The sequence below is a fragment of the Labrus mixtus genome, chromosome 13 (genome assembly GCF_963584025.1).
Source record: "Labrus mixtus chromosome 13, fLabMix1.1, whole genome shotgun sequence".
Lineage (NCBI taxonomy): Eukaryota > Metazoa > Chordata > Actinopteri > Labriformes > Labridae > Labrus > Labrus mixtus.
This window is the reverse complement of record NC_083624.1, coordinates 15,656,769-15,758,988: the sequence shown is the minus strand read 5'-3', so window position 1 is coordinate 15,758,988 and position 102,220 is coordinate 15,656,769. Positions and strand designations below refer to the sequence as shown.

Sequence of the window (102,220 nt, the reverse complement as noted above, 5' to 3'; positions counted from 1 at the left end):
ATGTTGTTCTGCCACTTCTATTTTTTACAAATTTGTCTTTTACTTTATTGTTCTAAATGTTTGAATATAAGACAACATTGTGGTGCTATAGAGGAAACATACAGCCGATGATGCCTTCACTGGCGCAGGTATTTTCCAGAGGCAGTTTTGATGAACCAATGTCTGTATCCAGTTGCTTGGACCTCTGTACCGACAAACGTGGAACATTAAAAGACACATTAAGACTGTCCCTTCCTCAGTGTTAGCTACCTCGTCACCCGAACGGAGAACCGATGACACTACATGTACATCTTTTTTTTCACAGGTGCTGTTTTGTAAGTAGTGTGATCCTTGTGCACTTCTCCCGGCTGCGCGGTACAGGGCAGGGTTTGGGGATACCAATAAAGATCTTTCTGTCGACGACGGAGAGGTGAATGAGGTGTCGTGTGAGTGGTGTGTGGTGATTTGTAACTTGTTTTTTTTTTCCTGTAGATTCAATATCGTACAGTTAAAGGTAGCATAGGAGATTGGATTTTTATGCATGTCAGTTGCCCCCTTTTCAGTATCCTGGACGTATATGCTCTTGAACTCCTTTTTTATAACCAGTTTTTTTTTTTTTTTTATAGATAAGGTGGCTGTGAGTGCCTGTTTGCTTTGTATTTCTTGCTATGCAACAAATTAAACAAAACGCTTGTTAATCCCCCCAAGCTCCTGTCATATTAATTCAGCTATAGTTAGAATGTTTGTCATTTTGCACATAAACCTTTTTTTTTTTAAAGATATATTTTGTAGTTTAAAAAAAAACATTTATGTATTTATGTAGTCTCACAGTTGTTTTGTAATGTAAGCTGGATGTTTTAAATGTGTCTTTAGGTAATTCTTTTGTGACCGTTTGGTCTATTTATTATAGATTTTTAAGTTTTAAGAGGCTTGACTGCCTGCTGACTCCCCCCGAGGCAGAGGAGGAGTGAAAGGAGGAGTGAAAGGAGGAGGAGGAGAAGGAGGAGGAGGAAGGGGCTTTCCACACTGGAAGCAGAAGCATTTCATCCTTTGAAAAATAAATATTGAAAAGCCTTCTCTCTGCCTGTTCTTGTTTCAGACGAGTTCAACTGGTCTTTAAAAATTTTTACTGTACAAGAATAAAATGTCTGCCTCAAGAGAGTGTGAACTCCTGAGGCTAAACCTCCAGAACATTTGCACTATGGAGTTTCGGTAGAGATCTGTGAAAGTAGGAGAAGTATACAAATTCTGTGGTATATGTTCATAACTCTATACTTAAACTGTCCTCAGAGGAAAGTCTGGTCCCTGTAACACTGTGTGAAGAGAAAATGCTAAGCAGGAAGTTATGGTGAGGGGCCGCAACAGTGAAACCGTAACTCTCCTGGTAGCTTTTTAGCTCCAAACAGTGTTCCAGGGACCTGTTTTTGTCTTTGAATAAAGTTTGTGTATTCAGTTCAGAAAATATATCAAAGAATTGTTTCACTTCTCCAACTTTAAAATGTCACTATCAAATCTCCATAGTGCACCTTTAAAAGGAAAGAACGTGTGATGAAAATGAAGAAGTAGGCCAGCAGCAGAGTGAACTGCTCCTGAAACTTCAACACTCAAACATGTATCTACATCGCCGCAGCCATGTAAGCACTCCTGTTAGACCTAAGCCTTCATAGAAACTAAATGCTAATACCAGAATGCTAACACACACACATAATGACAAAGCTAACATGCCTATCTTTATTTTGCAATAACTGCCTGGTTTAACCCTTTTTGTTGAATGTGTAAGCCTGTTATCATTAGCTGATAAGACTCAAACATGGCTCTGAAGAGTCAGGGCGACATCTACATTATGAGCATTCCTCTTATTTGGAAATCATAGTTTGTGACCCAGATCTAACAGAACCACATGAAATGGTTGTAAGATGTTTCAGACTTTAAAAAAATGTGAGAAGAGAAGTTAGGAGGATTTTTTGTTTGACGAACAAAAGTGTGTGAGCAAAATGTTTCCAGGAGGCAACAGTCATTATCACAAATCTAGGCCATCTGTGAAACAGCTTAGCACAACCCATATATTGACGTTTCTAGTAGTGAGGCGACCTCTTGTGGCAGCAGAAACTGTTGCAAGTTTTTAACACACTGTGAAGAACTGGAAACAAGGAAAAGGGGTTAGCAGTGCCATGTTTTGGACTTTGAAATATTCAAAGTTTGTCCAAGGGGCCTGAAAAGACAGTAAATGGACCAGAGATCATAAAGTCTTCTGACTTCTCAAAACCACTTTTACACCGCAGGTCACAACTACACATTCACACACCGATCTATCATCAGCTCTATGAAGTGTCACAGGAGCAACTTGGGGTTAAGTGTCTTGCCTAATGACACATTGGACATGTGGCTGCAGGGATTGAACGCATGACCTTCCAGGTTGAGAGACGACTGACCCTTCCACTGATCCACAGCCGCCCCAGATGGACCAACACTCCTGCTCTCTGTACAGCAAGGGCTGATTATAGAACCTTAGGAAGCAGAAATATATTTCCAGTCACACAAATCACAGAGTCATGCAGATGATCATCAATGACAGAGTCGACGAGAAGTCGTTTTTTTCTGGACATATCGGTTTAATAACTGTAACAACAAAGTCAATGCAACCAAAAGTAGAATAATGGGAATAGTACTGTGTATGGACAGAAGCTGTCCAATCAAAAGTGCCCTCTGGTGCAAGAAAACAAAGGAGGCTAAAATGATGACAATGTAAAAAATATGACTACTAAATACTGACAAGGCAACTTAACGTCATGTGATACAAAAATAGAACAAACAACTCGTTGTCAATACCAAAGGTTGTGAGTTAGCTCTAAAAAAGATGAGGCTGGATTAACTACATATTGTGAGAATTAATGTCGATTAAAATAAGATATGTGGTGTTATGGTCAAGCTGTGTTAGTGAAACATATTCCTTTTCTCTTCTTCACCAGCTTTGTGATCGCCATACAAACAGGAATGTTTGAACAATACAGGTTTCAAATGATGCAGACACACAAACCGTCTCATATGAAAACTCTGTGTACCATTGGACATATTCGACTATTTACATCCCTCATTGCCTGTTCAAGCAAAGGTACTCAAAACTAATCCTTCCATAAGTTTTGTTTCTTTTACAAAAATAGTTCTTTTCTATAATGGATCTGAGTTTTACCTTGAAATATCAGAAAACAGATGTAAATGCAAATGCATATAAACCTCAAGATGAAAAGTGTGACATCTTGACTCGACCGTGGAGTGGATTTTGGCACTTCTTCATACAAACGAGTTCAAAGTACGCGACAAAGAGCATCTTCTTGGCATCAGCAGCGGCCGTCGAGAGGGTCCAGGGAGAAGACGGTGCCCTCTAAGGTTAGTCCCATTTTGAACCCCTCCTGGAAGACAAAACCAGAGAGGAGCTGTGACAGTCAGTCACACTGACCCGGTTTCTACGAGGTTAAATGAGTCTGTGTGATGTCAAGATTAGAGCGATGGAAATGCTAAACAAAACAGACGTCACAGCGTGGTTATCGGTCAGGCTTGGCCATGCATTATGTGATCAAGATTATAAACTCCATACAAACAACAAGGCATGCATCTTAAAGGAACAAAGAATAGATAAATATTCAGATTAAAGATGAGAATTCAGGCATCCTTATTTTTTCCAAACTGCAAATATCTGGTGAAAACTGGTTTTAATGGTCTCTAATAGAGTTTAAAACAAAGTGTATATCAAATGTGACTTGGTCTCTTAAAGAAGAGCATATCTCTTAACAAATATTGCCTGAAGAAAAAATACTTTTAAGGATCAGTGTGTGCTGACTTCCATTTGTATTTCATTATGTGCGGGTTAAAGCACATGTTGAAAATATGCAGAGATTGCAAAAATACTAACTCGGCATGCAAAAAATTAACATCTGCAGTCCCTTGGCCGGTCCAATAATAGTCACATTGCACATGACAATACACAGATAGAAATGGACGATGCACAAGCAGAATAACAAAACAAAATGCATTGTGCAAAATGTAAACACAAATTCCAAAGGTTTGCCTTTGTGTCCTGAGTGTCAGGTGAGAAGGTGTGAACACAGAACACTGTATCAACTCTCTGATGAGAGAATGTTGAAAGTTGAAAAGATCAACGTAGAAGCAGGTTTTCATCACAAAGGGTTAGTGAGTTCATGCGGCATTCTCCGAAAACATGCGAGACAAAAACACGGACATGGAAACCTAGAGCAAAGAGTACGAACCATCTCTGGCGCTACAGGCAGCAGGGAGAAGACATGAATTCAGATGTTTGTGATTAAGAAAAGGTAGAATTAGAAGCAATAGTTGAAGTGCAGTGCAAAGGGTTGTGTGAAACATCTCCCCTTACAGGCAAAATCCTGCAAATACAGTGCAACATGCAGAAACAGCAGGTTCATCTTTCTTTTCACGCTCCAGAAGTCATTGTTATGTGATCACAGCACGTTCAACCCTTCACAAAGACACACTGAGAAAGACTTATTACTGTAGATTACAACTGTATCTGTAATGACCGTCTGATAGCATGCCAAGCTACAGCAGTGGCTCCCCAAATAGTTCCATTCTGTAAGTTCATTTTATAAGCAGAACAATGCTGTCCTTGCTAAAACTAGATATGCTGCACAAAGACTCACAACACTAATGGCTCCCAAAGAAAGGCAAGATCCAGCACCTGATGAAGAGCCGGTCAGGCTGCAGAAGGTTGTGCTCATTAATGCATATCGCAAATAAATAAATATATCTTTGGGGTCTGTGTGCATCATATCTAGTCGTTTTATGACTCAGCTCCTGAATAAGTGATGTGTGTGTGTGTGTGTGTGTGTGTGTGTGCTGACCTTATTCTAACTATAAACAACATAAACCAGTGAAGTCCTTCCCACACATCAGACAAATTGGTAATCAGTGAAATATATGAATTATTAGTGGCATAATGCATCATTAGTGAGCTTCTACATCTTATTTTTAATTTCCTTTCCTTTCTAAGAGGGGGGGGGGGGGGGGTCAAACTGTGCATCAGTCTGATGAAAACAGACATGACAAAAACATGATGTTTTCTTAAAAAGAAATGTCATGATGGTGTTTTACTGTGTCACTCAGATACCTTGCAGATGTGTCTTTGCACTAACTCTGATCTGGGGGGGGAGGGGGGGCAACAGAGGCAGCATTTAAATCTCTCTAGCAAATTAAAAGTAACTTTTGAAGGGGAGCAACAGCAGTTGAATTGAACAGCTGCTGATTAAACTACTTGTTTGTTTCTTCAAGTGTAACTCTGCGTCAGCTGGATTTACATTTAGTAAACTCGAGCTCTGGCTCTGAACTGCTTCCTGTCGTTTTATTCACTTCTCCGTGAGGTTTGTCGAGCACATTCAGCCCACACTGCTGAAAAGACTGAGAGTGAACTCACTGTATTTTTCTTGACTTCAACCATGGCTGTCACATTAAGTTGATCATTATCAGGTTAAAATATCTGACTGTCTTCTACAGTATATGTTGTTTTGTGTCAAATGGTGACCTGGCCCCTAGTTTAAGACCCAGAGTATCAGTGATGATATTTTGTCTCCTCTGAAGAAAACACAACAGATAATACAGACTGGCTTTTAATTATCTGTTAATTCTGAATATATGGGCTGCATGGAGTGATAAGGCCTAATCATAAAATTATTCTAAACAAACAAAAAATAATCCTCTCTTCATTTGTTGCTCCATCAGACCACAGGTCGAGCTGCGGTCTATTGTTCCACTGTGAAATTAAGACATGTTACAAAACACTGACGGTATCTTTTCTTGTTTTTACTCCGCTGAAAAGAATTGTGTGAAAACAATTTTTCTACATGACTGCACAGCTGGTTCCATGCATGTGATCAATCTTAATGAAGAAGGAAGTGGGTCTATTATTCACCGCCGAGTTAGTGAAGGAATTCATGAAAATCTTATTGAGCTCGGCTTTTTCAGAATAAACGTAGAAAGTAGCAAGATAGAATGAGGTAATCCCTCACATCTGCTTGTGTTTGCTGCTGCATCACTGATCCTGGATCTAGAGTGAACATTTATGATTTAACAAACAGCATACTGGCGATGGCTTGTATCCATTGCAGGGCAATTAGGACCAAACTTTTCAGCGCAAACCTTTAGGCCGTGGCCCCATGACGAACAGAGCTTTTTGTTTAAAAATAGAAAGTAAATATGAATCTTCAGATACTGACAGGAGATCCAGGTATCACAGTTTACTGCCTCCCGGCAGTTCTTTCAAAACAAAGCAGAGGAGTCAGACACAGAACGGAGCTCACCTGCATCTCGTCCAGCTTGGACTGAATGTCTGGAGGGAAGTCAGCTGATCCGCAGGTGAATGGATCAAACGGCTCAGCACCAAACAGGTCTTTCCCTACAAACACACACACACACACAGCAGGTAAACATCACGCTGGCTGAAAAGGAAAATAAGCTTCAATAAAAAGCGAATTAGCTTTCAACAGCAGCACTCCTTCAGTGCTGCAGATTCAACTGTTAAGCAGATCTAATTAAAGGCTGTAAATCCTCAAAATCAGAAAGTGATGAAGTCAGGACTCACGTATATCTGGTGGTAATGTGGTTGGTGGGGGTGGGGGGCAGCCGTTGCTGGCTGGTGTGGGTACCAGCGGTGTCACAGGGGAGAAGGGAACCATGTCGAAAACGTCTGTAGACGTAGGTTTTATGGAAATACTCCCAGCCTGTTTGAAAAGGCATAAATAGATGAAGCAATGCTGGATGTGTGTTACACAGAAAAACTAAAGAGCTTTTTTTTTAATATCAAGCAAGAGAAGAAGCAGAAAAAAAGACAAAACAGGAGACACAAAATACTTCAGGGACCAGCAACAAAGCAAAGAGAAGAAAGAAAAGAAGAAGAAGCAAAGAGTGTTTACACGAGGCCGCGGGATGCTGCATCCCTCGGTAGGTTTAGGAGGAAGGAGAGGAGGTTTGGCAGGTGGAGGAGTTAGTAACCCAGAGGATAAGTTGGACTCCGGCGAGCTCATAGGAGTGAGCGTGATGGAGGAGATCTCCAGACACGAGAGCGACTTGATGCTGTGACACCAGAAGAGAGAGGACGGCCTCTGCAGCATGTAAGCCTCATTAGACGAGTTTATGTGCAGCGGCTGAGGAAAGATCGCACACAGAAAAGGAGCAGAAGAGGAGAGTGTTATTCCGTTTTTGCAGAGAAGGAGAGGTGAGGGTAATTGCATTCACGGGAGGCTGCTACAAATACTGGCATTTGGCCCTGTTAGACGGGGAATGTATCGCATCCCTCATCGGACCAATCAGGTGTGTAATTGCTTTGCATCAGACACAGCTTAGACCCCCACAGACCCCCTTCAGAGAGGTGGGGTCATTCTAAACTTTAGTTTGATGTGCTGCATTTAATCACAGAAGCATTATTAGCAAACACAGCAATCCCTAGAAATAATGTAGAAACGTGCAGGTTTTAGTTAGAACAACTTTCATAATTAAAACGTTGTTGGGCTGTGGACTTTTGGCTGATGGGGAACATTTGAATCCCAAATGATCAGCGAGTCAAAACACATTAGTCTGTCTGCAACATGGCAATTAAATTGAACTAGACAGGTTTTAGTCTTTATTCAGAAGTCGTCTGAATAAAGACTAAAACCCGTCTTGGTCTGGTAAGACCAGAAGCCTATGCTGTGTAATGTTTTAAGCCTGGTTTATAAACTACCTGTTCAACAGTATATGAGCCTCAGTTACTGCAGTTAATAAAGAATAAATTGTCAACGGCTTCCTTTAACGTGTAGAAACTACATTAAGTCTTGAAACTGAAGTGATGTGTGTGTTTGTGTCGGTGTGTCTGCACACTGTTCTTACTGGTGGCTCATGAGCAATCATCAGCTGCTCTTCCAGATCTTGAAGTTGTTTCTTCAGCTCAGAGTTTTCTGTTTCCAGTTCTTGGATCTGCATGAAAACAAAAGCAGTTCATTCACTTTAAAGGTCACTGTATATTTAAGCCTATATGAACAGCAGTAGTACATCTGATATTTTACAGCCTCAGCAGCTGTGGAAACCCAACCTGCCTTCAACCAACCAATACATACTAGAATCTGAATGCATAATTATGCCGACAATAGAGATTACTTACAGTACATAAAAAGTTATGCCTCCAGTCTTAACTTTATCGTGTTCTGTTCTGAAATAAAACTCAAATCTAAGCATGTCGTGTATTTCTTCTCATGTCTGGTCAAAAATACAAAATCACATTATAAGACTCATTCGAATGATAAGTGCCTTCAGAAAATACAAAAATGTCATGTTCTGTTAGTAATAAGTAAAGAAAATTAAATTAGTAAATGCTTTTTATTTCACAAAATTAAACAAGGACATTGTCTTGCCCCATTGGCAAACTGTTTTTTAACCCTTTACAAGCACTGACGGCCACATTTTCTGCTTATTGTCTCTTGAAATCAGATCATCATCTGGACTGTGTCTTATAATAAATGTAGGCATATATTTTTAACTAGAAATTAGACTTATACACCTGATAAATTTGAGTTTTTGAAGTAGAGTTCATTATTTGTCAATACTTTCAGTTCATAGGACAGACGGAACAGACTGACAGTTGCGTCCTTTGGTCCCCTGAATGGCACTTTATGAATTAAATTTCATGATTTATCTTAATGAATCTACATCTACAAAGCCATCCCAACTCCAGAGCCACTTGCTGCATTATGTCAAAGCTGACAGCATCATATCACAGTCTGCATCACATGTTTTGAGTCTTTCTTTCCTCTTTGTTGGACGTCCTCTAAGAACTATGAACGAAACCAAGGAAAGGCAGAACTTGAAAACAGAGCCGTCACAACTTCTATATCCATTCATGAAGACATTGGGAAACAGAAATACAGAAAAAAACCAGCAAGTGAATACTGAGTTAAGGAAAGTCCCCAAAGCACATTTTCAAGGGACGCTGTTGGCATAGCGGCTAGGTAGGCCCCATATTCAGAGGCTATAGTCCTCCAAGCAGGCGGCCCGGATCTGCGGCTACTTTCCCTCATGTCATTCCCAACTCTATCCACTGTCCTGTCTAAATAAAGCCAAAGTGCCCCATATAATGCCTACCTGATGTGAACTTACAGTACCACATTCTGTCAATTAATAAATGAAGTTCATGCAACCACTTAATCCATCACAATTTAAACAAAACCAGGGAGAAAGCTCCAACGTTTCAGCAGGCTGCACAATAATTCAATTTCAGATTGGGTCTGTAACAACCAAGCTAACAAGCATTAATATTCATTACTGACAGTTTTCATCAACACAGCTTAATTATTGTGCAGACGGAATGATTTAAACCAATCCATAAGAAAGAAGCTCAGCATTAATTAATAAATGTATGACTGTGTCAGCGCGGTGGTATGAGTTTTCAAAGTCAATTAAAGTCGATGTGAAAGCAAACAAGCTGAATCAGAGGGACGTGACACTTACTCTTTTCTGTAGGGTTCCAATCTGTTTCCTCGTTTCCACGTCTTTGCCTCCGGACTCCAGAAACTTCTTGTAGGCGAGGTCGAAGGCCTGGCCGATGGTTAGAGTTATCTCTTCCGCCTGCAGCAGGAGAGCAAAAGACTCACTCATGATATCTACCTAAATGTCACCATGGCTTCTTTCCAGTGGAATTTATTATTCGTGGTTAATTAAAAGGTGTCAATATCAATAAAAACAAAGGCAAGGAGGGCAATCAAAGCTCAGAATCAAATCATAACATGTGGATTACAGATTACAGGAAGCAGGCGACACTTACACACTTTTCACTGTCAAACACGTAGCACAGGTGTTTGTTTGATTCGGAGTCTTTGCAGATAAAAGTGAATATTCTTTTATCGGTTTTGTCATCTGCACAGAAGGATATCCTGTGTAACTGACAGTTATGCTGCACATCCTGTGAAAAACAAGCACAACACATTCATTATTTACAGACAACATGAGCCTCAGCAAAATAAATTAACTTCTTTCTCTTTATTTTATTTTCATCAGTGTCAGTTCAGCTGTCATTTACAGAATCTATGCATCTTCTAAAAACAATGAAATGCTCACTTTTGTCTTGGGGTCGAGTATCTTCACACCATAAATGGAGATCTGCAGTTCCACTTTGGGGGTCTTCTGTCCCTCGGACTTCTTAATATGTCTCTGAAACTGCAGATGAGAGAAAACATAGACATCTTTTTTAGTCCATCCCACCAATGCAGCTATACTTTAATAAAAATATGCCAAGGACTTAAAATAGTAAAACTATAGAACAGAGGAGACAGTTTCTAACACCGCCAATGTCCATGATTTTTGAGATTTGACCACCAGGGGGATTCAGAAAATGTTTTCAACACAATATTGTCTCCACAGTAAGTTGTTAAGAACATGAAGTGACTCAAACAATTTTGTTCTGTGGCGGCTTAATGTAACTAGCTAAGAGGCTTATTTAGTAACATGTCACTAATGTTTTAAAGCTGTTAAGAGCAGAGAGAAACCAAGAGGGGTGGCACTGCCCCAAACCTTTATTTAAGCCTCAAAAATCTTTGAGGTTTCCATCATTTGCCATGATGTTGAGACACAAATCAAAACAAATAAAACACCAAAGAGGGGTCAGGATGATTCTCAGTAGAAACAATCACACACTGTGGTAAGGTGGCTTGAGACCATTGTCTTAATGTGTCCAAGAGAAACAAAAGTGTCAATCTTGAGAGAGTGTTGTCAATAATTCCACATTTCTGGAGCAAAAAAGCTAAAAGCGCATTTTCCAACAACAGAGTAAAACTGCGGGACTTGAAGCAAGAGACAGTCAGTAGAGCAAGTGCGGTAGTGTCCGCTGGTCCAGTTTAAAGACTGAATCTCTTACTCCACAATGTTTGTTGATCTCACTTTTTAATATTGAAACCTTTAACTTCAGGGACATTGTGTGTGATATAAGAAGTTATATCTTATTTCTTATTTCTTATTTTCACAGCCCCTTACATTACAACATGTTGATGCCTGAAGTCAAATGAGTAATTCAGATGTAACCCAGCTCTTGTGTGGCGTCTATAATTTAAGACATTTACTTTTCAGGGCCTGTCGACACTAACAAGAACCGACCAGGAGAGAGAGCAGTACGTGTCTAACAAGGCGTTTAATCTCGCTGGAGTGGAGAAACCATTTATTTGACATTTTTTAACCGACGCAGAAACCTCAGTATTTGACCTCCCCATGGAAACATTCCTCCGACGCAAGCCTTCAGTTCTGTTTTTTTACATTAACGCCATTAATCACCCTCACATGACCTTTTGGAGTGATAACCGAGCCGGGCCTGATTGTCAGTGTCTCTGGGAGAGTAACCATGGAGCCTTGGTCTTTAAGATCACATGTAATGTAACAATAGAGGTATGGGGTTTTAGGAAAACAGTCCTCCCCTACAAGTGGCCTCACAGATTGAACTCTTGGCAGGAGAAGACAGACGAGAGGCCAGCAGGCAGCGAGCAGCCACATTACCCAGGAGCTGAGAGAAAGGAGAGGCTGTCTGGGTACTTCCTGTTCTCAGGCAGAAAGGCCAGCACTGCTAGTACACTTACAACATGTGGTCACTGGAACATGGACTCAATAATGTTGCAGTGACTGCTGGCTGAGGTTTGTTGAGTTTATTAGAGCCTCATTGTCTGTGATGTGATGGGATGTTAGTCACCAATGTGTAAAATAATACTCTTTAAATACAAAGTAAAGATAGGTTCAAATAGATGTAAGAATAATGAAGAATAAATGATTATTACACATCAGTGGAACTCTTTTAAAGGCCTAATATGACTCACAGCACCATGTTTGTGTACCTGATAGCTAAACCTCTGAATGGAGACCGCTGACAAAATCTTAGTACACTTTACAACAATGACAAAACTGTTTTTAAAAGTGTATTTTTTGGGCTTTTTATGCCTTTATTTAGAGGACGGTGGATAGAGTCATGGCATGCGGGAAAGGAGACACAGGTCGATTTGGACCCGGGCTGTGCAATCATTTAGTTTTTTGTTAAAGGAGTTGTGATTTAAAATTTGAGACTGCATTTCAATGAATATGCTTCTGACCACCTGCTCATTGTGTCCTATATCTCCTGTCCTCCAAAGCTCTGCAGGGTATGAGGGTTTAAGAACAGAAAACAATCCACACAATAATCAAAACAATACACATGCACGTACACATGCACGCACGAACGCACAAACACACGTAGGTACTACAAGCAACCTCTAACATTACAAATATGAATTTAAACAATTGCACATAAAGAATGGCAGCAGCTTTAATAAGCATGAATAACAAATAGCATTATTGCACACTTGTGTTTACATGAGTGGTGTCAAGACTAACACTGTAGATTAGTATTAAAGGATTATACTGTTTTGAGAAACTGTTTCCCCCCTCTCTCTCTTTAACTGCAGCATGTAATTAGATCATCTAATTCAGTGAGGGAGTGGTGAGGAATACTAAAGAGTCAAGAGTTGTCATGCTTTATCACTGAGCTCTAACAGTAAGTATCATTGTTTTTCTTTAAGACTTTAAAACTATGTATCATGGTATTTTAATAAACATTAAAGTTTAGGGTAAGAGACAATAGGTGTCTTGGCAGATAAAAATCGCTTTATTGAATTTTGCATCACCTCAGGAAGGGTTGAGCGAGCACGCTGCTGTGCTTATCCAGCAGTTATAGACATCCACACCCTGCGGAGCGGAGAAACTCCAAGGGCACCTTGCTGTTAACTGATGAAGGAGGGGAGTATTTGTCACTCACTCCCTCCCCCCTCGCTTGCTTTGAGGCGACTATCCAATCGGGTCACTCAGGAACACTTTTCCATGCTTTAGGCTACACAACTTCATCTGAGCGACTGGCATTTACCTTGAGCTTTCTGACTGCATCCTTCACAACTTCTGTGCCTTTTGGGGCCTCAACCTCCGTGTTTCCAAGGAACTGGAGAGAGAACACAAAGACATATTTAAGAATTAACCGTAGCACAACAAAGACAGAGACATTCCCTTAGTGAGTTTGGGTACAGCGCTTTAATCAGCACTTTATTACACAGATGTGTTCACTGCTTGATTCTGATATTCACTATTGTTAAAAATAATTTGATGTTACTTAGAACAGGGACGTAACTCTAATCACAGACTCTGGAGGACTAACTGTAGTCATACCACAATTTGTGGAAAGAAGTCCAGTTCATTTGATATCTGTCTATGTTATGTGGGAGAAAAGAGAAAGGAGAGGAGAGAAAGAGGTTAAATGACGCAAAATCTGCGGTCTAAGGTCAGAACCAGAACAGCCCTGACCTGACGAGACTTGGACTCCACTAATCCTCTGGAGGTGTGCTGTGGTATGAAGCACTAAGAAGTTGTCAGCCGACCCTTTAAGTCCTGTAAGTTTTGAGGTGTGGCCTCCATGGATTGTTCTGGGTCCTAAAGCTGTTGGATTGGATTGACATCTGGGAACGTTGGAAGCCAAAGGTCAACACCTTAAACGTGTTGTGCTACTCGAGGCCATCTCCTTCTTTTGCTCTGTGGTCCAGTTCTGAGGCTCACATGCCCATTTGAAGTCACTTTTGGGGTCATACAGGGGTCAGCATGGGCATCCTGACCGCTCCGCAGCTAGGCAGCCCAACACCCATCAAACTGTTCTGCAGTGTGTGTTCTGACAGCATTAACCGCGCAGCTAGCCTTTGCTCCACATGCTCCATATCAATTAGCCTTGGCCGCCTATCCTGTCACCATTTAACCGGTTTTCCTTCCTTGGTTCACTTCTGTAGATACTGACAACTGCAGAGCTGCAGTTTAGGAGATGGTTGACTAAATCGTAAAGCCATGACAAAATTGGCTAAAGTCTTAGCTGCTCACATCCATAAACTCGCCCAGTATTCCTGCTTCCAACACATCAGCTAACAGACAAAATGTTCACTCGCTGCCTAACATATCCCCAACACTTACAGTAATCATTGTAAAGAGAATAAATGTTTGTTACTTCACCTATCAGTGGTCCTAATGTTATAGCTGGGCGTTGTGTGGGTACATAAAGAAGATGTTATTTTGAAAAACGGTTTAATTACACATGATAAACAGTAATTTCATGACTCAGGCCAGAAAGAGTGAAGTTGTCCTTTAATAATAAACCACAGAACTGTGGAAGAGCAGATTTATATCAGCAGAAAGAATTAACTCTTTGAAATTAGCATACCAATCATAGATGACATTTGAGTCAAAAACATCTGGCACCTCTTATTTCAAAGTTCAGAGGAGGGTAAATAACATCTGCAACAAATTATTCATGCTCATTTCCTTCAGAGACAAAATCTTACTGTCTTACAATCCCCCCATGGTTAGGTAACAAAGCATATGTCTTCTACATGTAATGACAGCACAGACATACACACACTGGAGCAGCAGTTCTGCTGTTCGCCAACAGATGGAGCCATTAACCTTTGTGCCTGAACATTGTTGTTTTCCACCTGGCAGCAGCAGCAGCAGCAGCAGCAGTAATTGTTCCAGTCACACACACTGCTTCAGTGCCTCCTGGGCTTAATGTGTGTAGCCTGTTCCAATATCAGACCTCATAAACACTGGTGTCAGCCCCTTAAAGGTTAGGGAAAACAAAATAACAGTGTCTCTCACTGGAGCATGGCAAACAGCTCAGACAGACAGGGATTGTCTCTGAGACACAACAGGTTCTGTGTGAAGCTTTGCAGGACTCAGATTTGCACATTTCTTTTTACCTATAAAGCTTGAATGACACTTTCCACACATTTACTTATATAGGACCATCCCACTCTTGGTTAATTAACTGTGCAATTAGTCTTTCTGACATTTTGTGAAGGCCAACATGGAAATGGCTAAAATGGCACTAATCGATGGAACCAAGAGACGGATTAAGTCGTTATACGAAGGTGTCAGCACTATGCACCAGTGTGACAAATGTACTCTACCCTCTTAAGGACAGGTCTGAGAGCACTGCTGACAGATGCCCAGAATAGACTGGAGAAGTACTCGTTCCTGACCAGTGCATTCTGGGCGACGACTGGGGAGGATTCACAAGGCAGGCCAAGCTCGGAGGCTCATCCATCAACCGGTGCATACAGCAGAAACAAGCCCCCTCCTCCCCCTCTTTCCCCATTGTGCAGATTCATACTAAAGCGTAGAGGCACTGTGTACCCTCGGATGCAGAGGTGGAAAAAAAGTGCAGAGAACACCAATATATTTCAGACCCACTACATGTCTGACGAGATGATAAATCAAAGTAGATGCAGTGCTGTGCAGAAACGGTTCCCTGAAATGTTCTGAACAGATTTAAAAAGCTGAGAGTTTGGTGTGTGTGCAATATGAACGAGGTCTGAATGTGACATGATTCCTGATGTTTGACTCAGAGATCCCCAATTCTTCTCTTTAGATTCCCTGTCCTCTAATAGTCCAGTAGTCTGTAACACTTGTTGATGATGATGAGTGTTCAACAGCTGAGTGACAGAGCACTGAAAGAGATGGGATGTTGAAAAAAGACGACTAGCCTTACTGTCAACTCACTGCAAGAAATAGCTAATCCTATTCAGAACAGGAAAATACCACCTGGACTGACATGGAGGCTGTTGTGAGTGGTTGATGACAGCATCATGTCATGACTATGAAGGTGGAGGTTTATATTCATCAGTCTGAGGTAAATCTCAGAGATACATTTAAGCTCTGGATTTTAAGTTAACAAACGCAATACATCTCTGGTTTAAGGAAAGACGAGCAATTCATTGTTTCGCCGATATTAAGCAAATCCTCTGTAATCAAAATGATATGTTGAAGAACTTAAATGATTTTGCAACCTGAGGATCTTCGAGCTGTTTGCAAGAGTCAGGTTTGAAGTAACACAAAGTGATTTAGAGACGTCTACAAAGTTTTTCACTGCAGACGGTGATTCACCAAAATGCCAGAACAATCCAGAGATGACCTCAGTGTTCTCATTAGTGGCTGCAGTCTGGCTGCTTCTGCTGCAGGACCATGTGCCATGTCACTACATTGTTCTCAGTTTTGAGAGAATTGGTCAAACACAGTCTCAGCACTTTCTCTCTCATTCCTCCAAATCCTTCACTGATGAGTGCCTTTCTCAGATCTCAGCAAATTTAGCCAAACAGACAACTCAGCAGTCAAAGCCGACAATATGCTTTGATTTTGAAGGCATGATCTCTGCCAGTTCCCCCATGTCTCTTTGCTGTGAACACTTAAGAGAGCTTCAGCAGTTTGGTAGATTTAGGTAGTTTTCAAACTCTACCTCCGATCTGTCAGAAGTCGTGTGAAGCTCAGGATGTCGGCTGAGTGATTCACTGCTTCATAGGAGGGGAAACTCTTTGTCAAGATGATGCAGAAAGAGGCAGACTGACAGAGAAGTGCTCCCCAGGTCACACAGTCCTCCTTCAGGACGTGTTGGCTGGATTTGGAAAAGACTCTTAGAGGGAAGTGTTTCATCTTAAGCCATGTTTTCAGTCATGGCGGAGCGTGCCATTTCACTTCAAGTTATTCACGGATCAGAAGTTTAGGGAAGTTTTGACAGAAGCTTGAGTCACTTCACATAAACCCCTGATGTTCAAACATTAATGAATAAACAAGTCAAGATGAGTAAACGCAGAGAAAGTTTGAAATTAAAGTTTAACAAGGATGACTCTTTCTCATTGCAGAGGAAAACAACTGCAGCAGAAGATTCCTTCTACAAACCACCATCATCACTTTTTTATTTTATTCTACTATGAGGAGCTTTTAACAAGTTATTAAAAAGTCTTAGTTGAACACTGAATCATCTTGAGGACATAGAAAAGCAAACCAGACCATCAGTAAGAAGACCGACTTTCCTGTTAAGCTTTTAATAATGCTGCTGTCAGCGGGTCAGATTGTAGTTTTTACAGATCATAACAGCCTTTTCTAACCTGTAGAGTAGGAGGAGGAGGATGAGGAGGAGTGCATTTGCCAGTAAAAAGGACAGCAGGACGAGAATTTCCTTGAGAGAATATTTCACACACATGTGCGAGACAGGATCAGCAAAGACAAACAAAAGCAGATTATTGACTGAGGAATAAATAGGCTAAACATGACGGTGACAGAGCACGGGCTAAAACACGAGTCAGCCTTCATCATGAATCTTTCTTGAATCTTTCCTCTTTCCTATACAGGTATGTATAAAGTCTATCTGATTTATGACATGCATTACGAGACGTGGCAGTATGGGATCCGTAGAGGTCACAGTGGACAAACACGAGCTGTTCTATAACATGACACTCATGTTGGCTTTGCTGCAGAAATATATATCGCTGTTGGCTTACATTAAGTTTCTACTTCAGAAACGTAATTCAACAATTGTTGCTTCATGAACCATTCAACTTTGACTGATAAACCAAATACATAAGTTGTAGACTGAACAATGTTTGTGACCATTACGAAAAGGAAGTAGAGGTTCACAGATTGGCCGGTGTGAGATTGGAAATCAGCCGATTTTCAGCCTGTTGGGCGGTGACCTTTTATCAAATATATGTGATTCTGTGGTGATCTCAGATGTACACACACAAGCTGCACATTTCATGCTATGTGCACAGCGACACATGAAGGATGAGATGTGGGCAGTTTGAGGTGCTCCTCAGCAGATGCTGAAGGCACTGACCTACTGGATGGTAGCTCTCTCGCTCTCTTAGACGGTACACTTAAATATTATTTGATGAATCCTCAACATGTGAGTAAAACCTTTGACCTGCTGTGATATGCATCACTGTGCAGGAAATATTAAAGATGAACACATATTGATAATTAATGAACATTATAGAACTCTTTGCAGTCACAAAAACGGTTCACAAAGAAGGCGATAAAGATGGAGGCAGACAGGTAATAGACTGTGAGAAACAGCTAAATGAAGTCACCAACTGTAGATATTTGTTTTGTAGTTCATGATTTCTTCAGGAGTCAGGGAGAATGCAGCTGCAGAGTGTGAGCAGGTTTTACTTTAGAATGAGAATGAGAGATGATAATGTATACAATGTTTTTGCTCTTAATTCTTATCCTTTAAAGAAAGAAAAAATGGAATCGTCTAAAATGGAAATTGGAAAGAATCGTACTAAGCAATTGCAATCTGTGCATCTCAAAAACAAAGTTAACAAGGTTTCACGGTCTTTATAAAACAGTTTTTATGCATTACCTATAGTCACCTGGTCATGCTGCAATCAACTGTCTTTAAGAAAATTAGTATTAAAAGAAGTTGTATCTTTCTTTCCTGCTTCTATAACAGATACAAGTAATGGTAAGAACAGTCTTTAGGACACCGAATGCACCACTTTTTTGTCCACAGGGGGGCGCCAACATCAACATAAAATAACACATTATGTAGCTGCTTTAAGTGAGGCCTCTTTGAAAAAGAAAGAAGTGATGTAAATCATTTAACAGGTGGCAACAGGAAGAACATAAATAAATAGTTCAAACTTCTAAGCTTATGTTCTCGATGAAAAGGTATTTTTGTCTCAGTAGAAATGCATCACGGAAAACGAGACTGAGACATAGCAATAAACAGGAATACAGAGGCACAGTGTTTAAGTTTTTGTGTTTTAATTTGGACACGTTTAGCCTCAACTACTGTTCAACAAAATACCTAATTTCTGTGCTCACTACTATTTGTTCTTGATGTTATTTACAGGCATACAGCTTTTACTTACACTCCAGTCCAACAGTCTGAGAGTGAAGCTCACCTTGGCATTGTAGGGTATGTAATGCTTGGCCAGAGCCTCCGGGGTGTGCATCCACGATTTATCTGAAAGACACAAGCAGCTCGCTCAGTAAAGTAATCAAACAAGGAAGAAAAACCAGAGACAGATCTTAATGGATAATCTGATAAAAGCACCTTTCTTTTCCATTTCCTGCTTCACTCTCATAAACTCATATCTACAGGTGTGTTGTCCACAGTCTGATTTGTTGGTGACTGAGCAGCACCACAGGAACAGCTGGGGCCGTACTCAAGGACACTTCAACAGGCAATTAAGCAAGGGCAAACGCTGCTTTCTCCTCCACATCCTCATCTGTCCTGCAGGTCTGGTAATTGAATCTGTGACCTTCCAGTCATGAGTCCACTCTTGTTAAAATGCGTCCACACCCAGCTCTGGACAGACTTTAGAGTAAATCGAGTATTGCATTCTGACTTAATGAATGAATGTGAGATGTAAACATGCTCCACTTGACACAAATTAGAGGCACCCTGCCCAGTTCCTGACCATCAGGAGTCATTTTAAGTGGGGGCTCCAGTTATTTTTGTGTCATGCTGCACAAGAATGCAAATGCAAAATCCCACAGACATTGCAATACATATTGTAAGTGGCAGTGGAATCCAAAGGACAGCGATGTATTAACAAAGATAGAGGAGGAGCAGTTGCAAGTTTAGTAGCACGGGTATAAATATTGCGTCGGTAAAAGTCTAAAAAAAATATTTTTGAGGAAACAACAAATATGTTAGTTAACGATGCTGGCTAGAAATACTAACATGGTGAGAGGTTCTTTTTGTTTTCAGATAGGGCAACTTAAAAGCTGAATAAGCCCTATTTTTTGTTATATTTCAGTAAATTTTCTTTGCAACCCAAATGCAATCTAAAATCTACATTCAAATCTAACTGTTCCTTCAAAGTTTCCTGCCCCAGTTTGGGAGTGGAGATGAATCTATGAAGGCTCAAATGTGTTAGAAAGAAAGTAAGACGAGAATCAGGGCTGAGAAACCGAAACATTGGCTGTTTGTAGACAGAATTGTCTGCACAAGGAGTGTAGCCGTGGATTGAATTGTTACACAGCTGTCAGGCGTTTTAAATACTTCTACCCGGTGACAGTAAGCCTGTGAGTAAGTGACAGTTTGGAGAGTTTTTTGAAGCTGCTTTGTCTGTGTGAACTGATATTTTGCAGATCTTTCAGAGGCTTTGAAGTGCTGCTGTCATATTGAAACGGTGATGCGTCTAAGGCTGCTCACTAATTAATGTGATACTGGCTTTATTATCTTATTACAAAGCTTTTGAGCCATCAAAACATTTAGATTAATGTTGGAAACATAGGCCTATCAGATTGAAAGCTAGCAGACTCTTGATGAGATTGATTGCAAAACGTTTGCAGAACTTTTTCATTTGAATTTTTACTTTAAAAGTGATCAAAATATCAGAAGAGATATGGTCATGTTTTAGACAGCTTAACAGTGAATATAATCAGAAAGGAATATCACACATTTCCTGACCCCAATATAAAACATGACTTTAGTTAATCACTTACAAATTAGAATGAAGATGGTATTTAAAGATTACACCAACACCAAATGAGAAGAGGATCAGATATCCTTCCAGGTCACTGATTGTTTCCTGCATTTCTTAATCATCCTCTGATTAAGCAGCCTATTCTTTCTTCATTCTGCATTCATAAACCGTTTATCACCCCGCTAATGAATCTAGAGACTAAAGATGTACGACTGTGTCCTCCGGGTGCTACACTCCTGTAGGTTGATTGCATTAATCAAGACTTTGGAAGGTGCAAACGATGCGCATCAACTTTGCCATGTCCTCTGCACAAGTATGCTAATTACTGTGTTTACATTGATGTTGTTGCCTAAGTGACTTGATGAATTCAAACTCTGGTTTAATTAGTGTTAATTCGGTGCACCACATTTAGCTTAATTGTGATTGCTTATGTTTGCCGATGTAGCGCATTATGTACGAGGATACTAATAGGCTTACTTTTGACTTAAAGGAAGACATGTTTGATCCTGATGGAAATCAATTAGATAGCACTGAAATTTGACTAAATGTAGATTAAGATGTAAAATAGAAGGAAATGGCCACTGACAAACAAAGGTAGTAGCTTAGTTTCTCTTCTTCTCCCCCGCATGCTAAACTTGGAGCCTTTGCCTCCAGTTTACCTAAAAGCTGTGCCATGAGATTATCCCTGTGTGCACCTTGTAACAGCCTCCACTGTAATGCAATCTATTTCCTTTTAGGACTCTTGAATGAAAGTAAATAAAGAGTGATGCATGTTCTGTTTTGGGAGCTAAGGACGCTAAGAAACTGTAAATCCTGAGGAAGAGTAAAGAGGCAAAACGGAGGAGGAGGAGGAGAGTGGTGGGGGCTGACACAGCGGCATGGCAGGTAGGCTGGCATTTTCCAAGGCGTCAGCACACACTGTTCTGATTAAAAGAGGAAAGGGTGTGGTGATGAGGGGTGGATGGTGGTGGGGGTGGGGGGGCATACTTCTTTCACTCTCTTAGCTGCAGAAAATGGCAAAAGTTGCAAATGCCGTCCTGGTTGCTAAAGCTAAAACGTCGTACTGCTGTGGGGTGAAGATGAGTGGTGACATCCGGAGGTCACTGTGTGGTTGACTTGTCAGGTGTTGGATGAATATGAGGGAAAACTTGACGAGTGACAGCCAGCGAGGCGTCAATGCTTCAGTGTCACACTGTAGTGTACTGCCTGCAGGTCTCTCTGCAGACAGGGGCTGCATTGCTGCTCAGTGTTTTTGTGTCTCCTGGAGAACCAGTTAGCACAAGTGAAAACATAAAGGTCATGAGTCCTTCATGCATGTTATTCTCCAGCTGCTACTGGTAAACCTGACAGCTGTATTTACGTCGCCTCATGATCTTTTGATTTTTATGAAAATAAAAATCTTCAAGTCTCGGAGTTTAAAGTTTAAAACAAGTTTTTTAAAATCCTCCATTAATTGCTCCTGGTGTTAGACAATATGCTTCTGTTTTTCTAAGTGCATCCTGCCATTGTATGGTTTAGGTTTCCACTTGATCTATTGGCTAGTCAGTGAGGCAGAGCCTGAAATACTGCTTATAGATAACCGCTCTAATTAAACAGGGAAGATAAACCTTTAAGCAAAGGAGAAAAGAAAATCAAACCATGTAACACTAGTTATCACTATAGGGTTCAATCATTGGGAAAGCCACTTAAAGGCTCAGTTGTAGTGATCACTGATGTATTCACGTGAACACAGCATACATCTTGTAGTGCAACAAGGCCAAACATTTACATCGTGGTGCACAGGAAGAAAAATAAAGCCTGATAAACCAAAGAAAAAAGAGCACTGTGCTGATTGGTGGATTCAATGATGTCCTGATCCATTAGAGCTTTATCACAAAACTGTATCTCTTTATCTACAAGCTACCGGCTGTTTTTCCCCTTTATCTCACACCTTTCTTTATCTCACATTTTACTGTGAGCCTAAGCTGAGACGATAAATTGTGTGCACAGTCAATGAGATACAAGACAAGAGTGAGATATGCTTTCAAGGAAAACCAGCATTTCAGTTTTCTCAAGACCTCCACTTATCTCCATCCATGCTTACTTTGACTGAGATACTGCAAGGCCAAGAAGATACCAGTGCCAATTTCACAGCCTTGTGCATAATTATGAATCTTATTTATTTCTTATATGTATATTTTTATGCTCTGTTGTTCATGCCTATAGTTTTTTGCACTTTTTCTCAAAATGCCTGTTTCTTATGAGTTGTATTTTATCTCTGCACAAGACCCTTGGTTACACTGTATGTTTGTATTCACGAGTGTTATTCCGACACTGAACTGTATGTGGAGTCTTGGCGTATGATGGGAATTAAGCCAATTAAAAAAACTAAGTCTGCACACCAGAAGCTGCTCCAATTACATTTGAATGGGAATTATCACCACATGTAATGTTTCGAGTCCTCACCCTTCATCAGACTTTTTCTGTCTTGCACTCAGTTATCAACTTTTGGGATGTGCGTGCTGTTTCATAATTTTGTAATGAAGCCAAGACTCTGGGTATTTGCAGGCAGGTGTGTGAATGAAGGCAAACAGTTTTTGACAGCCTGCAACGGGATTCATTTGAGAGTATCATATTGTATTATGTTCGTGTTATAGGAATACACAAATCAGTAAAGACCCAATCGAAAAAGGTAAATAAACGGATCAGCGCATTCAAAATGATGATATGCATTGGACGTTGGATTTGTTGCTCATTCGTTCAAACTAGATTCAATTCACCCCTGTGGTCTAAGAACAATATTGAGTTTGTTTAAAGGTCACATATTATGCAAAATGCACTTTACCATGTTTTTCCAACACTAATATGTGTCCCTAGCCTCTCGACAAAACCTCCTATTATGAGAAAGGTCCATCCTCTCTGTCTTTTGCCTGCTCCACTTTTCAGAAAATGTGTGCTCAAACCGGCTGTTTTGAGATTTTCCTTTCATGACATCACAAAGGGCAGTAACCCCTCCCCCCAGGTGGGAGACACTCCCACAGCTAGGTGTTTGTTCTGCCCTCTGAGTCTGCCTTCTCACCATAAACAATGGGACATGTTGCAATAAAGCCAGGGACACCCAAGCCCTTCCAGAGAGGGGCGTGGTCGGACACAGCTCATTTACATTTAAATCTACAGACACAGAAACAGCCTGTTCTGAGCAGGGCTGCAATAGAGGGGTTTATAGGCATGATCAAATACAGGATCAGAGTGGATTTAGAACAAGAAACTTCTTCTGGAGAGCTCTGAGACTGATTTAAACTGGTTAAAAAGGAGAATAATATGTGACCTTTAAAATAAGTAATTATAATATCTATTAAATCTAATACATTCTTTTATGGTTGTTCAGTAAATGTCACCTATCTCTAACTCTTGCAGTTTTTCACTATACAGTACAGTACAGTTATTTTTCAATGACGGATACAAATAAATGTATCCATTACAAGTTATTTTAAAACACTTCTAACACTACTGCAGGTAAAAACAGCAATAATGCCTCATATTGAACACATTCTTTCTGAACTATTATTGCCTCATATTTCAGTCTTCCCTCTTTAACATTCCCTATAGCTTATCTCCAACCTCTAAGTGTTGCACTGGGGGAGCACAATTTGTCTGCCGTAAGCTTGGACAGGCAATAGCCCTAATACACTGCAGCGCTCAATCAATGACACACAATGAATTTGCTGGGTATGCACAGTTCTCCATCATGCAGAAGACGACTTCAATTGAGCCCCCGAGCAGAGGGGGGCCTAAACAAAAAACACTACTAAAGCCCAGCAGGACAGTGTTACAGTGAGATAAAGCAATTTAAAATGTACCACTGTTAGGAGACAAAACAAAATCCATCTGCTTCCATACATCAACCTCTGATTGACAGAAAGTACGATGCCAGAGTGAAATGCTAAATATTGCAGTGGCATAGAAAAAGTGACAATGTGTCCTCAGAGAGAGTCTCTCTTGAGGTTTTGCCTTCACCATGTCAAAAAAAAATACGGAAATTTTGCAAGCTTCCTACAATACAATGCAATTTCATATAACAGCACAATAGAACCTACTTAACAGTAAAAGACCAACACTACAAGGTCTTTTTTACACTCTTTTAGATGAATATAGAGAAGAATATTGTAAAAGCACTCAAGTTTCTATGTTTGATCACATAATGTTGCTCCTTTATTATGCTGTGAAGCTCTTCAAGAGATCCCTTAATGTGAAGACCGTACCCAGCAAATACAGCTGCTGGGGAGAAAAACAGGACCTATTCAGAGCTAACACAGATAACATAGAGCTTAAAAAAGGAAATGATTAAAGATGATTACGTTACACGGTCATATGGCTTTATACAGCAGCTCGGTCAGAGCAGACATTCAGGCATAAACACGGCCTGTAAAGCTCTGAACTCTCCTTCTACATCATGTCGTCCTCCCAGTGCAAGGGCATCAGACATGCATTAATCACATAAAGGGGGGGAAAAAATAGCACTGTCATTTTATTTGCTCTCGGATCAAATTACATCCCATCAATGACGGCATCGTGTAATCGCTGCAGGGTGCATGTCTGAACGCAGCATCACTTAGACGCTTATTCATATCATCCCGCAGTACAGCCGACGCAGCCAGGAGGAAATTAAAAAAGGATGTGTTCCCTCAGCATCTGATGTTCTGCATTTGTGACTTTTATTGAATAGACCTTAATGACAGAGAGGACATCTGACCTTATCAAAAAAACTAGATTCAAACCCATCAGTTGATTGGTTGCCCCGGTAACCAGTTAAGTTGCAATCCCATCCACATATATGCTTTTCCAAGAACAATTAGGTACATGTTGGAAGAGTTGGGGACATATTAAAATAGACTGATCAATCATCCAAAAAGCAAAACAATCACTTACATAGGCGTGTATTTAACAGAACAGCTCACATCACAATCATTTCCAGGAGGACTCCAGGAGAATCTCTCTCTCTCTCCCTCTTTTGTCCTGTGTCTCTATGCACTCTTTGTGATCTCACTAATTGATTGGATGGTTCACAGACAACAGCAAAAATTAAACCAGGTAAAAAAAAAACAGCCATTGCTAAGATACTGCCATAACAGGACGAGAACGTCAACAAGAAAACCCAATGACATCCATGAGTCCATCTGGATGTTTTTGCACTTTTTCTTTTAAAGATACTGTATATCATCTGTCAGTCAAGAATGGGCTGGATCTAAGTGTATACTGAGAGACAGTTGACCATCAAAATGTCATCACTTCCCCTCTGAGCGGCTGTTTGTGCTAAGTTTGAAGATATTTCCTCTTTGTGTTCCTGAGATGTGGCATTTAAAGGGGGAAAAGGACAAGAAAGTATTTTCTCAGGACATAACAATGTCACTGTGAATAATAATAAAAATATATGTATGTGTATAGCACTTTTCTGAATACTCTATCACACAAATCAGCAAAAAGAATACAGAGAAGAAATATTGTAAAATTGCATTAGCAGACCTGAGAGTGCAGGTGAAGTGTGCCAGTGGAGCAGCTCAGACAGGTAGGGAGGAGCCAGGTTATGGAGGACTTTGTAGGTGATAATAAGAAGTTTGAAGTGGATACGCTGGGGGATGGGGAACCAGTGGAGGTTATGAAGGATGGGGGTGAGTTAAGTTGATGTTTGACCTTTTGCGTTTAAGACATCATCAGTTTATCCTTTAGATATTTTTGTGGATTTGTTCCATATCTAGGCAATGCATTCTGAAGTGAAAAACGTTTACAGTTTCAGACCACGGTTACGTTGACTTTTGACAACTTCATTTAATTAATTCATCATTAAGGTCAAGTACAGTTTTGGACCATTGTGAGACATTCATTTCAGGTAGACCTGATTCATCACTCACAAACTTGGGAAGGACAAACACAGACGGAAAAGATAGCTGATCCAAAAAAATACAAAAACTCTGGTGAAGGCTGTGACAAAAAAGCATCTTAAAACTGTTGAGAATATCTAAGAAGAATTGTTAACCAGCTAGCTCTCAGATTAAGATACTGACGACACATCTGAAATAGTCACTGACCAAGAACGGGGAAATAAACACGGAGAATCAATCGTTTAGTTTTCCAGTGGTTGAAAAACTCAATAATGGATTCCACATTACAAAATTATTACCCAAACTTAGGAAAAAGTGTGTCACCAAAATACCTGAGTAGCTCAGGTTCTCATTGCTGCAGGAAATCTGGGACTTGCACCGTCCTCATCTAACGGCATGGTCACAGTACATCCAACTATTACATTTTCTGCACTAACATTACTTATCTTCAGCTGGCATCTGTTGCTATGACAGAAATTGTAATATATTTAGTACTGCAGCCAATCAGCTGGGATATGATGCAGCACATTACAGTGACCTGCATTTGAATAACCTCCAAATACAAAGTTTGGATTCATTTTCTGTCTCTAATTACTGAGAGAAAAGTCTGTCAGTTTATTCATCACCAGGCCATGGTGGAAGCGTTACTCCACTGTCTCGCCTCATATCTGTAAAAATCAGTCTTCTGCAGTCATTAACTGTTTTTGTAACACGATTCTTTTTTAAAGTTCTCTACAATGACACAAAACAATTTCTCTTATTGCGATACTCTTTTAAGCCAACCGTGACATTGATGAAGCGGTAACTTAAGGAGGCCTGTTGTGTTATATTACATGAGTTTCAACTACATGCAGGTGTACCCAGTAAACTGGAAACTGAGTGCAAACACTGCAAAGTATCCACGAGGTGATCAACTGCAAAGTCAAAGTTCCCATTTAAAGAGTCACAAGAGGTGACGTTACAGGCACAATACATAATATGTAACTGAGTGACTTGTGATTTCTACGCTGCTGCTCTGTGGCTCATTGGGAAAAAAAGGGCATATGAATTCTGTGGCGTCCAACTGTGGCAGTCACGTCCAGGAGCACTGAGCAATAAACATGGGTGATAAAAATGATCAAGTTCCCCGTTGGCATTACCTGCTAGACGTGATCGGGTCCACAAAACACAGGCAGACACGGAGATACAGCGGGAGGTAAATCAGTACAGCGGGCCTGTGCTAGTCATCACTCTTAGAGCCAGTCAGGGCATGAAGAAATTATGACTAAATAAAATCTGCTGGGCTTGTATATACGTGCTGGACTGTAGGGCGACTGTCCAGATGGCCTTTTAAACAGAGATTTTTACGCATTAAGGAGTGAGAAATAATAATAAGAGAGCAGCTGTAATCATCCTGTAGCCTCCACCCAAACAGTGCTTGAGTGAATAACTAAACAGGGAATACATACAGAATAAATACATCAAATAAATACATATAAAGATGATAATGGAAGAGGGCAATGTGGACAGCATCAACCACACAAGGCACATTTCTGCTCTTAGGTGTTCAGTTGAGACTCGATAGTGTTTTGTTTAAACATTTCTGTTCAACCAAAAAAGAAGTCCTGTTGCCATGGGAATCCAATTATGACATAATGGGACAAGAATCAATCAAGCAGGTTGGTCAGGATCTATTCTTATATAGTTCAAAGTCTAACAAAGAGGAGCTATTGGAGCGCGCTCTTATCTTCTGCCTCCTTTTATTTCCATTCAGAACATTTTGAGAGTGTGGATCATTCATATTACAATTCAATACTCATAAAAAGGCCTTGAATCCAAATTTTGTGTTCAAATCTTTGGAGGCTTAACTTTGAGAGGAAATGTAATCTCCTCATCAGCGCGGGCTTTATTTAGCAAAAAGGAAACTTCAAACACTGAGGTTTATTGAAAATGCATGGAAATAGCTAAATGTATTCTACAGCCTCATGAATGGTTCAAGATATTTTTGTATATTATGCTCCCCTTGTGCAGAGGGAGAAGCGTTTATTATGCTTTCTGTTTTGGACCTTTTGGCACCGTTCTCCACCGTCTGACTGAAGCAAGAAATGAAATCTTGAGAGAAGCCTTAGGGTCAGATATATGTTGGCGGCTGGATGCTTCAGTGCATCGTGGAGGTCAGGAAACTGCTGTCCTTCTCTTAGTGAAAAGGCTTTAACACACTTTTATTGCAGACAGTTGGATGCAGGCGTCTTCTGCAGCTTCTAACAGTTCAAAATAAATGGACAGAGTGTGCTAGACTGTCCGGAGGCTTTAGTTTACAGAACAGTTTACTGTCTGTTTAACCGTCTTCTCATTATCCGTCTGCAGCCAAAGCAAACTATAAAATGAAGTTTCAGCTCTAATTAACAACCTCCAACATGACCTAACAACATGGCCGCAAACGTGTAGATGTAAAGTCTAGATGTAATGGAATAGTTAACGGTCAGCAATGCACAATAAAGGACTAAACCTGCAATCTCTCTTTGTTTTTACAACATTGCAAAAACAATATAGAGTGCAATAAATCAACGGATATTCCAGTGTGCACAATTTGATATATATATATATTATTTTTTTTTATATACTTACAAACACCTATTGGAAAGTTTGAACACCATTTAGGGAAACAACACATCTGAAGATACACTGAAGAATCAAAATCCAATGAACAGATGTAACACTGTAGGTAGAGATGGGACCGATCCGATATTGAAGTAATTAATTTACGTCCCAGGTATCTGACTGACTTTGCTTTGAAGACGTTCAGACTGAACTATAAGAAGTGCCCACAAGATGTCTTCATGACGACGATGGAAAAGTTAATTCTTTATGTTATAAAGTAAAATTCTTACACCAGTTTAAAAGATTTGATTTGAAAAACCTGACTGTTGTGTACTACAACTTTGCGTCGCCTCACACATAATACCAACAACAACATTACTAATTATGATATAAAATTATCAGTATCATCATCAGTATCGGTACGTATGGATCGTAATCAGATAGGGAACTGAAAAATAAGTTTATCGGTGCCTCTCTAACTGAAGGCGTTGTGAATTATTCCATTGCAGAGTTTTAAAGTTGAAGTAAAGGAGCTGCATTCTCATCACACACGTTCAAAATGAAATTTAATGTGAGGTGAAAAAGGATGATCACCATCTCAGCCTCCTGAAATAGATGACCTAACGGCACAAAGTGAATTATGATGTTCAAATATAATTAAAGCCCAGCACACCACCTGGGCTCTGGACTGTTTCCCCAACACTGTCCAAGACTTCAGCAGGTCTGCTGATTCATACGGGAGGGAGGGGGACAGATGGTGGTAAACACATCATGCTGTTTTTCAAACTGCAGTAGCAAACATCCCTCCTCTGCATTCGGACAGGGTCACCTCAAGAGTCTGTACTGTTGCTCATCCACCCTAATAGTCAAAGAACAGCATGGCAGGATGTGTATTATGTTGAGAATGTCTATGAATATAACTGTCTGGTTTATTCTGCATGTTCTGACAACTTTTGTTGTCCTTTACTGCCTTGTGGTGATAAATAATCATAATGTCAGGCCGGTCACACAGCCTTTAAAGCTGCACAGTTCATGATTTATATTAAACAATAAAATTATTCCTTGAGCCAAAATAATAAACATAAACATCACTCAGGTTTTTTTGTTCTGGTTGTATATCATTTACAGCATGCTCCACAAAGATTGTATAGTCCTGCTGAATTAACTTATCGTTTTGGGTTTAAATGAGGAACAATATTCCAGGCCAAAAGTTCAGACATTTCAATAAAATCATGGACCAGTTTGTTTGGCGAAAGATTCATTAAATTCCTCCTCCCGCTGTGAGGAGCACATGTGAACAGCCGGGTCAGGTAAACGGCTTTATACCTTTCAGAACTAAACACGTCTTGATGAACACTCGAGGCAACCAGCACTGAGAGCGGGTGTCCTTTGATGTCTTTGCTGTGGCACATAAAAACTTTTTCTTCATGTTGGTGAACAGAAATACTGCTGACAATGCTTGATGTATTTTGACATCACTATTGTTATTCATTTGAAGTTTGTGCATCTCCTCCTGAGTCACAAAATGTATTTTATATTGTTTTTACAGAATCCCCACAATGACTGAACTCTACCCAAATCTCCCCCGGGGGATAAAAATGCATCTCTGATTCTGATTTATATGTTGAATAGCTGTATTGTCCTCTTTAAAGTATGACATGTCTACAAACTCGGCTGGTATAAAAGTCTACAGTGAGAATGTTTACGACTGTAAAGGCCCCTGACTCTGTATTATACAACGCAGCTTCTCCCTCAGATGTTTAAATTCAGTCTTTAAAGACTGGAGGTACTGTTGTAGCTAAATCAGGTTTTTCCTTTTCCATAAGCTAAATCTGCATGGGTTATTTCTGCTCACCTTTTTTCCTGTTGAAGGCGCGGTTCATAGTGGAAAATGTGCGTCTCTGAGGTCCCTCCTGAGTGTCTGCCTGTGTTCCGCCTGGAATAGCAGCAGAGAGAAGGGAGTTAAAAATGGCTGTGACCTCAAGTCTTCAGTAGTAGGCAGAAAAAAAGAAAAACAAACAAGTCTGAAGGTTTTTTTGGGGGGGAAAAAAAAAACCAACCTGCTGAGAGTGAGGTAATGTTAATCTGTCAGAGTGTGTTCAACATAAAGTCTCAGTGCAGTCTGCATTACATTTGTTTCCCACACAACTACATCATACTCCTCAGCGGGGGAGGCTGTTACACCAATCAAGTGGTGTAGATTATAACATTACATTATAACACACATCCTGATAGTTTATATCAACTACAACAATTGACTTAGCAGACGCTTTTATCCAAAACGTTGTACATCAAAGAGTAAGTACAACACTAATCCATTCAGACACTGCCACCGAAGCAGCGGGAGCAATGCAGGGTGCCAAGTGTCTTGACCAAGGACACATCGGACATGTTGCTCAGCTGGGTATCGAACCCTCGACCTTTCGTTTGAGAGGCGACGACTCTACCAGCTGAGCCACTGCCACCCTGTCATACTAAATAGTAAAGCAAGGATTCAGAGGATTGTAGCATGGCCAAAAGTCTTACCAATCATTTTATGATGATGATGACCATCATTGTTTTTGATCCATTGTGTCAAGGTTTTTGTTTCATTTGTTCCAAACAAGGACAAAACTGGTCACCCATCATTATCCTAGTAACACATCGATATGGGCTGTAGCCAGAGAAAGTGTTTTTTCTTTCTTTCATACTCACTGTACTTGTAGCAGCACTGCACTCTGGTTGTGCCATAATATCAAAGACTCGTACACTACAAAGCCACATTACTGGAAAAAGGAGCTATTTCTTTTTCAAATGCAAAACATCTCAAAGTGTACAATTCGCCTTGACTGCTTTCAGACATTTGCATGAATTTCCCGTGAGAGCTCAGCAATCTAAAGGACTACAAGGACAAACTGTCCAGCACGAGGCAGCTGTCAGCCTGCTCTACAATCAATATTCTTTACTCTGGCAATGTGGGAAAATATGCATGGCCTGCTGAACAACAGCTATTTCAAGTCCTGCCTTTGCAGACAAATTAAGTAGTGCACGGGCAATTTAGAAAATGAATTAAATTTTTCCATGTTGGGCATTTTCCATTCATCATGGGGTGCCTGAGCTATTAAAGTCGTTTTGTGAATGGAAAAAAAAGCTGGTTCACACCGTTGAACCAAAGAGCCAACACACTGTATCCTTCTAGAAAATGCTACAATTTTAAAACCAAGGTGTTATTCATAAAAACTCAAACAGCTCTTTATGTTAACATCCTATACAGTCAAAAGCAATCAATGTTTTATATTAATAAGTTAATCGGTTAGTTAGTCGGTTGTTCTCTCTAAACCAGAAGGTCGAGAGTTCGATACCCAGCTCCTGAAGGGTTAAAGGAGAGCATGATGATGTCACGGTGAAAATGAATGTGAGAACATGTCTCTCTTTGTTTCTGGGAAGATCACAGTGACCTTTGACCTTGACATCAAAACTCTCACAAACTCTTTCTTGAGTCAAAGTGGATGTTTGTGCCAAATGTTAAGACATTCCTTCCAGTAGTTCTTGTTATATCATGTTGGCAGGAACTGGATCGTAAGAATTACCCATTTAAGTGTTTTTAAAGGAACAACACTGTCAAAGTAAAGTTGACCTTTGACCCTTTTGATATAAAAATCAATTACTGCATTATATATGTTTATATCACATAACAACCAGCAGTCAGGATAGATGGGATATTGGTAGCAAGGGTGTGAAGCTTCAAATACATGGTGGTGCACATCCCTAAAGATCTGACATGAACAACCCACATTAACAGTCAGGTGAAAAGGGCGAGGCAGGACCACCGACAGATGAGGAAGTTCAGAGTCTCCCTGAAGATCATGAGGACTTTTTATTCTGGAGCGTTTGAGAATGAATGGACTGGGAACAGTCTGAAATGTTCTGAAGTCGGCAGAACGCAACATAAGTACAAGTCTCCCCACCCTACAGGACATCTTTACAAGTAGGGGCACGCCCCGGGCCAAAAGAATGATGAAGGACCCAAACCACCCTACCATGGACTGTATGTGTGACTACCCTCCAGCCAACACCTAGGACACATAACAACGAACACAGAGAGACTCAGGAAGCGCTTCATCCCTCATGCTGTGAGAAGAGTGAACTCTGCCCTCCTCAGGTCAAAACATAGCACCTCATCCAAAAAAACACAGTGTGGAGCTGTGACTGTAACATGCACATATGCATGCAGAAAACACACTACACATTGCACTTCAACACTTTGAACACACACACATATATATATATATATATATATATATATGTACACACAAACATCTTGTACACACGGTCAAGTTTTAAGTGACGGCCTTGCAGAACAATCATTGCTGCTAATCTGTTTGCGCATTTGACATTGAAAAACGTAGAATCTGAAATAATTTTTATCTTTTCCACATTTGTCGGAAAATGTTTTCATAATTCTGTAGTTCTTGATTTATGGCCATAGTGTGCTTTGAGAGGACACAGTGACCTTTGCCCGTCAAATTCTACTCACTTAAACCTTGAGTAAAGCGGACTCCTGTGCTGGATGTAATAAATATCTCTCAAGGATTCCCTGAGATATGTCCCATTCACAAGAATGATAAGGGCAAACCTTCAGTCCATCCCTGAGTCAAAGTGGATATTTTCAACGAATCTGAAGTAATTCTGAGCAGGCAGCCGTGACATAAGATGCTCACAAGAATGGGACAAAAGTAGAAACAAGATTTGGAGCCTCAATCTATTTAAATATATCTTTACGTTTAAGAATTGTTCTAGAAAATTGTTAGGTAAGAAAAATCTAAAGTTGTTAAGAGGGAGAATAATTATGCATTCAAGGGATACATTGATTTGATGTCTTCATGGTTCCAAAATGTTTGACCTGATCTGAATCCCAAATTTTACTGATGCATAAATTACATTAAAAAAAAACAGCACTGATCCAAAGGGACCAAAGGCCACTGATACCTCTTTCAAACACAAGTAAGCTAACAAGACTTGATGCAACATGTGCTGGAGCCAAATAGGTCTCAAATAGAAAGAGAACACAAAACTTGTAGCATAATAATGTAACTTTGATGAACAAGCAGCCTTGGACAGAGGTGTAGAAGTACAGTATATTCATAGTGTATTTTTCCTTAACTGTAAAGTCTCTACCTAGCATCCAAAGATAAACTTCCCTCCTGTGATGATTATTTCAGTGGATGTGAACAGAGCTCAGAGATTCTCAGGTACAACACACGTGTAATACCAAAGCTAGTCCATCTGACTTGATTCCTTGATTAATCTTTAGACCCATCCCAACACAAGACCAAGAGGACTAAACCATGATTTACATAAATGCCCACATGATAGCCATCTCATATTAATAACCAAAATCAACACAATTTTAAGTTTCTCACAGGAGCTCTTGTGTAGGTCTGTCATCATACATCTCCCAATCTTAGTTGTAGGCCGTGATGCATGATGATGTTTACCCATAACTCTGTTTGAAAATCAAGAAATAGGAGGCGCAAGTCACACCACCAATAAGAGATGAAAGCTATGTTTTCGTGTGCTGATCACTCCAGGGCAGGAAGTTTCCTGGTAGCTATAGCTTATCTTAAATGTGACCAGGTATTTCATAGTTTAATTGAGAAGTTGACATTACCTATTGTGGCAGATTTGACTTTCTGACCTTCTGTAGCTTTCTCCTCATGCTGTTAGTGTTTCAAACACCACATTTTGGCTTATTTCATCACCTGACACTTCAACAAACTCATGGGAAGTTTATGTTACCAAGTGTGCCTCAGATCCAGTCTGAGACATTAAGAAGGCACAAATATAATTGGCATTATCTGAGATTACCTCTGAGCGGGGATAAAAAGATCCAGTTAAATTAAGTGGAGGTTAATTGATCAAAATAATTTATGCAAATGAAACACGCTGAAGTTGTTCAATTGGTTCACATATTGTTATTATAGCAGAAAAGAGCTGATGGTAAACAAGTCATCCTTTAAAAAGAACTATAAGACAGCAATACATTTTAGAGTAATACATACATAATACTCTGTTTTGATGAGCAACTGGCTTCAAGTTAAAAATTACAAGTTCTAAGCTATATGTCTTAAAGTGACGTCATTTTATTTTGACATACTTTGTATTACACTCTGTGATTGAGAGACATGCTTCTCACACACATAGGCCTGAAATACACACCTATGGACATTCAATAATGGAGAGATGTCAGAGTGGGGGTGCTACACGGTGCTTTACAGGGAGTGCAACAGAGCTGTTGGGCGGTCGGTGCCTTGCTCAAGGGCACCTCGACACTACTTGGGAGGTACCCTGGCACCTCCAGGACTTGAACCACCGACCCTCCACTTCCCAACCCAAGTTCCTACAGACTGAGCTCGTGGCACCCTCAAATGATATAGGGAGAATATGACTGAGGTAAATGCAGTTTGCAGATAGAAATACAATGTGTGGGTTCTTACAGTAAGGGGATATTTTACTGCAACAGAGGCCCTGCAAAGGGCTGAAGAAATTGTAAATGGAACAGGCTTAAGGGTGGGGACTGGGACATTCCTCAGTCTGCCAAAACAGAATATCTTTGCAGCTGAATGAGAAAACTTGTATTTCCTATTTACAGGTCTGACATGCTGCTGTTGAAACACTGCACGGCAGATGAACAAGGACACTCCTCCTGTTTACATTTCACCAAACACAGGGAGAGAAGATTCTGCAGATCTCAGCAGCAAACTACTTTGCAGTATCTGGACTGCCAAATCAGGACCTTGGCAGTGTTGGCCTTGGTACTTAGCCTTAGAAAAGCAGCTTTTCTGGATTGAAGTGCTCAGTTGCGAAATAAGTTAAACTTCAAAACAATTTGGATGTGTTTAAAAGTCTGCTTATTACGTTAAAGTCAAAAAAGGCTCCAACTGAATGGAAATCTGCTCTAGGACTGTGCTGCCAACTCCTAGAGAATTTCCATGATTCAACCTGGAAAAATATCATGTTTCAGCTGTCCTACAGTATTGTCTCTGAAAAAACAACAGCCCCAACTTTCATATAATAGTCCAGATAAAACAAGCTTCTGAGATATGATAGGGTAAGAGTGGAGATCTCTTTTGGTAATCGAAAAATTACAAACAGAGCTCAATCTTGGAACAAAAGAACTTTGATAAAACTTTCTTCCATTGTTGTAATGTCATTGTTTCTTTGTGCATTGTCTCCATTTGAGTCTGAGGTGGGATGAAATTGTTGTGATGCTATAAAGATTTCACACTTTCTCTCAAAATAAGGTACTATCATCATCATTACCATCATCATAATCATCATCATTTTGTTGCAAATTGCACCAAATTAGCATCAGCTTCCTTTAATGGCGTCTGATATTTTGTAAAGTGTGACTATCAATGGTTATTTTAACGATGAATTCATAAAACCGTTGGAGAAAAATGCATCTCTGAGGATCTTTTGAGGCATGAAGAATGGAGAGGATTTTTATCATGAGCATAAATACGTATATTTGAACAAGTTCAGCTCTTTAGAGTTGATGCAAACCTTGAAATGCAGCTGACACAGACACATTTAAAAACAGATTAAATAACCTCCCGCTGGAGCTGCATTCAGGTGTTACAGAGAAGAACAATAAGTCATTTTGGAGAGCTTACATTCTCAGAGTAAAATAGCCACACATGAACAAAGACTTTTTATACAACGCTCGTAATATAAATATTATTCATCGAACTGATCTAATTTTGGCAACGAGTGTAAGGTCTGAGAGCAGACACAAGCTGCCGAGCTTCTTGGTGCGTTTGTAACACACTGTGGTATGAGGCAACACCTCTCCTGACACCTGACTGTGATGACACTCTGTTTGATTGACAGCCGCGATGTCGGCCAGTTTTAATAGCTTCCTGTCTGGTGATTCAGCAGAACCCCCTTGGGAGAACTTTCAACCCCAAGACACACACCTACACACCTACACACCTACACACAGACTTAACACTGAGCTGCAAACTTCCTCAGTCTCTCTTGGACGTTTGAAGCTGCTGCAGACTGGAAGAACAAGGTTAGGTCTGCTCAATTCCTTGACCAGAGGAAGAAGACACTTCACATATGAAATGCACTCAGAGTCTCTCTACAACATATTATGACTTATAGTATGACCAGTTGATTAATATTATCCTCCATTCATTAAAATTATTCACCATTTTTAGACTTTCTTACAAAAAGAAATAAGCTAAAACAAGAGATAATACAATACAATCACAAAGACATCAAAGTAAGGCTTAAGATTTCTAAAGATTTAGTTAAATAGTGGGAAATAGGAGCCGACACTTACTGAAGCTATCATCCCCCGAAACACAGTGAAATCATGTCCAGAGTAACAATTCACCTTCAGTGACTCAAACTGTTGGAATTTGGCTTGAGAAAGACTCTTTCTGGAAATGAGCGCGACCTACTTTGACCCTGTGGAGTCCGCTCTGAAGCCTAGACTGCTATCAAAGAATAAATCCAAGTACAGAAGTTTGACAAAAGGTAATGTTTAAAAATAAAATACAAAAAAAAAGGAAAAAAGAAAGCGAAGTTAACTTGCTTTTTTTTTTTTTAAATGCCTCTCAGCCAGTCACTAATCCGACCCATATGCAGTGAAAAGGCAGCAGGCTTTTAACATGGGATAGAGCATGCACTGGGGTCCCAACATAATGCCTCAGTTAAGAAAATCAACAAAGATCCTTTGTTTTCCTCTCTTTGCTCTCACCCCAAGCTCTGGAAGCTTGCAGGCTAAGCGCAGCACATAAGACATCACAACTACAATCTGTTTATGAATTTAAGTCCCAGAATTCCTCAGTTGAATCGACCGTGGTGTCTTGGTGTCTAATCTAAAAGCCAGGCTTGCTCTCTCACAGCCTGTCACTTCTAACTCCTGTGGATCAAATGCTGCACCCCGGCAGACTTTATCAAAGAAATGCAAGCACTGCTCTTTACAGGAAGAGGAGGAAAAAAATGAAAGATCTACGGAGAGAAACATGCAAACAACAACAGAGCTAAGATAAAAGCTACTTACTTGTCTTCAAACTGGGGAAGAATAGTAAGGAGGAAGTTCCAGCGGATCTTAATAGTTTTCAGCTGTGGGCCAGATGGTGGTACACTAAGGACCGCAGTAAGGAGAGATGATGGGGTTTGCAAACTCAACAAGAAGCTTTTGCCTAGACACATGATACTTGACATTCAAACCCAACTTCCTCCGCCCACAGCTTGTCCAGAATGATTCTTTTGGAGGTTTGCATGTGGAAAAAAAAAAGAAAGAGACCCCTTTCGACAGGAACTGTTTCACAGAGATGCACTATGGCATACCACAGATGACCTATAAAAGCCAACAGGCGAGAGGTTGCAGTCTGACCCCTTTGCTGCCGTATGTGATTCATCATGGAGCTATTTGCACTGGCTAAAGCCTTAGGTCGACATCCCGGCATCAATGAAAAATGGCATTTCAGTCAAAACATTGTGAAGTTAGAGTCACAGTACTTCTCCAACTCAAAGCCTCCCTGTGAGATTATGTCAACTTAATAACAACCTTTCTTTTCCACTGAGCTGCAGAAACATTGGAGGCAAAAAAAAAGTGTGTATTCCTACAACATAAACTGTGTTTCACATCTTTAATATCTAACAGTGGATTGTCTTATTTATCACATATTTGAGATGAACAAAGAGAAGGGCAGAGTGCAAGAGAACCATTAAAAAAAAGTCTAAAGAAGTCTATGTTGGAACTGACTCACTTTTGGTTATGGGAGCACAGCAATCAATTCTGTGGTTTTTGTCACTTCAACATTCAAATGGTAAAATGGTAAATGGACTTTTCTAGTCTTCTGACTACTCAAAGTGCTTTCACACCTACACATTCACACACTGATGGCAGAGATTTATGTAAAGTGACCGTCAGAAGTAAATAATCCCATTCTTACACATTCATACAATGCCAACGAAGCAGTGGGAGCAACTTGGGGTCAAGTGTCTTGGCCAAGTAAACATCAGAGATGTTGCTGCAGGAGCTGGGGACCGAACCCACCGACCTCCAGGTTGAAAGACGACCAACGCTACCAACTGAGCCACAGGCTCCCGAGAGGCTTTGAAGCTTTATGCAAATGTTGTTTATCCGTTATGTAACTCTCTGTCTGACACTGCATCCTGCAGAATTGTGAATGTCTCAATTAAGTAATCAAAAAAGCAATTTCAGAGCCCTCTGGGTTTTTCTTCTCCCTCTGGTGCCACTACTGGCATAAGCAGCAATGCAGGTATCATTTTGGATCTCACTCTAACACAGATCCAAAATGATACCTTGATGATTTTTTAGTGTCTGCCTTCACCCTAAAGTTGATTATTTTCTTTTGTTTGGATTTGAAGTTTCACCATCTGAAGGCATCAAACTGTTTTTGTTTGTTAGGCATAAACAGATGGGAGAAATCAGTTCACCAAATACAACTTCTCTCTCTTGCAGGGCACGCACTGCAGGAAGACGAACGCCACGACTCGACACCCGGTTAGTGAGACCAAAGAATACATTACATGTACTGTAAGGGTTTTAATCACTGTGCCAGAGCCTCTTTACTAAATAAAGTGACTTAATGATCATCTATTTAAATACATCACATCACCAAAGTTTATGAAAAGGCAGAAAACGTCCTAAACAGCAGAATTACACAGTGTGTATGTGCACATCTTAATAAAAGAAAGAGAGTACAAATGAATGACTTTGGTATAAACATGAAATTCCAGAAAGAAAAGATCAAAATGTACTGAACATAAACTCTTATAGATCAAATTTATCACTAAATTGTTGGTGATTCAATGCTATTTGTCATCTTTTTATGACTTGATTCAGAGATAGGACAGTGGATTGAGTCAGAAATGAGGGAGAGAGAGAGGGAGAGAGATGGGGGGGGGGGGACTTACATACGGGAAAGGAGCCACGGATCGGACTCGTTTGGAGCACGGCCAGCTTGGAGGACCAGCCTCTGAACATTGGGTCTGCGCACTAACCATTAGGCTACTTGCACCCCAAGAAGCCTAATCATAATTTTAAATAAGTTTCCACAACAATCAGGACTTTCATCCAAACATAATGAGCCCACTTTGGACTCATGAATTTATCAGTATTTATGTAAATGCACAAATGCTGACAGTGATGTACAGAGTTTAAAGCATGTAGGCATTTAAGGCATGTAGCGGTTCAAATTTAATTTCCACTTGGAGACTTTTTGTTTGGGAAAAATCTAAAGCCGAAAAAGGTGACAAAGTCTTACCTGCCGATTTCCAAAGGTCATTTAGAAACCAGTGGGAGTCGTTTCTTAGTCTTTTATTTCTTTGAATAACACCTAGTTTGAGATTCAGCTCGGTCAGGGTCTTGGAGTGTTTTTACTGGCCTGCAGACCTTTGGTTTCTGCCTGAGTGAGCATTTAAAAGAGGGAGGGTCTCAGGTTTTTTTCAGGCTGTTCTGTTCACACTTTATTATTTTAGGGTTTTTCGGAGCTCTGCCCTGTATCATTTCATGTGCATTTCATTGCGTCTTGTATGAACAGCTGTGTAAGGGAAGTGGCTGGGCCAGACACTTTCCGGGAAAGTATGGGGCCCTTTATGCTACAAACACACACACACAAGCACACACGCACGCACATACGCACGCACGCACACACTACAGACACAAACACACACACACTATACAACATATACTATGGTAACCTCTTCTACAGTGAATGCAAAGTGTTAAAGTTTAAAATCATCAATAATCCAGATGTTTGCATGTTATTTGATGATACTTGACCAGATTGGGAGGCAGAAAAGTTCAAACCAGCAGCATAAATGCAAAACAGACACGACAACTCAAAGACATCTAGGTCAACAGTCAGGAACAATACCTATGAGTCATCCTTTCAGACTTTGTTTGCTACGACAAAATACTTTTGATCATACTTCATGTTCCAGTTAAACAATGAGTGTAACAAAATAACAATTAAAAACACAAGATCTAAAACATTTCATCTCGTCAACATCTATCTCTACAACAGCGCTTACAGTCGTTTCTGTTTATAGATAAACTAGTTCAAAGTCCAATTATTCAACTCTGTGGTTGGGATGTCTGTGTGTGTGTGTGTGTGTGTGTGTGTGTGTGTGTGTGTGTGGTTTTGGAAATGGGGGAGTGGGTGGAGAAGCAGGAATGTGCATCCCAGTGAGAAACATCTCAGTGGATTTCATTATGATTTGCAGCCTCTACATGATTTGTTTTCCATCTCTGCAGTAACGTGAAGTTTGCAAAGTGTGACACTCGTGATGTATATTCAAGTGACATGGCTGGTGCATGTTACTGCACCATCCAATGCACCAAAAATTATGATGAATACAGCAACGAGTAAAAAGAAAACAAAAAAACTTTTGTGTTACACAAACTCAGCTCCAAAAACACAAAAAAATGTTGAGTTTAATGGATTTATTTCTAACCAGCTCCTGATTTGACGTTTTTATAGGAGACAGGAAATGTGTTTAAGTTTGTGGTAACCCTGAAAAACAAAACAAATATTACTTTAAGCCTGAGTTGTGAAAACAGAGCTTCAAAGCCACATATATCAATGCAGAACAGGCTCAAAATTTCTGTAATAAGACAGTGTGGAAAAACAAGCGCTGTAATCCCTGGATAAGTGGCCTGACAGAGCTTGTTATCAAATCATTCTGTCAACCTTAGGATTTACAGATTCAAATATAAAAGGCAGAGGAACTCATGCATGAATGTTTTCTTATATTTCCCTTATACAAAGAAATGTGCTGACAGCTCAGGCCCGTCTCACCCACCTGAGTGTGTTAATAATTACGTTTGATCTTAAATTGGATGCGTGTGTCACCCGGTTTGCAATTGATACGCCCCCGTAAAGCAATAAAAGGCAGCAGATGTAAAAGCTGTGTGCACACTGCCAACCCCAAAGACACTGACAAACTAGAATATTTGCATATCAAAATATTTGCTCTCTGGTTATCTGCCCCCTCATGTTCCTTGTGCTTAATTGTAAATTCTCCCTTGTTGTAACAGTTAGCCTCTAAAGAAAATGTGAAATAATGTTTACAAAATATGTAAGCATGTAAAAAAAATGTAAATCAAAATGGCAGATTTCCTGTTGACATTTCACCATGACATCTCATTGTAGGTATTGGCCTGCTTAACATGCACAAAAAAATGTGTGCATGTAGGTAAAATCGTTATTGTGGGGCTGCATTTTCGATAATGTGAAGGGGGCGCTGTTGAGCCACTTTTGGAAATGTTTTCACAAAAGCACCAAATCATACAACTTTTCACCAGACCTGATGACCGTGGCAATTTTGGGGAGTTTTCATGCACGTTCAAGTCGTCAAATAAGCGATTGATTTGCTAGAAACTATAATAATAAACATTAGGGTTTCAAGAGGGTCCTTCACACTGTAAGTGCTTCGGGCCCTAAAAATAACCTCATCACCCCTATGAAAATTCATGTTGTATCAAATTAAGAAACCTGACCTGTACCATAAGACACCCATCTCCAGCAGCACATCATTGTAATTGCATAAGCACCAATCTTCTGCACTGCATGGTAGAGTTGCGGGCTCTCAAAGCCGCAGCTTCAGTGCATTCAAGATTAGATTCTATGCATCACATACTACTTCAAGACATGAAAGTGAACGTAACAGCTGCACTTTCCTCCTTACAGATCTGATATCACTGTTGGGTTACAGTAATGGGAAAATACTGTAAGTGCAGTCTACTGTAGGATTCACTCTCATGCTTAAGGGAGTCTTTAAGTGCACTCGATATACTGCAGAAAACTACATTCATTATTCAGTGTTACATACAGGAGTAATAGCTGCTTCCTGTTTGAAAGATGTATGGGAAAATGACAGACCACTGACTACAGGTTGCAGTTGAACAGCTGCAGAAGAAAAAAACAATTGATATGGACTTGGCCTACTCGGTGTCTTCCAGGCCAGTGTCTAATAAACATCAATGAATCTAGTTTTCCTGATTGGTTGTAAATAGCTGAGTATACAAAATATGTCCATTTCAAGTTTCCCTGACCGAAAAAAAAAAATATTCAGATGGAATACAAAAAATCTAAACAGCAAACTTTGACGCCGGATCAAGGGAATGTTTGAAGTTTGAAAAAATCTTAATCTCTCTCTCTCTCTGATTGTCCACTCTATCACCTGTCCTATCACTACAATATAAGCATAAAAGACCCCCCCAAACATTCCTCTAGAATCTAGACGATTAATATCTATAGTCTAGATATCAATCAATTCAGCTGTTATTTATTTAGTAATCTATGCTCTTACTTTTCATAGCAACATAGCATGATTTCCCCTGACACATAGGAGGGGATCTAAAACACCAAAGAAACAACTCCCCATCTTTTCATGAACTTATAACAGAATTGTACAAAACAAGGTAAACATCATTTCCAAGAAATCAAATGTTGTCAAGTGTGATGTGTTTGAGCAGTAACTGCAATGGCTCAAAGAAGTCCCAGTCATATTAGGAGGCAAACAGGTGTTGAAAATGTAAGCAGAAGTGCAAAAGACTGCAGTTCCTTGAGTGTCCACTTGGGGATGGCAGCAAAAATCCTGTAGGTCCAATTAACACCCATCTTAAAATTATTACAGCCTGGTGCAAAAACTGTTATAGTAGCTCATGTCTTCATGGTACACACGGTAAATTTCATTAAGTCATCCATTATAAAGCACATACCAAGTTATTGCCTACAACATGTTCAAACAGTTTATACAGCATACTGTCCTCACTGTTAGTATGCTGTTAGCAACATACTAAACCCGTGACGGATTTCCGATCCAAGCTACTTTGGATAAGCTATTATCAAGCTAGCGCAGCCATTAGTCAATAAATAGAATTTAACAATAATATCTGTTCATTATTACTGCAGTTACGTAGTCATTTTCATGTAATTTGACAACATGTAAGAGGTATTACAGTACAGTTCCTTTTATTTGTATGCTGCTAGATGGCTGCTGGTGAGCTTCACCGTCGGATACATTCTCTCTCGACTCCCAGTTGTTATTGGCTAAAAATAATGGCCAAAAATAACTTTTTTTATTACTTGATATCTAACTCAACCCCAGAAGCTACAGCAGCAGTAGTTCATATGGATGCCTCTTACTGATAAGATACGAGTGTGTCTTGTAATGGCCATGTTATAGAGCAGAGAAAATAAAGATCCTGCTTATATAAATAAACTCCACTTCCTCTAATCGTGGGCGTCTCACATGACCTCCTCTGTATGAGTGTTTATCCTGTCTGTGAGCTGAGAGTGTGAGGAGGGTTTACATTCAAAAACAGTCCAGAAAATCTACGCAGAACTGGCGGAGGAACCCACACACACATCTGAGACAACTGCTTAAAGATAGACTAGCAAACTTCTCCAGTCGGTTGTTAAAAATCAGATTTATTTTAATGAATTGATCTTCATTAGAATCATTAATTATTTTTCCAATACACAAAACACAAAAGCTCCGCAATAACTACTCCCACTGCGCCTACAGTGGCATAAAATCTGTTTGAAAAAAGGAACACGTCACACTGAAATCAATTTGCCTTCAAATTGTACAAGAGGAAAACTCGATAGGTCATGAACTGGCCTTTTTTTTGCTGAGTGTACACTGGGGAGCTTATTTAAAGAGACAAGCTGTGCAATTTCATGAGGCACAAGGTGAGAGCAGGAATTTGTCTGCAGCTAATGTTCCTCTTTACACTGCAGAGTTACACACCTGCTCCAGACAGCTGAAAAGGTCATGTTGTGTCTGCTGGTATGTTCGATTATTGATGAGAATAAACAGTTTGTTTTCACTCAAATGTTCGGTAAATCCCTTTTGACTTCTCTGCAGGAGAAAATTGGTTCAGACCAGAGACAGTATGAAAAGATGGACGACAAGACAGCTTATCAAAAGTTAAGCCAACACATTAAGAGTTCCTCCGACTGACTGGCTGCAGTATAGGTCATACTACTACTATATACTATGAAAAGGGGTATAATGTGATGAGTGACAGCTCTGTTAACAAGTAAGACTCCATTGGTGCATTGTGCAGCCGAGTCCGAGTCTCAAACTGGAATGCCCACCTCTGTCATCAACAGTTGTTTTTGGGTAATCAGTGCTGTTTGTGGCATTTTTCTCCAACGGTTTAAATATTAAATGGCTGTGAGTCAAATAATCAAAAATGAGGGAGTTGTAGCTCATATTATATTTCTGCAAACCTCCAGTGTAGCAATAGAAACAGATTTATTTTGCTGAAAAGTACAACATAACCTTGGGAGCATTCCAGCAGTATCCAGGTTACTCTTTGCATTCATTAAAAATCTGAAAATATGAAATATGAATGAACGTCACGGAAAAGATGGAGGCATGTCAGATGGTTCAAGGACTGTGCAGTTTGTCCGTGCTGGCTACGTATAATAAAGCTTTAAGGTTGAAAATGGGTTGGCAAGAGTCAAAGTTGGGAATAAGCTCAGAGGATAAAAAGATCTGCTGAGAACTTGCTTTCTTACTTTTTAAACGTCAATACTTTGTAAGGTTTCTTGTGTTCTGTGGCTGAGTCATGCACACTGCCGTAATGTCTTTATAGTCAAGGTGAGACAGGAACATTATGTCCAACACTTCATAAAAAGCATGAAATATGTAGTTTCTCAAGCTGTTAATGATTATTTATATTTCCTAAACCAAACATAATGAAACAGAAAAGGTCCATGCTCAATGTTCACCCACAGTGAAGACAATCCATCCTTGAAATATAAAGAAGTGGATGTATGAGGCTACAATGGGCATTCAAACTGCAACGAAAGCATGGTGCGACATCAACAGCAGCCAAACCATTAAACAAATTACCATCCATCCATCCATCAGGGCATCAATGGTTAGACAAAGATGTCATAGTTAATAAGAAGTATATAGTCCACTACAAATAAAGGTCTGTGTATCAACTTGCCTCTATTACCCATCCTGAAAAGTATTGGAGCATGAAAGAGCACTCAGCTGTGCTTCTCCTTTGATGTGGGAACATGCATCTTGTTTAGACGCGACCACACTACTGGATGAATAACAATTAATGTATAACAGCTATTAGCTTCTGAAAACTATATGATTCAGAAAACAGTGACACTGTTACCAGGTTACTGGAAAATGTAGATAAACTACAAACGTTAGCTATTTGGAGTGTTGTTACTGTCCAACACTGATATTAATTTAAATCTACATCTCAAGGCTCATTATGAATTTTGTTATCTTTAAAACTATTGTATTGTCAGGGCTGATGAGTGAAAGACTGGACTCTACACAACACACATGCAGCAGACATACTATTATGAATCTATCTAATAATGTATCATTATGTATCAACCTGAACAGTTTAGGATGTTGTGTATCATTGTCATTTCTCACCATCAAAACATAGAGAAAGAAATCTTCATTTCTGTGACATCATGTTTGGTTCAGGCACCCAAACTGAACCTGTGTTCCTGGTTTGATGCTTTTATGAGTCAACATTTCACCAATCTTCTGACCAATTAGCGGCAGGTTTCATTTGTATATTTTCCAACTTACAGAAGTAATTTCAATTGGCTTAAAATACAAATATGCAGGTACCATTTTGGCACAACGATGTATCCATATTCATCTGTGTTATGAACTATGAGGGAATGTGAACGTTAGGAACATCTGTTTTAATCACTCATATCTGTCTCATAGTAAAGTGTTCTACAGTAGTTCAAAGATAAGAAACATAATGTTGTTGAAAGTTGAAACTGTTCTTCAGACCTTTCTACAATAACTCTGTGTCATAAGAGGACTAACCTTCAGTGCCAACAACAACCTTTTATTTTTGTCTCAGTAAATTGAGTGCACAACCCAACAAGGTCACATATCTTTAGAGAGCACTGCATCACCCAGCTACTTTTACCAACCTTGAGGTACAACAGCAACAAAACATTCACCTTATTGTTGGAAGGGTAAATGGTCATTTGTAGCTGGAACGACCTTGAAGAAACATTGTACACTATTCACACCTTTCAGTGTGTAGTATCAAATGCTGGAAGTTAATATGAGGCACTCATACATTGTGTTGACTTTGTTGGCCTTGAAGATAAAGCTGTTGTCACAGTAATAAAATAAAGAGGAGGAGGGATGTGCAGAAAACCAAAAAAAAAAACTTAATTTACAAAAAGAACAAAAGGCAAAATAAGGATTACTTCTTTAACATCTAATTAAAGCAGGACGCTGGTGGCGCAGTGGTTAGTGCGCGCTCCCCATGCATGGAGACTGTCGTCTCAAGCGGGCGGCCCGGGTTCGCCCCCCACCCGTGGCCTCCCTCCCGCATGCCACCCCCACCCTCCCTCCCTGATCCCCGACCCCATCCACCGTCCCATCTATCCATTAAAGGCACAAAAAGCCCAAAAATAAATCTTAAAAAAAAAAAAAGAAAACATCTAATTAAAGTCCAAAAGACAACATGGAGCAGGGAATGTACACATGAGTACAGGCAGGTTAGACAAAGGAACTGAAACAGAAGGGAAGAAACACAGAGACTAAGAAAGACCTAGCACCTGTAGGCGGGCATTTTTGAATTTTTTTTTGACAGGGCATTTTTGAAAACGCAGCTTTTTCTCTGCATTTTTGGCTTTTTGTACAAACCAAACTGCAATCTTCAAAGTAACTGAAAACACACATTTTAGAAAACTCATGGAAGACAGGGGAAACACAGTTTTATGCTTGTAAAGTAACACTGTGAGCCGGTTTCTCCTCCGTTTGACGTCATTGTGCGACACTGTCACTTTTGTTTACATGAGATTAGTGCAATGACAGACGTAACCAAACTAGTGCAGGTGTTAACGTTGCTAACTGGCCTTTTTACATGCCAACACATACACAGTTGCTCTCCGACTATGTTGACAGACTATGTCGGACTTCGGGTGGTGGGACAACTTTGTAAATGAAATGGTCATTGCAGAAGAATGGCGAGACAAATTTTGCATGTCACTTGGCATGCTCATGACAGCCATAACAAAGCGTTTTGCATTTTCATGTGAACAAAGATGTTTCGAAGAACTGAGTGTGTGTGGATGGGATTTGTTTGTTTTTTTTAACGGAGGAGGAAACCCTAAAATCTATTTTAAAAAGAAAACAGAGGTAACAGGGTAATCAAACACAGGTGTGACAGACAAGACACAGGTGAAACTGATGAAGGCAATCAAAAAAGGGAGGGAAACATACAAAGGGAAGAAGTAAGACTACACATCATACTCAGGGGTAAGAACTACAAAATAAAACAGGAAAAACTAAAAAACTAAAGTCCGGAATATGAACAGAATCATACACACAGGGATAAAGCAACACGAGGGAGGAAAGTGATAAAAGAGCTAAACTTGGAAACAATACAATTAAAATACAAACAAGGGAAACAAGCAACACTGGGGAAGAACGAGACAAAATAAAACAGGAAGGGAAATCTAAAAACTGAGATAAACATAACAGAAAACTAAACAAGAACAAGTCCTGGCAGCTCTTTGTCTTGTTTCTTTGTTCATCCTGCCTTGTTCATGTGTGTAGTATTGTTTAGTTTGTATTTCTTTTAACTAAGAAAACATACTACTGCGGGGGGAATTCTCCGAGGGGGGAAATGGAAAACACAGGCTTGTTTGGTCAGCATTATGAATATTGCTCTGTCAGGATCCCACAGATTTGTAAGGCATCCAACAGAAAGCTATGGAAATAGTCAAATTTCAAACTGTTTTTCATGAAGAAACTTAAAGTAGGTTAATTCAAGTTCAGGATGATGCAATCAAGTCTAAAAGAGAACTTTAACTTTAATAGACTGTCCCATCCAATTACATGAAATCTGACATGATTTGATACACAAACTTAGAGACAGATGTGGACGTTTTCCTTAAGGCGGGACTTTTAAGCAGATTAGCTTATCTTTTAAATGGCGCTTCAGAGTTCAACGATGCGTCATCCCTCCAGGTTTGCTCAGAATATGACCAGTGGGGACTTTGATTTTGGCTCGTGATGGTGCGGAGTTAAAAAGATGGCTAACCGAAGCCAATGTTCAAATTGTGTCCTTCGCGAGTCATTCATGGTTCTGCTCTGTTTGTGTTACGCTTACAGTTTGATCATTTTCACAGAGTCCCAACGAGGAGCAGAAGAGTCATGGGAAATTAAACGGCCCTCAATAATTTATGCTTTTCAAGGCGAGATACGATACAATGTGACCACATTTCCTGTTATCTAAATCCTCGAAGCTGTTGGGAGGTTAATGGGTTTTTACCAAACATCTCTTTGTTTTATCACTGCTTTCTCTTCCAGAATCATCAACGCTCAAAATCTGAAAAGTCTGAAAAGCAGGCAACCTCCAAAGTTTCTCTGTGACAACACATAGAGTGAAACTTCTGACAAGCTGCATCAGATGATGTTTGTAATGTCTGTGTCTCAAGCTCCTTGGTAAACTGTAGACCTCTTCTAGATCTCTTATGCACATTTAACAGCATAGTGTTATTTCTCAGATCCTTTTTCAGATGGGAGGGATTTAATTATTGATATGAATTTGTTTTTTCCCTATTCAGACACTGACATGTTTACCCTTTTGGGATTTTCATGTAAAAACTGAAGGGAAGCCCATTGTTTCCGTTCCTCGTCATGTTTATGGGGGTTATTATGAACCAGCATTGCACCACATGGCTCTTTGTGTATTATGCATTGGAAATGGCACTATATGTTTCTTCCAATTCCTTTCACAGCCAGTATCGAAAGTCAAATGAAAAACATATTTAAGGACTGTGCCTTGTGCCTCCAGGTGGCTAAAGGTTAGCTTTGTGAGAGAGACATTTCACAGTTTTGACTACAACCATTATCAGTCTGGGACCAGAGACTGAGTGCAGGCAAAGAAGAAAACAACTACAACGTACTCTATGGCTATGACCATTATTCTTCACGTGCCTCTCAGACTTTTTGATGAAAAAGGTTTTTAAAAACCTCATGAGAGACAGTAAATTCAGCTTTTAACAGCGTTATCTACAGAAAATCCACAGTATTGTGCATTCCTCTCTGAGTTTTTTTTTTTTTATTTCATTCCCAAGCTGATATATTTAATTGCCCATACTTGTAAGGTACACCTGACAAACCAAAAATTGCAAACTGAGGCAAAACAAAGTTCCAGTTAGCCCAGAAGGGGAACTAACCGTATGGGGATTTCTTCTTTAAAGGTACAGTCCCTCAAATGGTGTGGCTCTTTGATCTACAATCTGTAACCATGACAGCTTTCACACTTTCACAATAGTGGTCATACAGGATTCAAACTCGGTCATAGTGCAGCATTAAGACGGATGGCAGTAGCCACTGACCGATGCTACAGCCCCAACTAAAAATGCAACAATATTACAACATCACCCCTGAATCACATCAAGTCCATCGGACTTAAGTGAAAGAGACCTTAGTTTAACTGAAAACTAGTCCCTGACTTTTTATCAATGTGTCTACAAAGGCATTACAAATACAAATGCAGCTACAATCTCATGACATGGGTTTTTGAAAGCTAAAATGTACAGTATGACCCTCAACGTCTGCATTCAACACAAAGTGTTCCCGACTTTTCTGCGACCAGTCAACACATGAGAGAGTTTTCTCGTAATAAAGTGCATCAGTGGCTCGGGTAAAAGACTTATCTCTAGTGTTGGAGAACTTTCAGATTACACTTTGACGTACGAGTCTGGTTGTTGACTCAACTATCTGAATTCCTTGGGAGAGAAAAGAGCTGACCAAGCACAGTATATCTGGAGGGGCAGGGCAGCTTTTATGAAGTGTTTGGATAAAGATAGTGAGGATTTTGATCATGATGAATGAATACTTACGCTGCATCCCAGACAGCTAAAAAAACATCCCCTATGCCTCTTAAAAAAACCAAACATGTATTTTGATGTCATTTCCTTCTTTAATCTCTCCTTATACTCAATGACTCAATATAATGAGGTTTCAAGTTGTAAAAAAAGATAAGTAAATAAGGTCTACAGTAGCAGATAGGAACCAATACAATGTAGCACAGTGTATGATCGCAGGTACCCACTACATTTGCATTTCCCTGCAGGTTGCAGACATGTTTCATTGGAAATAAAAAATGCTCCTTAAACTGGGGAACACTCACATAAATCTTTAAGTACTTCAATGGCTCAAATCTACCTCAGTAATTTACTTCCAAACTACTCTCCTGTTTCTGCATGATAAGGCGTTCCCAGGCTCCAACATAAAATCTGGCCAAAGTAATTTCTACAATGCCATATGTAACTGTCAGCAACTGATCTACATGAACCCACTACACTGGAGAGCCTGGCATGCTATGTTTTAAAAAAGCTATGCGCAAGCAAAGGAGGGTTTCATGGCATGATTTCACCAACTTCCAAGGTGCATGGATGATGAAAAAGTCATGAAGAGGTTAAAAAATCTCCAGCAACACTTGTAGTTTTAAGAACAACTATATCAGATGGACCCGTTTCTGCTTCGCGTCCAATAATATTCTGACTATAAGTCCAATGTATATTCAAAAATAACCTTTTGCTTTACATCTGCAACAATTTAGGCACTGTCATTTCTATAACAAACCAACAAGATTATATGGAAATGAAAGGGATTATATAGTGTGGCTCACACTCATTAATCAGCTGCCTAAAGCCTTTTGAAGGGTATGCGCGTAAGACTTTACAAATAAAGCATAAAAGTGAAGCGAGCTTAGCTGTTGTAGCTAGTGACTTGTCATGTGTAGACAGAGATTGGTCGTGTTGCTGGATTATTTAACCTTGTTTACACATAGCTTGCATGTTGCATGGCTGATGTCCTCCTCACGACTTCATAATATTTGCAAAAATCCAAAATGCTCCCGTTAGCTTTGCTTACATTTTTCTCTCCTCCATGCTTGTTTGTTTTGATGTGCTACATCATGTAGTTTGGCTTCTACTGCCGCCCATTGGCTTTGTTGTGAACTGCGCCACAGGCGATGTGTCTTTCAAAACTTCCATCACAGCATTTGCTGCCATATTGATTCTGTAACATCTGCATCTTTGCAAGTATTTGCAAAGAGCACATGATGATATATTTCCATGTTGATTATTTGGATCACGGCCCTACTTTTCAGAAGATAGCGAGGTGCATCTAGCTGCTGCAGAGGCAACAGGCACATCATTCATGGGAGGTCTAACCATTAAAGGAAAATCTTTGATCACATTTTCCACGGCCCTGCCATTCTCAATACAAGAAAACATCAAAGCTTCAACTTTACAGCACGCAGCTCTCCTTCTGTCTGCCTCCTTCTCCATCACTCTCCATCCTGGCTGCCTCTGAAGAAAAAGGCCTCCAGTAAAAGCAGACACATGCACCGCACAATGGAGTTTTTACTACCTGACAAAAGCCAGCCACTCGGAATTAGACACAAAAGAAAAATAAGGTTTTTGTCCATGATGTCCATGATGTCTTTTCATCACAGATTTTCTCAACTAATCACTGACCTGCAGTGAGAACCAGAATACAGTGCAGAATGAAGTGCGGGATTCTTGAACGGTGCACAAGCGTTGTTCACATGCTTCATAAATGTGCACAATTAACATTATCTTCTTTTTTATGTAAAGCTTATCTAAAGCGATGATGAAACAGTTAAGAGGTCCAAAAAGTTAGTGCTGAAGGACAAGGACCATGTAAAGCACAAAAAGATGTAGCACTCTCATTTTAAACTGTATCTGTCCTTAACCCTCTAAATGTATTTTACCACTTCAAGAAACCATTTGACATTTTCATATTCAACTGTTACGTTTCCAAATATGTGGATATGAAACAAAGATGGTGTTAGAATTTAGAAATTCAGCTTTTAAATTAAATCATCAAAAAAAATGGAAGTGTAAATGGTTAATGGACCTGAGCTTGGATAGCGCTTTTCTAGTCTTCTGACTACTCAAAAGCGTTTTTACACCACAAGTCTCACCTACACATTTACACTCCATGTAAAGTGACCATCAGAAGTAACTGATCCCATTCATACACATACCCACGCCACTGACGAGGCAGTGGGAGCAATTCGGGGTTATGTGTCTTGCCCAAGGACTATCACAGCCACCCATGTGTGATTGTCTCAGTGTCACACACTCGAAATTTGTCATATCCATGAACTGAAAATGCTCCTAAAACCAAAACATTACCTGAATATAGAACATGTCATGTCTCCATGCTCTTTACATGATGTGCCTGATTCATGTCTGCTTGTTGCTATTATGCCTTCCATCATGGAGACTGTTTAATCTTTTTTCTTGATTTTAGACTAAGCTGTGGCTGACAAAACTGCACAGCATGTGCCATGGATGTGAACCAGGCTTCTTGCTCTTATTGGCTTCTGCATAGCCAAGTTCCTAACAATGCATGGTCCCTGAGAAATAAAGGTCAGAGGGAATTGTATCAAATTGGATTTTGGATTGTATTCAGATATAGTAGTCTGAAACGTGTCTACATGTAAATCTATTCAAAGGCTCAGTGTCGGACAAAAACATTGAAATCCAAAATAATACTGAACTGTGACCTTTAAATTAAGGTTTGATTTATTAGTCGATATTGTGGAAGAAATGTACAATAAAGACGAAAATCTCTGGCGTAAAAAACAGCTAAAAACTGCTCAACCAGTTAACCAGAGTTACAGTATGCAGTGCAATTTCTACAAGGTAACCAGGTGCACAGCTATCAGAAAGAATGGTTACCTAAAGGAAGCGGAGGAAAGCTTTGTCATTGTGATCAGGGTTCAATGAAATTAAACATCCTATTCATCGACACAGTCTAATGAGACCGCTCATGAAACATGAGTGAGAGCTACTCATTGCTATAAGTAGACAAAGGAGCAAATCGTCCGACTCCAGGACAGCTCGTCTGCAGGGGAAAGCTTTCCAGTGCAGTAATGATGCCGATAAAGCTCAGGAGACATATTCAGACAAAACACCTCTTTAGGCTGCAGAGAAATTGAAGATTTGAAGCAACCAAGGGGATAGAAAAGACAGTCAATACATGATGACATGCATGGATGTAATTTGTCCCTGAAAGATGAAGATGTGTGCTGAAGTTCTTTTGAACAGAACATCACAAACACAATGATGGGACCTTTTGTATCCACATAGTGTAATAGCCAATAGTATGTCCCTCAATAGCCCCTATTCAGCCTGCCATTTCAAGCCTTCAATCAGATTGTCGCTGAGGCTTAAGGGGGCGTCAAAGTGATCCCCCCTCTGCACCAGGGCGTTATGGTTTCAGCGTGGCCAGCAGGGGAGCGCAGCGCTGTGTTTGTGTGCATGTCTGACTGTGTGTCTTTGTGGAGCTCCCGCTGTGTCGTGCCCCTGCAACGCAGCAATGCGATGTGAATTCACAGACTGGGTCACCAAAATTTGTCCGTCGTGGAATCAATACAAACACACAAAGATGAGGTGACGGCTGAGCTTAATTATGGCACTTTTGCAACAACAAAAAAGCAGTCTGATGAGGGTTAATACGAGTCCATTTCAAGCCAGGTATAATAGCAGTCCGTGAATTGTCACAAAGTAATTATAAACAGAATTGTGTACATGAATATAAATCTAACTTTTTTTGCCTCTGTCAGGACATACTGCAACAATGGTGAACGGTGAACTATTCTGAAATATGTGATTTAAATACTTGACAAGACTTCAATTCCTTCAGTAATCGTTTTCCCGATGCACCAAATTATAACTTTTGGTGTTCTGGTGACTCACCAAAAACCAATCACATTCTTAGGCACCAAAAATTCTTGATGAAGATTAAAAATGGAACCTGGCTGCAGCTTGAGAAATATACTGAACAGAGAAAAGACAACATTTCACTTTTTTTGCAACATAAATACAACAGTATAAAGCATGTAAGCTTTTTTATTTGCTCATACTTGCACTTATTATGCATCGTTGGTATTTGACAGTACATGACATGAAAACATTTGAAAATGCTAGTCCATGTTCAGAATTGTACTATTTATATTTGCTGTACCTATTTTACAGTGTGGGGCCAGGTTGTCATTTCAGATTGATGTAAATTGTGGGGGTTGTGTGTGTGTGTGTGTGTGTGCATTGTGGGGTGCTGTAATAAAAAAACATAATCACTATGAAAGGGTATGTTTTGGAGCCACTGTATAAAAGTCTCTTTTTTACACCGTGATATTCACCAGAGCTGTAGTGCTTTGAATGACGCTCTTATAAGTGCAAAGCAGAAATGTCACAGCCAGCATGAATGCATGTTCTGGAAAAAAAGAAAAAAACAGAATGACATCACAAAGTCACCTCATCCCTGTCTACACTTTATCACAAAAGCAGAGGCACCCTGACAGGAATACACAGCAGAATGGGCTGTCAGAGCCGCATGTGTGGGCGCTCACACATTGCCACTTGCTGTCTTTTGTTCCGATAAATCACAGTGAGAATCTCTGATCAGAACAATAAGCAGGTGTGTGCACTGAGATGATGATGGCTGAGAGGGTTTGAAGTAGGAGGAGAAATATAATGATCCATAATGATAATAACATCAGAGACAGCTGTGGAGAGTGTAAGACAGGAGATATGGAGCCTTACGGTTAGTGTGGACTATTGATGTTCAGGTTGCTTTGTTGTGCCTCACTCATCTAAAGGCTGCTGGCTGCTCGTTAGTTGTGCATCTTCTGTGGGCAAAAAAAGACAAGAAAACAATGCACTTCACAATCAAGCTTTTTACAGATGCACAAGCACTGCTCACTGCAGTTATTACATTAAGCACTTCAACACAATCTCTACAGTTATTCATTTATTTAAAGGCTGATTATTATTAAAGTCACTAAGATGAAGGAGATGACTGATACATACATCCAATATAGGCAAGTGGCAAGTATACTGTAAGTCACAGACGCTGCAGTTGTTTGATGAAGGGTGGAAAAAACATTATAATGACGTATTGTAGCTATACAGAGATGCTCTGGGGTGCAAGGGAAGTGAGGATGAAAAATACTTGTTTTTTGGTACACAGCCAACAAAATGTCACTTTATCATGGACGGTTATTAGGTATAAGAAAAGCAAAAAAAAAATAGTATTGCAAGAGTTTATTTGCAATAAGAATAGTGTTAATCATGTAGTGTCAAAACACTCACAGTTTTCAAACAAAAGTGTCAAAACACTACATGATTAAACTATCAGAAACAAATACTTTTTTTTTTTTTTTATCAGTATAAAATATGAACCAAAACAAATAACCGGGGCTTAGGGAAAAATGTCAGAGTTGTTTTTAATTCATTTTGAAAAAGTTTGTTTTATTCTTAAATTACTACTTCAATGTAATACTGATATTTGTAGTTCCTTTAATATGAAATAATATTTCTCTTTCAGGGAAAATAAAATTGGATGCACTTTTGACCATTCCCATAAGCTGTGAATCATATCCCTGTTATGAGTGTCAAAATAAAGGAAATGCTATTTTTCTTCTCTTTCCTACAGCCCTTTACTGACCTATGTCAACCCAGCCTGACGAGTGGAGCACAGTTAAGTCTGAAATTATGAAGCGATACACACCCAGTGTCACTCCTGTCAGCACCCTTTGAGAGACGCGGTCGGACTCAGAAAACACAAGGTGCAGATGAAAGTGGAAAAGCTCACAGGTTTGTACGAAAAAATATTTAAAGAAATTACAAAAATTACAATCAGAGAATCTTTTCTCAGATGCTGACACGTGAAAATGGAATACATTCAAATTGAAATTGTGTTCATTTAAGCACCACAATGTGTACATTAAGTGCATGTATGTTCCTATATGCTATTGATTTTAGAGCACTGTGTCAGCGGTGGATTTGTGAGCTGTCAGGGTTTATTAATAGCTTGAAGAGAACAAAAACAAACACATTGATCAACCACTCACCAAAAGGCAGTCTGGAAAATCAATAAAATGCTTCTCTGGCAAATCTAAAATCAAAAAAGCGTATGACAGCCTCCCATGGGTTAGGGTTAGATTTATGAAGATTCTCCAAAACCATTGCTCTGTTTTAGCTTTAATCAGAGCGATATCAGAGAAAAGCACCTTTCAGGATTAAAGGGGATAGATAAGGGCCAAAGTTTTCTATTATGTGTTCCACTGTGGTATTGCATACTTCTCATGGAAGTGCCAGGAGGGATTGTGGGTAATGACATTCAGAGATAGATGTAAAGGGCAGACGGTGAATAAATGTAGAAGGTCTTAGGCTGAGTGTGGACTGTATGCAAGATTCAGTTGATAGACACTGATGAAGATCCATCATGCGCTCATATATTTGAAGTTTTTAAAAAGGTTTTAGAGACTGAATTAACAGTAAGACAAAGTTGGCAGTGTGTAGACTTCACTGTGTATTGCTTTGCTCTGCAGCATGAAATTCAGATACATCGGCAACAATCTGAAAACCAACATCCACAGAAAGAGGACACAATCACTCGTGCAGTGAGAAATTGCAGACATCTTGCACAAATCGAAAAACATAGAGGGAAATCAAATGGGGATTTATTCAAATTGAGTGGGTTGAGTTACTGTGCTGCACTGAAATCATATTAAACCTTCATTTTAGTATTTCTTGGGAATAAGTTCCCTTCAAAAAAAATCAAACCCCTTCCGTCCTTGAAATGTAATTCCCATCTCAGTTAAAAACAAAAGCTGACAAAAGAAAATTCTTCCTACACTGTGCCCATCTTCAGGAAACTGTTTCTGCAGCGTTTCTCTCAGTGAAAGATGTGTTTTATTTCTCAGTTTATATTACACTGACTAATGCAGGAGACCAAATTAATGAGCAATCTGTGATTCAATACCGTCCTGAACAACACATTAGGCTTTGGGTGCAAGCAAGTAAATGCCAGCAGCGGGTTTGCCATGCTCAGAGTGGCTGCTGGGCAAAATTCACTCAGAATGTAATCAAGGACGTTTTCTTTTATGATTTTTGGATGTTGTGGTTCGATTCGGAATCTAAAAAATTAGAATTTGCAATCTGAATCAAACTACAGCGGATACATTTCCATGCCATGAGAGTTAATTGTCCATCTGTAGTGGGTAGAAAATCAAACCTCCTGTCCAAGGTTTCTGATTGGTGATCCATTATTTCTTGTAATAAGAGCTCTTTGAAAACCCTTTGAAAAAAAATGGCGGAGCATCACAGCGTTCATTCTACTGGTATTTATTTATCGAGTTCCCCGTCATTAGAAACAATCAACCAGAACCATAATCAAGAGCAATGAGGCGCTCAGAGTCCCGAGAACAGGGGGTGGGTTACTTGTTTTGAAGGAGGGAGGTCTGCTGGATTAATCTTCTTTGGCAAGTTTGGAGAGCTCTGAAGCGAGTCAACTCCAAAACAAACTCCAAGAAACAAGCCTTGATGAAGTATTCCATGTAAAGTCGAGTGCATTTATGTGTTCTGATGTTCAAAATGACTCGAAGGGATTCACAGGCACAGAATGAACCCAGCACGAGGTTTCAAAGACAACAAAAGACTCAACTTCAGTGACGAATGCGGATGCTTAGAATGAAAAAGGAAAACATTGGAATTACAGAAAAAAATTGTTGACCCAGATGATTGGATTATAATCCAACATAGGTTTGTAATCGGTTTAACACTAATGCAGTAAATCCAGTGTAAGACATCTCCGTCCAATTATAAGCTGAAAGCAGTTCTTTATGTGGCTCGAGGTTCATGAAGAAGATGGAAGATTCAGGGAGTAGAAGGTGTTCTTTGAATCGTTGAGGTTGAGTTGGGTAGCAACTTCCATCATAACCCCCCTAATATGATAATCCCTGTTCTAAACTAAAGTTTTCAACAAATCTTGAATCTTTTTCCTGCCTTCTGGGCTTTGATGCATGAGTTTTCCTGATAACAAAAGCACCATCATTCGGGCAGTAGCACGAATCCAGTTAGCAACAAGCTGGAAGTAAAAGATAAGGGACGGCGGGCATACAGATAGCTCCAGCCTGGCTCTGACCCATCGTACTTCCTGCGGGGTAGGACTCTCTGCATGCCACGGACAGATGTCAGGATCCGTGCACAGACGGTACAAGCTGCCAAGTACAGCGTCCTGACCTGCACAGAGGGACTAAGCATCTTCAAACTGCATCAGCTGTGTTGCTGGAAATAATGAACAGATACTTTGTGACTCGTAGGCTTTTCTTAATAGCTCATACTTCATGGTACATTAGGGCTCTTACAGCATCTAATGACAAGGGGAGAGGATTATGAGTGTGTGCTTTAAATAACACCCCAATGAACTGTTCAGAATATCAAGAGCAGCTCTGGAGGGAAACTGAAATGGAGATTTCAACCTTTAATAATGGTTTTCAATTAAAGCTTTTGACCATAGGTCACTGATGGCAAATGTTGGTTCTTCTTGTGAATTGAGCCATCATTCATGTTGATTACGACAACATTTTTCCAGCTTTTAATGGCTGACGTTGAAGAAAGGGCAATGAATTTGACCTGTGATCAGGCGTCGTCTCAGATTACAAAACCTCACTTGGAAACAGCTGCTTTGCTTATAATAGGGTTCATCAATAAATGCAAATTTCTTCTGCTGCAAGCAAGCGGTCCATTTCAATCTGTTTTGAGTGTTTTCAAATGTTTAACACAGATGATGAGTGTTTAACTTATTCCAGAAAAGTTGCAACAGAAATTCAAATCTCTTTCTGGTCAAGTGGATGTACCAAGTGAGTTTTCAGAAAGCTAATAAAAGCTAAAAGAAACAAGGCATGTTCTCCATCCACATCAGCTTTAATGTGAATGAGAAGTCCTTCAAGTGAATTTGAAACGGAAACCAAAGGAACACTTATCTATGAGACTCTATGAAACCATGCCAAAGTTAACCCCCCATGACAGACCCCACTGGCAAAGCTGAAGTATCGAGAAATATTTGTATGTATTTTATGTTTTTGAAAGCAGAGTTACGTTGAGAGTCCTCAGTTGGAAACGTGGACATAATGGTTGTTAAGCTCCTCAGTGACATCTGTTGGCTCAAGTAGGAACACACTAGAGGAAAACAGCAGAAATGTTGTGAGCAGAAAGTCTACTTAAAAATGTAAAACAAAAAGTAATGAGATTATGGGTACGATGCACTTCATAATCTGTCAGCAAAATTGATTTTAATTGGTTCCAAATCATACTGGTACATTTCTGTGTAAATTCCTTCTGGTTACAGGGTGTGAGTGGAAATGGAAATGTTTGTAAGTCCTTAAACTTTTGCCAGTCAGGTGACTTGAGCCTTCTCTCTTATTGGTTTGTCTCAAGTCTCACCGGGCACAGCTTTCTGCATAGAAAATATGGAATGTTCTAATGGTGTTTTCTCTAATTTGATTGCACAACTGACATGTTTACATATCCCCCCCAGCAGAGTATAATGCTCCAGCAGCTACTATAACTAAACATGTCCTAGTCATAAACCCTTTTCACACGTACGGAAATATCCTGAAAAACTCCGGAGATTTGGCTAGCCGGAGGTTCTTTAGGCTATGTGTGAACGCAAACAGCTGCATTTTTCGTGCAGAGTTTATCCAGCCAGACCCCTAGTATTTTATCCGCAGAACATCTGAGTGAGCTGATGTCTGAACACGGCCGAATATACTCCGGAGATTTTCAATTCGAGCCAATGGAAAGAGAATGACGTTTATACAGTGACCGGCTAAAGTGTCTGCACGCGACCACTACGATCTCTGTGCACGTAATTAAACGGCTGCATTATGTTTTCTGTTCGTCAGTATGTTGTTCTCCTCTCTTTTGTGGATGTTGTCATTCCATTGGACTACACATAGCATTGATATAAAGGCAAATATTGTCATTATAACGTCGTGTAGCGGACTCTGTTGCTTCGGCCGCTACTTCCGCGTTGTTTATTTATGTCACGTCTTACGTTGGGAAATCCCCCGCGCCCCCCTCCCCTCTGACAGGGAAAGTCCCCCGCTGTGAGGAGCATATGTGAACGACTAGTTCGGGAGAATCTCCAGAGAAGTCCTCCTGTAAATATCTAGATATTATCCGGAGTGCATATGTGAAAACGGCTATAGGTAGCATTTAAATATTCAGTCAGCTTTAAGCAATGCATAACTATATAGTGACCATGTTTATAGCTGCCATTAGTCTGTCACTATCCTCCACACATGTCCCCCATTCAGAGATACATAAACAGGCACTATATGAATAAAAAACATACACTGTAAATACATTGTAAACACACACTGTGTACCCAGGCGCTCATTGGAAAATGAATGTATTTATGGGTGAAATGAACCCTTATCACATATGTGCCCTGGGAGGAAATGCACTGTATGTGCACTGACATTTTTTCACAATTTTTTTCATCAAATCAATTTTTATTGACTTTTGAAAATTGCCTGCATCCCCAAATCCCTGCACTCCGGTCGTGATAAAAATGTTCCTCGAGAGATTTGAGAAAAGTCCAGAAATGAGATCACAGAGGTAAAAAAAAATAAAAATGTTTTCATCACCTGGGTTGGAGCTGAATGGAGTGTCCTTCTGTGTATAAGCACATATAGAGGACTGAATAGGTCCACTGAAAAAGCGGAAAAATAAGAGAGAGGTGCAAATGCTTTTTTATGCTCCTGTCATATACTGCATCTCAAAAGACGTTGGCAGCAAAACACACGGCACAAAGAATTTTCATGAGGCAAAACCTGACTGCATCTCCTCCGGTGTGCTTTAGAAGAAAAAGGACTCTCTGCAGCTTTAATGTACAACCTGACCCAGTTTAACCACTAACTGATATTCCATGTCAGCTTCAGTCAGGCTAGGTTGAACTGTAATTCCATGTGAGCAGGGAGGCATTAATCAGGTTCTCCCCAGTGAGCATGCAGCAAGACCTTTGGCTGACAGGTAAACACAACACAGCATTGCATTATTGATAAAACATTACCAGAACAACGCCTCAAATTGGGAAAAAAAAATCAGAAGGACTTCACGTTTCTGCGGAGCCCAGCTGCAGCATGAACATTTTTGCTTCAAAGATTGTGTGTGTGTGTGTGTGTGTGTGTGTGTGTGTGTGTGTGTGTGTGTGTGTGTGTGTGTGTGTGTGTGTGCGTGTGTGCGTGTGTGCGTGTGTTTGTTCTCCTGTGGTTGCAGGGTTTCAGCAGACAACAAATACCCCCAGCTGAGCATTACAAACAAAGCTGAGCAAAGCTTTGTCACAGCGCTGACACTTAAACTACTCAAGCAGCAACCTGAGCGAGTCAAACAGACAGACATTGCCTTTTTGTTACAGCAGTACTGTTCTAAAGTTATGGTACATTACTTTGAAATGATCCTGAGGAAATCTCAATCTTATCAGGCGTTGTATATGACACAATATGTAAGGGAAGGCTGCTCAGAGCTTAAATGAGATACAGCCTACACTTTGTTATGCACATCGAACATGATACGACTGAATCAACTTACACAACCAGATGAAGATGCTTTAAGCCGCGTCACTTTTGCTTTGTCACTTGCATTTTAAAAGACCCTTCCATTGTCTATGTTTTTCTCCAAAACATTCATTTTAAATGGATTGAAATGGAAGTATAAAGGGGTTTTAACTATCAAAGTAAAATGATCTAAAAATAATCTGCTCTGGGCTGAGAAATGTTTCTAGTGGAGCGGCATGAAAGCCCACTGAGTCCAGTTAATCAGTACTAATGAATTTTAGATCTTTCATAACATACCAGTTGGCGAGATAGAGAGAGAGACAGAGAGAAATTAGGGGAGAGAGATAATAAACCTTATTGTCCTGAAGGGAACTTTGTCTTAAACACACCGTGCTGCCATTAAACGCATCATGAAAACCATGATGCCATCAAGCTTAAACTAAGGTAACTATAAAGCTGTAACTGAAAACATGATCAGTGATATATAGGTCAAGCTGTTTTACTAAACAGAGCAGAGTCACTCAAGTTTGCCAGCTGTTTTTTTTTTATTTTTTTTTAGTGGATATGACATCCCTGAGCTAAGTTTTATTTTCTCAGCAGTCCATAAGCTTATAGTCTGTGTATGACTGGGTTTGTGATACAAGAAGACAGGATGATAGGCTGACATGATTTTTACACCAAGCACAGACATTCAGGGTGCCCACCAAAAAAATGTAAATGTTGATGATCACCCAACCATATCATCTGGATGTCGTAGCTTTAAGCTTAATTTGACATAAAGAGGAGTAATTTAGTTAATTTGTAATTTGTTTACGGTGTGTCCAGCTCAGTCGCTACCCGTCAGCCAACCTTTTTTCGGTTTTCAAAGTTGGTGAGAGGAATCTCTCTGATTGGCTGTTCCAAGGTTTCATTTCTCTCCAGCTCTCGACACAGGTTCAGGAAAGCCCCTTGAGCATGCCGCTCCATGCTTTCACCCATTATTGCGGTTTCTACTTATTTGTCGCCTCCGACTCTTCTTTTCTTTTTCCACTAAAAGACCAAGGGCTGACAACGCCAGCGACAATTTCCACTTTTAATCAGACATTATTCTCGATTAGAAGTACCTACAGTACGAGTGGTGATCAACAGCGGTGTGAAGATGGTCTTATTCTATCATAAAAAAAGAGTCAGAACTAAATGTCCTTCGAGCTTCCTTTATCTGGGTAAGAGCAGTGTACGAAACAACAATGGACGCACTTGAAGGACATTTAGTGTGCTGACTTTTCTGTCTTTTTTTTTAGCCTTGTTGCGGTGGTGCACCTGAAACTGTATTTACTGTTGAATGTGCTCTTTTTTTGCTGTCTTATCCAATCATACCAACGGACTACAGCCGCCTGTTGGCATGGAGAGTTATTTCCTCTCATGCATGAGCAGAACGTACGTGGTGGTTGGCCGTCGGCTGTAGTCTTTGTGGTGTGTTCTAGTGCAACTTTCTGGCCAAGACAAAGGCGGCGTGAGGCGGCGCCATTGTTGGCCTTCGTCGCCACTACTTCTTTGCCGTCTGCTTGGTGTGTCAGGGCCTTTACACAAGGGTTTACCTTTGAGAATTTAAGTAACACAAAGTCATATCTGGCTTACAAACAAACAGATGTATCCTGAATCCATGCATGCTAAAACACATGTAACTAACATACATAAAGTCAAACATCAAGTACTTCAGTGCCTGGCTAACTGCTGTGGCTCATTCTGAGGGACTTCAGCAGTACTGAAGCGTAAGAGAGTCCAGAACGGCACCCAGCATGTGTACAAGTACTGAAGTAAACAGACTGATCTTCGATCATTATTTTCTACTAAATGGATTAAAATAACGAAAGTGTAGGCTGCTGTTAAGACTTTGTCTTTAAGTCAAAAGCTTTCCATTTCGCCCTAATGACTCCGGCAGCCCAGTTTCCAGTCGGACACCACAGGGGTTCTGTGCTCCCTGACTGTGCAGCTATCAGCCAGGAAAATCCTCTCATCTGAACTCTGTAGTGCTCTTAAAGCAACAGTGTCGACCTTGTTTAATACTGGTTTTTAATTGAAGTTATACAGACTGAATTGAATTGGATTGAAAAGGATCATATGGTTTGGAGAGTCCAAGAGTCAAGTTCCTTGAAAAAGTGATTTCTGAATAATCCTAATATTTTTACAACATAAAAAGTGCATTGTTTGATCTATTCCCAAAATATGGGTTACAAAACTTCAGGAGCTAAATTCAATTACTCAAAGAAGCATCACACTATGCCCACTTGTTTTGTGTAAGACGCCTAACCTTTTCTATACATACTGTACACCTAGCATCCACATCAAGAGGGCCCTTTAAAGACTCTGAAACAGAAGCTTAAGAAAAGACTGATGACACAGTTTCCTTTTGTAAAAAACAGAGGACCTGATTCACAAAAGGATAACATGGATATAGTGCCTGCAAAACCTGTGCAAACGAATCAAAAAGACACTCTCTAATTCATAAAACACTGAAAAAAAAGTGTTGAATTAACAAATACAGGAACTAAGAGCCGCAAGCAGAGAGGATCAAAATCTGTCTGCTTGCACCACAATATTATCAGCACCCAGGTTTGTGAATTAGACCTTGAAACAGAGCAGACAGCAGGAGCAAATGATGCACAGTTTTTTGAGCTATTAGCAGCTACAATCCGTTCTTAAGGAATCAGGCCCAGACACTTTTGGAAACGATGATGCACATACCTACAGGCGATTTGATAACTTGGTATTATCTGTCACAATGCCTTCTTCCCTGACCCTTCCCACCTATAATATGCCACGTGTTGGAAGACAGAAAGACACCACCAAAGATTTGCAGCTATAAACTGAACATGAATAATTAATAACAGTCTCTGCTTACCTTAATGTTTATTTCTAGCTGCCGCTGCGCAGTTAAATTTTGCAATTAGAAGTTCTGCCTGTGTCTACATGTGCTTGAAGGAAGCCCTGATGAAAGCCAATCCTGAATTTGGCTGAGTTATAGGCATTCATGGAGTGTGGCTTGCTTGAAATAACCAATTCCTGAACCCCCGGCATGCACATCACCAGTGTAAGGTAACGGTCAGTTAATATGTGTTGTGAGTGTATGAGCGTTCATTCTGTAAAATCTCAACTGGACAGAGATTGTTTTGGTTTTGAAATATACTGTAGTTTTCTCAAGAAAATATAGTGTGTGGACGTTGCTGAAATATCTTAAGGTGGGGTAAAGTCCATGAAAGCACAGATCACAAAAAAAACAACTATATGTTTTAAACATTTTCTCCTCAACAATCCAAAGTTGAGTTCTTTAACGTAGTCCCTGCTCTAAACTAGTCAGAAAAGTGAGAAGTAGACTTCACCAGAGTGAATCAGCCGTGCCACAGAGAGGGTAAGCTGCATTTATAACAGCCTCACATTCTTCACTCTTCTTGAGGTTAAAGTGCCGTTTAGTCAGACTTCAATACAAATCTATTCTGGGAAAAGTGACCTTTTCAAAGTGCGGACCCCAGCACCTGGTACTGTACGTGTGGATGGCTGACTTCAGCTTTGATTCTGTATTTGACGGGAACGTGCTTGACGGTTTGTCTAAGCCATTGTGATGGGGAATCATCAGTTTTCATTATCTTTTATTGCAGACTGTAGGAGAGAGCAGCGCTGTGTAAAGTGGGCTATTCTAAAGATAGATGACAATGGGAAACCATGCTGGGCAGCTCTCCACTGAAAGACACAAGAGGGGAAATGCTTTGAAAGTGGGAAGTTTGACCCATAACAATGTTCAGTAGGATTAGAGATTGTTTTTTTTAAACACTTGAAAACATGGCTGCATGAGAACTGGGGTGAATGATACATCCTGAAATCGAGATAACAATGAATATTTTACATGAAGAAATACGGCCTTGATTTGAAAGCCATCAGTGCAAATGAGTGGACGTCTTATACATGATGTACACTAAACCAAACATTAAAGACAATCTAATATTATTTTTTAGCTTATTATACTTCACATATTGAGAATTTGAAAACCCTTCTGCCATTAGTGTGGTGAAATCCAACATCAAGGTTCAGTTTTACATTTCCTTCAAAAGAAGATACTTTGCATACATCAGTAATCTAAAATACATTTCTGCAGTACATTTATGGCCTCCAATATCTCACTCCATGAGGGGCATTTCAGATCAAACAGTGTGAATAGCAAACACTTAAGAGATAGAGCACCTCTGTCTGAAGTGTGTAACGGGTCAACTGTGTGATTGTTCTCTCTTTTACCTTTACATTTAGCTTTCTGAAGTTTAAGTGTACTGAAAACACTAACATGGCACCAGCTCTTCTTCATAATCACCATTAAGCCAACCTGCAGCTTCAGCAACATTTGAGTCATTTTCACCAAAGCCTGGACTGAGAGTGATAGCAGTAAGCATTTTGGATTAGATGTGACTTGTTGCTTTACAATAAAGGTATTAACCTTATCAATGGTCATGATCATAGACTGTAAATATTAATGGATGAAGCCTGATAGATGTCACCCATCTGTTCCTGCAGGGGACTCTGGAGGCTCATCAGCAGAAGCCGCCATCCTGGAAATCCTGTCTCAGCCAAACTGTCAGTCAGCCTAACAACAGGCTGAGAACTGGAGCTGAGGCGGGTTTTAAGCCTCTCAACGAACTGCTACATTGCGCCCACCTGTCAATCATGTCAGCTATGTGAATAACTATGGATATTAGTATTGTTTATAAAATCAAAACAGGTGTGTTATAAAAAGGATGTGCGATGCTGAAGCACGTCATGCTGTCACTTTTCCGTTGTTTGATGCTAACAGAAACACCAGTGGTCTCGTTTTCCCCGGCTTATTCACAACAACAGTCTGTGCATGCAGAGTGTCTGTTTCCCTGCATGTAAACAGGAGACGCTGTTGCTGTCACACACCCCGACATGATGCTCAAGGTAGATTACACCAAATTCTTTTAAAATGAGTGAACTCCCTCTATCAGCTGCATTGGCTGGTCAATGCTATGACCACACATACAGGATGTTAATGACACAATGTAATGCTGATTGTTTAATTTTAGCAGCTACACCTGAAGGATGGGAGGAAGTGAGTCGAGGGCTGCCCAAAGCATTGAACCTAAGTTTAATCAAAAGTATCACTGGGCTGCTCATGCAAACTAGAAATTACTTTGAACATTGTTAAGTATATGATGAACGTCTCGCTCCTCTTGTTGTGTGATAAAATGTATGTCTGAATTTTGCAGTTATTTAGGGCACAATATGTAACACATTTTGGATAGGTCAAAACAGTTTAAGGGATTTCACAAATTCCAAAAAAAACTCCCAAAAAATGACATAAGAAGTTGCAGAACTAACAATGTCGGCACAATTTTACCGTTTTGTAGCATTTGAAGTGTTGAAGGGGTTGGCTGAATTCTACATCCTGTCAGAGTAAAATTCATGCTTTGACCTTATAACTGTATGGTGGAGACATTCATATTAAAAAGTTTGAGTGTATTTCTGCACAGCCTCACATGGAGGATTCATGAACTGAACTCCACTGGTGTGGATTCCGCTCACACACAAGAAGACAGACCTCATGCCAACTTTTAAGTTCAATGCATGTATGGGCCAGTGGCCAAAGCAATCTGCCAAGGGGCCATCCTTCTCTGTCAGTGTACCGAGTGGCTGTGACAGGAAATAGCCTTGAGGGTAATTAAGGAAGCGCAACACATCTTCAGATTTAGCAGTTCAACTCTGAGGCCGGGATTCCTCTTAAAGTGAGCTCAGAATCCCTCTGCTGAAGAATGAAAGCAGAGTTTAAATCAGGTGTTCTGTGTTATAGAGCATCAAGCAACCCCAGATGGAAATAAATGATCTCTTTCACATGTAGGTTGTTTCTCAGGCATTCAAGAATAAAGTGATTTGTAAGTGGAGAAAAGAAATGTTAGACAATGTCTCATTTAAAAATAAAATGTCTGTTTAGCACTTTTCAATGAAACAAGAAACAAGCCCCACTGTACAAACATATTCTGAGATTATTTCTACAATGTGAAGTCTTTATCACACACCTGTCCTGGTGTCTCACTCTGACAGATAGCTGGAGCAAGAAATACATTTTGTTACTGCCAGAAATCTAAGCTCTTCTGTGCATCTCACTTTGTGGAGCACTGCCAACACTGAAAACAAAGTACCTCATTCCTCCAAGAGGTACAAATTAAAGCCAATCTAAATATAAATGAGAAAGAATAAGAAATTATATTGTGGAAATAATAAAAAAAACATTTTTTCATAAATTACCCTGTGATTGTCATACATCAAGCTACCTGTTGATCATGACATTCATGCATTTGAATGTGATAAACACTTCTTTACACAGTTCTTGTTTAACTTTGTTTTTAAATTGAGTGAGTATTTCTGGTACATTCTTGGGAAAATGCTGTATTTACCTTTTAGTAACTGGGCTCAAATGTATGAACCATGACACAAAAGCCATCACTCCCAACAACACCCCAAGGTCAGACACTTTAGCCCTACATGGGTTATAGACGCCGTAACATTTGAGAGTTAAAGATCAGTTTATCTTTACACCACTCGCTAATTAGTTGCATCAAGAATACCTCAAGGCCAAAAAGAAGAAACTGTCCATTACAGAATGACGACAAAGATTCTCAACAAGTGACAGATTGGACTGCTAAAGGAAAGCAGGATGACATTTTTCTTGTTAAAAACAACACTTAAGCAGGTACAGGACAGAATCACCAAAGGGATAAGAGGTACTGGGTTGTCCACACGGGATGTAAAAAATGACATAAACCCAAAGTTCCACACAGTAACTTTATGTTGATTAATATGTGATATAAATGTATCGGAGTTAAAAGGATATGTACCTCTATATATATATACCTCGGTATACTTTAGCAGACACGATTAAAGCTCTGATTGTTACATCTGTATTGAATGCCACTAGATTGCTACCAGACTCACATTAATATATTTGACATTGAAAAGGCATTTTTTTGTATCTTGATGTGATCTCCCCCCTCGCCTTTTTCTTCCCTTGTGGATCTGCATCGATCACACATACGGCCTCCAGGTTTCCATAAAATTATCCGGGTGATGGATATCTGTCACAGTGATTGAGAACTTTAATCCCTGTGAGCAGCAACAAATTCATTATGATCGACAGTATATGAATCCCATTCCACATGACCTTTCTGACTCTGTAAGGAACAGCTGCTCAGTAGCAAAACTTTAAAATATTAACTTGTGTTGTGTCCTTGTAGAAAAAGTAACCTCCCTGCTGGGTTTTTATTAAATGAAGCTTTTTGATCAACGTCGTTGCAGAAGTCAAAACAACTAAAGCCCTAACTTTTACTTTTAAAGGAAGTCCTTGTCAAAGAACGAAGCCCAAAGTCAAACTGACATGTTCCTGTTACTTTGGTGAGGGGTAGGTGTTAGAAAATACAGATAAGTTAATTTGTTGAAGAGAAGGATTTCATTTTTATTTATTTTTTTCAATTGTGACCTGGAACTGTGATCTCTTAAAAAGAAAGAAAGAAATCTTGTACTTTTGTTAAAAAAGTGACTCATTACAGTTTTTACAGAAGCCCACATATGAAGCTCTTCGCTTCACTGCTGCGTCTCTTTTATAAATGATAATGCTGTGCTCGCCGACGGTGCTGCTACAATTCATATTCATCACCTGTCATGTCGAGGCCTGGATGAATCACCCTTCAGGAATAAAAAAGACAAATAACGGTGGCACTTTTCCACGAGGGTGGTGCCAGCTGAATCAATGCAAAGCTCTGGTTTAGAATAAGATTCAGGTCAATGCACGTCACTGCCTCGTAAACCTGGTTACTATCAGACTTAGTGAGCTGCAGATTTGCCAACTCATGGCTCCCAAAGAAAGACAAGAAGCTGTGATTGTGTTACAGCCAATGTAGAAGTAAATCCTCCACATTCCTACATTATTTGAATTGTGAAAAATAAATCAATAATCCATGGCACACTGAAAATAGCTTACAATAAAACACAGAAAAGTTATTTTCAGTGTGCCATGGATTATTGATTTATTTTTCACAATTCAAATAATGTAGGAATGTGGAGGATTTACTTCTACATTGGCTGTAACACAATCACAGCTTCTTGTCTTTGAATTATTTTTCATGGTATGTTCCTGCAACCGAGCGCATCTGAGAACGTAAAGAATTTGGCCATTTAGATGATTTGAATTGTGTGTTGGACAAAATAAGACAACTTTGTAACATCATCTTTATCTCTTGAACACAGTCATTTGCTTCTTATGCTTTTTTCCTTGCTATTAACCATATACAATATCTTAAACCATCAAGAAAATGACAGCACACAAGTTGAATGTGAAAATAATTGTGAGATGCAGCTGGTCATATTTTCAATGCAGTTGTCCTAATGGGCAACTCAAACAACATGGCAACTCGGTGCCACCCAGGGGAATTATTTATATCTTCCAGACAGTCTGATGGAAGTTTCAGACACTTCATGTTTTTGTAAAAATGTTCAACGTCCAAGTTTGTGGAGGGCCATAGCAATCAGTCATCACTTTGAGAGGGTTGATGTTCTCGCTCAATGCTGCCATGTGGCTGATTTCCATCAATATTTAATTACTTGAAATGTTTCCTGACAAAGACATTCAGCAGCTCATTACTGAAAATGGATTTCTGTATTCCAAACCCCGACTGCACTCATTTCTCATCACACATACACACAATATCTGAAAGTGTGAAACCAGCATGTTTGTATTCTTTAGATTTTCTTTATGAGAAACCACATAACTCAGTGAACACTCAAAAGAATGAATGCCACATCACCAAACATAAAGAAACTACACATCTATGTCACATTAAGTTATATGATAGATTTCAGTTTTTGTGCAACATGAATCTAAATGAGCCAACCAGAAATATTTCAAACCACTACTGAAGGCAACAAATCTCAGCAATAATCACAACAAAGCCATGTGTGCAAACAAACACAACAGGAGGCCTGCCATGATCAAAGTGTTTATTTCGAGGTGGTTTTATCAGGAGAGCTGTCCTCGCCGGCTCTCCATCTTTAAGTTAAGGAAATAGATGGCTTGGGGCCACAGAAAGATCAATATTGGATATTTCCGCATGCCTCTGATTCTGTAAAGTGCTCATTTCCTGCATTTTATGAATAGCAGAGCAGATTACAGCCCAGCAAAGAGGCTCTCTGTATTTCACATCAAAGAGAAAGCTGCAGAAAACAAGGTGTGTGCAATGTGTTTTGAGTATGAGGAGTCGGATTTGGTAGATCAGTGCATTTTTTAAAAACATTTTAATGTGTGCATTAGCCTAAATGTCAAGTGTAATGGTTCCTGTGTGTCTGAACTCAACACTATTGGTGTACAGGTATATTAGTACCAGTGACAGTGGTGTGGAGAGGAGCTCATTTATTCATGGGCTGTAAAGGGGGAAGCCTGGGCTGAGCCTGTTGACGCTGCAGAGGGGTGGATGGGCACACGGGCGAAGTGATTAGCATCCATCACTGTCTGTTCCTCTCAGACAGCGAGAAGGCCGTGACAGATGAAGGGGACACAATCAGGGGTGAAACAGCAAAGCATGGCAGGAGAAAGAAGCCCGGGAGGAAAAGAAGATGAGCCCGCTGCCTGCTCAAAGCAATGATAAAGTTAGGACATAAGCTTTTAAAGGTCAAGATAAGGATGGGAGAAATGTGTGCTTTGTTGAGATGACAGAAGTGTGAATAGCCATTGTTTGTGTTTGTATTGGGATAGAGGAGGTGCATTAGTCAGACAGTGGGAGCCTCAGCTGTGGGAGGAATCTTCTTAGATATTTAACACAGAATTTAGCGAGTTCAATCAGATTTAACTGATCCCAAAGGGATCATTGACTTCTCCTTACCTTTTTTTCCTCAATCACTGTCTCAACAACCTCCTTTTATCAATCTTTGATCTTTACTTAACAAAGTTGTAAAGAGGTCATTAAATGGGGCAAATGGGTTTGGCAATAACAGCACTTCATTGTCTTTTTTCATTAAGATATACGACACTGTCAATCTGCCCAAGCCTTATGTCAAAACAGCTACACTCAAAGAATGCTTACATTTTAACAAATACAGGACTTGTGATCTTTTGAACTTGTGGTTGTAATAATCAGTTTCATGGGGCAGCCCTAATTATAATATTCATTCATGGGAATTGTCAGTGAAGACAAACATCAGTCTGGACTGTCTGGACACTCTCACATCCCACAGCACGGTCAACAGAATTATTAAAAAAAGATATGCCAATGCAAATGCAGGCTATTTGCACTGCGAGCAGGGCTCTAAGCCCTCGTATTCTGTTTTCCCTCGAGTACTGGAACTCCTTTTGTCACAGCAGTGTGACTAAAGACCTCGGCTGACTCTCTGAATTGTCTGACTTCTAATTTTCTTCCTGACAAGGGAAGTTTCAAAGCGGTGTTTTTAAAGTGATTAAAGAAAGGGCTGTTGCTGCTAAATGATAGTCTATTAAAAAGAGACAAAGCTGTTAGAGCGCCATTTGTTACTTTTGGCATTTGTTCATTCTCCAAAATGAGACTACTCTGCTAGAATGTAATTAAAAGTTTAAGGTCATTATCACAATAAATCAATTAAGATTAGGTGCTGATAAGAAAATCTGACAGTATTATTACTTCAGCCAAAAATATGTCTTTGACAAATAAAAAAATCAAGAATGGTCACAGCATACTGTTGCTACTGTTCTTCATGATGTATGTGTGTGTGTTGGTCATTTCAACAGCTATTTAAACTTTGATTCATTGAGACAAACCTGCAGGTGTTGTCTCATTCACTGCTATTTTTACTGGCATCCTGGTCTAGTGTTTATATTAGCTTGGATGCTAGCCAGTAGCCATACTGATAGAAGCTTTCCAAACAGACACACAGGCAAGAAACACACATAGGATGTGTTAGAATGTGAATTAAATTGCTGATACAATCTTAAAATAAAGTCAAGTTCACAGTAAAAAGACACACACACACCAAAAAACAGTCAAGGTTTTCATGCATTAAGAGAGGAACTGCTTTAAACAATCTGTCTTTGTGTGGTTCACCGTTCAGGATTCATTGTCCACACAAACATACTCGTTCATCGCCATGTCACCACAGCAAATGCTATCAAGCTGCAGCAGCGCTAGTTTGATTGACCTTTGTACAAAATAAATAATCTTTCATAAATACTTGCAGTTGTGTAAGTTGATTGAGGAAAACAAGAAAAAAAAATTGTCCAACAAAACTGATTATAGAACACAAAGTTGTAGCCATGGCGGTGTAGTTGCTCTAGGAACTACATTGTGCCAGACCCCCCCCCAGCCTGTTCGATGGCCACGTCTGGCCCATGTATTTGAAACACAAGAACCACAGAAGATTAGACAAGTCAATCCCCAAAGTTTAAAGTTTGGTACCGTTGAATAATGCACCAAGTTAAGTATTGAAGTTAACGTCAAATATCGTTAAAATGAAAAAAGCATTGTATGAGGGCTAAAGAGGAGTTTTTTCAGGAAAAATCTGTTGTAAGAGTGAAGTGGATTTTATATCTTCCACCTTTTTGTTTAAAAGAAAATTGACCTCCTTGTCATTTCTAGACTTTTGTGCGCAATTTGTACAATTCCTGTATCAACTCTTAAGTAATGGCAAAGGATACCAACATGACAGTAACTCTCTTTGAACTTTGAACTTTGACTATCAAAACCCTCTGATTTAATTTAAAATCCAAGTAGATGTTGGACTGTGATCCAGAGATTTTTAAAATAAGAGAACAGACTGTACTTTTAACTCTTCTGACAATCCTGGAAGCTGCTCTAAATGTTCACTCTGTGCTACACACTAAATACATGTTAATGGCTCATGTAAAGCAAGAACTGGAGGTTTGGGGTCACTGTTGGCACTAGTGGTCTGTTAACGCACGCCATGTGGCTGTAGACCTCGAAGTGGGCAGCCCGGGTTCTAATCCCACCTTTCCCAATGTCAGTCACTCTCTCTCTCCCTAATTTCCGACTCTATCCTGTCTTTCTTATAAAGGCCCAAAAATAAATCTTAATAAATCACAAAAAAGATCTGGATGTTTTCAGAGGCAGGTGATAATGACTTTTCATGAATTGAATTACACATCGCAAGGATCAGTAATTATCTTCAAAATTACAGCGGTCTACCTATGAAGATTGCTATGATGTGTATAGCAGAAAATACAGTAAGCTTCTAGTTGACTGAACTGGGATTTTGGTGTAATAAAATTGCCTGTTAATTGTCTTTTAGCTGCTGGGCGTGGGCAGATTTGACACAAAATTAGAGGTCATCTGAGAGTGTCCAATTGGAGAGACGATTATGGGTAATGCACAGTTTTAAGCTTAATCGTACTTCTTTATAAAAGAAAAGTCATTTTGACTTTGCTATGTTCTGGCTTAAGATGGAGACAGAAGAAGAGAATCGAACAAAGATTAAGTATTTATCTGTTCAGTCATGATTGTGAGGGAAGTGCGATGCATAATCCAGGCATTAATTCATATTATAATAACTTCTACAGAACGGTTTGAGCCACTGTAGCTGAGTCCCTATCCACCCAGCCTGCATCTGAGTGGTCCCTCTCTAGGTCTGTATCTCTGCTGCTGCACAAAGAGCTGAACCGGACGGCTGTTAGTAGAGCAATTACACACTAGATTTCCTCACTGGCCTCAGTGAAAAAATGGCCTCATTTTCGTCTACCCTGCCAGACAAGCTCCACAAGCAACCCTCCAACCGAGCTGGGGAGCTGCATAAAGCAAACTGACAAGAAGCCGAAACCAATCTGTATTTAAACCAATCGATCTTCAAATGAGGTGTGAGGCTTTTCTTCTCTGGGAAGAGCAAGGAACTAAAACAAAAAGAGCAGACACACTGAAATTATGTAAGACTGTCATTGTTCAATATCTAAAAAAGCAGACTCAAAACTAGTGTTGGGGATCCAAACCTGGAATCAATACTGTTTGAGCTCATCAATTCTGCTATGGAGTCTCATGAGTACTGTAACGTTATATATCTTGAGTCAAGTCACTTAATTTTAACTAAATCGCTGGTGCACAACATGCATCAGTTTTTGCAAGGGGGGGAACACAACCTCAAGTCCATCAGCATGTTTTAAACCAAAATGCGGTGTCCTCGACTGTTCTCAAGTTGAAAAAATCTGAGCAGCTGAGGTTGTTGATGCATATTATTGGCTGTTGCTGCTGCCAGGCAGTCATCCTCCTCCTCTACTTAAGACATTGGTGGTAAGCGCACCCAAACTTTATTAGTTAAAAATAACAACCAATGTTAAAATCCAGTTAAAAAAAATGGTAGGCTCAAAGCTAGTTACTTAACTAAACCAGGTGACATAAGGTAACATTATGGTGTGTTCTTGCTCGGGTCAGTAATCATGATGTGTTCAAATATAACGTCAAGAATAAGCAAATTTAGGTTTTGACAAGATACTTCAATAATTTGGTTGTTTGGAGGATAAATCTGTCCCAGCAATTGAAAATAGATATGAAACAGTAAATACAACCTTTTTAACTTTGTTCTAGATAGTTCTAGATAAGGACTTGGATCTTTAAAGAGTTTGATAATGGCATCAAAAGCAATACAAACTAACGGTTCCCATCCCTACTCAAAACTGATGTGCAAAATCATATTTTATTTTTTATGACTCTTAATGAACGCTATATGAGCAACGACAGGGTCTCTACTCTTGTTCAGTGGCAGGCATGACTTATAATTAATATTTATACACTTTTTTCTTTAAAATCATCAGATTATGGGGCTTTGGATGGCCAAGAGGTTATGTCGTGCGCACCATGTATAGAGGATATAGTCCTTGTTGACATGGCCATGGACTCAAAACCTCAGCCCTTTGCTGCATGTCATCCCCTGCTCACCCTACCCCTGCCTTTTTTTCAACTGTCCTATCCAATAAAGACAAAAAAGGCCCAGATGTAATTTAAGAAATTATTAGATTATATACAAAACACGGACTTCTTACTTTCATAGACTGACTGAGCTTTCTCATTCTCTTAAATTGATGTGAATAAAGTTATTTCTGACTTTTTTTTTATTATTCAGAAGCATTAAACACAACTTGATATATTTCTCACATAAAATGAGTCTGGAAGAGAACCTTTATAAGTTTAATATAAAAACATGTCTCTTCCTGTCAGATTAACAGAGCCTTAAAGTGTCACTGCGTCAGTTTTACAAGTTTTCTGAACTTTACTGTTTCAGCTGTGTCTGGCTGTTCGTTTCATTTTCAGACTCATAAAGCAGCTTAGCAAAAAGGATCTAACAATCTACTGTAGCAGTCCTAAACACGAGAGGAAGGCTATTGAACAGAGAGCAGCATACAGTCGCTAAATAGTCAAAATGACCACAGGTTACAAAAAAACAGATGTTGATTTTGTAAATATGGATGATGTTTCTAGATCGAGTTCAAGTTTGGATCTTTTAAGAACTCCTGGGAGATGGGAAACAAGGCTCTTTATGAGGATTCACTGCAAAACTCTATAACTGGAGGACATGAAATAAATCATTTTGTTATATGAAGTTTGTCCTCATCCCCTGGAATGGGAAAGAATTTATGCATGGCACAGAAATAAAACTATAAAGGGTTGCTCAAATGTGTGGTATTCACTCAAACCAGTGTCTGAGTTCAGTTTATCATTGCTTGTGTAAATAATTTCAGTGAAAAAATGTGACAATTATGGTATAAATGGACTTGAGCTTGTAAAGCACTTTTCTAGTCATCTGACCACTCAAAGCACTTTTATCTCACATGTCACACCTACACATTCACACACTGATAGCAGAGGCTGCTATGTAAAGTAGGGCCCGATCGATATGGGATTTTTGCGGCCAATACCGATAACAATATGAATGAGAGAAAAGAAAAACCCAATTCCGATAAATCGGCCGATATCTTTTTGCGATCTTTAGAGATATATAGATAACATGCAAACAAATGTATTTTGTTGATCTCTTAGAAATTAACGAATGTAAAAATAAACTGTATATAAATACAACATATTAAATAAACCTAGTTATATTTGCACATATCCGCAATAAAGTTGGCCGATGGCACTTGTTTGGATGCAAAGCCATTCATAGGTCTGACATATATTTTGTTTGTTTGTAATGTGACCACAGAACAAATCAACCTAAGTTGGAAAGTGTCAGAAACGAGACAGCCCAGTAAATGTCAATGTGATAAATAAGTTTTATGCCGTAGTTAACTTAAAGCAAAAACAACGGTTATAGAACAACACTAAAATCCAGAGTGTTTGTGCTTGGAGGCGGCATTGTAATGAGCCCAAATAAATCTAATTAGCTTTAATGTGAACGATCTTTATGGAGGAAGCTTCCAGGCTGATGGTGTGGGGGAAAATAAATAATGTACTTGTAGAGTATTTACTCCAGACTGCAGCCTTGGCATAACATCTAGCACACATAAAATGCTATTCAGGCCTGCGAGGATGAGATATGCAGTTTACCCAGAGAGGGAACAGAGAAATCAGCCTCCCTGCTAAAGTGCGAAACAATACCAATAAAACACATATAACTCTCGCCAATTCATTACCGAGAGGAGGACAGAGCAGTCATGTTGTCTGGAGTGGATAAAGAATACCAGCTGCAAAGCACTGGGGCCTGCCCCTTGAAATTAATGGTACTCATGAAGAAATAAAAGAGCGGTAAAAGGCGGTCTGTTCTCGCCCACGTCGGGATGGCTTCTTAAATTAGCAGGGGACGCCTTGGACGGGCATATGCTACTGATTTCTTTGTCGGTGTTAGATCAAGAAGACATGAGTTCTAAAGCCTCAGCCAATCGGAACACCAACGCTGACAGCCTTAGCCCGTCTCCCTGTCTGATTTGCTCAGCGCCGTCAGCTCTAAATGCTGTTTGTCAGCTCCGTTAAAAGCCGAACACAATCTGCAATGGTACGATGACATGCAGATATCTGAAGCCTTCATCTGTATGTGACTTAACAAGAGATGCAAGGCTGCACAGGGAGGCCTTTTTATGCCAGATTATGTGAATGGATGGGATACCCGGGCTTTGTAGCCAACTGCTCCTTCATAAATAAAGAAATGTCACAGTGTAATGTTTGCATAAAATACATTATGTGCCTGCCATCTGCAACTTCCCATGCAGACAGTTCGCAGTGACAGAATCTGCTTGAGCATTCCTATCTTTGCAGAATTTAAATCTGCTCTAAAAACATGCAGAAAATGTACATGTCATGTACTTCAACCTGGGGCCAATTATTTAAATAATATAAGCAAAAAAAACATTTCCATGATGATTATCTGACAGAAAGAATGCCTCTGTACATTTCAGTTTTTGGTCTATACAGAGTTTCAGAGAGCATGCTACTTTAAACACCCTTCATGCAATAGCAGTAAGAACAGAGACAAGAGGGTTAAAGTGAGAGAAGATTGTCCATCATAAATGAAATTGTTCTTATTGCCAAAAGAAAAATACCGCTGAACAGATGTAAGAGAAATTTGATCATGAGATCACATGGCCTTTAACCACCAATATGAAATCAAGGTTGATATTTGTACTAATTTTATTAATATTCCCTCCATCATGGCTGAGATTTCATATTTACAAATTCACAGGTTAGCATTTTTCTGTAACATTTTTTTAAGTTCAATTGATGTTTAACTTTGAGGTGTTTGAATGCCTCTGATCTGTTTGTAAATGATATCCAAACAATCCATGAGTTCTGTGTATAGAAACCCGTCATCTTTCAGCCCACATGAATTAGACTCCATTATACATCTGCTATGAGCTATAATTGGCAGATCCTGTGTGGATTGTAGATTGAGCTCTAGTTTATACATGGACAGGGGCGCCGCCAGGAACTCCGGGCCCCATGAAAAGATATCACATTGGGCCCCTATCACGGCCCAAACTAACCCGGAAAATTTCTACAACCGCACCTCCATCACACAAATGACCCATACAAACATTGAACTATGCTTTGTTTTACACCCTGAAAATGGAAGATAAATAATCACTGTAATATTTCCTCATAGTTTAAAAATAATTTAAACTTTGTAACATAATGCACCTTTCAGACATTTGAAGCATTTCCTGCAGCATTATTTTACTTATTAACTTGCTATAGTTAATGTTGTAAATAGAATAGAATTACTTTATTGATCCCAAACTGGGAAATTGTGGTAAAGGCTTTTATTGTATAAAGTGATCTTATTGAAGAAAAAATTCTACTTGCATTAATGATAAACTGTAAACATACAATAAATCAGAATTAGATTCTACCACACTTGTCAGCATGACTTCAAAATGAGGCTGTAATAGTTCTTCTCAGTTCTGACTTTAATTCTTCTTACACTGCATTATCATTTGTCTCACCTTATACAACAAATGTTGTTTTTTGGGCAGAAGTCACGGACTCAGTTTTGATGCTAGCGTGACAACATTGATATCATATGAATTGACAGTTTACAAAGAATATGTTGATATCACATATGTTACTGTAGCTCACTGGGAAAGACGCTAATCGCTCCAAAGTGGACTCTTTTTTACCCCTATGTAATATTTTTATAAAATAGGGTCATGTGAAGTCTTATCTATGAAGGGGATTCATATGATGAATTTATGCATAAAACACAAATATGATCCAAACGATATTTTTGGCTGAATTCCTCTAACAACAACAGGTTTAATCTGCAGCCTGCCACATCACTCACTCTTAACTCAACTGACCACCGATAGATCAATTCAGTCGAGAGGTGCAGGGCGGACTAAACCATTCTGCGCATTCAGAAGGGGGGAGAGGGGCCTTTGAGACACATGCCACATTTTTTCCAGAAAGGAATTCTCAATGTTTGTTTATTTATTCAGACAATTTTAGCCCTGGGTAGTCAGTCCCACTTTTCCCCCCACTACGACGCCCCTGTACATGGAAATCAGCAGACGGGGTTCGGTTGACATTACCGCTCTAACACAGCCAGAGACTTTATGACAGTTCCAACAGGAGAACAAAAGAGCACACACAAATACAGCAGTGAAGAAAACAGCGAAAACTGAAAAACCCAGCAGGAAAGAAAAGTTCAACCCTCTCTGGTTAAAGCTCTACATAGTCGGCAGTCTTAAGGAGTTTCTATCATTGCCTGATTTAAACACGTTGGCACGGTCACACTGGCCATCCGTCAATGAAATTAAATTAATTAAAGCAGATGCACATCTGGGCTCTGTTCAAGAGTGAAGTTTCTAAAGCTAAAATGTTTCTCCTGCTCTACAACTGTAATATCAAATTCTCCACACAGATCAACTTGAACAAAAAAAAAAACAGCTTTTAATTGAATCGTTAATTTAATTTATTTTTAATTAATTTATAGGCTATACTTTATTAATCCCAGAGGAGAAATTCAGGTTTTCACTGTTATTGAAAGCCATGCTAATCACACACAAAGGCCCAAAATACACACGTGCACAAATTAGACCATTCATTAATGGAGAGATGTCAGAGTGAGGGGGCTGCACACAGGGGGCAATCCTGAGCTTTTGGGGGTTCAGTGCCTTGCTCAAGGTCACTGTGTGAGGTTACCTGGCAGCTCTCAACACACAGACCAATATCCATACTTCCGTTCATACCAGGACTTAATGAGCAGATTTAAGGATGCATAATTTTACTACTTTATGTGTTCTTTGGAAGAATACGGTTTACAGAAGCATGTTATTTAGCTCGGTGCTTCATGAGATTAGAATTACTATTCCTGCACAAAGACTATGACTAACCTTTATATTCTATTGAATCAGAATCAGAATCAGAATCAGAATCAGAAATACTTTATTAATCCCAGAGGGAAATTCGGTCGTTACAGTTGCTCCAAAATATACAATATGGCAGTAGAAATATAGTAATAAATATATTAATCAAATAGAATAGGAATGTAAGTAATATTTCAATAATAGGTACAAGAAATATTTACACGAATAAGAGTCAGATGGAATATATACACACATTTTCAAGATTATTGCACTGTTTGTATCAACATTGCACTTTGTTATCATGGAAATATTATTCATTATTATTATTGTTTAACTCGGTGTTGGTGTTTCCAAGACAGAAAGCTCACACCTGAATGATCATCAGCCTGTGTGTCCGTTTACTACACGTGTCTCCCAGGATGCTGTGCTGACGTTAGTATTACTTTCCCCGCCGAATCGATGGAATTACATCTAAATCCCATGAAGGTGTCAGCTGTTTCAAGTTGCGTAAAGACTAACGGGTGCTTTTAAATTTCTCTAATTGTAATTTTTAGTTGAAAAGTAACAATACACTACTAGTTACTGCAAATACTAGTGGTGATGCAACCAGCACTGATGCTGAACTGATAAAAAAAAGCAAAAATTAATGGTTACGTTTTTTTTACACCTTGGTCCACAGTTTTGTTGTGTTATAAATACTTCTTTGCATCCAATTGAATTGTAGCCAGAAAATTTTTGCATGGAAAGTTTGAACTTAGTGAATAAGTGAAGTTTGCTTTGTTGTCTAAGTGGATATAGCTCATCCTCTACTGCGGTGTGAGTAAGCCATGAGTCAAACACGCTGCCACAGGGTCTTGATTATGCCCAGAGCTGAAGGAATACACAAATGCAGAAAAACACATTCACTCCTCAGCCAACAATATGCCTCACCCTGTGCTGAGTTTAATAACTCTGATTTCCCCAACAAATTAAAGGTCAGTTCCTGCGAGCATGTCTTGGAGCTCCCTGTCAAGATAAGCGGGAAGGTGTGAGAAATGATACCAAACATCAAAACAGCAAACCAATTAAGCATTCAGTCCACACGTCTGCTGTGACGAGCTATAGTTACATGCATTATCACATTTTGAAAGCTCCGAGAGCTAATTGTGAGAAGCCATGTTTCCCATCCCATTATCTCTTCCAAGAAGCAGAAGCATCAGGAAATTGCACTGCATGAGACTGTCTTTAATCAAAATGTATAAAGTTATCAACGCCTAACCATTGGCACACAATTCTCATTTATATGCAGCCGCGAGCAACCATCCAGTGACACAAGAATATGCACAAAGTTACAGTTCATTTGACTAAATTTGGAAAACGATTACCCATACATGCTTAAAATCAAACAGCAAAAAAACAAATTTCAATACAGAAGCAAATAAAAACTCTTAACAAGCACAAATGTATGACTAATATCAGTTTTCATACCAGTTTAGCTTTTGCATTCAGACAAAGAAGACAATGTGTTAGAGAGGGAGAAACAGCACAGTGCAGCCTCACACACACAGCCAAAAATGTAGACCCCATTAAATCAAATCAGCGGCTGTGATTTGCCTCAAATCAAAAGGAGGTCTGAAGTCGCAGTATGAAAGCAATAATGTAATGATGCTGATGGGAGCTTTCTTCTCGTCAGCTCCCCTGCTCATTTCATCTCGTCATCAGTTCCCCCTTGTCTCTGTTGTGATTTACTTACAAGATCAATCTGACCTATCCCAGACACAGTGAGAGACGTTTCCCGCTAATGTTAAATGGCAACAGGTGGCTATGAATACAAAAGCACCTTTTATATTCGTTCACCTTCTCCTCCGGCTGTCACTGCGATTAATGCTAAAAGGTCTGAGGTAAGACTTTCAGAGGGTAACTCCAGTTTCAAGAGAACTGTAATTCAAATTTGCTGTGTATTTCTAAGTTTTAGGTATCTTACCAAAATCTTCACTATGTTTAAGGATATGTAAGGTAAGATTTATTCTTCTCCCTTATCTTTTCCGAACATGGTTTAGGATAAAATTGTGAAAAAACGACGTTCACAGAAAACGTTGTGTGTTATGATGTACGGAACAAATAAAAATGAAATGAAATGAAGTCATGTCATTTATTGTCAGTAAACTAATCTGCAATAATGATTCAGTAGCTTAAGAGTCATTTTTCAAATAGTATACAACTATCCTTTCCTAGTTTCAAAACTCTAGTGTAGTATTTTTAAATGAAAGTTCAAATTAATTTCATTGCAACATCACTGGGGTTCAAAATGATTGTCCTATCAGTTGACCAATAGAAATGTTGTATTATTTTTAATCATTATATTGCATAATTTTATTTTATTTTATTTCACACCTTTGTTTATTCTTGAGAAGACATTGAGGGCTAATTTAAATTAACTTTTAGTAACTTGTGTAAAGTTATAAAACGTTTGGATAACATCAAAATTTAGCACAATTTATGTTTTACGGCTAAACATGGAATCACAGTGTCAGTGTGTATGTGATGTCAAACTCATTTGTCTACTGAGGCTAACGTTAGCACTGCCAGCCTTCAGTCCTGCAGGTTCAATGTAATGATGCATATGCCAGTTTAACTACCAAAATACTATCAACTAAGGTACTATGAGAAGCTATCTTCTATTCCCTGTGCTGGTTTACATCCTGGTAATAGAGTACTATGTCAGAATGGCAGTAGCCATTAACCGGAGCTACATTTGATAACAGTCAATACTGCATGCAGAAGTGCCACACCAAACGCAGGCAATACAACTGAGTGAATGAGGTTTATGTCTAATGACACAGTTAAACATATGACAACCTGTGTGTTTCAAACTGTGTATACAAGGTTTGACAACTGATGCAAACATGGTATTGGATTTAGATTATTCTGTTTTTGTTGAGAGCCTTCGGCATTATGATGTCTGTCCGGCTTTTTCTCCATGTGCAGAGAGCAACGACAGAATCTATGAAAAGAGATTACTTGATTTATATTAGACTTTGAGAGCACATTTCAGAAATATCATTACAGTAAAATATCAGTATTTACACAGAGACCATGTTCCAACATCTTTGAATGATAACGTGTTTTTAGTTGAACTTACAGTATTTCTGCACCAAAATGTTACTACTGCAACGTTACATACAGTTTGCTGAATCATCACTAGTATATTACCTGTCAAAATTAAACGAATGTAACTGTACATCAGTGTCTGATTAGAACATCTGTTATTATCATATTGCACAGAAGATTTTTTTTGAGCAGGCATGGACGTAAGATCAACCTGAAAACATACTAGTACAGACCAAACTATTGTTCCCCTTGGTTTGCTGCTGCTGCCTTCCTTTGTGTTACCAATACCCTTGACAATTGAGTTTTGCCACCCAGCATATTTCAGCTGTGACTGTTCTGAAGCTGACCTTTCAAAGTGCTAGCAGTAAAAACTGAAGGTTCTCATTGCATAAACAGGCAGGTGAACAATCGGCATGCTCATCGTGTATGTTTTTACGTTCCACTCCATCATAACACTAAAATCATATTACAACCTGAGGACAAAAGTGCTGTCTTAAAGACACAGACACATGCTGATGATGTTTAGACACCTTTGGGCACAGCTTCGGGAAGTGTTTTACAGAGAAGCCATTTCCATTCTGTAATGTGCCATCCAAGGAGCAAGGCCAATAAGATGGTTCATTTATCACTTTGAAAGTTTTCATTAGGGCCAGCACCCTGTTTCGTTCACTTATCTGGCGGATTTATTTACCCTTGACTCATTTGGCTTTTTAAGGGAGCAGGTCCAACCGCTGTAAATAATCTGCCCAGACAGGAAAATGTCCATAGTGCAGGCTCATTTAATTTGTCTCAGGTTTTAGGTTTACTTTCTAGAGTCAGATTTTACATCAGTGGACGGACATGATTGTATGACACTAACCTCTGAAAGCCACTGATTGACCCAACAGGCAGTGACAAGTGTTTATTTTCTATGAAACATTGCAGTTTCTTAAGAACTACACAGGCACTATCATTGACTCTTGTAGATCAGTAAACACTGTAGGCTGAACCTTCACCAACCCATTCATAAATATATCTTTGACAGGTTTATCAGCTCCATGATTATCAACATTAATGTCTGTTAAGTGCAGCCATTACTATTATTGAGCAGCTGTTAATCAAGAAACAGTTCACACCAACATAGATACAAAAACATACATCCCCAGTCCAGTCAGTGCAGATAGTTCACCTATAGGCTGGTTTCCAAACTGCCATTCAGACCCAAAGAAGGAGAAAATGTGTATATACCCAGCCATTTACATTACAGACAAAATGAACGCCCCAAACAATCCAGACACTCACTGTCAGTTTCCATAGAATACTCCTTGCTCTGTGTCTAATTGGAGCCATGATGGTGGGTCCGTCATTATTATTGAGCTGATCATCCAGACAAATTACGAGGGCGAGCACCCTCCGTTTGATGCTCGTAGCGTAGGAAGACAAACAATATCTAGTATAAAACATCCAGAAAAATGCAATGGAGAAATGTGGTTCATGCAGCTGTCAAGAGACTGTGACAAGATAAGACACACCTGCAGCGCTTTAATTCTCAGTGAACGAGCGCTTCATCCAAGGACTCCCAAGCGCACAGCCGGTGCTCTTCTGCACCAAAGAAACGCCAGGTGGACACGCAGGCCCTAAAGTGGGTTTTTTGTGTTTAAACGCGGGTCGGGTTGGTCATGACTCAGATCTTATATTTATGGGTCCAGGTGGGTACGGTTTGACACGGTAGTTTCGGTTCAGAGCTTTACGGGTATGGTTGAATGCGGGTTTGTAAAATTGGAACTGTGCAGGACTCTTCATATTTATCTAAATATAGCCTAATTAGACCAATTTGTTCACAAAACAGTCCATAGTAGAAATATGTTTCTTTGGCTTTTAAATAATTAACAGAAGCAATAAACACTTACACTGGAGAAGCTTGGTCTGGGAATATTTTAAATTATTCCAACAGTTAACAATCTCAGAAAAATACAATTTAACATTAATCTCTGTTGTATTGAATGATTTGTTGAAACAGAATTTAATCCTCTATCCATTAATTTTTTAAGTGATTTTTCCACCATCATTCATTACAAAACGTCCTTTTTAGACTTTAGACTTTATTGTCCCTGAGGGGAAATTCTTTTCCACAACACTGTTAGACAACAGTCAAAAGTTCCCATTCTGGCCTCTTCAGCGAGGCCTTTTGTTCAGGACCGTTATTACCGCAGGGATCAGGCTCCTCCCGAGGCGAGCCTTTCTGCACCTCATTGCTCTGTACCTCCGTCCTGAGGGGAGTGGGGCGAGTTGAGTGTTCAGTGTAAGCTAAGTTGGTCTTTCATTGAGAGATTTGCTGAAGAAAGCTGCAGAAATGTTATAGTCTGCTCAGATCAAAACGTGAATCATACCTTTTTAAGTGTGGGAGTTTGGAATATTTATTTATATTGTCTCCCTGTGAGTCTTTACATACTTCCTGGGGACACATCAGAGGAAGTTCCATTAGCTGAAAAAGAGTCTCAATTTAACAGAACAATACCGGCCTCAAGCAAGAAAAATCAAAACAAAGGAAACAGGGCATGGGTATGGAAAACAGGCGGTAACATGCAGACACAACGTTCCCTCAGCTGTCTCATTTGGAGGATCCAGTGATCAATTAAGATGTATAATAAATACTGAGAGGATTAATTCAATCACAGTGATGTGAGACTGAAGGCTTTGACATTTGTGGGAGTCAACACCTTGGCCCAGCAAGACAGAAATATCAATTATCTTGACTGTGTCGAGTCACTGGTGTGATTTGAGCCCATAAGACGGATTTAGTTTTGACAAAGACGGGATGATAAGAAAAGTGAGTCAGCGATAAGCTACCGTGTAATCTTCCTGCTCAGTTTTGATTCCAGAGGTAGCAATAGTCATCATGGATAAAAAGCTGTTTGATGTTTCCGGCTGAGTATGAGGCTGAAGTCCCTTCAGCTTTCCAGCGATCGGACAACAAACAGCGCTGGGAGGAAAGATGACTCGTTGTAATAGAGTTTTCTGTGACAGTGAGGGACGGGTCACATGGGCTGATTGTAATGATGTTATCAGTCTCTGTGTGACCGTGCTCTGATAGATACAGTGTCTGCTGAGTCCTCTGAAGCCAGCCAGAGAGTGGTAAACATGTCGGCTGCCAACAATTTATTAGAAGCACCCTGGTTTTCTTAAAGGGGAATTCCAATATGTAAAAACCAGGGCCCTGTTTTCTAACTTTTTTTAGATCCTCAATGACTTTACTTACTATTTATACTATTCATAAACAAGGTTGCAGATTAACTATTGATATTGTTTTGATCAGTTAGTTTGTCCATGTTGTGTGAGTTTGGTGTTGGGAGCAAGCAGCAGCCTCAGGTGTTAAACAATTGAGCCCATGCAGAAGTGCAAGTTATTGTAGTTCCTCAGGTGTCCACTAGAGTCTGGCTCCAAATCCCGGGAGTCCATTTAACATTCATATTAAAATGGCAGAAATAAACACTTTTACAGGCTGGTTCAAAAAACAGTTTTGGTCTTGTTGGTCATGTTGTTATTGGTAGACACTATACAGGGAATCCATTTTTTATTAATAATTAGTTTTGAGTTTATTAAGCCAAAGCGCTCAATTTGCATAAAAAAGGGGTGTGGCTGGGTTGACTGACAGGTGGACCCATTGTAGCTGCTAAGATGCTTAAGGTCTGCCTCAACACCACCTCTTTGCCTGTATCTTGGTTGACCAAAAGTGAGGTAGAGATAGCTTTTCCAACATGGCGACCCCCATCGATGGGCTTCAGAACTCTTTAGAAACTAATGAGTGAAGTCACTGAGACTGAGTGTATGTTTTATACAGCCTATGGTTATTAGAGGATTTAAAACAATTACACTAGAAAACGAACAAACAGAGGGACCAGAAGACCATCATCTCCAACATTCTGCTGGTTTAAAAACAACATTTTTATTAAGAGAGTGTCGTGGCTTTAAACAGGAAAGTTTCTTGATTTCAATGAAAACATATTTCTGTATTTTTTTTTCTCTTCAGGGATCGTTTCTGTAATGTTTGTCATGTAACTTAAAAAAACTACTGAGCATGACAGTGGCAACAAAAAGCCTTCTATAGACACACTCTGATCAGACGCGTTACTGTCATTACAGCCTGTCTACTGATTTTGACTAAAGCAAACTTGCAGAAAAATTCAAAACGTTTGTACCCATTCGTCACGTATACCCCAAATGATGCACAATAGAGCTCCGGTTTGCTAATGCGAGTAACCTCTGCCTGCATACCTAACACGATTTAGTTGGTTCAAGGTAGATGAAGTAATCATTTGCATGAAATCAATCAGTATGTGAACAAAATCCCAGGGTTAAAAGTTACTAGTCTACACGATTTCTAACAGACGGGTAAGCCCATTGCATCCACATTAAATATAAAGACAATAAATATGAACGCCAGCCTCATTCATGAATTATGTCAAATTCAATGCAAACAAAGCACTTCTTGTTAACTTTGCAAACCAAACATCCTGCAAATTAATAACAGACCAAGTCACATCTGAACACCACACAGCCAATAACAAAACAAATGGGTCATCTAAGTCATCCAAGTGTGTGAAGGTTACAAACCTGCTGACATTTGTCAGTGTTCCTGTGAAAAAATAACTTATAAGAGCATTTTCTTCTAATTAACAGCCAAATCTTTCCTTCCAGAAAAGCCAGAACTTGAAAGTGTTTTTGTATTTTTTTATCTATATTTTGCTCAGGAAATTACTGAAACAAATACCTAATTAGCTAAATAGATGCAGATAATTTTTCTACAGAAGGGCGAGGTGATAAGCTGACTACCTGTTCCAGTTCTAAATATCAGGCTTATTAGTTTTTTTGGGGGGCGGAAATGTGCAGAGGAGCAACTGCACACAGTAATCATCTGATTCGTCCCAGCGGGTGACTGATCTCGCTCCACACCACTACAAACCGATTTCCTGGCAGAAATCCTGCTTCAGGTCTCTCAGGGCCAGAGTCGGTCTGCACGTGTGCCAGTGTTAAATGCACTGAGACCCTGAACCCTCTGAACCTGTTGCAAGTTATTTGCATCAAACCCAGAGCGCTTCTTCTCCGGGTCATAATTTGGTCAAGCTGAACACAAGATGAAAACACGGAATCTACGGAAACCCCCAGCCGTCTCTTTTAATCTTTGGAGTAATACCTTTGATTTCAACGGATGAAAAGCTGTCTCAAACTGATGGGAACATAAGAGTTTAATGAAATGTAATCATGTTTACCTATCTTAATGATCAAAAAGTTAAATTACAAATAAGGATGAGCTGATGCAGCATCATTCTCAATGGAACTGTGTGACAAACATGCAAATAAATCTTTGCTGAAAGTGCCACTTTGAAACATGCATATTTATTTTTTTTACATTTGCAAAAGAAAGGCAAACAAGATAGGATATAGAATGGATAATAGTTTTTTTAAGTGGGTTTCTTAGAACACAGAAGTACAATGTTATATGACTAATATATACTAAGACTAAGATGCAGGGGTGTGGGTGGTGCAGTGGTTGACTCACATGCCCCATGTACAGAAGCTGTACTCGTCAAAGTGGGCAACCTGAGTTAGAATCCAACCTGTGGCTCCTTTCCGGTCATTAATCCCCACACTCTCGCCACCCTACACGTCTCACTCTATCCACTGTCCTATCTCTCAAATAAAGAAATAAATATCCCCACAAAACAATCTAAAAAATTGCCAGTTCCAATACTGATGTATTTTTCATTACATCTTTTGGTGCAAAACCTTCACAATGCCAACATTTTCTCTCATGTTTGTCCATAAAAACAGAACAGAGTTTGCCCAACAGGTGACTCCTGCTAAATAAAAAGCCTCTTCTCTAACTCTGTAGTTAGATGAACTGGATGCCAGCATTGAATTGATACGATACAACAAACAGACATCAGCTACGGACATCTGTACATGTCACATGATTTGCAGATGTGCTGTTACCATGTTTAACCAATGCATCAATGGTCAAAATAGTTACAGCACTAATATATAAAACTGGCAATCTCTAGCTCATTACATACATTTACCTTGTGTTTAAAACCTGCACATGAATACAAAAATCATCATACTGTAGATCATTCTTATTTGCAAAACATAATCTGTATATTCCAATAACATATAATGCTGCTGAAAACATCTATGTGCCTACATGAGGCATGGCTGTTATAGAAAGGGGGGAAGTGTATGGAGAAAAAAACAGCACAGATCTCAAAGGGTTAACAATCATACCACAACACAGGGACATGAGACGGACTGTATGTCATTTTCCACCTGAGTTCACATCACTGCCATGTTGTTCAAAGCATTATGTCCTGTGATACCTACATCTATATATTTAGTTGTATTATTATATCCTCAAACAGCAGTAAAAAGGCATTTCGCACGAGGATTGTACAAGTATTCCTTTGTCGATATTACCACGATTCACAGTTTAAGGATCTGGGGCACAATTCAGCCATTTGAATCAGGATATAATATATTATATTGTTAATACCTAAATGTATGGCATTCAGAGACTATACTCTTTAATGCTTAACAGTGAAGAAAAGATTCTCCAACCCAGACAAAAACACAATGTGGCAACCGGGGCAGTTTAAGCTGAATAATGGCTGTCATTTAATTTACATGGCCTTTCATTTAACTCTGCTGGAAATCAGATCTCCATGACCACCTTCTTTTTAGCGCTGGCAGCCTACTAGGAATATGAAAAACTGCTGTCCTGAATTGCAATTTGTAGAAGCCTCGGGGCTAATTCATGATGATTTTCGCAGCATACAATATGAGGCACTTGCAGAGCAGCTATTCAATCAGACGTTGGAGAGCATCCAGAGGCTTGTTCGCTGGATGTTACGCCATCGACCTGCTAAAAAGGCAGACCGGAGATTGAACATGTACATTTGTGAAACAATGTTTATTGCTGACTTCAACAAGTCCCCTAAAAACCTCTATTTCACAACCGCTGGTAAAAGGGGTGACTTCTCAGCCATGAAATGAGAACTGTGAGACACAAGCCCGAAGTACTACACAGTGAGGTGCTTGTTATAAGTGCATCATAATATAAAGTTGTTAACATCTCACAATATCCAATAGGAGACAACTATAAATACGATCCACTAGTTGGATACCAAACACACAAAAAAAACTATTATTTTGGCACAATATGAAGCAAGAGAAGATGGAAGCTAAATGCCATTTAATAGATCCTTGTTCTTGTTGAAGTATCACTCGTTTCAATATCTCTCTCCTGGCAGACAAAATAAGAAAAGTGATGCTCTCAAACACACAACCATGCACACTGCACATGCAGGCTGCAGACACACAAAGCAAACACGAACACATGTTTTAAACAACACTAAAAATGACTGAAGATACTCTATCTTTTGCCTCTGCCTATCGTGCCCTCCAGTAGAAACAGGCATTGTAATAGGTGTAGAGGAATCCCAGTATGTGCCTCCATCATTACCCAGAATGGTAAATGAAAGTGACAGCCCCAGTCGAGCTGCTCACAGCGAAAAGCGAAACAAACGGAAAAAAAATAAAACAAAACAATTGTCACAACGACTTGTGATATTCGTCCCGTTCAGCCTCAAAAGTGACGCCTGGTTTGAGAGTAAACATTTTCGACCACAACAAACAGAGAGCCAAACTCGAGAGAGAGAGAGAGAGAGAGAGAGAGAGATGTTAGCTCCGAGTCCACCTTGCACGGACTTGCGCAACAAAGTTTCCCGTGAGGTCAAGAGAGTTTCCCATTCGGACACACACATGTAGCATATTTCTGTAAGTTAACACAACGTGAAACAGACGACGTGCAGTCCACGGGAACAATGTCAACTTCGACTTTTTGACGGCAGACAGCACATATCGCACAGGGGCTAATGTGTGTGCACTACAACACAGACGGTTTGTTTTCAGCAGTCTCGACAAACTCGACAGCTAACTAGTCAGAAGCGGTGACAGAATATCAGTCGCAGAGCGGGGGACACAAATTAGAGATTTTTTTTTTTTTTTTTTTTGACTTACGCAGGAGAAAGGAGAAGTCCGAAGTGTCCCGTAGTAAAAAAAATAAAAGCCCACGATCCTCGGAGCTCCACAGTCGGTGCTCCACATCCAGCAGTCTCACTCCCTCTCCTCCTCCTCCTCCTCGGATCCGCCGCTACAGCTGCTGGAGAAGTTTGCTGACGTCAACAAGCTCCGGGTCTCAGCCGGCACAGCTCTTTGGTCACAACTTGAATAATACATGGAAAAGGAGGGGAAAGACGCGGCCGGAAAGAATCGGAGTGGCAGGCTCGACATTAAAAGGCTAGGCACCTACCCTGTTCCTACAATGGCCATAATAATGAAAGGGAGAAAAAAATAAGAACATAACACAAAACTTCATCTGTGACAATCAATAAAGGCCAAAGTCGTCATTTATATCACACATCAACTTGATTTATACAGTATGAACTGCTATGTTCTAGCATTGTATAGAAAGTTATGAAGCCTCTTAGAGTGTAAAAGAAAATAAACGACGTTTTTATTCTATGGAAGCCCTAAGAGAACATGAATACAGAAATGTATTATTTATTTGACTCTGCTTTGTAACAAGTAAATGTTGGTTGTTTTCCTGAAACCTCCACTTAAGTAGGCCTATCTTGTTGTTTCAGAAAACAAACAACGGCAGGTTTTCCTGAGATAATGAGTTAATTCAGTTCATATCTCAGGGAATTAACTTCCTATCATAGAAAGCAGTAAAAATATCCTAAGAGTATGACAATAAGTCAAGGGAGAACAGAGTTAAATAAAATGTATGGATGTATGTCTGCTTTGAGCTTCCATAGTTTGGCATTGATTGCACAATATTCAAAACAAAGCTCCCTTCTAAATTTGCCAATGGAAAAGGTAGTGATTTAGCTTATTTTGATTATTTTGATGTTATTCATAATTAAATAATCATTTTCATTGATTGTAATTAATGTGAGCTTATTGGAGCCAATTGTTCATTTGTTATATGTAGGCGTACTTATTTCCTCTTTTGCGGCCATTGTGCTTTGCCCCGATCAACAGAGTTGAAGAAGTTTTATATTATGGAAATAATGTGTCTGCCAAAGCATTATACAAAAGGTTGTCGAACAGAGGTTCAAAAGGGAAATATGTGTCAATCAGTGTATTTATTAGTTAAGCTAAACTAAAGCCAGTTGGTAAAATGCCTGGATAAAGATAATAATCCATAGTTTCAGGCCTCAAGGAAAGCAAACAGCTTGCTTCCTACAAGGATCAGTGACACATCACATTAAACATAAATGCATCTCCTTAGGATTCAAAACAGAATAATTAAAAAAACAAAATGCAAATAGGTCAGTCACGCTTATCCTCGATGACAGCTAGATTGGCTTTGCGCTTCAAATTTGGGCCCTTGTTAAAAGCATTTACAAGAAAATTATGTTCATTTCATGGCAGCCCAAGTCTGGCTTAGATATTTCACAGAGGATTACAGCGCGTGGTCTCAAAGGAGCTGGCACGCAGTCAGATTGAAATTACTTTCCCTCATCTACAGTCTGCTTGAAATGTATCATTATCACAGGAGAGTCACCCATAGGTGCTGTCCCAGTATTTACAGTTTCACCCAATCTGACCGACTTCAGAGAGTCTCTTCTGATGACTTTGGAGATAAAGTATGCGTCTCAGCTTCAAGAAATTACAGATGCTGTTTTCCATATGATTGATCAAAGTATCCATGGTGATACATAGATTGAATATCACAGTTTTAGAGATAACTTTACTTCCTTTATTAACATTCATGTCTCGCAAAACTGTCCTAAATCTAGTGTAACTCCTTAAATGTCTCAGTCTGGATTTAATCCTCAGCTATTTCCTAGACGTCACGTTTCCTTAGAATTATTTTGTTGTGTCAAAAACATTTTCCTAGAAACTGAATTATTGCATGCCTTTCAATCAGTGGGAACATTTCTCCAGGAATGATGGTCTGGGTGGGTTAAAGCAACATAAGCACTTTAAATTAAAGGTAAAGTGGTGTTTTCCTGCATGTCTTACAGTCGACAAATCCACGAGAATGCCCAAACAACCAAAACAAGAAAAAATCATGTTTGTTCGAATGATCCATATAGCTAAATTTTTCTCATTTAATCCTGGTGCCTAAAATGCTCATTACAGCTCAGAATGTATTAATCAACTGCTGAATATAGTCTCCACTATTATCCCTGTTTGAGTGATATGTGCCTAAAATTGCAGTGCAGTTGTTGCAGGATATGACAGAGTCGAGAAAAATACTGACATTTACTTGTGATCTGCTTTAAAATGTGTTTTCAACTCCAAAAGAACACTGCCAGGTTTACTCAGCATGAACATTTTGTAACCCTGCATGTTCACCTAAACCATTAATCTCCATGTAATGCCAATTCAGAATTAAAAAAAAACACTATTGTAGAGAAAAATATTTTTCCAAGACTAATTACCCTGTAACACCACGAAAAAGGTTTCTTTGCTTGATTGTGAGGTTTTCTAAAGACCTGAACAACAAGATGCAGAGGCAAGAAAAAACCCATTACATTAGATTTGTAGATTAAAGATCCAATTTATTCCAAGTGTTAGAGTCTGGTGATGATGATGTAATATACTGCTGCAGATTTATGCCATAGGAGAACCTCTGCCGCTGATTTGCAGGGCAAAGCTGCAAACAGCATCACCCACTTCTTCCCAATTTACCGTTCCTTTCGTCAAATAGCTTCCCGGTTTCACAGCACATGGAACAGAAAAATAGGCTTTTTAAAAAAAAAAAGAAGAAGAAAAAAAAAGAGCACCCTGCATAAGAGATGCTGTCTGCTTTATAATGTCAAAGCCTGCTGATTCCAACTGCACACTGAACCCTTCTAGTTAATTGTTTTTGACATGCTTTGGTGTAAAGTCAGCACTGAGGCTATTTTCGGGCAAATATTAAAAAATCACACCCACTGTACCCTGTGCGTTAATTCTGATATAGAAAGAGATGAAAGTGGATTTTCCCATTTCGCTGAAGATCCTACTTTATGAAGCAGCAGCCTGTTTGAGCTACCTCAACGTTTTTATTATCTGCAACCCTATTCACAATCCATAACAGGGGTCTTTCTTCAAAAAAATACTCATCGTCAACACCTCAACCCTATCTATTTCCATCTGCTGAGATGAGGCAGCACATTAAGAGCAAAGGAAAGACTGGTCTTCATATCCATCATCGTTTCAGCTCATCAGCACAGCAGTCGGGAGAGATCACCATTGAAATGATTAATGCAAAATGTGCACAAGCAGGGGATTGCCACACTTTCATTTCAAAACTCCATAAACCGAGATAATCAGGCGAGTCTGTTTTTTAGAAAAAGGTATTTGGGAGAAAAAGAGAGCCATAATTGCCTGCATCTACCCACACTATTAGCTGCTCAACTTCAGCAGCACAACGACTACGTTTTATAGCTGTAATGCCATCTTTTGTGCAAGTTCAATTTCTCTGTCTCTTTTTAGAATAAGCACATTTGGTTTAATATATTCGTGTGTTGCTTTGCTCCTAAAACGTATATGCCTTTTCAAAGGGCACTCTCATGGCATCAAAGTTCTTTTTTGAAGTGTTTGAAGGCATTTAAAATGTCTATTAAGTACTTCCGTCATAATAGAGTGGGAGAGTGGGCTTTATGCATCAAAAGACATATAAGCAGTCACAGACAGCATAGAGGTGTGTGCTAGTTCTTTGAATAGTACATTATCCTCTTTCCAAGGTGCATCCTTTATTCAACCCATTTTATACACAGAGCATTTCAAAAGAAGCCACCTTGTGAGCTGTTGCTGCATCATTTTGATCTGAAATCCATACGGCTGCATTGTGTGCTAGCTGTTGTTTTGGAAGTTGAGTGCAATACTCTGTACATCTGATCGCTTGAAAAAATGAGCCTGTGCTTTGGCTGGTCTTACCCACTTTGTATGATTTTATTGGCCAAACATTTCAATATGGTTGCATGCATTTTCATGCCTTCGTCAGATCACTCACTCACTTTTCTGTCTGTATGTGTTCACAATTTAACAGGGGGGCGATTCTGAGAGTATATCTGACATTGATAAAATGGTCCAGTTCAGGATATTTTCCTTTCTTTATTTGATTTCGAATTATTCATTTTGTGCCATTATTGTAGAGATAGGTCAAAGGATAGCGTAGGGACAGAGAGTGCAGGGAATAAAACATGGAAAAAGAGCCACAGGTTGGCCGCCCACTTGGAGGACTATACAGCCATGGTACATGGGGCGCGCACTAACCACTAAGCTACCGGACCCCCAGGATATTCATTTCTAAATAGTACTGTAATTGTTAAATTCAAAATCTCTGAATATAAATGGACATCACTGCATAGATGTAATCTGGTCATATTTGCAGATTGAAATCTTGGGAGACCGCAGGCTTCACAGAGAGTTGTAAAGCAGCTGATCAGAGTTATTAAAGTTAAGTATGATTCTCTTTACGGACAGCAACACAAGTACGGAGTGACTGCTCTGTACATTCTCAGCCTTGTGGCAAGATTCTTACAGCTTCACTAGGTGAGGAAATGGCCTCTCGTGAATCATTAAAGAATGAAGAGTTATAACCCATTGGCAGCAGCAAAATAGATTTCTGAGCAGATGTGATGAAGGGAAGGACGTTCTGTCAGCATTAAACACAATAAAACGCTACATTCAGCTCGCAGGCTTGTTAAATGTGTTCAGAATAAGTCTCAGTGCGTGAACTTTCAGCTCTGTGACGCAACAACAGGGTTGACTCATCGTCATTATCAGCTATTTTCAGTTCTCTTTTTCTCTAATGCTTTAACGGAATCCAACTGAAATGCTCCTGTTTTTTTCAGGAGACCATTAAGAGTCATCAGGTTCTTTCAAAAAGACAGCACGTCAAAGATGGCTTAAGTGAAGGAAGTACGGCCGGTGCTGTTCCTTGAAATTCTCAATAAGTTACGACTTTTTTTCTACAGCATAAGTTAGACTGAACCCCTCTTTCTATTAAAAGAATATGAGTATAACACAAGGATATTTGACTATATAGTCTGGCAGATTGCAAGAGTTCATAGTCCCTCTCTTCTCCAACAATCTATTCAAACTATTAAATTTGGGTTTTGGGCAAGGCGCAGTACAAAAACAGCCTTCCTCAAAGTCAGTGTGTTAGTTTCTGCACTTCTATGTCACTATTCTTCTCTCTCACCCAGAATATTCCCTCAACATCACCCGTAACAGTTCATAAGTGTCAATAGCCAAAGCCCTTTGTTCCAAGGCGTCCAACAGGGATCAATTCTTGGTCCTCTCCTGTTCATGCACTTCATACTCTCCCTTGATAATATCATATTTGTCACAGTCTCCACTTTCACTGCCAAGGCAATGATGCCAGCACTTTGTCTCGACTAAATCCATCACCACCGCAACACACTCCACTCTGACCAACTGCTTTACTTAAATTATATCATGGATGTAAGCCAACTTCTTGAAACTAAATACGTCAGACGGATCATCATCCACCCCAAGTCTATCATCAAAACATCTAACAATTTCTTCCTCCTCAAACATCAGCCTGTGAGCTATTCAGCCCAATATGAGGCTGCAAAGCTGCAGACTGGTCAGGGTTTCCCTGCTGACCACTGTCAGCCGCCGAAAGTAACCAGTGAGCATGTGAAGTTGTGAACACCAGAACTGGACCACAGAGAAATGGAAGAAACAGGAAAACATGTTCAAGTTGTTAACTTGGCCTCAGTATTTCCCAGGTCTCAATATTGTTAAGTATCTGTTTGATGTGCTGGATAACCAAGTCCAAGCCATGGCAGCTCCACTTTTAAACTTACAGTACAGGACTTTAAGGATCTACTGCTAACAGGTAGCATGGCACACCTTTAGAAGTCTAGTAGAGTCCATGTCTTGTCAGAGAAGCTTTATTTTCTTCCTTATCATTCCATAAGCCACCAGAGGGCTTTAACCCTTAAAATAAAAGTCTCATAAAAATCTGTCGCCAGAAGGAAGATCACTGAAATAACCTGTAACTGTCTTTGTGTGGGAAAATGTTAGAGTTATATTCAGCCTCCTTGTCTGTGTAGGTTCTCAGTCATCCAAGTCATGGTAAATTCGAAGATCTTCAACCATGTCCAATTGCCTTTGGATCAAGCTTGGAATTAGGCCTACTGATGATCAAAATGCAGCACTTTGGTATTATACGTTTTCCTTTTATAATAGATGTTGCAGAAAAATGGTTGGATTTTTGTACTATAAATGTATGTAAATAAATTTAGGAGAATTTAGGAAAGTTTCCATGTTTTCCTGAAATAAAATAATTCATTACTGCAGTGGCCAATGTTTTTGTGCAAATTAAACAGTGTTTCACGGTTTTTATTAATATCAAATATGAAATCACCTGGGGTGCTGGTGGCGCAGTGGTTAATGTGCGCGTCCCATATATGGTCCTCAACACAGGCGGCCCAGGTTCAAATCCAACCTGTGACTCCCTTCCTGCATGTCAATCCCCACTCTCTTTCCCTGATTTCTATCTCTATCCACTGTCATATCTCTCCAGTAAAGGCACAGAAAGCCCAAAAATAAATCTTTAAAAAAAAAAAAAGAAATCACCCAATATTAGGTAGGTGTCTAGGACTTCTATTTTGTTGCCGTGGTTTAAAATGATGGTATCAAGACAACCATAGTTGTATCTTCTATCATCAGGAGCATTATAAAACAAACTTAATCACACCTGTGGGTGAGATGTCGCCAGCATATATACATATATATATATATATACATGTACATGTATCAAGCATCCTCTTTCTATCAACTTGGAAGTAATAGACAAAGCCAATTTTCCCCACTGAGTGACAATGAATGGTTACAGGATCACTTTCACTCATAAAACCATGTTTACACAAAAATACATTTTTGATAGTGAAATTGAAAACGAATGCAAACTCACACCTTGAGTTTTCTTTGCATTCCCCACTCAAGCATGCTCTTGAAAGAACTGATGGTGGATATTTTTAAGTTGTGTTCATTTCAGCCTGAAACCGTTTTTAAACTTTTCCCCACCTCAGGACCATGGATGTTATGATTTAATGCAAGAGCTGTATGGGGTTCAATATTTTCAAATCTAATCTCACACTAATTTCTTCAAGTTTGCAACACGCAAGCTTAAATCCACGTAACCAGCTAGTCTCCCTTTATTCATATCGACACATCTCATAAATAAGTCGTAATTTATTTCCCCTGTGCAGCCGGAACCAAAAACACATTTAAACACCAAAAGAGATTTGACAAGTCATCAAGAACTGAGCATTAAAGATTTGAGTGTGAACCCAGCCTCAGGCAACTAAGACCCAGAGGGCAGATATGAGTAAATCAAATCTCCATTACTGAGCTGAAGAGTCCATGTGCTGCAGATGTTATTACCCTCATTATTGTGCTCCGTTGTGGGATACAAAGGGGAATGAGATGGAGCCTCGGAGCCTTAGGTTCTGTCTGAGCTAATAGCCAGGGACAATGTATTAGATGTGGGAAACCTGTTTAAAAGCGGCTGTGAAAATAATCATTGTTAGGCCAAAGGTGAACAGCTCTGAAGACTTTAATTTTAAAAAATCATAACTAAAGAGCCAACTTCTGTTATAGCCTCTTTAGCTTTAGCTTTTTAAAGATTTCTGACAGGCTTTTGTCTTTTTTCCTTCTTTCCAGTGCTTTTTTCCCCCTGCAAATTGAGTCATACTTTAAAGCTTTCTCCTATTGCGATGTGCTTTGTTACTCTTAGATGACAGATTAAGTCCACATAAATGAGTCATCATTACACATCCAGCAACAATCATAAATCACATTAAAAGGCATCTCTCCCAGAGACCAATTTAGAACATCCATCCATTTAATTTGAATTGACTCTCTTTAAAGACATTGCCAATTTGTGTTCTTGCTATCGGAGGCCTTCAGGCTGGAGGATTCCCTCTGCAGAGAAAAAAAGCATCCTCCAAAGTCTGAATGATAATCCAGGGAATAAAAAGCCTGCATGATCGAAGGAACAACGTCCCCAATATGCAATGTGCCTTGAGCTAAGTTTGGGTCGCTGAATGGAAAACAGATACCTGTAATGGGGGTGTAGTGCTGCAAAATCAAGAGGAAACAAGCGAAGAAGAATTAAAAAACAAACAGTTACACTGAACAGAACACTGGCTGAATGATTTAAATATTCAATGAGCACATTTCATCACAAAATGCATTACGTGGACTGCATTTTATCAAATAAACAATGTACAGTAGTTTTTCAGAAACCTTGAGCCTTTTTTTTCTTCAAATTGTACTATACCACAGAGATTCCATAGAAAATACCAGAGATATTTAAATAGTAAAACTAGCTCCCAAAACTGTCACTGAATACAATGTCCGCAGATTCCTGGACCCAGTTTCTGTCTTTTGTTATGACATTATGATAATCGGATGTTCTCTAAATTGTATCCTGGAGATATCAGCCGTTTTGGCAACGGTGCCTGCTGAATCAGGTGTTCTGGCAAGTGATGCACCTCTGCTAAAAGCTGCCTTTAGAAGAGGGGGGGAGGGGATTAGAGCCGAGGATTAGAGGAGCTCACTGTCATTTTGTTTCAGTGCATGTACCAGGTTCTGTTCTCGATCCCGACATCAACAGGCTCCAGTCAGTGCAGCTCTGTTTGGCCACAGGAGGCCTTTTAAGTGAAGAACTAAAGCATCCAGCTGTGACTGCAACCTTAAGGAGAAGGTTATGTTTGGAGAGACCTTTCTGAGACCACTCTCTGGGGCAATGTTGTAAAATGAGCTAATTGCCAGGGTCTGCAATTAAAAACAAAGTGGTCTCTCAGTGGTGGGTTGCAAATGGAGGAGAGTTGCAGTGTGAAATAAAATCAATTATGTGGTCCGATTCAATGCCCGTCTAAACACGATTAATACCATTGAAGTAAAGTAAAGTATCCATGAACCGTTTGATCTAACCACTGTTTACATCATGGAATTATTTTGCACACAAACAGAAAAATCTTTGCACCCTCAGCTACAACTGAAAAAAAAATCAAAATGTGTGTCTCACAAAACATACATCTATGCAGCTGCATTTTAATTCAATCTCATAAAATGTTCAGGAAGTTCAAACTTCCTGAAGAAAGAAAATACCTCCTGTCATGATATACAGTAGTTCTCTTTGGCTCTCTCTCTCTCTCTCTCTCTCTCTCTCTCTCCCTCTTCACTTTTCTGCTTTTGTGTTCTTGCTTTCAAATCTGGCTCACAGTCAAAGGAACCATCACGGCCTGTTGCATATTTAAAGAGAGAACCTGTAAAGGGTGGAACCTCAGCTTTATTCTCACTGTCAGCTGCCAAATAATCCTCTGCTATCCCAGCAGACTGTACGGTGTGGTTTTGATCCACCCTGTTCTCTTCACAAGACATCAACTTTTTTTCTGGCCCCTCGTGTTTTCTCCTGATGCAGATGCTTCCATGAAAATGCAGGGGATCAATTTCAACAGACAAGAAGAGTCTAGCTAGAGACTTGGGGCCCTGTTTAAGAAGGTTGGATCAGACGGAGTAGTGGACAGAAGGGAGTGTAGACCTGGGTAATAGAGTTTAGGTCAGGAGGAGGAGCCTGACTTGATATAACCTTTATAGCATGTATATTTCAAGCTATGGTTACTACCTGGCTGGTTACTTACAACATTTTAACAGAAACTTTAAAGTGCTCAAATCTTCTCTCGAAGTCTTTTGTGCAGTACATGTTGAGGATCTGATTTCCTTGTCAGACGCGACTGGTCTCCTGCTCATTACAGACATTCTGCAGTGAACTATTTCCTTTTATTCTCAGCGTGGTCTTAAAACTCAGGATTCATAGCTGCTGGAAAATAATTGCTGCGACCACTGCCAGATTCCACGACTAAAACCTTTCTCAGGACCTCGCAGAGGTTCAACCTGACTTCAAACACACAAAAAGAACTCGAGGTCTGCCTGCAGCACACAGTCCCATAATAACTCTGAGAACACATTGTAAATCTTTGTAAATCAGTTTCTTTGTTTGTACCCTTTTGCATAAACATCAGGCTCAAGGGTCTAGATGCATACTTGAGACCGCTTGCAGCCACTAGAGCAGGGTTTCCAC

At 39.6% G+C, this 102,220-nt stretch overlaps 1 protein-coding gene across 5 annotated transcripts; it reads right to left on the bottom strand.

Annotated features, from left to right (window-relative positions):
• Positions 1 to 2,570: 2,570 nt before the first annotated feature.
• LOC132987066 (PTB domain-containing engulfment adapter protein 1) lies at positions 2,571 to 92,269 on the bottom strand. 5 transcript variants are annotated; one of them, XM_061053866.1, is made up of 13 exons: positions 92,113 to 92,269; positions 55,378 to 55,463; positions 30,579 to 30,659; positions 18,753 to 18,814; positions 12,905 to 12,976; positions 10,090 to 10,188; positions 9,797 to 9,934; positions 9,484 to 9,600; positions 7,870 to 7,956; positions 6,918 to 7,148; positions 6,587 to 6,725; positions 6,292 to 6,400; positions 2,571 to 3,386 (listed from the first exon to the last, which is right to left on the bottom strand). In XM_061053866.1, exons 3-13 carry the CDS (start codon positions 30,604 to 30,606, stop codon positions 3,368 to 3,370), a joined length of 1,101 nt encoding a protein of 366 aa, XP_060909849.1. In that variant the 5' UTR covers positions 30,607 to 30,659; positions 55,378 to 55,463; positions 92,113 to 92,269; the 3' UTR covers positions 2,571 to 3,367. The 5 variants fall into 5 exon arrangements, with proteins under 5 accessions (XP_060909849.1, XP_060909845.1, XP_060909850.1 ...); XM_061053862.1 differs by having other exon boundaries at positions 2,571 to 3,389; positions 6,306 to 6,400; XM_061053867.1 differs by lacking the exon at positions 6,918 to 7,148 and having other exon boundaries at positions 2,571 to 3,389; positions 6,306 to 6,400; positions 92,113 to 92,268.
• Between the last annotated feature and the right edge of the window lie 9,951 nt (positions 92,270 to 102,220).

Excerpts from the sequence above, each read along its gene's own strand:
- LOC132987066 (XM_061053862.1), bottom strand. The coding sequence starts at position 30,606 with ATGAACCGCGCCTTCAACAGGAAAAAAG. Across the intron at positions 12,977-18,752 it reads ACATACCCTACAATGCCAAG|TTCCTTGGAAACACGGAGGT; the intron begins GTGAGCTTCACT and ends TTCTCTCTCCAG. Across the intron at positions 9,935-10,089 it reads TACTCGACCCCAAGACAAAA|GATGTGCAGCATAACTGTCA; the intron begins GTGAGCATTTCA and ends TGTTTTTCACAG.